We start from the raw sequence: 144,179 nt of genomic DNA on the forward strand, positions 1-144,179 counted from the left end.
AGTTTACTAACATAAGAAGTGATCATCCCTAAAGCCCCACCCTATTTTCTCTTTGAAATAATGACAATGAGTTTTATCCTAGGAAATATATTTTAGAAAAGCCATGCGAACCACCGTCCTCAAGAAGAACTGATAGTTGCATAGAAAATGTGTGTATTTCTTTAGCAAGTTTGTATTTGACATTTGTGTACTTTGTGGTTGACATTTAATCTTTAAGTTAAAAAATGATGAGGCCACACAGCTGTTCTCTTTATTAGTGAGCTTAAAGTTTAAAGGACAAAGCAGACAGGTCAACAGACACTGTAAACAACATAGACCCTAATGCTAGAGACGACAACTCAATATAGCTTAGGGAAATATCCTGGTAGATTTCCTGGGAAATGACCTCTTTGTTAAGACATAAAGTACATGAAGAAATTAGTCAGAAGAAAGAAGGGGACATTGTGTTTGTGCTTGTGTCCAGGCCCAGTATTGTATATAAGCAATGTGTTCCCATGGATGCTCACAGAAGTTTTAGACATATAACCCACTGACCGGATTCCCTTCCTTACAGATGTAAAAGTAACAAGATAGCAAGAATTTGAGCAGCCATCAACCACAATGATGGAGCTTTGTGTTAAAGACAACAATGATACAGAAAATACTTGGGGACCTAAGAGTTTGGAATTGTCAAATAATCCAAACTTGTCGTTTAATTCAGCACTTGGGTCATTTAATTCAAAGTGATGAAAAAAAATAAGTTCTCACAATAACATTTCGCCCTTACAAGAGCTGGAACTTGAACTTCAATTAATATGTGTGGTAAAGTTCCAGAAAAGCTGTCAATGAGGTGTTTTCTTCTCTGGCTTTAATTAGTTAATTAATTAATTAATGGGGTTCATCCCATTATGGATGGTACCACCCCGGGGCTGGTGGTCTTGAGTCCTACAAGAAAACAGACTGAGCAAGCCATGGGGAGCAAGCCAATGAGCAGCTCCTCTCCATGGCCTCTGCATCAGCCCCTGCCTCCAGATTTCTGCCATTTGTATTCATTCCCAGACTTCCTTCAATGGTGGACTTTATTATAGAACCCTAAGTCTAATAAACCCTTCCCTCCCCAAGTTGCTTTTGGTTTTGGTGTTTCATCATAGCAATAGTAACCCTAACTAGGACGGAAGTTGGTACCAGGACCATGGGGGTATTGCTGTGACAGACCTTACCATGCTTTGGGGAAGATTGGGGAAGAGCCTCGGAACTTTAGGCTAGTTCGCTGAGTGCTAAGAGCTCAGTGGGCTGTTTTTTGGGAACTTGAACAATAAGAACGCTGAGAGCAGTGTTGATAATGGAGGCCTGGCTTGTGAAGTTTCCGAGGGAAGCAAAGACTCTACCAGAACTTTTTATGTGAAGAATTTGTCTTGTCTGGTCAGCTGGGGCTAAGTAAGCAGCTGAGATCAAGAAGAGGCCAAAATCACTGGAGGAAAATCTTTATTTTGCTGGGATAATGAATGTTGGTCAGCTGGGACTGAAGAATCAGTTGTGATTAAGAGAGGGCCAGCACTGTTGAGGTGGAATCTTCTGGAAATCTCGAGTTAGCACACAGAAGCTATATTCTAGAGATGGCGATGGTTGTACCTTGTGCTGGCAGCCCAGCTTGGTAGTGTAAGTCACCCAGGTGGTACCAGTTTTGAAGGCATGACAGGGTCATGGGGAAGATGAAGCTTGGTACTATGAGGCAGGGCTGGAGTCTCTGAGGAGAGCCCAGTAGAGGTGATGGGTGACAGTGCAGCTCAGTTGCAGCAAGAGACCCCGTATTTTGGAGATGTCATGTGGCACTACTGCCAAGGACAGCAGCAGCAATGGAGTGGAACTGGCCTGAATTTAGGAAGCGATTTGTGTGGGCTGCAGCATGTGGAGCCAGGAAAAAGGACCCAGGGCCTTTGGAGGAGACTAGGAGATTATGAGTATATTCAAGATGTTGGACATTAAGTTATTTATGCACTTGGAGCTCTGTTCTGCTTTGAATTGATTGTGACCATTCCCTGCTTCTTCCTTCTTGAAATAAGAAGTATTTTCCTTATTTTTTATTTTCTAGGTGCCTACAGTTGATAGACTTTGGATTTTTTTTTTTTTTACAAAAGAGACTGAACCTTTAAAGTGTTTGAATTTGTACAACTGTGAAACTAAGTTAGCCAAACGTTTTATATTGTGATGTCGATATTAACATGTGATCTTGGGAATGAAGAAGAAAAGAAAGGTTGTGACTTAATAGTCTCGTGTTTGTGTGTCAAGACGACAAGTGACCAGTTGTGGCTGGCTAGTTTTCTGTCATATTCACACAAGCTGGAGTCATTAGAAAGGAGGGAGCCTCAAATGAGAAAATGTGTCTGTAGAATCAGGCTGTAGGCAAGCCTGTAGGGCATTGTCGTAATTAGCGATTGTTGTGTGAGAGCCCAGTCCATTGTGGTGATACTGCCCCTGGGCTGGTGGTTCTGGGTTCTGTTAGAAAGCAGGCTGAGAAAGTCATGAAGAGCAAGTCAGTATGCAGTACCTCTCTGCTCTCCAGGGCCTCTGCATCAGCTCTTGCCTTCAGATGCCTGCCCTGTGTGAGCTCCTTTTCTGCCTTCCCAATTGTATTGGGCTACAATATGGAAGTGTAAGCTGGAAAAACTCCTCCCTCCTCAACTTGCTTTTGGCCATCACAGCACTAGGAACCCTATCTAGGGCAGATATGGTAAGTTTGTTTGTTTATTTGTTTGACTCTGTTATGTATGAGCTGAATTGTGTTTCTCCCAAAGAGGTAAGTAAAGTCCTTCCCCTGACTGCCTGTCTTGAATGTAGCTTGATTCAGAAACAAAGTCATTCCAGGTGTAATTTGTTTAAAAGCTGTTATACTAGAGAAGGGTGAGTACCTAATCCAGTAATATTTATAAAATAATCCCTTTCAAAGAAATGTATGTGAGGAGAAAGAAGTATGACCATGACGGCAGTGGTCACAAGGCTGTCTTGACAGGTGAAGGATGCCCAAGATGCCAGCAAACCAGAATAGGCCAGGAGAGAAGCTTAGAGGAGGCTCTCTCTCAGTTTCTCAAGTGAAACCTTTCCTACTGACACTGATCTTAAACTTTCAAACATGATTGTAGGTGAACTTTTCTTTCACACCCACCAGTTCCCAAATAATTAACATGGAGACTCAATATTAATTATGAATGCTCAGCCAACAACTCAGGCTTATCACTAACTAACTCTTACAATGTAAATGAACCCGTTTCTATTATCCGCGTGCTGCTCTAAGGCTCATTTACATCATCTATGAACTTCATGTGGCTTCTTCTGCATCTGACTCATCACTCTTTTGACTCTGCCCTTCTTCTTCCCAGCATTCTGTCTGTCCCGAAAATCCTGCCTAGCTATCTGCCAATCAGCTTTTTCTTAATAAGGAGAGCAGCACATTTTCCCAGTGTACAGAGGGATTATTCCACAGCAACGGGAGCGGTGGAGCAGTATGTTTCTATCCTCCAAGCCACTCACTCCACTGTGCTTGGGTAGGACAGCTACAGCAGACGATAACATGGGCCAGTGGATGGATCGCCTCCTCTTTGGGTATCAGTCAAAAGAGATTCTTGGATACCTTCCTATTTAGAGGGTTTAGTAATTTATTCTGCTCTTTACTCTGCCCCCACAAGATGGTCATTTTATAGCAACTGATGTCATATAATATTGGTTAGCTATGAGGGTTGCCTATCACTGTCCAGAACTTTAGTAAAATCTGAGGCTAATTTACTTTCCATGAAAAGTCAAATGAGAAGCCTGCCCTGCTGTCTGCTAGGACCTGTGCTCAAGAACAGTTTTAAGCTCCTACACTAAGGCTCCCCACCCAGAGCGGTGAGTGCCTGCCTATAGGGCAGGCCTCAGGGTCCCCCGCAAGGGAGCCCGGGCACCTTCAGCTTGTGCTCCAGGGTCTCCTGTGCTCTACTGGACCCCGCCCTGCCTGCCATGTTCTTCCTTTTGTCCCTGGCTCATTGGGCTACCAGGCATCCCTGTTTAGGTGCTGAGGAGTTCCATCTGGACGGAACCTTCATCTGGCGATGGATGGAGATAGAGACAGAGACCCACACTGGAGCACTGGACTGAGCTCCCAAGGTCCAAATGAGGAGCAGAAGGAGGGAGAACATGAGCAAGGAAGTCAGGACCACGAGGGGTGCACCCACCCACGGAGACAGTGGGGCTGATCTATAGGGAGCTCACCAAGGCCAGCTGGACTGGGACTGAAAAAGCATGGGATAAAACCGGACTCTCTGAACATGGTGGACAATGTGGACTGATGAGAAGCCAAGGACAATGGCACTGGGTTTTGATCCTACTGGATTTGCCATCTGGAAATGAACATCTGGATCGCACATCTGGAAATGATCATCCGGATCGCACATCTGGAAATGAACATCTGGATCGCACATCTGGAAATGAACATCTGGGTCACACATCTGGAAATGAACATCTGGATCGCACATCTGGAAATGAACATCTGGATCGCACATCTGGAAATGAACATCTGGATCACACATCTGGAAATGAACATCTGGATTGCACATCTGGAAATGAACATCTGGGTCGCACAACCGGAAATGAACATCTGGGTCGCACATCTGGAAATGAACATCTGGATCGCACATCTGGAAATGAACATCTGGGTCGCACAACCGGAAATGAACATCTGGGTTGCACAACTGGAAATGAAACAGCTGGAATGAACATCTGGATCGCACATCTGGAGATAAACATCTGGATTGTGATCTGGAAATGAACATCTGGATTGCACATCTGGATCACACATCTGAAAATTAAAGATCATCATACTGCTTTCTCATACTCAAATTTCTGACTCTTAACGATGATCTTTAAGAGTCAGAAATTTGACTGTCTCTTCCTAAGTAGACAGAGAACTACTTCACCATGCCAAGGCAATCCCAGGGACCAGTCATGTCCATTGTGACTAGAGTTACTGATACATGAGGAGAAGGCAATAATGACTCTGTCTCACAAACCTAAATCTTTAGAACAGGTGTGGATTGAAGGCTGGAGGCTCCCTGAAAGATTATTTGTATGATTCTTGCATGGTCAGTCAGAGTTTGTGAAAAGTCTGTTGGTTTTAGATTATTCCCCCACAATATGAAAACCAGGTAACCCAAGAGTCTAATAAAATATAGTTCATATTAATTCTCTCATGAATAATAAAAAATAAAAAAATTCAAATGAATCAGTTGGAGTGTAGCACTAACTAAACTTTTATAGAAAGAAAGTTTGAAATTTTTGGAATTGATCTTTAACGATAATGGATAAGACTATGAATATCTATTATATATATAAGTAAGATGGCAGAGTCAAGGGTAAATATATTTAGTTGAGATTGATCCAGTTGGGTCTTCTTCTTTCTTGTGTAATCCCCTCTAAAGCAATTAGGAAAATGTCAGTATATCACTCCATTTACCTGGAGGCAAGCCAGAAACAAATCATAATGAACTTAACGAGGTTTGAATGACCCAATTTTAAATGAAGGCAGAAGATGGTTTTACCCATATTTAGAAGATACTACAGATAGCCATGGTAGTAAACTTTTCCCCCTTTAGTAACTCAGGACATGTTTAGGGTATTTTCAGTTTCAAGAAAAGTTTTTATGAATGGAGAAGGCTTTAGAGACCCCATCACAAAAATCGTGTTCTAATCTTCAAGAGCATTTTAGTTTTTATATTAACTAAATAACATCTCAGCCATTACATTTGGACGTAGAAGGGAGTCCTGTGAGAAATAACGTATTCCTCCATGGTTGGGAGATATGACACTTCTAGAGGAATCTAGGGTCCCCCTCATTTTTCCTGTGGTTCACCATACTACAAGAAGAGCGCCATGACAGCCCTGTCTGGAAACCAGTTTTAGATGACTACCACCAAGTGTGTTTTCGGGATTATCTTCTTGTGGAAAATTTGAAACATATACACTCCTATAAAAAACGATGTGATGGTACTCTGCCTACCTCACCATGCAGCTTTGGAAATTTTATACTTTCCCCTGATCTACTGCAGAGCTGATGGCCAAATTGCCCCTGTTGTCTAAAGGATGTCTTTTGGCACTGGTTCCATTTAATCAGTCCATTCTAGCTCCGTGCTTAACATTTTTACTTGCATCTGACGTTGAATTTATAATAGAACAGTTCTCAATTTTTTTCTCTCCTTTTTTTTGTCTTGAAAACCATGTTGACTACTAGATTCCCCCCCCCATGTTATGACAATCTTCTTCCTTGTGGTTTACTTTTTCTTCTTGTCTTTACTGTTTGTAGGAAACACATCTTTCTTTCTTTCTTTCTTTCCTTCCTTCCTTCCTTCCTTTCTTTTTTCCTCTCTCTTTCTTCTTTGTGTATATATGTGTGTGATTGAACTTACTATATAGCCAAGGATGACCTTGAATCCATGAGCCTCCTATAACTACCATCCATGGGACTGTGGATGGGCGCCGTGACAGCACACCTGGCTTAAATTTTAATTACATTAAGTTTATTTCTTTCCTTTTTTATCAAGAAGGCTTTGTTAGTAAATGCTGTTTATTTTCTATTTCACAAAGCCAGAGACACTTGGTACCTGATTTCTCACTTCAGCTGTGATTGACACCCTATTCAGGAGCTGTCAGTCTCATCCATTCTTTTAAAAATCCATGTGAACCGTGGAGTCAGGCACTTGTCCAAAAATGGTTTGATTCTGTTTCCTGGAAAAAGCAACTTAGAAACCACTGTTTGGAGAGAGGAAATGCCTAATGCTCCTGGGTTTATTTCTCCCCAACTCAGTACTTATGGGGTTTCATTGCTTGCTTTCAGAAATACACTGATAGGCAGTAGCCCGGAACTGCCAGCTAACATAGACTCTCCTGTAAGTTGTTTCTCGTCAGGGTATTTGTTTTTTTATCACAGTAACAGAAATGAACCTAGAACAAAGGCATCATTCTGTTTTGTAATGTGTGTGTGTGTGTGTGTGTGTGTGTGTGTATGTATGTATGTTTTCAGTGTTTGCTAGGCATTGGTAGCAATATTATATTCACTTTAAAGGAAGTATTAAATTTCAAGCTCTGCTTCTTTTTCCACACTGTCTTAGATCTAAGGTGTGAGCAGGACTGGTTGACGGTTCTTATCTCATGAAGTTCTGTTCCAAAACCATCTGGGTGTGGTGACTTTCACTGGGTTTATTATTTTATTTTATTTTAAATTCTAGCATAACTCTTTAGTGATTTCCTCTATTTCCCTATAGATATTGGTTTATTTAGCCTTGCTGTCTCTTCTAATTTGTGAAGAAATTATTTTTCTAGGCCATCTTATTCAGATTGCCATTTTTAAATGGTGGGCTGTATATAGAATAGTATATTCTATATTTTAGGTATTTTCCAGTTTCCGTAATTTGTCAATGATTTACATTTGCCATCTCCTCTACGTGGCCCGCCCCTGCCCACACTGATGCTGCTGTTGGCTCACTGATTGACTGAGTGTCCCCTGCTCCGAGGGTTCCTGCTTAACCACTAAAGTAGCTCCCTTCCCTTTTGTCTCCCACCTGCATTTCCTTGCTAGAATGCTCCCTCATGACGCTGACCTAACCATGACCTGAAGGGTAGCTATTTCTGTCCAGTAGTTATTAAAATGAATAAAAACTTGTCTTTTTATGTGCTGAGACCCAGGTAGCAAGTTTCAGGAAAGGGGAATCCTGCTGCAATTTCTGTTTTATCTTTGGCACTTTCCTCCCGGAAGCCTGGAAGTAGCCATTATGTGGCTTCTTCATAGTTCACCAAAGTAAAGGCTGGTGAACCTTATGCCTAAGCCTTGGTTTGTCTTTGAAGTTGAATTCCGTTCTCTAAATACAAGGTTGTTCATTCAATGTGTTGCCTGTCACAGTGCGCTAGATTTATGAGCAGGTGAGGTGGCATCTCTAGAGGTGCAAAATGTGTCCTAGAAACCATGGATGCTCAGCCAACTTTCTGCCATGTGTGGTAAATCTCGACAGAGGGCTCAGGGCAGCTCCCGTGAAGACTGGGTCTTTGGGCCCTGAACTCCAGTGTTTGCTCAGGCTTGCTCTGAGTCAACTGCAGGGCCTCAGTATAGCTCTGAGCCCAGGTTAGCCTGGTGTTTCTTAACCTGGAGTGATGACTGGGATGGGAATTAAATGGAAGAAAGAAACAGTCTTCATGAGTGCCATATTTCCCGATACATTCTCCCTATTAAATATTGTTAAGTATATGAAAAGAAATTAGGCAAAAATCCATTTGATTTAATAATCTTCTGTAAGTATAAATCAATTTAAAAATATGAATACACCAAAAACCATAAGCTAGAAAGAATAAACTAATGATTATTTAAAGGGATACACAAGTCTGTATTGCTAAAATTAAATTGGCATCCCTAATTTGGCATTAAATTGGCATTCCTAATTTGGTTCTGGTTCTGGTAGCTCGCATGCATTTCAAGTCGGCTTCGCTGTGCTCTAGTGGGTTGCGATAACTCACTTCGAGTGATCACTTTTCCATTTGTATCATTGCTCAACTCACAGTGAGCAGACATGGCGGCATTAATTGCTCTTTACCTGACACGGAATATCAAGCATTAAAGCCTGCCTTGCTTCCTTTGATGATAGACTGTAATACAGAAGAATAGGATCAAATACACTCTTTCCTCCCCCAATTTGCGTTTGGTTGTGGTTTTTATCACAGTGAAAGAAGCCCTAACTGAGACCCAAACCACTTGTTAAACTTTGGATTGTTCTTAACAGCCCTGAGTCTTGTCTAGGATTTGCAAGCCTGTGAACTGTAGTTGGTATAAATAGATTTCACCCTTGGTTGTTTTGTTGACTGGCATATAGTAGTTGCTTGAAGAAGGGTTTGAGAGATGGTATTTGGGTCTGTGGGAAGATGGCTGTGATCGGAGCATGTTGATTCACAAGGGCAAGGTCCGAGTTAGTGGCCAACCATGGAAAGACTACGTTTGTCCTTCTCCATCCATGGCATTGTGGAAATAACCTCCTTTGATACAATTTCAATGAAGCATGTATAAGATACACTTTTCTAATATTGGAAACATTTTATACATACATTTTGGTTAAATTTTAATTTTTGATTTTATCATTGTACAGTTGAAATAAGACATATAAATATGAAAGCCATTTTTCTGGTTTTCTGATGGGACAGATATATAAATAGAATTTCAGAAGGGTCAGAAAACTATACCTTGTACTGCTTGACCCAATACCCTACTCCAGCACAACTGACAGCTTCCATCTCGGAGACGGACATCTCTGTTCTGGAGCAAGGGCAGAGAAAAGAGAAGCCCTCACCCTATGGTTCCTGCCTTCGCTCACTGTCAGGCTCTGTGTTGGACCTGCAGCGCCATCTGCTGGGCCTGAAGGGAAGTGTACAGAGGCTTTGACATGGACATGGGAAAATTATAGGAAATCTTTGCTTTTTATTTAAAAACACGTATTCCCATCCCATAATTTAGTTTACTTGCAAGGCAATGTCTTGTTTTAACCCATCTGAGAAGGTCTCTCAGCTATTTTTAATTCAGTATGAAGTATAATTATATCTGCTGTCAATGTACGTTAAATCATTTGTTTCTTTCCTTAGAATTAGTGTTTTAAATGAAAGGTATGAAGGTTAAAAACTCAAAGCCCCACTTCTGATGTCTTTCAAATTACAAAACTAAAATGCATCATTTGAATGCCATTTAAGAGGTGATGAAGTCTGTGTGGGAGAAGGGAGGTAAGCAGTACTTGATAGATTTTATTCCAAATGGACATTGCCTGCGTTGTTGATACTGACGTCATGAAACACACACACACACACACACACACAACACACAGAGAGATGTACACACACACACATGAAAACAAACAAACAAACAAAAACCTAAATCCAAGCCAAACCAAAACACCTCTATGATCCAAGAATTCTAGGAATTTACAAACTGTTCAGTCCCTTTCTCACAGATCATTCTGGCTTTGAGGCACAGAAAACAAAACATCTCAGTTACCTTTTCTAACTCAGTGTCTCTCAAATGTAGTGGGATTCAGGCTTTTTTAAAAAAGCATTTCCAATCCTGGTCTCTCCTATGCCAGACAGGAGGTTATATACGTTTTGTGTATGTACCCTGGTCTTCACTTCATGGCAGCCTCACAATTTTGCCTCTGCTTCACAGAAGAGGGAGCTGGAGTTGAAAGAAGGTCCCTGTACACAAGGCACAGCCCAGAACTGTAGACTGGAACGAAAGGCAGGCCTGTCTGATTCGTAAGACCACGCCGCTCCCATAAGGTCACACAGCTACTCCGCAGGTCATTTCATTCATGCAGCCGAAGACAAGATCTGTCTGACCAGAAGAGTCATATAAGACCCATGTTCTGCTCATGTTCGCTGGAGGGACAACTCCAGCTGTGTTTTGGATGTTGGCAGTTGAGTGTCCTTCCTGTGATGAATGACTAAGGTGGCTTATGTCTCATTCCTCAACAGCCCATCTGCCTACTTCAAAAGCCAGGGCATTCTCTTAAAAATTCACTTCCCCTCCTTTCACTCTCTCATTCTTTCTTTCCTTATTTTGTTTCTTAGAAAAAAAATCCTGCAGTACTCCCAGGACCTTGTGCATGCTGGGTAATCATCCTATGCTTGGTCTGCCTCCCTAAGCTTCCTGGGAGATTCGGAATAATGCGTAAGATGTATTTCCTCTGATCCCTTCCCAGGTCTACATAAGACTTTGGGTTTCTTAGCCATGAAAGAAAGATTTAATTTATTCTAATTCTCCGAGATTCTGTTTTCAAACTTATCCTCCTGAAGAGACCACAGATTATGTGCTTTGTCAGTAAGAAACAGGCACAAAGAATAGGCAGTCCCAGAAGGAATGGCTGGATGCCTGGCCCGTGATGTAGAATATATTTTCAGCCATGTCTCAGCTGTGTCTGCTTCCCCACGGCCATAGCTAAGCTATCTATTCCAGAGGTGCGCTGGTTTTTCTCACTTATCGCGTAGTTCTTTATCAACCACCTTTACTTCACAGTATTCCTCTTTGGAGATTAATAAACTACTGCCTACTCTGACATTCTTATAGGAAGTGTTCCCCCAAAGTCTTCAAATACCTAAGGCACCGAATTGTCGTGAATATTGCCTCCTTCAGGCCATCGACTCTTCTGTCGCTGGGTTGCCTCTTGTGCCAGGGATGAATTGTGTTCCTCATTTTTTGTGTGGAATGGGGTCCTCCTTGTGAGTGGGTTGGGCGGGAGCCACCCACGTCTTACTGTTGTGCATTTTCTCCAATCATTCTGGATTCTCTTGTGTTTTTCAAGAGTTAATTGCCAAGAGAAAAGATTCTGGGCACAAAACCCAGAAATAGATTGCAAAGCTTTAAGATTTCAGCAGAGATGTGATAAGGCAGTTGTGAAAACCGAGACGAGGGAGGCTCAGTTGAACAGAAACGTCCCTAGACCACATGGTCTTGAGACAGTTGGGTGAAGGAGTCTGTGTTCGTCAAGGATGAGCTGGTGCTGATGCTTCTGCTCTGTTTACTCCTTGTCTGGGCATCCTAGGGGGAAGGGAAGCACGAACTTCTCCTGAAACATAGGTTAGAGCTACTGGTGCTCTTGGGAGCAGTTCTTCTTAAAGGGGCTATGAGGGGCTCCCCTCTGTGGACACTCCAGTAGTTGATAACCTCAGCTCTGGGGTCTGCATTGCTGGGATCAAAACGTGGGTGTGTCACTTAGCATCCATGGAAGCCTTGGTAAGGCATTTTCTCCACCTGAAGTTATTTCCTCTCCTCTCTCCAATTAATCCCCTCCCTTCCCTGTCCCTCTATCTTACCCCGTCTCTCCCCCTCCCCCACTCCTTCCCCTTCCCTTGTTTTTTCTCTTTCCAGGGTTTCACTATGCAGCTCCCTTTGGCTTTAATTCTTGGCTGTGTAGCTGAGGCTGACCTCACACTGATTATCTTCCTGCCTGAGCCTCCTAAATACTCCTGAGCATTCAGGTTGGATTACATGTGTTTACCAGCATGTGATAGAATATTTTTATCTTTGAATTTTCTTGTTTGTTTGAGGGGACATAAGTGAAGAACTAATTTCTTTATAAGTCACGTCTTGAATGTGACTCTGCGCTGATATTGAACTTAAAGGGACTCCGTGTTTTTGCAGAGAAAATCAGGCAGTGTGCACTGAAGACAGTTTTCTGGGTCCAGAATTGTGTCTAAACCCCATGAATAATGGTCGAGTTGGCCAGACAGGAGATGGCTTTTTGACCAGTCTATTGATTATGCTCAAAGATTTAGATGTGGCAAACCCAAGCCAGGCTTCAAGACAAGCTATTTAATTATATTGAGATATTCTCCCTCATTATCTTCCATTTTAAGCCATCCTAAATTACATTAAGTTTTTCTTTATCCAATTAAACATAGAACTTAAGAATAATGTAATCTTCCTTAATGACCACAGGACTATCACTGTGACCATTAATTATTTCTCCAGGATATATAGGGCAAAACCTTTGGAATTTAAAAGCTTTCAGATGTTTTTGTCTTCTAGTTAATTGGTACTACCTACCCATTCAAGATTGTACATATGTGTGTGTGTGTGTGCGTGTACATATGTGGTATGTATGTGTGTACATATACACACATATATTATATATTAGAATTTTTTCTTCTTTCCGTTACCAGTTCTTAAAGCAATGTGCTCATTTCTACTCTCCCAGTTCCAAGAACGGAGGATTAATGGTAATTTGTGCTTTGTAAGTAAGGCAAAGGGTGTTTGTGACTACAGTTGAAGACTGAGAGGCCTTGCCTGGACTTGAAGAGTTTTCTAGGACAGCAGTTCTCAACCTGAGGGTTGCAACCTCTATGAGGATCAAACCACCCTTTTCCAGGGGTCACATATCCATATCTTGATATATCTAATATTTACATTACAACTCATAACCGTAGCAAAATTGTAGTTTTGAAGCAGCGATGAAAATAATTTTATGGTTGGGGGGGGTCACCTCAGCATAGGGAACTGTATTAAAGGGTCACCCTTTTAGGGAGTTTGAGAACCACTGCTCTAGAGTGAGCTTCTGGTCACGAGTTCCAGCCTTCAAGAATTCTTTACTCTGTTGATGGAGTGGTATTATTTATCCTTCCTAAGACTTATCTCTATATGGATAAAACAGAAACTTGGGAACAGTGGTGCTGAAATTCCCCAGTGGGGCACATTGCATGGTGTCAGCAGTCAGATTGTGTTGAAAAAAAAAAAACTGCTTAGTAAAGTAAATGAGCAAGCTAGTTAGCTTGGACACCACTTCCTGTTTCTTTGTATTAGCGGGTGATACTATTGCTTTGCAGTGCTGTGAGGAAATTAATAAGGACACTTCCTCTTCCAGTGGAAAGATCCTTGTGTTGGCTGATTTTCTCCAATTGACTAAAACCCTATCAGCAAGACTGAATGACAGAAGACCTCAGAATTCCTCAGGCTACTTAAACACATCTAAGTGTCATTAGCTAACTAGGCCACTGGATGTCATTCTTGATCTAAGTGATTATAAATCAACTCTCCTATACACAGGGCTTTGACAGTTACAGGCCTTTAGGACTAGAAGAACCATTAGCGATCTCTGAGGCCCAAGTTTGAGAAGTAGCAAGCCATTGAAAAATTTTATTTTGCACCTGTTGCCTTTGTTTTAATTAAACTTAAACATGTTTAGACAAACGACGTATTCCTCAGTCTGATCAGAGTTGACCCAGTTGGGTCCTACACTTTAGATTCCTGTTGGGATGCCCACTCATTTGGTGTGGCCTACCTTAAAGCTGGAGTGTGGGAACCGTTGATCTCATCTTTCAGAGAAAGAGACTACCTGGCCCTTTTCACACTTTAACGAGGAAACAAGTGAGGCTGAGATTAGAACTCGTGGTACTTGATGTATCAGTCAGTCCATGGCGTGGAGGGAAGCATTGCAGAGAGGCATTGAGATGATGCACTATTAAGAACTTTCTAGCAGGAGCTATAAAAATGGCTCAGTGTTTAAGAACACTTGCTGCTCTCTCAGAGGGACCTGAGAGACCACATCTGGCAGTTCACAACCTCCTAGAATTACAGATGCAGGAACATCCAGCACCTCTGGCCTCTGTGGATACCAGCAGTCATGTGCACATAGCTCCTCCCACATAATTTAAAAGAATCTATTAAATAAATCTTTAAAAATAAATTTCTAAGACTTAAAAGTATAATAAAGAACACCAAGCTCCCTGTGTGTACTTTGGTGAGGAGGAAGTATCTAGATAAGGAAACGCAGATGCTATTATAGAGAAAGAGAAGAGGGATGGGTTGGTGAAAGCGGTGAAAGCAGACGGGCAAATGGTGCAGAGAAGAACGGTGAGGCATGCACAGTGCAAACCATAGGACTCCTTGGTCAGGGTGGGTTGGGGACCTCATTCAAAACTAATATTTTGACATTATCATATTGATTTCTTGTATGCCTTTATTATTTCATTTAATTCTTCTTATATTTATCTAATTTTGGCTATGAGTTTTACTATTATTGGGAAATCTTTTTTTCATTTTTTCCTTTTATTTCTTGCTCTGTACTCTGCCATTTTCTGTATTTTTGCATTCTTCTTTGCTCTGTCTTTTGTTTAACTGTTCTCCTCCAGTTTTCACCTTTCCTCCATCTCATTTTTAAAGTTATTTCTATACTTACTCTAAATAATAAGCTTCCTAGTGTACACTATTTTACCATTTTCTGTTTATATTCATTGGTGGCTTATTTGTAGTTCTAAATCCATTTCAAGACCATTTCTATATCTTGTATGGTTTAGTTTCACTGTTTTGAGTGACATTAAGGATTGATCCTTGAGTCACTATCAAGATACTCTAGAAACATGAATGAGACACCCACAGACCAATTAGCAACATGGAAACCCAAGAAACATGAAAGACAAAGCCACAAGGAATAGAAAAGGAAGCCGTGGAGACATTCTAGTATCTCATGAAGTAGACTTCAAACCAAATTTAGAAGAGGCAAAGAAAGACACAATACACTAATAAAAAGAACGATTCATTGAGATAGAACAATTATAAAAACATGTGTGCCAAACATTGGGGTTCTCAATTTTACAACATATAGTAGTGGGTATAAACAGTCATATGAGTCCTGATACAATAAACGTGGGTGATTTCAACACCTGACACTTATTTTCAGATACTCAGAGCAGCTAAAAAAAAAAATCAGCGAACAAGTTTCAGAGGTAAAGTATGCCATCAATTAAATGGAGTCAACACGTATTTACAGAATATTCTACCTAATAGATACAGAAAATAACATTCTTTTTAGTAGTCCATGCACCTTCTCAAAATTTGCATTTTTGGCCACAAAGCAAGCATGACCACATACAAAACAATTAAAATAGCTTCTTGTATCATATTTTATCCAAGAATAAAACTCAAATGGAAAGACAAACCAGAGAAACTTTGACCACGTTGGTTTCATTTCAGGAATGCAAGAATGGCTCACTATACCCCAACAAATGTTTGTGTAAAACACAATAAAGTTAAAGGCAGAAGTAAAGGTCATTTAAACAAAGCACAAAATGGCTTTGAAAAAGTTCAGTCTCCCTTCAGAATGAAAGTCCTGAAGGAAATAGGAATAGAAAGAATATAATCTCAATATAAAACATGATATATATGACAAATCTTTAGCCAATATTAAACTAGACAGGGAGAATTGAATGCAGTTCTTCAGAGGCGACAAGAATACATACTCCTTCTGCTTCTATTTGATGTGGGATTTCAAGAATTATCTGGAAGAAGGACAAAAGGAATAGGTGAAAGAAATACAAATAGGAAAGGAAGGAATGCAATGATCTGTTTGCAAAGAATATGACCCTATACTACAAACCCAGAGACCATCTGTTAACGATAAACATTTGCAACAAAGTAGGAGGATATAAAAACAACACAGAGAAAACAGAACCTTTTCTATATGCCAATAACAAATTGGTCAAGAAAGAAAGCAGAGAAGCCATCAAATTCTCAACAGCCTAAAAAACCAAAAGCATCTAGAAATAAACCTTACCAAAGGAGTAAAAGATGTCTACAAACACTTAAAATTACTGAAGACACTAGATGATAGGCCTGCTGTGCTCACGGATCCATAGAAATAATACTACAGATTCAACACCAACGCATCAAAATTCCAATGGTATTTCTTGCAGAACTAGAAAAAAAAATCTCAAAGTTCACATGGAAGCACCAAAGACCCCAAGTAACTATGGCAATCCTAAACAGAGAGAGTGAGTATGAAGGGAATGAGAAGATCTTATTATTCAAACTCTCTTAAAGATTCACAGTATTAAGACCAGCATGACATGGGCATAAAAACAGAAATTCAGGCCAATGTAATAAAATAGAGGACCTACACAGATATTATACACATGAGAAAAAAGACATCTCCTTTAAAAACTGGTTCTGGGGGCTGGAGAAATGACTCAGAGGTTAAGAGCACTGGCTGCCCTTCCAGAGATCCTGACTTCAAGATCCAGCAACCACATGGTGGCTCATAACGGTCTATAATGACATCTGGTGCCCTCTTCTGGCCTGCAGGCATACATGCAGACAGAACACTGTATACATAATAAATAAATCTTAAAAAAAAACAAAAAGATTTAAGTTTAAATAAACCTGGTTCTGGATAAAGTGGATTTTCACATATAAAAGAATAAAATGAATACATGTCTCTCATCCTGCATAGAGATTAATTCTGAGCTAATCAAAGATCTGAAAAAATGCGGAATGCTTGGAGACCCAGGTGTAAGCATAGACTTTCTGCAACAGTCTCTAGTAGCACAGGAAATAATCCCCAGGATTAACAAATAGGAGCACGTAAAATAAAAAGGTTTCTGCTCAGCAAAGCAAAGCCCAGGCAGAACAGAGAGAAACTGTACAGAATGGAGGAAATCTTTGCCAAGAATCGCTCTGGTGGGGGATTAATCTGATTTTAAATATCACCCTCATGTTGAATCCTCCAATTAATATATAAGCTGATGCAAAGAACAGACAGTTCTCAACGGAGAAATACAAATGTTGAATGATATTTGGAAAAAGTGTTCCAAATTCTCAAGCATCAGGGAAATACAGATCAGAACTGTCTTGAGAGTCCGTCTTCTCCACCCCCCCCCCCGCCAAGTTAGAATGTCTACCACCAAGAAAGCCACATAAATAAATGCCACTGAACATATAGTGAAAGAAGCACTCTTACTCTCTGCTTGTGGCAATGTGAACTGATCCATCCACTGTGTGAATCAGGGTGGAGGTTCCTAAAAAAACACCAACCTACAATTCTCATAGATCCAACTTTACCCCTCAGAAGATGTATTCCTGCAGATTATACCATCAGTGGACTGCAGAGCTCCTTGCATGCTCATGGGGATCGCTGCACTGTTTACCATAGGCAAGGTCTGGAGCCTGTCTTGATGCCCATCAAGAAACAGCTTAACAGATAAAGAATAGGCGGTACTGTGCAACTGTAAAGAAGACTCTAATTATGACATTTGGAGAAGGATGGATGGATATGGAGGTCATTATGCTAAGTAAAATCATAGAATGACAACTATTACATGCTCTCTCTCATATGACAACTCTAGATTTAAATGTATAGTTGAGCGTGTGCATGAGCGCATTTGTGTGTGCACCGTGTTCTGATTATATAAATGGGAAGGCTACTATGAAAAGGGAAAAAGAAATCTAGAGGGGGAATAAAGTTGAGAGGGTAGTGGAATATGTGTGTTATTAAAGTAGACTATTTGGGCAGAAGAGGATCGAAAATAGGGAGAAGGGAGGGCTGCGGGAAATGATTAGAAACAGAATTGATCTATGTATAAAAATGTCACAATGAGACACAATGAAGCGGATGAGAAGAAGTATTACATTGCTCGGCCTTTGTCTAAACTCCATCTAATCACAGCAACAGAAGCTCCCTTCTTCACTCCAACCCCGGCTTGGGTGTTCCATCGCATGAATATTTTGCTGAATCAACTTGATTGAGATTGAGACTGTGGTTGGACATTGGAAGATGATTCCCAAGGCACTTAGCAAAGACACATTAGCCTAACGAGGAAGTCTGCAAGCTCTGACAGGAAATCAGGAAGACAAGCCAAGGGTCATGATTTATCCCAGCTCTTATCAGAAAAAGCAAGCCAAGAGCTCCCTCTGAGAACCAGCAAGTTCCAAGTTCTAATAAGAGTACATTTATGTGTGTGCATGCTCCCTCTCACAGATAATTTAAATCATTGTAGCTGCTGAATGGAGGGCATAGTAACGTATTACCCATACCCCGCTGCTCTGTGGGAAAGATTGGGCCAGAGACCATAATTACCTCTCCAATTTGGTTTCCCTTTGTAGTGCTGTCATTAGAAAAGAAGAAAGGATGCAGCTACCAAAACAAGAATAATCCAGGTGGGTTTTTTTTTTGTTTGCTTATTTGCTATTTAAACACTTTGCCAACTGGGACACATGTTCTGAGAGCCACACAACCTATACAGGAACGAGTACCTTCTCTGGGGACCAGGAAGTGCTTCAGGTATGCGATATTGGCCTTTTAGTCAATAGAAATTTTGAAACTTCCTCAGGAGTTCACTGGCAGTCTCCTTAATGTCTACTTTGGAAAAAAGTTGATATTCAATACAGTGGCATAACTTACTTGAAGCTATACAGTATTAGACCACATCACATTACAATACCAGAAAATTGATTCAAGCTTGGAAGAAGACTGGAGGATGACTATAGAGTCAATTCTGTACTCAGAGTACTGAACTCATTCTTTCTTCTCTTTCTTGTTTTTTTTTTCCTGATTGCTCTGCTACTGTTTCTATTTTATTCCTAGTTTTTATTTAGGGGAATAATTGATACATAATAAGGTGCATGTAATCTATGCCCTGATAAGCTTTGAGATAAGTTAATTGTCACAAAATCATCCTCAGAGTAAGATCATGTACTGATCTCGCCACAATGAAAAGTTTCTTAGTGCAGCTGGGTGTGGAGGTGCATGCTTGTAATCCCAATACTTGAAAGACTGAGGCAGTAGGGTTTCTTTTTGGAAGTTTGAGGTTTGATTGGCTCTAGACCACCCAGCCCCCCTCATTGCTTCTCTATGATGCTTTGTTTCCATGATGAATTACTTTCCCCCTCTCTTTTACTCCCCCTATCAGTCTTGCTCAGACTAGGAAATTGTGGACACGCCATTGTTATCTACAACTTCCTGCTGTAGAATCACACAATGAGACACATCCCCTCCCCTCAACCACACACATGGGGGGAGGGGAGGGGATGGGAGAACGACAGCTGTAGTGCTGTAAGTTAGTTTATGTTTTGTCTTGGGCTTCATTCCTAGTCGTTTTGTATGAAGCCTGTGGGTCTCAGGTAGGACATACCTGCCAGGACACTGTAAATTATACTAACCACTAAAACTTTTGATAAAACATAGCCAGAAAGTTTCGTGTTTGGCAGACATGCATACATACAGAGGCAAAGAGAGACAAATGAACTTGCTGCGGAAATGGGAAAATACAACGAGAAGAGAAACAAGTTATTACCTAAAGTGTTTGGCCGGTCACATGAGCAAAGACATCTGTATTCAGTTAAAGAGACTGACACTTTGATTATTGGGTGCAGAAAGGTTTTATTTTTAAAAATTAAGCTGTAAGTAGTTTTGCTAATAATAACAAGTTTTTTTTTTGTGGGGGGAATACAGTAAAGACAAAAGCAGGGTGTATATGTGTGTGTCTGAAAGATTCAACTGTGTGTTATCTGATATTGTGTAAACGACAAAGGCATGTTGCAATGTCAAGGCTTGGACAGGAATGGAAGGCAGAAATAAAAGAAAGAGTAATTCATAGTGAAGGCAAAGCATTGTGGGAAAGCATGGAGGGAAATATGCTTGTCCCAGAGGACAAGTTTTGGGTGTCATTCTTTTAACAGTATCCGTCTTCTTCAATTAAAAAAAGTTGATTTGATTGTATTTTATTTGTTTATGGAGAGACGGGCTCTCTCACTGGCCTGGAACTTGCTAAGTCAGCTAGGCTAACTGAGCAGCAATCCCCGGGGTTCCATCGACTTCTGCCTCTTCAGTGTCAGGATCACAAACGCAAATCCCATCTGGTATGTTTTGTGGGTTCAGGGCATCAAAGTCAGGCCCTCCTTATACAATAAACACTTTTCTGACTGTTGTCTCCCAAACCTAGAAAGTAAAAACTTATTGTATCATTTTTAGGCAGTGTGCGGATCAGTTCCTAGCGACTGTGCGAAGGAAGACCTGAGATATGAAGGATTTCGAGGTTATTGCGAAGATCAGCAGGGATCAACTGAGGTCAGTTTCAGCGTCTGCCAAAGGGTTGGGAAGGGGACTGTCTGGCTGCCAGCAGGTTCCCCATGGCTATGCCTGCTGTATTCCATCATTGTGTTTCTTGTTAGGGAATACAAGGGAGATGGAAATTGAGAAGATCAAGGAAGTAGGCATTGTGAAGATAATATGTTGACTTTAGGGGGCTAAAACAGTATTGATGATTGTCATCCATGTTTGGGTAGTTATTTCCTGTCATGGTTTCTCAAAGTCCCAGGCAGGTGTTAAGGACAGCCAGTCAATGACACATCTGAGCAAGAAATCCTGGACTCTTGGCTCTGCAGCCCCACTTTTCACTGAGTCTTGTATATCCTTATACATCTTCTTTTGGAAGAGTTTATTCTCCTTTGGCAAAACTTTTCCTGGACCTAGAATGGTTCCTTCTGTGAAGTGCTCAGAGCTCTTGATTGTTTTCACTGGTCCCCTGTCTTCTCTCTGTTTTTGTCAGTTCTTCCTTCTCTTTCTTTCCTCTCTTTCTACAGCCCTGCCCTTCCTTCAATCCTCTTGGTCTCTCTTTCCCCAACTCCCCTTCTCTCTCCCTTCGTCGGCACCCCTTTTCTCTTTTCTTCATGCATCCCTTTTATCTGAGCGCCCACTTCATCAGCTGTAACTATTCCCTTGGTTTTCATCTTCCTGGAGGCAGGCGGTGTCCTCCCACGAACATCTGCAGCAGCTCTTTATGCATTGGAAAACTGAGTTGGTTTCTCAGAGGTTTGGAAGCGGCTTGCAGGATGCTCAGATGAATGGTACATTTGAGTCGGCGGCAAGTTTCCCCTGCTGTATTACTTACCTGTTGCTGTGACTCTCAGGTGACAAACCCATCTGAATTCATTGTCAATTTAGAAATGTGTGTTGGTTGTACCAGTGTAATGGCTCATAGCAAAAATTCCAGAAAATGCAACTTTTTTTTTTTGAGACAGGGTTTCTCTGTGGCTTTGGAGCCTGTCCTGGAACTAGCTCTTGTAGACCAGGCTGGCCTCGAACTCACAGAGATCCACCTGTCTCTGCCTCCCGAGTGCTGGGATTAAAGGCATGCACCACCACCGCCCGGCAAAAATGCAACTTCTAATGACATTTGTAATTTCATTTTCTATGAGGCAAGAGCCAGGCACAGCTTGCTCCAACCTCTGCTTCAGGGACTCAGGGGCTGCACTTGGCGCTTTAACCAGGCCTACAGTGCTTTCAGGGCTCAGCGAAGCACGCTGTGCCCAACCTCTCTTATGTGGTTGCTGGAGGGACTCAGCTTTCCGGGTTCTTGGCTTCAGACTTCTATTAGCTCCCTGCCATGTGATACCTTCCTCTGTATAACTATAACATGCGGCTTTCTTTCCTACAGGGAGCAAGCAAGAAGTGCTAGCAAAGATGGACATTATGACCCTCTATAAGCCAAGCTTGGAAGTGACACATGGTTACTTTCGCCACATTTTACCATTGAAGTTAAGCTGCCGGGTCCAGGCTATTCTCAATAGGAGCTTTTGTGCTCTTACGAGTGCCAGTGGGGCAGGGCTCACTGCCGTCCTCCCTGCTGCGGTCACTTGTTCAGTAAGTGACAATACTTTAAGAATCTCCCAGAGTAGCAGTTTCCTCTACACTGATGAAAGCAGGATCGGGAGCCACAAGTTTCTGTCCACCTGTCCAGTCCCCTGCCTGACGTTATCACGGGTACCACTTGCTTTGATTTTCAAGAACTTCTTGTGGTGTCTTTGTGGCAGAAGGCAGTTTCCCCTCAGTATTCGTCTTCTAGTCTTAGTAACGTGATTATTACTGCCACCTGAAGATTGCATTTCCAATTCGCTCTTGTGGCAGGGAGTGACCACATGCTAAAGTTCTGACCAATTCAGCCCAGACCTCAGCTCCACATAGCAGCTTCCAATAACTCTCCCTACCAGGATGCTGGGAGCTGGCTTTCCCTCCTCTTTGTACCTCTTTCATTCTCCTATTTGGAATATAAATCCTAGACCATGGTCTTGAAACCACGAAGTTAAGTAACAAGAAGGAACCATGTTTACATGCTATGTGAGCCCAGCATCATTTGCCTCCTGTCTTTCTGGGGCTTAGTGAGCGCTGTTAGGTATCCAGAGGGCTGGGAGGTCTCTGAGGATGGGTCTCTTCATAGTCAGCAGCTCACAAAAGTAAGAATGAAACAGTAGGACTGTGATTACTGTCAATGATGGGGCTAGAGAGGTGCCTGGCTCAGCCACTAGGAGCTGTGGAGTTCTTGGGGTCACTTAGTTCCTAGTGTCCGCATGGGGCAGCTTTCACAACCACTAGTTTCCGGGGATCTGACATTGTTTTTTTTTTGTGTCCAAGGTCACTCAGGTGCATGCGCCCCCCATCCCCTTATACACATAATTAAAAATAAGCATTTTTTTTAAAAAAATGGAATATGAGTGCTTTTCTCTGTCCTTGGATAAAGACATGTCATTCTGAATTCTCCTGAGGGTCACTGATAGATAAACACCTAAAGCTCTGTTTTATTACGGCTTAGCAGAAGGCTTTGGTACAGAACAATTCACACCACTCTTCCTGTCCTTGAGAATTAATCCGAATAAACTTGTTGATCACTTGGAAAGCCAGTCTGCTTCAGAGACTTCTGAAATTATATTAAAACCCACTCAAAATATGAACTGGGACAAAGGTCTCTCTGGCTGTTGCTCACTCCCATCCCTATGAGTAGTTCACTTTATTCTGTAATAAATTATCCCTATATTTACTTATGCTTTGGGTATCTCACTGAATTGTATTAATGGTGACCATGGAAGGGGCTGGATCATTAATGAGAGTCCCGAGCAAGCTCCCCATGCCATTGCTAGTTGAACTTCCTTTCACGGCCAGCCATGCCTAGTCCTAACTAGTCCAGAATTTAGTGCCTATAAGTGGGATGCTATACGTAAAAGAAACCAAAATACATGTTCTTATCTTAACACAGGGTTGGCAGACTTGTAGGCCAGATAGTGTAGAGAACAGGAAATAGAAACTGGTCAAGCAGTTTAGAGCAGGACCCCCAAGAGACATGGTTCCATTCTTGTCCTTGGCTAGAAGCTGAAAATATCCTTGGTTCGACCCTGAAAGAAGAGGAGGAAAGAAACATTCCTCACTAAGTCTTTTATAAATTGGAACCATTTTTAACTCGGGGATCAACAAACAGGATTTGTTCTCAGGGGACAGTTTACTGATGAAATTTTCCTTTCACTTAGGATTAGCAGATACCCCCAGGCTAATGTTGACTTCAGTACACACTAACCTGTCTGAAGGCTCTTTCTCTCTCTTTTTAGTTTCTGGGTATTTCTTTCACTTTCTTGGTTGACTGGAAAATGGCATACACTCCTGGAGGATGCACTCTGAAGAACTGACATAAACATGGAGGCTGAGAACTAAGCAAGTGTACATGTGATTCTGTACCAATTGCATGCTTACTGAGAAAAAAAAAAACCTTTCGTTTTCAGGGAAGAAAAACGTTAGCAACCCAGGTTGATAATTATTAAAACTTTATTATGTTACTGAAAAATTCAATTAAAGCCATATCACCATTCTGAAATTCCATGAAATTGCATCATTTCTCATTTTCATTGATTTATGATTCTAAGGTGACCAGTATATTTGTATTTTCCAAAGCAATGATCATTTTCCAAATAGGAGAATGATATAATTTTACCATACTAGTTATATCATTTAGCTCTATAAAACATTGTACTCAAAGTACAAAAATAAGTGCTTTATGCATACTCTTTAATACTGTTTTTTAAAATTTATCTTTCTTTTGGTACTCTAGATAAATCCATATAAATAACAATAAAATGAAAAGAAGCAGGGGATTGTTAACACCTGAAAAATGGAGGTACAGTTTGCTCTTAGCTTCCTTTTCACTAAAAGATAAGAGAAGATAATATCTGACTATATTGCAGCCATGAAACTCCATTTAAAAAAGAGATTTCTACAAGGGAATGCACTAAAATTACCAGTGATTAAATATTTAAACCAAGATAATGATGATTGATTTAAATAGACATATTTGCAGTTTGAGCTCCCAAATATCTCCTAGGAATTAAAATAACAAGTTTCAAAATAAAATTGTGTATTTGCGAAAGGTACAAAGACTGTGTTGCAAATCATTTAATGCAAAACATGAAGATGTGGCTTGTTAAATAGATATTTGAATTTTAGAACACTAATAACTTAGAAAATAAAAATACTTAATGTCCAAAATGCTTTCAAGTAATGAAGCCTGGTGCCAATTGATGGGCACTGTCGATCACTTTGTACATCCCTCACAGCCATACTTAAAAGTTTTCCAGGAGCTAAACCTTTGTTGTCTACTTTTGTATAGTTTTTGATACTTTTCTGGGGAGAAATACTTGAAAACTCATTTGACTTAAAAAAAAAAGCAATCAATTGCTCAGATTGGGTGGGACTGCTGGAAGCGTAAGGGTTCAGGGTAGAACTGGCTTATTTTGGGGATTCTGATCAAGTGGCAGAAACTACTAACTTATCCAGTCATGTTCAATTTTGAAAACTGCACAATGGGCCCCCAATTGTTTGCCCACTGCAGAGAGGAGCAGAAACTTGCGTGTTTGCATTCATTGTTTCTGGAGGAGGGGTGGGTGCATAGCAAACAAAGAGCACAGCAAATAGAGATCACATCTGTCATGAATGAACAGGTGAGTCAGCCAGCACAGCTCGTAAAATTCTCAGCATTGGTAAAGGCAATAGACAGAGGACAAGAGTTTCACGAACATAACCAGTTGATGCTATTTTCCATTACAAAGTCATGAAGCCTTGTATAGGAAAAGGGGAAGAGTTTGGAGAGGAAGCTGAAAAGCAACAGGATGAGTTGAAGTTGGATGCAAAGCAAATTGTGTTCGGGAACATTCCTGAAGCAGAGGGGAAAAGGAAGATGAAAACATTTACACAGGAAACTCTCTAGTTTGAGGTATAATTAGCTTAATTGAGGGAAAGAAGGAATCAACAAAAGCTCTGAGACTCTTCTGGCACCCTGTGAATCTTGGCAGGGTAAGAAAACATTCCCAAGAGCCATCTTTTATCTTGTCCCCATGTCCAGCCTGGCCTAGGTGTGCCGGTTCTGCCATTTGAAGGTGGGACTCAGGTCCACAGTCCGGGGAGAGGGAGAGGAAAATGGGGCTCAGAAACAAGCGGGTGAGAGGGATCCATAGAGGGAGGGTGGCTCTCAGACAACTGGCCAGAGAGGTGATGCATTCATTCCTTTAGATCACTGTGGTCCTGCACCAGTTAGCCACTGAGCTGGTTAATCCAAGCTGTGCCTGCCCTCTGAACAGCAGGATGTCTTGAAAATTAATACAAACGGAAAACTATAGATAAAGCATTTTGCTGTTCTATGTGACTGAAAAAAAAATAAAAACCTTTATATTATGTAGCAACTTATGACCCTCCTTTTTGGATATTTTTCGATGTTACTGTTTTCTTAGATGAGGTAGTTTGCCAGCCACATTTTGAGAAGTCTGTTTGGCAGTATCTTGTGTAGACTTCAGGACACACCTTAAGTCCTCTAGGACAGTTTCTGTTTACTGCAGTAGCTGTTGCTCCTCTTGATTTACTGAGGGTGTGGGATGGAAAAACAGAATGGAGAGCAGTTGACAGGGGGCAAAGAGAGGCTCCGTTTCACCTGGTTCCATTTACTCTATTCCAAGTAACATCCAGCAGATTTTATCAACACCCTATTACTTGCCAGACTTTTAAAAACCAAACGCTAATTTGTTAGATTTTTTCAAAATGATTTAGTTCAGGGTCTTTTGCCTGTTTTATTTGGTTGCCCTGCTGATTTGAAGGTTTTTTTCTACGAAGAACTAAGAAGTATACAGGGATGAACCAGGAAAATGGATTAGAAGTCAGAAAGGCAGGCAGTGTTATTGCTTATTTACTAACCTAAAGTATAAATGATATGCAAAACTAGCCTTTGGTTTGATACTTGATCTTTTCCAAGCTTATCTTTGAGACAGGTGTGGTAGTGCAAGCCTGTGGTGCCAGCCAAAGCCAGGAGACTGAAGTGTTTGAGGTTAGCCTGAGCTGCATGAATAGAGTCTGTCCTAAAACTGTTTAAAAAAAAAGAAAGAAAAGGAAAACAACAACAACAACAATAACATAAAACAACTAAAGTCCAATAACAACACCTCCACCCAAAACGACAATCCATTTTCTCTCTTGATCCAAGCTCATTACACCCAAACTTGGCCTATCAGGGTAGCAATACATGGACGCTTTCTATAAATATATCCTAATGGAATTTAAAATATTCTCTATATGTTGCTATAACAAAGTAATAGCCACCCACCCCAAAAGTCATTCCATCTGTCTGCTCCATAGTACACAGATGAGCCCCAGGGAGGCAGAGGTCAGGCCTGAACCCATGACACTCTCACCTAATTGACATGTGACCCTTCAGGTATTTTGGATGTGCCACCAAATTCAGGTGTCCCTATGCTCAGTGACACAATGATCCGAGGAAGAAAGTATAAACCAGAAAATCCAGAGCCTTCCAGAGTTTCAGCGGGCGGGTCTTGGCTTTAGATGCCCTGCTGGAATTCCTAGAACCTGAAGGTTCTGAGACATTCAACCATGATTGACATTGCCTTGGCTCTGAATGGAATCTGTCTTGATTTTAGATTCCAGAATTCCATTAAGGAGTTGACAATATTTTCTGCACCTTTGTGTTGGCTTACCCTTGAGTTCCACAGACTTTCATGTGAGCCATTTTTTTTAAAATGGAAATTCTAGTGCTATGTCCCCTAAATCGCTAATGAAATGGGAGTAGTGTTTGGATTCAGTACTGGATTTTGACTTTCTGTTTTGAACATATATATTCTGTACCAACGCCTCACATCCTTTTACTCTCCATCTCTGACTCTATCACCCCCATCACATCACTGTCAGATGTTCTGAATATTCAGGAACATTTTGGCAAATAGCACTTTTACTAAACTCTGAAAGGATGGTCTCTTAGCAACCATTGTAAGTATCCTGGTGCTCTTTGGGAACCTGGCACAATCACCCCTCAGCATATGGCAACCAGTTCCCTGACTATATGCAGGTGCAAAGGTCCCTTTAAGAGACAAGCTCCGCCCACTCCCAAGCTTAAGCACTTGCATGCTCTCTCTCCTTTCTTCCCCAGCTGTTCTGCACATATTGAAAGAAGATCAAAAGAATGGAAGGACACTGTTGCTTGGTGGATTTAATATGAACTAGGTAGAGAATTCAACGTTAACCTCAAGTTAACATAACTGTCTGGAGCTGGGTGTGGTGTTGTGCATCAACTCTCTCAGCACAGGGATGGGAGAGAAAGGAGGCTCACAAATTTGAGGTCAGCCTGGGCTACAGAGTGAGGAAAGCAAACCAAGTTCCCTTTTGTCTTTGAAAGGACTTTTTGGCCAGTTTCTGATTATGAAAATATCATAGTGTATTACGTAGATCTGATTTACTTTACCAGTGTTTGAGTTTAGCAAAATGAGTCTGGGATCACAGAAAACAGTATGGACATGTAAGGATTTCCAGATGAGAAAAAGTCGTTTTTCACTATAGTTCTTGGTGTTGGCATAGCTTCTATGGTTCGAGCAGCCTTGGGCAGGACAGGGATTTTGAAGCAAAAGAGTGGTTTATGGTGTTGAATAAATACAGGGCTTAGATTGTCTCAAGCATATCTGAAACACACCATATTGATTTCTAGGAAGTCCTGGAGGCTGCAGGTATAGGAAGATGCTGATCTTTGACATATTGAAGGGAGAGAATTTCTAGACCAAAAGTGATAATGAAATCTATACCATTTCAGTTTTCATGAGCTTAGGACTGGGCTTACCCCGTAGGCGATGGTGAATACCTCTTACAAAGCCTCCTGCTTTCCTATGGTCTCTTGATTTCGTGAGTGCGGCTTCAGCTCTGAGCCAGTGACTGAGACACGAGTTTTCCTGTCTGCGCCTTGCTGCTGACTGCCTAGCTCATCCTGGGCCCCAGTTCCTGGTACTAAGAGAGCTTACACTAATTTGTTAGGGTTTTTATCACCTTCCTGAGACACTCAGGATCTTTGGAAGAATAACTTTTGCTGGTAGTGGCTCTTCATATTTCTTTTAAGCAAAAGGCTCCTTAGATTTGATTTTGTTGAGGAATAAGATTCACATTTCATGAGTAATACAGTAAGTCATGTCGTCTCAGGAAAGGCATTGCTTTGGGGAAGTTATGACTTATGACCACAAGGGGATCTGGTTCGAGGTTCGTATCATCTACCGAACATTCTGGGAGTCTTATTCTTAGAGGAAAGAAATCTTCAGAAGGCTCCATACGCGTCTCCTCGGGTAGTCACTGCAAAAGTAGGGTAGACCTCATAGGCTGTATATGCCGCTAAGTCTTGTCCAAGTGTTACTGCTTGCTTGAGTTGAGCTGCAGACACAGGGGCAGTGGCACCGGGGACAGCATAGCCTGGAGGAGGAGGCAGAGAGAATTTATGAGAGGAATTCAGATTTTCCTCCTTTTCTGGAACGTTGTGTCTTTCAGCAATATGGAAAATTGGCATTTGCTTAAAACAAAAGATATGTATGATGAAAATGTACTCTGAGAGGGTGCAGTTGTGAAGAATAGCAATGGTGGGGTTGTTTGGTTTGTTTGGTTTGGTTTTGCTTTTATAGGTTTTTTTGACACAGGGTCTTTTTTATAGCCCTTGCTAGCTATCCTGGAACTCACACTTGGACCAGGCTGGTCTGAAACTCATAGAGATCCACCTGCCTCTGCCTCTTGAGTGCTGGGATTAAAGACAAACACCACCTAGCTGGAATACAATCTGAAGATTGAAGATGGCGTTCTCCAGGGAGAATCAACTTCCCTGTGTCAGGCTTACTTCACCTCAGCAAATAGAGACCTCAGAGAGATGGTCCAGTGAACAGAAAGGTACCCTATGTTGCTGACTAGCAATACAGAACTTTCCCAGGGAAGTGTCTACAGAAATGCATATGTGACGCAGGCTGTTGAGGAGCTGGCAGGGCATATTAATGGTAGATTCCTTGGGTCTGGTTCTGTTGAAACCTCTCTTGGCCTAAAAACTCACACGTAAAATATTAAAAATATCAGGGCATGGTGGTTCATGCCTTTAATCCCAACATGCCCAGAACAATTGCAGGAGGATCTCTGTGAGTTTGAGGCAGTCTGGTCTACATAGAGAGTTCCTGGACAACCAGGGCTAGAGAGAGAGACCCTGTTTCAAAATAAATTAATAAATAAATAAAATAAATAAATAACAAAAACTTCCTTCACACAATATGAATAACTAGAGACCGGGTATTCCAGTAGAGGAGATACTACATTACTTTTACAGTGGCTTAATTATCACCACAACACAAGTAATTTTTTAAAAAGATTTTTTTTTGTTAAACACTGTGAACTGGCTTATTTTTATCTATTACAAATGCTTAAAAGACCCCTCATCACAAGAACCCTGAGAATTACACTTTTGGTTTGCTTTAGAAAAGTAACATGAACCACACTATAAAAAGTCTTTGAAATTGGCACAAACCATTGTTGTAATGTTGCAAGAACAGTTTGAAAAGTTCAGTAACTAATGGGGTTAGCCTTGGACTCGTGGAGAACTGGAAAAGCTATCTCACTTTACCAACAGAAAGACACCTTTTCTTCCTGTTTTTGGATGAAAAGCTAAGCCTGCTTTCCCTGGCACTCTGGACTTTTCCCCCATTTCCTTTCTGGAAGCTGCCGAGATTTATAGCCAGCTTGCCTGTTATCTGTCTATCTGTCTGTCTGTCTATCTACCTATCTGTATATCTATCATCTGTCTGTCTGTCTACCTGTCTATTTGTCTATCTATCTATCTATCTATCTATCTATCTATCTATCTGATCTTAACCTCTAATGTACCTGTCCTCAAGCTTTCATTTCTAAATTCTTACATTAAACAGACTAAGAACCCTTAATGGGAACCTCAACTTATCTGGTAACACTGTCTCAAGAGATGAAGAGATGAGGTAGTGGGGCTGGAGAGAAGGCTCTGTGACTGACCACATATTGTTCACACAGTGGTTGGACTTTGATTTGCAGCACTCATGCTGGGTGCCCAACCACTTGCAACTCCAGCTTCAGTGGATCTAACACTTTTGGCCTCTTCAGGAACCTGCATGCACACACACACACACACACACACACACACACACACACACGTATGTACACACACACACAAACACACACATGTGTACACACACATACACATAAATCTTAAAAGAACAAAAGAGGTGAAATTTAATAGAGGAAAGCAGCTGACCCTGACCTCTGGCCTCCACATACGCACTTGCAAACAAACATATATTTATATTACACGTATATGCACAAATTGGCATGGACACACAGTCATACAGACACAAATAAAACATAAAAAGTAGGAGCCAACCAAAGGTTAACCAATAGTGGCCAAGTTGTTTAACCTCCCCAGTTTTAGGCTTCTATATCTGTAATATGAGGGGATTACATTCTCATAAGGCTGCAAAGTACCGTAGGGGTCCCTGGGGAAATATCAAGCTTGCTGAGTGCTTCGATGAGTACCCAGCTCTTAGCAAGCGCTCAGTTAAATATCTGCTAATAATAATACCAAAATCTCTTACTAGGAGAAAAAAAACCCAACAAACAATCTGCACCACACTTGGGTGTTGACTCATTCAAGGTCACACAGCCACTTAACACAGAGGCAGATGGGAGCCGGCTTAGGCTAATCTGATTCAGTTCCCGGTAGCTTTCCCGTCGGCACAAGGTGCAAGTCAGAACTATTGAAGTTGAGGCTCCTACAAAGAAGGGATCCAGACACTCTGCAGCCTGTAATGTCTGGCACAAATGATCCGGGCCCCCAGTACCTGGGAACACAGTGGCGGATGCGGCTGTGGCTGCTGTAGTCGCGGCGTCCCCTCCTTCTGTGGGGATGCCTAAGGTCTGTAGCGTGTGCTCTGCGGCATACGTCTTTGCTTCATCCACGTAGGCACTTAGCTTCGGAGGTGTGAACGGGTGGCTGGAAAACACAGCCGGTCACGTGAATTATTCAGAAACTTAGGCACCCAGTCAGATGAAAAACCAAAGGCAGTTTTAGCTTTTAAAGAGGATTCATGGTGGGATTCTATAGGGTTTCTCCATTCTGTTTGCTGCAAAAATAAAAATTCTACATATACACATGCATGGGACTATTTGTGAATTGATCTAGCAATTTGGTATGGCATTTCTGGGGAACATGCGTAAGTTTTACTATATGACACTTCTTAGGTATGCGTCATTCCTAAAATATATACATGTAGTCTGGAGGTAAAATCCAGAAGGTGATATCTACTAACAGATCATATCTTTGATATAAAATTAAAAGGTAGGTCAGAAGGTTATGCAGTAAGTGGCAACGTCTTGAGGGTCACTTGTGTCGACCTGAACGCTGCAGAAGGAACCTGTTATATATAGTCCTTTATTCCCCTCTGACCTCTAACCAGCCCCGGTTCCCTTAGTCAGTTATCCTAGAGTCCTTGTGCTATATGAAACTTTGGGGTTTTTAGAAGCCATCTAACAGCTAGGGCATACATCCCTGCTGGGCATCTCTCTGCCTTATTTAATTACGAAGGAGTAGGTAGCAGACTTGAGACTGCCACTGGAGCGATGATCAAATACACAGAACACACAGGCTAATCTCATTCTAGAATCTCTATTGCTAGGAGCTGGGGGAGAGTACGCACATTGCAGGATTCTGGCTGGCCAGTGCTGGGATAGTTACTTTGTATAGGAATAATTGTCTTTGGTCTTGTCCAATGGCAGAATGCAGTTGGTACACTGGCTGTCCCCAGTTATTTTTCTGACAGATGTCTTCTAGTATCTACAAGAGTAGAAAAAGAAATGATTTCTCTCCCAAATGTCGCATTTGCATTGCTTCTCTGGCATTTAGGTTCCAAGTTCTGACCTTCAGTTTTTACTAATAGAAAAGAGAAAATGCCATGTAGCTTAACAACTCATAAAATTTAAGTGGAACTCGATCCGAACTCCATTTAAGCTGTAAATGTCTATTATAGTTCATAAAATCATTTTCACACCATTCACTCCCATCACACACATCACACATGCACTCACGCACTATGAACTTAATAATTCTTCATATTTTTTGTTCTATTTTTATTTATTTTGTTTATTCCGGGTTTAGGAAATTGGTGCAATACACTGTGAGGGCAGATCTGCATATTCCTGCCCCCCACAGCCCTTGTTCAGAGTGGCTGAGGGAAATTAGCCAGAGAAGGTTTCTTGGCCATGTGTCATTTGTCGTAGGCTTTTTAACTTCACATTTTTGAAAAAAATCATTTTGATTTTGAAAAGTTTCAAAAATGTCATTTTCTTGCCTTGTTTCATATATTTGGACTTTGTGTATGTGAGTGTTTTGACTGTGTATATGTGCAGCATCTGCGTGGTGCCTACAGGGGTCAGCATATCTGGAACTGGAGCTACAGATAGTGAGCCACTATGTGGGTGTCAGGAAACCCGACCTGTGTCTTCTGTAAGAGCAGCAAGTGTTCTTAACCACTGAACCATCTTTCCAGCCCTTGGCTCAGGATTTAGGATTTATTAATAAACCCTACTAGGTATTTATGTGTGGTGATTTTTAAAAACTTACTTGGCAATGTGCCGCTTTTAGCTGTTTATGACATGCGTTGGTGTTTTGTCTACATGTATGTCTGTGTGAGGATGTTAGACCTTGGAGTTACAGACAGTTGTGAGCTTCCACGTGGGTGCTGGGAATTGAACCTGGTTCCTCTGGAAGAGCAGCCAGTGCTCTTAAACGCTGAGCCATCTCTCCAGCCCCGGACAATCTGGTTTTGCTATCTATCTGCATGTTTATTTTTTACCATTTTAAGCACCCCAAACAGAATCTTTTCTCAAAACATTCATGGTTTTTTTACTCTAACGCCGGTTTTGGTGCTGCTGAGGTCCTGACCCGCCCTTCACACACAGATTCAGTATGTGTGTGGAACAGGCTCGAAGCGGAGACAAGAGCAGTGCAACTCAACAATGCCTCCCGGCTCTCCGGACAGAGCTTCTTAGCTCAGGGTTCTCACGTTTAACCCAGCTGCTGTCTCTCACGACGTTTTCCAGTTTATTAATTTAAAGATTACGCTTATTTTTCTTTATTAAAAAGCCCTTGGTGTCACCTTCTGTTGTTTATAGAGCATGCTCTGAGGTTCCCGAGCAATTGTCAGCTTTTACTAATAGATCAGCTGTCTGCCCATTTATGCCAGTTGAGCAAACACGCTGAGGGGTGTGGCCTCTGCAGCTGCTGGCTGGGCAGGGCAGTTTGGAACCCTGTCTACTGGTTGGAGATTCCTACCTCTGCCATGGGGGTTGGTCTCTAGCCAAGGTGACTGGGGTGGCATGGTTTCGATTTTTCCACTATGGTCGTAAAAATTCAGAGACAGATTAGGTAGATACCTTTCACTATGGCTGACTTCTTCCCGCATTTAATGGAAAAGCAGAGTTTTGCTCAGAATGACTTTTTCACCACAGTACCTGGTTTCTCTGTAATTATATCTTGATGGGTCAGTATTTTCTCACTGGGTTGCCATATGATTTATGATTGCAAGGATTTTGTTAGATTCATTTTTGCATCTCTAGTGTCTCGCACACATGGCACCTTAGAGAAGCCCAATAAATGTTATTTTTTTTAAACAAATGGTTCTTGTTTACCACTGCAATAGACATTTTTCTTCTTCTTCTTCTTCTTTTTTTAATGCTTGCTTAGAGTTTGAAGAAGCATTACTTAAAGGTATAAGAAAGAAAAACAAAGCTATATTTCTGCCTTCCTCCTGAGGGCAAGGAAGCTTCCCCCAAAGTCCACAGCCAAGTGGCTTCAGAGGGAGCAACACGGGGTACCCACGCATGGGATAACCTGGGCTTACCAGGGACTGAGTCTGTTTGGTTCTCATTTTCAAAATGGTCTTTAGTTTTCCTATTGGAATGACCTTATAACTTTCAGTGCCCACTAGTAACAAAAACTCACAGCTACACAGAAACATGGACAGGCAGAGTATTAAATGAAAGCAAACAACACTTACCATCATGACATTGCCCAATAAAAAGCATTCTAGAAGACTTTACATGACGGATGGCATTTTTATAGTTAATCTTTTACCTAGATTCCATGCTGGAATGCTCTCTCTCTCTCTCTCTCTCTCTCTCTCTCTCTCTCTGTGTCCCTTTAATTTTTTGAGATTATAATATAATGACATTTCTCCCTTCCTTTTCCTCCCTCCAAAGCCTTCTGCATGCCCTTCCCTACTCTTCTTGAAATTCATGGCCTCCTTTATTAATTATTATTGTGTATGTATATGTAGTATGTGTATGTATACATATATATTCTGAAATAACCTCTTCTGTCTGTATGATGTTACTTGTATGGATGTTTTTAGTGCTGACTCCTTGACACCACACAACCAATTGGCATTTTCCTCCCTGGGAAAGGTTGCCTTTCCTGCTTCCAGCTTTACTCAGTTGCCTATAGTTCTTTGTGGGGGTTGAAGTCCAGGAGGCTTTCTCCATCCATGTTGTCATGTCTATTGTTGTTGTTCTTTTAATACCATACATACATGTCCTAAACAGTCAACAAAATGCTCCTAGCTATGACTCCACTTCTCTTCTGTTCTTGACCAACCTGCTTCATAAGCATTTATTCTGAGCAAAGGTCTTATTCCATGTTATTTTCACTTAAGATTATGGTTGACTTTCTTTTTCCATTTTTTTTGTTTGTTTTATATTTTTGCTGGATTGTGATTAAGTGCAATGAAGGGCCTTTTAGTGCCAGAATGGCAGCCAGCCTCAGCCGCTCTCCTGAATCTGTTAAGCTGATGGTCACAGAACAGTAGCCCAATTAAGCATCAATGCCAACCATTCAAACAATGGGTCCGGGGCCAACTTAACCACCTCTGCAGTAATATTACCTACCTGAGGAGCAAGTTTAATCCCTTGTGGTTTTAGAGAGACAGGATTCATCGGGGTGAGTTCCATCCCAGGCAGAAGGTCATAGAGTTTGGCTTCTCGCTTGTCTGCTTTGACCTGGTATCCGCGGCCCAGGCCTGTGTATGCCAAATACCCACGGCCGCCCAGTCCTCTCACTCCCGCGGCCCCTACAGGGACATTCATGTAAATTTCTAGGAATGTAAGAAGGCATTAAACCGAATCAAACCACCAGAAAATCACCCTGAATCTTACTGTAATGGAAAAGTTAGCCCAAGTCACATTGATTACTGCCCTGAGGATGGACAGATAACCGCAGACTCTGGTGAAATGAAACTCAACTTCAGGTAAGGGCCAACATCAGGGAAGGAGAAAGCTCCTTAGGAAGACATCAGTTCATTCCAGGGGATCGATAAGAACACAAGTCATTTCAAATTTTGCCAGAGAGAACGGCACTTTAATTACCTTTTTGCTAATATTTTTTTGATCACTAAGGTTTAGTATAAAGTTATTAAAATGTCCCAATATAATATGACCACTTGAATTACAGTTAGACTGGCGTAGGGACTATCACAGTGACTGCCACACTGCCAGGAAGCCAGAATGAATTTCATTGGCACATCCCCAATGAGTCATCAGAAAAACATTTAGAAAGCATTTATTTTTCTTTTTTAAGTTTACCACTCTCTATTATGCGTTGTCAATGTGGGGCTTAGATTTCCGTTGAGTTTCATACACAGATTCCTTTTGATTTTTGTTTTGCCACATTGCTACATTGATTTCCTATTGGTGACACAAAGGAATATGAACCATTAGGTTGATTACTCTTCACCCATAAATATTATTCATTGATTACATATTTGTAAATGCTATGTATTATTTTTCCCTTGGAATGAAGTTTGCTTTCTTCTACATCACAACTGGTTGATAACATGGAAGATATATGGATTAATTAGTGATATATTATTTATATGCATAAGGTTTCGATGATATAATTTGTTATAATATGTAGAAAGTATTTTGGATAAGACGTTGGTTATTACTTTTACATTGCAATTTTGGTAGGGGTGATTGTATTGTGAGCGTAGAACTTTTAAGTCCATTGAAGAGGTCTTAAAATGCTCAATTCATTTCTCCCTGAAAAAGAATGCAATATAGCCATGTAATAGTATCCACAGAAATCTGGACGGGGCTCTTCCAAGAGTGGATTTAAATGCATCATTTGTTCCTATTTTCCAGATTGCTATCATATAGGGAAAACAGGATTGGGATCCAGATAATGTTAGCCATACCCAAGAAAACTTCAGTGACATATAGTACAAAGCAGAGAAAAGTAACTTCATATAAATATTGAATTTCCTGAGCTCAGAAACCTGCTCAAACAGAGAGTCTGTGTAAGATTCAAACATGAAATATTTCTAGTCTGGCAGTGGGATTGAATTTGTTTTCTATTTTGAAATTATTTGGCTTCCTATATACTAAAGAAACACTAATTTCCTTAAGAGTTTGACTTCTTCAACATTACCACACACAGCCGGAGTGGTGTACATCTGCCATTACAATTCTCAGGAGGCCGAGGCAGACGTTGTGAGTTCAAGGCCAGCCTGGAATAGATAATAAGCCCTTGTCACCAACACATAGACAAACATAACACATGGATCTGGGAGAGTGTTCAGATGAGAATCCTTCATATAAATGAACCGTATGGATGATAATTTGTGATTGGCCTGCAAAGTGTGTCCATCAAGTACATATGGGCCTTCAAGTGATTTCGCTGTCTGAGCTGATTTCCGTCGGGCCATGCTTCTTTCCCTTAGAAGTTCTGCACTCAGTCTAATTACATGTTAGTGCCACATAGTAGTCTAAAACAGAGAGCAGGGAACGATGGGTATGGCGCTAGGCTGTATTCTGTATGTATTTTATGGGTCCATGCAAGGATCTAATTGTATACCAGACTTATTAGTACCAACTTCTGACAAGTAGTTTTCAATAGCCAGTTGTGATGTGAAAAAAAAATAGATTCCTATAAAATAAGAGACACTGAAATATTTGATTTTTAACAAATAATTTTCTAGTCTTTTTCTCCCAGTGAATCCATCCAATCTGTCTAAGGCTACAGAACTGTAATTTATAGTCCATTAGAACTATAGTTTATCAGTCATTTGAACTGTAAGAGTTACAGTAAACCCAGCACTAAATTGTGTTACCTCTGACAGAAGGGGCCCGGATGAGGGCCCTGTTGCTGAGATGTCCTTTGGTTGCTGGGAAATGAAGACTTGGAATGGCCGCATAGGCTTGGGGGGTATAGAAGACAGGAGCTCCAAGGTAGGCTGTGGTGGGGTCGTAAACATGGCCCAGAGGGTAGGTGTATTCACCTTGCAGCATGGTGTTCCTGCCACCTGTGCCCCGGGTGTACCTAACATAACTGTCCTTGTCCACTGGCTTGGCCAAGGTCACCTCAATCGGGGAACCATCCAGCACCTGTGTGGAGAGCAAGGAAAAGGCAAACTGACAACTCAGTACCATACAGAGGGTCTACCATTTGCTGCATTCTTACTGACTTGCCTTTCTTCATTTCTGTCTCTTAATTAGGTTCACGCTTCTGCATCAGTTGACTATTCTCTGGGTGGTTTTGTTGGTCAAACTGCACAAGTGTCGACAGGTTTAACAATGCTATGTTGACTACTGAGTTTATAATACAGAGATAATCAATGAGACATACAATTACTCAGTATTTTCTATTATGTGTGATTTAGGTGTTTAAAATTACATAGTTATGTGAGTATAAAAAGCTGGAGATCTTTATGGGTGCAAAACAAATTAAGCAGCATAATAAATGAAGGTGATGGAAATCATTAAAGATATCTTATCATTTATCAATAGCATGGTGATGAAGTCCTATCAGGCCTATCCAAATGGCTCACTAAAGCAGCTACATAATAGGTGAGCGTTTCCTGGGGAGGGAGAGGAGTCTAGGTAGAGGCTTAAGGAAGAGGAACCTGCTAAACTCTTGCATTGTCCTTGTAAGGCAAATGTTTGAGAAGCGGGGAGCAGATGAATAGGGGTGGCAGGGGTTGGGATATAGCTGAGAGGGAGGCTGAGAGCTCTCCAGTCAGGTACAACTTAAGGTACAACGCCCGTAGGAATGATTGCAGCAGCCAAGTGGTGACGTCCACCTTTAATTCCAGCACTCAGGAGGCACACAGGATGGTCTCTGTGAGTTTGAGGCCAGTCTGATGTAAAGAGTGAGTTCTTTGACAGCCAGGACTACATAGAGATACCCTCCCTGTCTCAAAAAACCAAAATAAATAAACAAGCAAATAATTTAGAAAAGAAAGAAATAAAAAGGAAAGAACTTTTATAATACCTAGAAACAAAAAGGTGGATATGAAGGTCAGAAAACTATTCTCTGTGTCCACTGTGTGAGTCTTGAGGAGTGAAATCAGAATCACCAGGCTTGATATGAACACTTTTACCCTCTGAGTCATCTTATTAGACACCCTGTGCCATTTCACTGGTGTCCTTGAATTGTAAATATGATCATTACTTTACAGTAGACAGTCAAACTCTCACTTTGTCTAATAAATATAAATATCCATAGGTGTACTAAGAAGCCTAGGAAAAAAATTTTATATTACGATTAAACAGCAGTTGTTAGTATTTACTAGAAATAACTTACTAGTAATAATAATGCATAATTAGCTACGTATTTGTAAACATTGTTATAGAAATGTTTAGGTACAAGTAATAACTGAGTTTCCATCTCGACATAATGTAACCAGCTACTCCAAGCTCCTGTTATTGGCTTGAGATACTTTGGAAGAAAGCAGGACTGATAAGTCTACAAACAATTTAAAATTTTGTTACGGGGAAAGCATTTTTAATTACCTATTTGTTAATATTTTTCTGTAGATTCACTAAGGTTCAGTATGTGCTTGCTAAAACAGCAAAACATAGTATGATCACGTGACTTACAGTTAGTCTTGGCATAGGGACTGTTACAGTGAAAGCCACTCTTCCGTCAGTGTAGGCAGAAGAGAATTGGACCATCCCATCCCCACCACAATGGACTGTCTCTTAAATGTTGAGCCAAAATAAAGGCTCCTTTCCTTAAACAAACAAACAAACAAGCCAACAAACAAAACGACAATAGCTTGAACAGTTTCCCATTGGAATTTTTCTGGCATATTATTTATCATTGAGTTTATAATTGCTGGGTCTTCTCAGTACATTTAGGCAAGTTTGCTAAGAGAAAGTTAGCTTACAAATTGTTTTTGAAGTAGTAACAGTTTTATGATACTAGTATGATAATCAATGAAAAATAATGTTTTGGTCATAGGTACATTTAAATATAAATTGATTTTACTTTATAGTGTTTTTAGTCCTCTTCTTTTAAAAAAAAATACTTCAGAGTTGCCACTTCCTTCCTTAGGGTTTTTTTTTTAAAGATTTATTTATTTACTTATTTATTATGTATATAGTATTCTGTCTGTCTATATGCTTGCACACCAGAAGAGGGCACTAGTTCTCATTACAGATGGCTATGACCCACCATGTGGTTACTGGGAATTGAACTCAGGACCTCTGGAAGAGCAGTCAGTGTTCTTAACCACTGAGCCATTTCTCCAGCCCCTCCTTAGGGGATTTAAGATATTGCTGGGTCCCTGAGGCTGCACATGCCCCAGGCTTCCTTGTGTTTGAAGGAATCTGTGCTAAGAAGCCTCGCCCTTGTCCTCCAGATCCAATCACCACCAATATCCAGCCCGCACTCTGCTCCACATAAGGTTCTCTTCAGGGCTCCTGGGCCACTGCATTGTCATGGGATTTGGCCAACAAGAAACTCTGGGTATGAACAGTGAATTTAGGTTGTGTTTTCCTGGTGCCCTCCATCAGAGGTCATCTTGGGCCCACTGTATTCTTGACCAAAGACATTTCAGATAAAGCCTCAGAGTGGCATGATTCTAGATCAATGCCCCTCTCAAAGGGCCCTGCTCTCCACAGTTCTTCTCAATTCAGTATTCTACTAACTCTCCCGCTCCCTCTCTTGTGCCTTTATTGCCAGAATCCTGCCAGCTCTAGCATCTGACCTTGTGTTTTTGAATCCCCTTTTCTCACATTTCTGGAGTGAGTTCCTAGCCGAACATCATCTACCAGAACCTTGTCTGAGAGAAGCCTCAAGGGGCATAATAGTCTCTTAGGCATTTTGCTCTCACCAAATTTTCTCTTCTCAGATTTTCTCTGGATCTACCCAAGTTCTGCTGTGAGGACAGATTTGTCTAGCTATAATTTGCCTATTCAAAGTATATCCAAGTTTCATAGGTTCTTTTGCACAGCATCTCCTCATCTATGTGGTTTTCTGAATGTCTAACGACCCATTTCTTTATTTGAATTTTCTACTTTTAAATGTTTTCTAATAACATTGAACTGACTGCTTTGCAGAGGTGTCTGTGGCCCTGTTTTCTAGACTCTCAGCTCTTTGACAAACAGTTTTTCTTTGATTAGTTTGTGTCCTGGACACAACTAGCAGATCAATGGCCCCTAGACAGGTTTCAGTGCTTATTGGACTGTTGTAAATACTACATAGGTTTCTATAAATAAATGAACACTAGGAATACAGAAGGTGATTTTCTCCCAGACCCCACTCTTTGCAAGGAGACGCATACTAAGCCTCCAGTATTCGGAAGATCAAATATTGAGGAAAGAATGACAGCTATCTTGACATTTTCTTTTTCACCAACCATCATCAGTTACTGGTAATAAAGTGTAATAATTAGAGATAATTGGAACGTTGTTTGAACGAGAATGCCCCCCAAAAGCTTCCAGGCTTTCATGTTTAGTCTCAGTTGATAACTATTTAGAAGGATTGGAAGGTGTGGCTTTGGTGGAGGAGGTGTGTCACTGGGAGTGGCTTTGAGGTTTTTAAAGTCCACATCAGGCCCTCTCTCTCTCTCTCAGATCAAGATGCAAAACTCTCAGCTGCTTTACCAAGACCATGCTTGCCTGCCCCCTGCTTGTTCCTTGCCATGATGATAATGGACTCCCCTCTGAAACTATAAACAAGATTCCAATTAAATGCTTTCTTTGTGAAGAGTTGCCTTGGTCATGATGCTTCCTCACAGCAATAGAATACTAACAAGGACAGGGGAAGCAAACTTTAATTCCTTCTTCTAAGAAAGCTGAGGACTAATGACTTGTCCAAGTCAGAAAAAAATTGAATTAGGATTTGCCACTTAGTCACCTCTTTTTCCTTTGTATCTTTAGCTGTTATTTCTCTTCTGCACATCCCCAAGACCACTGTCAGCAATGGACAAAGCTGGGGTATGATGGACTCCTTAAATTACTCTTTGGTATAGCATGTCCATACCAAGCTGGGCTGGAATCGGTAAGCATTTTATTTTCTCCTGCATTACCTTGCCATTTAAAGCTTTCATAGCTTCAACTGCATCTTCTCGGGTACTGAAATGCACGAAAGCGTAGTCCCGGATCTTCTTCACCCGCTCCACAGCTCCTGCAGATAAAATGCCGGCAGCACCGTTAGCAAACTTGAGACAGTTATGTGATTAGCTTCCAAGTGTGTGAGCACCCTGTGAGACCCCTTTGTATGTCAAGGTTTAAAATTCTGTATAGTCAACATTAACTTTTGCTTCTCATTAAAATACTTAAAATCTGATTCATTAGAAATAATTATAAATTATATACTCTAATTCCTATATTATACAGCATTGAAGGGCAAGAATGGCATCTTTTGCATATTATGAAATATAAAAGGTAATAAATAATGCTCGATAAAGGTAAAGTGTTATTAAATTGACATGAACTCAGTTATTGGTCATCTTGTACACATATATTCAACTTATTTACTTCAAAATACTGCTTTATCTGGTGTTGGAGGCTGCGGAAGTATACAGCATAGGGCAACTGATAATTCAGGCATCAACACATATCTCTGATGCAGATAACTGTGTTTAGCAAGGCTTACAGGACCACTGACTCTGAGAACTGGTTGCCTGTATCTGTAATTTCTCTCATGTGCCACTTCACTTTTCCCCATGAACAGCTTTGGGTGTTTCCCCAGTGCTTATGTGGTTATCTCATGAAAATATTCCATCTCCTGGGCATATATATCTGTGGGTGGTCAGAAGAATGACTTTTCATTTAGCTGTATAGTTTTGATACATAGAATATATACTGAGACATGCTTTATACCTGGATCTATTTGTCCTACAAGAATTGCGGACACTTAACAACCTGCCTTGTTCTTTTGCTCAGGCTAACTGCACCCATTTGGCTCAGTTCAAATTAGCAAATTCAAACCAGACTAAAGACTTGTTTAAATGGATCATAAGTTTGAAACCTTACAGCTACTTACAAGGTCAGAGTCACAAATGTCCAACCAAGGTTACTAAGAAAAGCATGCCAATTCTTCATTTGCCAATCTACTAACAATGGATCTGGGTCTCAAAGTTGTCATTGGGCACTGTGCCCCAATCTGGTATGGTCTTGCTTCTATGGTGTTGGATCCTTGTGTTGCCATGGTAAACAGCTCAGCTCCTTATGTCTTGCTGTGACAATGTATATCTTACCAATGAGAGTAATTTCTTTATTGCTTCAATACTCCTGAAGAAGAAGAGTTTTTTAGAATAAAGGAAGAAGCTAGAAGAAGCTAGGAGGAATTAGAAGTAGGACGGGAAAATTAGAATAGAAACAGAACAATAACAAAACTGATGTGGAAAAACACATAGTGGAGAAATCATTTCACCTTCAGATCTTGCTAAGCCCCTTGCTTGCCATAGTATTCTCTCTGAACCCTGAGAGGTCTAAGAGGCTGGTACCCCAAACACTTTGTTAATCTGGGAGGTTCAAAACAAGGTATAGGTGTAAGAAAATGTAAGTGGACCTAGAGCAAGGTGATGCGTTTCTGAACAGGAACTACTGCATGCAGATGTTACTGCATGTTCGGAGAGGAGAGGCAGGTGTATCCACTGGCTGCTGATGTCTTCCCCAGACTCTGTTGTGGAAGAAACATTGCTGTGCAATAATTCATGGAAATGAGAGAAAGAATGATTCCCCAGCCTATCCCTATTGGTCAGTTTCACCCCAGGAGTGTAAACTTTGCCTCCTTGTCTGGGTTAGTGTGGTTGTATGAAATGCCTGATCCCAAATCCTGTGCTAGAGCATCCATCCACATCTGCTAGGAAGAGAGAGAAGCTCTGGGCATGCGGATGGGCAATGTCATAGCGACCTGATGTAGTATCTATCTGTGATGTATCCTGTATAATTTAGTTAGTACTATTTTCTTTATTTCCACAATGACATAAAGAACAGTGTTCGATGGCTTTTCTCAGGTTCTTTTGCTGGTAAGTGATCATGATTTCGATGGAGTCTAATTCTAGACCCTGTGGAAAACTGAGGTGAAGACTAACTTACTACTATTTGAAATCTTATATTCATGTTGCCCCCGAAAATACCCTATTTTATTTTCTATAAAAGAACTTTAGAATTGGGGGAGACTTTATCAATATGGTATGTTTAATTAATTTTACTTTATTTTTATGTAAATATTAGTTAGCTATGATTTTGACAAAAAAGGATTTATAATTAATTCACAGAACACACAGCTAAGGTCTAGAATTAATGTCCTATACCCTTAATTAATACCTTTATTTAAAAAAAAAGCACATACAGCTGGGCGGTGGTGGTGCATGCCTTTAATCCCAGCACTCGGGAGGCAGAGGCAGGCAGATCTCTGTGAGTTCGAGGCCAGCCTGGTCTACAAGAGCTAGTTCCAGGACAAGAACCAAAAAGCTATGGAGAAACCCTGTCTCGAAAATTTAAAAAAAAAATCCTCAAGAAAGGCACATACATAAGGATTTACTATAAAGATGCCAGTAATACCACTGGAGAAACAGCAAAATAAAACAAGGTCCATTTTCTCAGAAAGGATTAAATATGATACATTTATACAATCTCCACTTAGTTTTGAAAGAGACCAGAGTCGACATCCATGTACTCACTTGGAAGGATCCAAACCCTATTGTCTGTTTCTAAAATTTATAACAGGATAAAATATGAGAATCTGTTCCAAGTATTTCAGCCCACATAGAAATAAACACAAATTCAAGTATACCTACATCCAGAGATACCTGGAAGGGTGGAGCTCAGACTGCTAAGAATGGTTATTACAGGGATGGAGAGGTGTTGGGAAGGATGTAAATATTTCAAATATTTATTCTATTTTCATTGTATGCATATGTGTGTATGTGTTTATGTAGTTGTGTTCACATGAGTACAGGTGCCTGTGGAGGTCAGAAGAGGGTGGTAGATCCCAGGGAGCTCAGGCCAGAGGCAGTTGTAAGCCAGCTGGCAAGGATGCTGGGGACTGAATTGGGCTCCTCTGCAGGAGCAGTGCAAGCTTTTACCCCCGAACCATCTCTCCAGTCCCAAAAATGAAAACATTTTAATTGGCACAGTTTTATAAACATTAGCCATTTCAATTTAGGTCATTGTATAAAGGCATCAAGACAGCAACATACCCTGTTTTTATGTGCATGTTGACTGTAACGTGTGGAAAAACGGGAGCTATACCAGGATGGTTGACACTATATTTTAATGGTAGTTGATAACTAGGTTTTCGAAGCAAGCTTTTTTCTTTAGTTTTTGGGTAAGTGGAAACTTGTTTCACTACCGCTTTAGCATGCTGGTTATCCTTCAATTTACATTAGCATGGGTTTTAAGTCTTTTAAGCCTTTAGATTTTCTTCATTACCCATAGTTCACAGAGTCAATGTGATGTCATCCTATTCCCAGGATGAAGAGGAAGAGGAGAAAATCCTCTCCCTATCCAAGTTTAGTTCTCTCAGATTCAACGCTGCTAAAGCATTTAGAGTCTTCACTCTGCCACACGGTTCAATGACTGTGAATTACCTTCCTTTGGAACAATGGGTGGCAGTAATCTAAGTTTTCAAACATGGCAGTGCTTAGCTTCTCTCTTCCCTTAGTAGTCAGTCCTTGGCTTCTTATGATAATCATTATACAGAGCAAAATTATCTGGCTAGACAGAGAAAATTAAATAAAGCCACGTGAGCCCATGAAGCACAGGGTATATGATTAAACTGAACTTTCGAGTCAGTCTCTTTATTCCTTTTGTGTTAGATGGAGCGATGACAACGGTCCTTTCCATGACTCGTCTTGGTAAATGAGAAGTAAGGAGTTAACCAGGATGGCCTCTGTCCCTTCACTCCACTCTGCTCCCTGCTCTATAGTTTCCCAAGGGGCGGGGGAAGGCAGCTTTAGCTGCAAAAAATATCACCTTCACTTACCTCTTGCCTAGTGCCAAGGATACTAGAGCTAGTCTCTCAGTAAACACACACTGTGCCAAAGTATTTTGAGTCCATTTCCATATGCTCCCAGCACTCATGTTAGTCCAGTAGTATTTACATTGATAACGAATTTGGGTGCTCTGAAATTCTTGCTAATATTCTAATAATTATGCCTGTTTGGGAGTGGTAATATTCAGACACCTCTCTTTATGGAAAGCTTCATTTGTGAACATCTGGACACAGTAAATTAGAAGGCAGGGGTTCAAATAACGCAATGTGGATTCCTCTCATCTAAGAACTAACCAGGCCTAGCCATACTTAGAGACCAAAGAAGAACCAGCACATTGAGGGTTGCACGGTCATAGACAAGCATCTGTGTAATAGCATTGGCCGCACACCTCACTTTAACACACTCCTCCTTAGTGCTTGTGATCCTTTCTCATGGTGGTCTATCAGCAAAGACCTAGATCTGGGATCTGAACACAGAAATTAGAAAAACAGACTCAAGGCGTGGTCCCCAACCCAGTAGCATTAGCTTCACCTGGGAACTTAAGAAAGACAGACATGTGGACTTAGCCAGATGGGGTAAGCAGGCTGTGTTTTTAGCAGCCCTCCAGGTGAGTCTGTTACTGCTGAACAGTTGAAGGAATCAGATTTCATAGAATGACTATATTCAGAACCACAGCAGACACCCCAGGCTACACGGGGACAAAATATTGATGGCCCAGGGTTTTTGTGGCAATTTTCATTTGTTTTCCAGAGTATGGATGTAGCATTTTCCCCAGGGCAGTCAGGGTTCGAAAAATATATATACAGAGTCAGATTTCCAGGGGATATTCACATTCTTCCAAAAGACCTAAACTTTAAAAATAAAAATTTAATATTACTTTTCTCTTTCTGCAAATTTTCTAATATAGCCTCAATATACTAGATCCTTGCACTGGAGAAGAAATTCGTGACTTTATTTTTCTTTTCGTCATAGGACAGATATCAGCTAACTGTTCCTGTTGGTGAAGCAGGATAATATTAACATCATACACATTGTTCTAGAACCCTGAGGGTTGTGCCGCTGACCCAAGAAGTGCCTTGGAATCGAGGGAATTCTTTAGGCTGACGATAAAAAAGGCTAATACATTTATGCTGGAAGGGGTAGTGGTTAGGGACTTGGGAGGAGATGGAGGAGGAGAGAGGAAGAGGGAGACAAGGAAGAAGTTGGCGTTCATCATTTTCTTACAGCTTCTAGGGCACCAGTGTCTAGGCATAGCTGTCATAAGTGTGCAGACTGGACCAATAACTGCTCACTATAAAAAGAATCAGTTTTTTGGTAGTACCTCATTTTTCCTCCTTTCAAAACAAAAGCAATATTTTAATTAGATGGGAAAATATTATTCACTCTGAAAAAACAAAACATAACCTAGGATGGGTGAAACACACACACACACACACACACACACACACACACACCCGTTCCTAGGCCTACACAACTCCATTGGCTTTCAGCACTCATCTAGATGGGACTTCTCTTAAACACGACTTTTCCCTGCATTCCGAGAGCAGGATGACTTAGCTATCACTTTCTCTAAATTCCTTCCCCACACAGCTCATGTCTGCTATGTCCTCCGCAGCGCACGGCATGTTGGAGCTACCGAAGCAGCAGCAGCTGCAGGAATGAGTGCATGGAATGTGGCTCATAAAGCTGTTAAATCTGGAGCCTGCCAGCTGCTAGCCGTGTGACTATTTAACTACTCTGGGCTCTGATTTTTGTGTGTAGAAAATAATCGATGCTGTGAAGGAACCTCCGCGACAGGGTCATTAAGAGTTTGAATAAACGGCATATGATGTGAACATGCCCACTCTAATTCTAGTGGATTTTTTTTTTTTGCAGTTTCTGTATTAGGTATGGATTCACAGCTGTTGGTATATAGCCACACCATGATACTAAATGTCAGGGAAGGCAGAGTTCTTGAGGCTGAAGGAAGATAAATGTTTGAGAAACCATTAAAAGGGGAAAAAAATTGGTATTCCTGCCAATTATCTGCAGAGCAAATCATAAGCTTATCATCCTTTTATACATGTAACATCATGTCCACTTACAGTTAGAAACAGACACCCTGAGAATGCAAAGACTGTCAGAGACTTAACATAACAGCACCACAGCCCACGCTTGTCAGCACCCTATAGAACTTGCCAGAAGCCCAAGACATTCTCAGTTGTGGGAAGATGTTTCTATAATAAACACAGGCTGAGGTGGCTGAGAATGTTCCTGGACATACTGCTGGAAATGGCTAGAGATGCATTGGGTTGTTATCTGGGGTAGGTTGCTAATGCTGGTATGTGATCGGAATGGACCTTGAAATCTACCAGACTGATTCTTATCACCAAGGAGGATTTGTTCCAAAATGTCAGTCACAAAGAGGTTGGGAAACCTTGTGTTGGTGAGACCTCCAGTTAGAGGCAGGCATCACTAATGTAGTAAATATTTACTTAGTTCTTAGTCTGAGGGTCTGGGGACAGAGGAGCTAATCAGAGGAAGAAGAACTCACAGAATGTAGGTTAGCAGAGGTTATGTGTATTCATTAAATAACACACAGGTAAACATAAATCATAATATTCCTAAATGCTGTAGGACTATATGTCTCTTTCTGATCCCAAACTGGAGAAATAATTGGGCAATATGCAACCACTTAGGAGAAGGGGCTAAATACAAGCTGTTCTCTTTAACATCTTGGCTAATGACCTCTGGCCCAAGTGCTTTAAAAGTACATTTTGAAGACATAGTTGTACATGGGTCCTACCTGGCTTAATACTGTTGAATTCTTTCTCAATCATCTCTTCCGAGGTAGACAGCATAAGGTTCCTTACGTACAGGATTTTCACTGAAGACATCGTGTCTTCATCAACTTCGACTTCTGGCTCTGCCCAGTCTACTGCAATAGGATGTCCCCACAGCTGAATTCTTCCTGTTGACAATGATCAGAAGAACGATTAATTATTTAGAAATCACGACATCATCTCAGCTCACACTGATGGCCTTTTAAATTGAACTGACCGTCAAGGTCTTAAATGGCTAGGACCACTAAAAAAGATTATTATTGATTTTAAGACATTCAAATAATGCAAGAGCTGGACAGAAGAGACTTGTGCGTGATGAGTGGCTTACCATAATGACTGGATGTAAGGAGAAGTAGGATGTGGTTTGAAATGGAGAAGAAGTGAGGAAGCGGTGGGCACGTTGGACTCTCAGGACAGCTTTTATAAGGTGGGGGTAGTTTTTAAGGGGAGATAATAAAAGGGGAGAAGAGCTAAGAGTGGATTCAGGGCTCAGACAGTGTCTGACCCTGAGGAGCATTAAGAGGTCGCTTGTCAGAGACTTAGAGACATCTGGGAAGAGGGTATCTCAATTATGAAACTGTCTCTATCACGTTAGCCTAGCCCCCTGTGGGTGGGGGTGTTACCCCTCGGCATGTGGTCCTAGGTTATATAAAAAGGATATATAACTGGACATGAGTTAGCAAGCAGGCTAGTAAACAAAGTTCCCCCTGAGATCCCCATTTCCATTTCCACCTCCAGGGTCCTGCCTTTGATGGACTGTGTGCAACCTCTGGGCCAAATGAACCCGTTCCTCCCCAGTTGGTTTTGAACACGATTTTATCACAGCAACAGAGATACAATCTGGAAAACAATCTATTAAACAGGGGGAATCCAACTCAGAAAGAAACAAACTGTGTTTTCTCTCTCGTACATATCCTAGTTCGGAATGTGTATGCATGTGTCTGTAAATGTGTATAAATGTGCATAAAGTTTGAAAACCTAAAAAAGAGAACAATTTCTTTTTTATTAAGAGTTCTGAGGAGGCTGGGGAGGGCAGAAGACACACGTGGCATGAGAGAGGGCAAAAGTCTAGGGGAAGCTTATGTCGGGGACCAGAGGATGTAAAGGAAAAGAAGGGGAATTTAATAAGACACTCTGAAAATGTCACGATATCTGATGCCTCGTTTGCTAATTTACAAAGCACATAAGCAGGGCTAGGACATAACCGAGTGGTAGAACGTTGGCCTAGAAAGCTCACTCTGTTCAATCAACAGCACTTAAAAAAAAGCACAATCAAGAAAAACTGTACAAGGACAAAGTAAATCCAGAGTTTCGTTGTCCCCAAATCTGGTGGCTCTTGTAGTTTTCATAAGAGTGGACTATAATGCCACTCTAGATCAGTGGTTCTAACCTGGGGTCATGACCAGGTTGTTTGTAAGGTATCTACATTACAATTCAGGTAAGCTGGAAGGACGCTTACCTGGCAGCAGCCTCCTCCTTGCCATGGCGGCTGCGCGGTGACTCTCATATTCCACAAAGGCAAATCCCCGGTTTTTGGTTTTATCTGCGGCGCTGGGGTAGACGATGACATCAACAACTCCTTCTGTGACCTTTTTCATCTCTGATAAGATTTCTTCCCTCTTTTTGGTTTTGGGGATTCCTCCCACAAACAGTCGGCAATTGTCCACGCTAGCACAGACTCCCAGGAGACGCCCTTTCCTAAAGGGGGGGGGCGGGGGAGGAAACAGTTTTTGTAGTTGGCAATCCACGTGTAACAGAGGATGTTTCAGTACAGACGGACAGACCTGTTCCCTTTCCTCTGGTTTGAAACCAGGGCCTGGCAGTGCATCGTAGATTTGACCACTGACCTCCAAACATTTTAGGGAAGAAAAAGAGAGAAAAGTTTCACCACGTGCAGACCATTCTCATCACTTCCCAGTATCCCAGGACCAAGGCTGCTACACTGGGCTCCATTCCTCAGGTCACCTACGTACACTGTGTCACTGGGTTTTGCCACACCTCCTGATTCATGTATATTGTCCTCAGGCAGAGAAACTGTTCTTATAAGCTGTCATTTGACCTCCACACTCAGAGTACACATGCACACACACAAAGTAAATAAAAATAAACTAGAAATAGTCTCTTGTCTATAATAGATGGTTTTCTTATGTTCGTTTTCCCCCACAAAAGAGCTTGCAAGATGAGCAAAATGTGTGTGATTTCTGTTTTACAAAAAATGAACTTGAGATTCCCAGAAATGAAACGATAAGGTCTTATTAATTCTGAGAGGTGAAACTGGCCCTGCGGCCTCTCTTTATTCTCCTTTACGGCGTCGTCTGTTGGTAAGATGAAAGGTGTCTTCTCCGGCATGGGTAGCTGGCAAGTTTTAAGCATATGTAACTGTTGCTTAAACAGACCTTCACTGGAATAGACACTACCAAACTAAGGTGAGGCCCAAGTCATAGGTATGAATATGGCTGCCATCAATTAAGAAATCCAAACTGTAAGTGAGCAGTGTCTCCCAGCACAGGCCTGTTCTAAGGCAATTTTGTTGAGATGATATTTTCTGGTACCTAGACAACGTCTCATTGCGTACCTTGGTATATTGTCCCTGGCTCTTTTAAAATACTTTCCTAGTTTTATGTGTGGGAGTACTTTGCCCACACATATGTGTGTGTATCACATGCATGTGCACAGAAGAGGGATTTGTCTCCTGGGACTGGCATTTCAGACAGTTGTCAACCGCCATGTGGGTGCTGGGAACCAAATCATACTGTCAGCAAGAACAGCAAGTGCTCCTAACTGCGGTACCACCTCTCCAAGCCAGTGAACAATTGTCAAATCATCCATAAATGTCTTCTTCCTTTCTAAATGTATTTTTAAGGGTGAACATTGTGGCCTCTGGTTGAGAAACTCTAGTAAAAGTGTCCTTTCACAATGAAGGACATTCTGCAGTCACTAACAATAGTAATATGGAAGCATGTTTGGCAATTAAAAGGTATCCAACATCACACTACTCAGGTTTTTTTAAATAAAGAATATAAAAATAATTACATGGTGCCATTCTGTTTATGAAAGATTATAGAAAGTCTGGGAAGACAGTCAAATATGAACATAGTATCTTAGGCACCAGGGTTGTGGACTAATAGTTTTAATTTTTATACTGTTTGCTTTCTGATGTTTTCTATGTGTTAAATATTAGACTGTGGGCTTTATCAATAACTTGAATTACTGAAGACAGTAATGTATCCTTAACAAAAACTCCTTGTTCATCATGAGGAAAAGGTCATCTTTAAGCAAGTGGAAGAAGATCAGTCTGCTTTTCTTGGAACTACTTGGCTCTTGATTGCCAGGGGTCACTGTCTGGTTATTGCTTCCCCTTTTCTGAAGAGCCAAGGACAGGAGTCAGAATCGATAGACCCATCTCACTTTGGTGACATTTACCAGAGAATGCAGTTTCTTGGGTAAGAGGTTCATAAAGTGATCTTCCTAAATTTTTTTGATCTTTTCATCCTATTTTATTTAGACAGGAGCTCGGGCTACTAGCCCCAAACTCACTATATAACCAACAATGACCATGAACTCCCAATTCTGCCTCCCTTTTGGGATTACAATTGTATACCACCATACTGGTTGATGTGGTTCCTGGATTAAAATTCAGGCTTTGTGCATGCTAGGCTCCAAAAAGTAGAGTTACATCCCTAGCCGTAGTCATGTGTATTTTAAATTTTACTTAATAAAGCATAAATACCTCTCTCATTTATTTAGAGATCATATTTTTGATGGTTAGTAGGCTGTTCTGGTATCAGCAGGAAGAGTCTAGAATTTCTAAAGTGTGTGACTCGCCAACATCCTTTCCCAGAATTGCCTGGAGACAAAATACAATTTCTCACAACTTAAGGACGTGACTTTAATGTCTCCAGAAGCCAGGCATTCAGAGGATGCTCAGTGAATATTTGATGGGGAGGAAGATGATATGATAACCGTAGGTCTTTTCTGGGTAATAGCCTCATTCATCCCCTGAGAAATAATGGCTGACAGCAAAGCACAGTCTCTTGTTCCTTTCTGGAAGAAAGGCTCTCTATCTGGCAGACTGACCAAGGCAAAGTGGAATTGTCAAGAAAACTCTGGGTCTCTTCTTGAGTAGTTCATGTTGAATTCATCTCACCTGCTAATTTGTAAACGTTCTCTGTTCTTTTACCTTGCTTCTGACTTCCAATTGCCCGTGATCTTGGCCACTTTCTCTTTCCAAGTTCTTTATCATATTTTTTTTACCCTTTCTTTTTTCCCTACTTACCACTACCACAATTGACAGTTAGCTTACAGAGCACCTGGTCCTCTGAGGTGCAGAAAGTACGTGATCTTAGTTTATTTTTATGACATCTGTAAGTTTTATAGAAAGGAGGGTGAGATTAAAGAGGAGATTGTTAATGAACTATCTTCCTGGTAGCATGATGGTTTTTATTTTTCATACATTTTCTATTTTCAATAGTTTTGGCAGACCCCATGGGTAACCAGCAAGCTATCAGTCAATTCCATAGATATTTCAACTCAAAAGGCACTCTGGGACAGCCTTTACTGATAACGTGTTCATGTCACAGAAGACAAAGGGATGGGAATCTTCCCATCACCAAGACCATATAACTAGAATATGAGTTCATTTGAGGGACCACCTCAATCTAGCTGGACTGTTTTTTTAAATGGCATAGTTTTAAATTTGTTTTTATTTTTTATTTAATTTTATGTGTATGTATGAATACCTGCATGTATGTGTGTGTACCATGTTTGTACCTGGTGCCTATGAAGCCATAAGATAAGGTCAGATTCCCTGGTATTGAAGTCACAGACAGTTGTTATTCTGCATGTGAGTGCTAGGAATCGAACCCAGGTCTGCTGCAGGAACATCAGGTGCTCTTTAACCACTGAGCTATCTCTCCAGACCCCTGTATGTTCTTATTTGTGATTTCATTTAACAACATGAATTCTTATAACTCATATTAAAAAGCCAGGCTAAAGTATAGTTTTGCATAGCCTTTTCCACATTTGCCAGTGTATTTTATTTTTGTATAATATTTAGAACATTTCTATGTGATGTGGCCAAGTGTAAGGATAAAAGTGATGTTCTGAGAAGTCAAAGGAAAAAATGCCCATATATTTTCTTATTGTGGACACAGTCTTTTACACATCACACAGATTTCTTTTGGGTTCATAGGGGTATGTGTGGGAGGAAAGGCCTATTTGCACTTCCTCTCAGATTGTTCTAGAACTCAACCTTAGGACTGACTAGCTAAGCAGTAAAGGTTGCCTCACCCAGTTGTTTTCACATAGCTGAAGTTGGAAGGTGGTGGCTCACACCTTTAATCCCAGCACTTGGGAGGCGGAGGCAAACAGATCCCTATAAATTTGTTGCCAGTCTGGGCTACAGAATGAGTTCCAGGACAGCCAAGGCTAGTTGTTAATTGTTTCACAGGATTATGAGGATGTTTGTAGCCTCATGTTCTTCCATATAAGTAGGAAAACATTAGAGAGAAAGCCACTCTGTCAGCATTTATCAGATTTAAGTTTCCATCAATTTTAAGACTCACCTGCACCAAAGAAGAGGGGTAAATGTGGAAAACTGAATCTTGGGCTCGAGCTGTGATAACTTTTATTATCTATAGGTTATGATGTTCTAAAGTTTTCAAAACTCTTTGAATTATTTCTACAATTAAACCCAGAAAATGGATATAATCTCCACATTTTAGGTGAAAGTTGGGGCTGGAGAGATGGGTCAATGGTTGGAGTATGTACTCTCGCAAAGGACCCAATTTCATTTCCAGTGCCCATGTAGGAGAGCTCTCAACCACTTGTAAGTTCAGCTATAGTAGATCAGATGCCATATTTAGGGACCCCTCCCCCAACTCTCTTGGCTTTTCTAGCCAAACAGCAGGAGACCTTCCTGCAGGTAGGCTCCCCCCAAACTCAACCCCATTGACCAGATGCTCCAAGCTATGGGTTCCACCCCACCCCCAAACTCACCTATCCTCCTGCAACCTTGGTGGAACTCTGAAATACAGCTTGCTCCAATAATGAGGGAACTTAAGAGCCTGCTATAGTACTGAGGGGACTAAGAGCTTGCTACAATACTGAGGTGATCAAGAGCTTGCTAAAACACTGAGGGGACCAAGAGAGAGGACCAAGGGAGCGAACTAGGAGAGAAGACCAAGAAAGCAGGCTTAGAGAGATCTCAGAGGCTTCCTGAGACATTGACAGTATAAAGCAGACCAAGATAAATTTCCAAACGTTCAGACAGCCATTGTAAGAATTGTAACAAGGTTCAAAGATACTGCCAGCCTCATTTGAAGGAAGAGATGGGTAGGCACTAATGCAAGAATTAATTTTACAATCTAAAAAGCAGCATGGCAACACCAGAACTCAGTGGTCACACAACAGGAAGACTTGATCATCCTAACCCAGAATAAGCAGAAGAAAACAACTTTAAACATTGTGAAAATGATGGAGACCTTTAAAAAGAAAACGAAAAACTTCCTTAAAGAAATGGAGGAAAAGACAAACAAAAAAATGGAAGAAATTAGTAAATTTTTCAAAGAAACCCAAGAATACCAAGAAAAAAACAATCAAACAGGTGAAACAAGCAGTTCAAGACTTGAAGACTGAAATAGAGGCAATAAAGATAACACAAACCAAGGGAATTCTGGATATGGAAAATCTGGGTAAATGAACAGGAACTACAGAGACAAGTATAACCAACAGAATTCAAGATATAGAAAAAGGAATCTCAGGCACTGAGGATACAATAGAGGAAATAGACTCATTGATCAAAGAAAACAGCAAATCCAACGAATTCTTAACACAAAATGTCCAGGAAATCTGGTATACCATGAAAAGACCAAATCTAAGAATAATAGGGGTAGAAGAATGAGAAAGACTTCCAGCTCAAAGGCCCAGAAAATATATTCAACAAAATTATAGAAAAAAACTTTCCCAACCTAAAGAAGGATATTCCTATGAAGGTACAAGAAGCTTACAGAACACCAGATAGACTGGATAAAAAAAAATCCCCTTGCCATATAATAATCAAAACACAAAATATACAAAATAAAGAAAAAATATTGAGTTCTGCAAAGGAAAAAGGTCAAGTAACATATAAAGGTAAACCTATCAGAATTACACATGATTTATCAATGGAAACCATGAAAGCCAGAAGGTCTTAGACACTAAGTGACACTCCAGACTTGCATCCATGCAATACCCAGTAAAGCTCTCTTTCACCATTGATGGAGAAAACAAGATATTCCATGACAAAAACAGATTTAAACAATATGTATCCACAAACCCAGCCTTACAGAACATACTAGAAGGAAAACCTCAACCTAAGGAAGCCAATAACACCCACAATAGCACAGACATCTGACAACCCTCCACCAAGACAACTCAAAGAAGGGAAACACACAAACACTACCACCAAAAAAAAAATAACTGGAGTTAACAACCACTGGTCATTAATATCACTTAATATCAATGGATTCAATTAACCTATAAAAAGACACAGGCTAAGAGAATGGATACATAAACAAGATCCAACATTCTGTTATATACAAGAAACACACCTCAACCTCAAAGACAAACACTACCTCAGAGTAAAGAGTTGGGAAAAGATTTTCCAATCAAATGGACCTAAGAAACAAGCAGGTGTAGCTATCCTAATATCTAACATATAAATTTCAAACTGAAATCAATCAGAAGAGAAGGAGAAGGACACCTTACACCCATAACAGGAACAATCCATCAAGATGTAGTCTCAATTCTGAATATCTATGCCCCTAATACAAGATCACCCACAAATGTAAAAGAAACATTACTAAAACTTAAATCTCACATCAAACCCCACACACTAAGAGTGGGAGACTTCAACACTCCACTCTCACCAAGGGACAGGTCAACCAGACAGAAACTTAACAGAGAAATAAGAGAACTAACAGATTTCATGAATCAAATGGACTTAACAGACATCTATAGAACATTCCACCAAAACACAAAAGAATATACCTTCTGCTCAGCACTTCATGGAACCTTCTCTAAATTTGGTCACATACTCGGTAAAAAAGCAAACCTTCACAGATACAAAAAATTGGAGTAACCCACTTGTCTCATCAGATTACCATGGATTAATGTTAGAATTTAACAATAATACTACTCTTAGAAGGCCTATAAACTCATGGAAATTGAACAGTGAATTACTGAACCACCCCTGGGTCGAGGAAGAAATAAAGAAATTAAAGACTTCCTAGAATTCAATGAAAATGAAGGCACAACATAACCAAACCTATGAGACACTATTAAAGCAGTTGCTAAGAGGAAAGTTCATAGGACTAAGTGCCCACATAAAGAAAATGGAGAAAGCTCACATTAGTGACTTAACAGCACACCTGAAAGCTCTAGAAGCAGACATACCCAGGAGGAGTAGAAGAAAAGAAATAATCAAATTAAGGGTTGAAATCAACAAAATAGAAACAAAGAAAACAATAAAACAATACAAAGAATCAATGAAACAAAGAGCTGATTCTTTGAGAAAATCAACAAGATAGACAAATCCTTGTCCAAACTAATCAAAAGGCAGAGAGAAAACATCTGAATTAACAAGATCTGAAATGAAAAGGGGGATATAACAACAGACACTGAGGAAATTCAGAGAATCATTAGGTCATACTACAAAACCTGTACTATATAAAATTAGAAAATGTGAAGGAAATGGACAATTTTCTAGATAGATACCATATACCAAAATTAAATTAAGACCAGGTGAGCAATTTAAACAAACCTATAAACTCCAAGGAAATAGAAGCTGTCATCAGAAACTCCCAGACAAAACAAAACAAAACAAAACAAAAAAGCCCAGGTCCAGATGGTTTTAGTGTAGAATTCAACCAGAACTTCCAGAAAGAGCTAATACCCATGCTCCTCAAAGTGTTCCACATAATAGAAGCAGTAGGAACATTGCCAAAATCTTTCTATGAGGCTACAGTTACTATTATACCAAACCACACAAATACCCAACCAAGAAAGAGAATTACAGACCAATCTCACTCATAAACATGGATGTGAAAAATACTCAAGAAAATACTGGCAAACTGAATCCAAGAACACACCAAAAAATCATCCAACATAATAAAGTCAGCTTCATTCCAAAGATGCAGGGCTGGTTCAACATATGAAAATCTATCAATGTAATCCTTCATATAAATAAACTGAAAGGGAAAAAAACCGTTATGATCATTTCATTAGATGATGAAAAATCATTGGATAAAATCCAAACCCCTTTATGAAAAAGGTCTTGGAGAGGTCAGGGATCCAAGGAACATACCTAAGTATAATAAAAGCACTATACAGCAAGTCGACAGCCAACATCAAATTAATGGAGAGAAACTCAAAGTGATTCCACTAAAATCAGGAACAAGACAAGGCTGTTCACTCTCTCCATGTCTCTTCAACATAGTTTTTTGAAGTTCTGGCTATAGCAATAAGACAACAAAAAGAGAACAAGGGGATTCGAATCGGAAAGGAAGAACTCAAAGTTTCATTATTTGTAGATGATATGATAGTGTGTATAAGTGATCCTAAAAACTCTACCAGAAAACTTATACAGCTGATAAACACCTTCAGTGATTTGGCAGGATATAAGTTCAACTAAAAAAAAATCAGTAGCCTTCCTATATACAAATTATAAAGAAGCTGAGAGGGAAATCCGAGAAAGATCACCTTTCACAATAGCTACAAATAACATAAAAGAACGTAAAATCTTGGGGTAACACTAACCAAAGAAGTGAGAGACCTATTCGACAAAAACTTTATGTCATTAAAGAAAGAAATTGAAGACGATCTCAGAAAATGGAAAGATCTCCCACGCTCTTGAATGGGTAGAATCAACATAGTAAAAATGGCAATCCTACCAAAAGCAGTCTATACATTCAGTGCAATCCCCATCAAAATTCCAACACAAATCTTCACAGACCTTGAAAGAACAACAATCAACTTCATATGGCAAAATAAACAATCCAGGATAGCCCAAACAATCCTGTACAATAAAGGAACTTCCAGAGGCTTCACCAAACTATTGCAGAGCTACAGAAATGAAAACAGTTTGGTACTGGCATAAAAACAAAGAGGTTGATCAATGAAATTGAACTGAAGACCCAGATTATTAATCCATACACCTATAAACACCTGATTTTTGATAAAGAAGCTAAAATAATACAATGGAAAAAAGAAAGTATCCTCAACAAATGTTGTGGGCATTACTGGATGTTAACATGTAGAAGAATGAAAATAGATCCCTATCTCTCTGTATGCACAAAACTCAAGTCCAATTGGATTAAAGACCTCAATATAAATCCAACCATACTGAACTTAATAGAAGAGAAAGTGGGAAGTGGTCTTTAATGCATGGGCACAGGAGACCACTTCCTAAATATAACCCAGTGGCACAAACACTGAGAGCAACAACAAAGAAATGAGAACTTCTGAAATTGAGGAGCTTCTGTAAAGCAAAAGACACCATCAATAAGACAAAAAGGCAGCCTACTGAAAGGGAAAAGCTCTTCTCCAGGCCCACATCATACCGAGGAATTATCTCCAATATATATATAAAGAACTCAAGAAATTAGACATCAAATTTTTAAATAACCCAGTTGAAAAATGGGGTACAAAACTAAACAGAGAATTCTCAACAAAAAACCCTCAAATGCCCAAAAGATACTTAAGGAAATATTCAATCCTTAGCCATCAGGAAAATGCAAATTAAAACAACTCTAAGATACCATCTTATACCTGTCAGAATGGCTAAGATAAAAAACACCAATGTAGCTTATGCTGGAGAGGATGTGGAGTAAGGGGAACACTCATCCATTGCTGGTAGGAGTTCAAACTTGTACAACCACTTTGGAAATCACTATCGCAGTTTCTCAGAAAATTGGCAATCAACCTACATCAGGATCAAACAATACCACTCTTGGGCATATACTCAAGAGATGCTTAATCATACTACAAACTATGTTTATAGCAGCATTATTTGTAATAGCCAGAAACTGGAAACAACCTAGATACTTCTCAACTGAAGAATGGATAAAGAAAATGTGGCACATTTACACATTAGAGTACTATTTAGCAGTAAAAAAAACCCAACGACATCTTGAATTTTGCAAGTAAATGGATGGAATTAGAAAAACACTATCCTGAGTAAGGTAACCCAGACCCGAAAAGATGAATATGGTATGTACTCACTCATAAGTGGGTACTTGCTATAAACAAAGGATATTGAGCCTATAGTTTATGATCCTAGATAAGCTAAATAATGAGGTGAACCCTAAGAAAAACATATATAAATCCACCTGGAAAGTGGAAACAGGCAAGGTCGCCTGAGAAAATTGGGAGTATGGCGGTGGGGGAAGAAAGGAGGATAGAGAGGAAGAGGAGGGGACAAGGGGAGAGGTGAGGAGAACTTGAGGGAATGGAATAGTTGAGAAAGAGAAGGGACAGAGATGAGAACAAGGAAAGAGATATCATGATTGAGGGAGCCATTATAGGGTTAGCAAGAAACCTGGCTAACCTGGCTCTAGAGAAATTCCCAGGAATCCACAAGGATAAACCCAGCTAAGAGCCTAAGCAATAGAGGAGAGAGGGCCTTATCTTGACTTGTCCTGTAGTCAGACTGATGAATATCTTAAATATCACCATAGAACCTTCATCTAGTAACTGATGGAAACAGAGGTAGAGACCTGCATCGGAGCACTGAACTGAGCTCCTAAAGTCCAGTTGAAGAGTGGGAGGAATGAGAATATGAGCAGAGAGGTCAAGATCATGATGGGGACACTCACTGAAACAGTCTACTTGAGCTAATGGGAATCCACCAACTCCAGCCAGACTGAGAAGGAACAAGCATAGGATCAAACTAGTCCTTGTGAATGTGGTTGACAGTTTCACGGCTGGGCACCAGGATTTATCCCTACTGCATGTACTGGCTTTTTGGGAACCTATTCTCTTTGGATGACACCTTGCTCAGTCTAGATATAGTAGAGAGGGCCTTGGACCTTTTCCAAAGCAATGTGCCTTACCGTCTCTGAGGATTGGATGGGTTGGGGTAGGAAGATGTGTGCAGGGAGTGGGAGGAGAGGAGGGAGTAGGAACTTAGATTGTACAATGAAAAAAGATAGTTTTCTTTTTTAAAAAAATTTTTAAAAAACTGAAAAAACAAGAAAACCAAAAAAAAAAAAACCAACTAAAAACCAAAAAGCCATATATAGTCCTCACTTTCCCCTCTTACAGCTTCCCCAGTAGTCCAGTTCTTAACCCTTTCGGTTACTTTCACTTGTGATTTCCTCATCTAGTCTCCATCATTGCTTGTCTAGGTCTGGAATGTGCCTCAACTTTCTACACGGTTTCCCTCTTTCAGTTCGCTGTCTACCCTATGCTCATGACAATGCTTTAAAACACATAAAGCTAATTCAGATTCTTTCCCAAATCCAGATCTTTATATCAATAAATTCAGATTCTTCAGTAGGGATGATGTTCTCCAACTGTACTGCTTTTAACTATCTTCTCTCTTTTCCCCTTCTGGATTTTCTGTCTTTCAAACATGTCAAACATCAAATTTGTTTTAATTTGAGGAATTTTGTACTTGCAATTTGTTGCCTTTCCCTTTAATAACCTTATTTGGGGTCTGACTGTCTTGACTGAATTTTTCATTCAAATATCAGACCATATTTTACTTTTTCAGGCAGCATGTTCTTAAAACAACCAAATTCAAGTAACATTCTCTTCACACAATCTATTCCTCCTTGCTTTCTGTTATCAAGTTTTTTAATTCATCTTTTGTATTTGTGTCCTATGGGAACAGAGAATACCTTGATGTGTTTCTATTCTCTTAAGCAGTATTCTGTACATATTAATGAAATTAGTTAATTAATAAATTTTATCTCTGTGAACTTTAGCACCCCATACAATAATAAGATTAAAATAAATGTTTAGCCAGATCATTTTCCTCAAAGAATGATCTAGCATTTTATTTCAGCTTTGCTGGCTTGTGCACACTCTATTATGTAAACTCAACACAGGTGAATTTCTGGATCCAGTTTGAGTTTAGAAGATGAGGAACTTACCTAATTTCATAATTATTAAGTTGCTTGATTGCGTTCTTGGCTTCCTGCTTATTTGAGAATGTTACAAATGCATAGCCTCTATTGTTGCCATTAAAATCCATCATCATTCTCATTTCATAAATTTTACCAATCTGTAATGAAGAGAAACAGAACATTTCTATTTACATATTTATACTCCCAAGTGTACGTGCATGTGTGTGTGTGTGTGTGTGCGCGCGCGCACACACACACACATGCACACAGGCACACACAGGCACACACAAGATGCTTGCTGAACTGCCTCCTGCCGTGTTTGGCATTTGTAATCATGGGAATGGTTTGCATACTTTTATAGTGGATTCAGATTAATGATCTAACTCATGGGAAAAGCCAAGTTAAATAATGAAAATAAGGACAAATGGCATTTCAGCCTCCGCTAACGAAATGTGCTTTTGCCTGAGCAAATGACCTTTTGTCATACAACTATCTGGAGATTTATGTAGCGTCTTGAGGAGCCAAAAGTGCATTTGTCATTAGAAGTACAGCTTCTTCTTAGATCTACCCAAGCCTTCTGGGTTGTCTTGTAATGTCTCTGTGGATTGACCTTTACTTGGCTATAGTCTGTACTGACATATAAAACAGGAAACAAGGGTACTCATTTGGGGCCTTGCTAAACTAACTTCCCGGCTGTCTTTTCCCACTGCCATGATGTCAGAATAAATATAGTGTATCTCTTAGGGACGTTTCTTATTTTAGCAGTTTCTAGGTTGCAAATGAATGCAATCCTCAATACAACTGACAGAGGATCAGAACCTCTTAGCAAAGTAGTCCTTGTTTTCCATCTACCTGTCTATCACTCTTCTGCTTGTCCTTATTGTCCTTCTCCTGTACTCCAACTATCTTGAACTAATCCAGACTAAGCAGTTTATTATCCCTAGCTTTGATAAGCAGGGTGATCCAAATACATACACTGGCTACGTGGGGAGAGATGCCAGTAAGCCTGCACGTACTTCAGCTCTTGATGGCCCTCTGCTTCGCCTCACTCTACTCCACTCCAAAGAACTCACTGAGGGGCATCTATTTCTTCTTGGTGGAAGAGTGAACATTTTTCCTGTTTCATATGTCATCCATTCTCATTTTCATGTTAAGAAATAAGAGAATGTTCAGGATTTTTCTTATGCTATCTGAGATTCACTGTATAAAATCAGTGGCTCCGAACCAGAGGCTGCACATGGTGGCAATTAATTTTTGCCATTTAGGGGATGAGCCAAATTCTCATGTGCAATGTGATTTCTGGAAAGAATACACCTGGCAACATATTTAAATTAACTTTAAGATTGTATTTTTCTATAATTTTGAGTTTAGTATTAAAATGCCATATGGAACTAGGGAAATATTTTCTTTAGTAATCACATAGGGACATTGAGTAACCATGTTTTTAATCTGTTCAGTATATTAAGATAATCAATTCTACTTGCGGAAGAAAATTTTACTTGAATCAATATGTATAATACACAAACTTAAGCCAGGCAAGCACACATAATTTCCTACATGAAATGCTGCACTTTATAAGTAATATTAAGATGTCAAGTTGCAGCAGTATCTTATGTTTGATGGAATGCTCCACTGTTCTGTAATCTTAGATACTTGGGATTTGCAGTAATTCAGCTGCTAGGAGAGAAACGGGGGAAGAGATATGAATTTGAGAACTGTCAGCAATAGTCATTCAAGTTATCCGTGCAACAAGACAAAGATCTGGACAAAGGCAGTAGCAATAAGGAGACAGCCATTAGATGATGGGAAGGTTTTCTTTCTTTCTTTTTTTAATTGATTTTATTGAGCTGTATGATTTTCTCTGCTCCCCTTCCTTCCTCTACCCTCCCCTTCAATCCTCTCCCATGGTCTCCATGCTCACAGTTTACGCAGGAGATCTTGTCATTTTAATGCTGTCTATTGCTGATGTGAAGGATGTGGGGGAGAATCATCAAACTGGGCACTGGAGAGATGGCACAATGGGTGATGTGCTTGCTCTGTAAGTACGAGGACCTAGGCAAATCCAGATGCAACAGTACACATCTGTAATCCCAGAACGTCTACACTGAGCTGGAAAGTCGAGACAGGAGAATCTGGAAGCTCGTGAGCTAGGTAGACTTGTATATGCAGTAGTGAACAATTAAAGACCCCGACTCAAACAAAATATAAGGTGAAGACAGACACTAATGCTGTCTTCTGACCACCACACATGTGTTTTGTTGCTTTCTTCCACACTTACACACAAAAACATATGCACACACACATTATATACTTACATTTCACAGAGAGATTTTTTTAAAAAGTTGAAAAATAGTTAAAGCTAACTAAAGAAAATAGTATTTCTTACCTGAAAGAAGAAATTAAATTTGGACTTACTTTTTCACACAATGGAATGAGTTCATCCTCAAAAAGGTCCCGGGGAAGTTTTCCAATAAAAATCTCACAGCCCCTTTCTGGGGGTGCAGCATCCCAGCCTGGTGGAGGACCACCATATTTTCTTTGTCCATTTTCCTGTGTGTCCAGGAAAGACGGTATATGAGAGAAGAAGACATCAAAATCTTTAACTTGTTTTCCTCATTTTTTTTGAAAAAAAACCATTTTGGTTAAGGAATAATTTAGGAAATATTTGTCATTGTTGAGTAATTGTAGTTGACAAAGAAGATAAAAGTTAAAGACTTGTCTGTGTCTACGCGAATCTTAACACTTCTCTGCCTCAAAGACTTGCTCAAGATAAACATGACTGACACCTGTGAAGTGCTTAGCAGCACACGAAGGTATTCACAGATGTCTTTACAGAATTTCTCATCAGTGACAACGTTATAGAGTGAGAGGCTGTGCCCTAATACAGCGGAGTGGTTCAGAACCCACTACAGGTCTGGGCAAAGAGACAAAGTCTGTGACTTTGTATTGTTTTCAAAAATTATTTTTGTTATTTCATTTTACTGTAGTAAAATAGCTCAGTCCAAGTTTCTTAACAATTGAGAAGACAGGTCGTCCTGCTGTTGTATGAATGTCTGAGAGGCAGATCATCAAGGATTCTGACTGTCACTGTGGTCTGGGCTCTGATTTAGCCTCATGGTTGTGTGCAGCGTCGGCACGCTTAGAACTGGAGCTTTTCGATTCCATTAGTCACTCTCTAGCTGCAGAGCTTTAGGCAAATATCCCCTCAGCCCTCAGTTTTCTCATGTGCAAAGTGGGGGTGACAGTAGCTTTTCCCAGAGGGTAACCTGCCCTTGGCCCTTAGCCTGTAATCAATACTCAGCTATTATTAATTCCTTTCTTCTCTCTCCTAATCCAAACAAGAGAAAGACCATCTAAACAGTAAAAGGTGGTTAATTTGGGGGCTAACTGCTGCTGAAAGATTTCAGCCTCTTTCCAAAGATGACAGTATTTATAAGATGTTTCCTAATGCTGCCTCTTTACGTGGGGAGCAATGATGTTCTCAGTCCAAAGAGCACTGGCTTTTATACTTCTCTCAGACCTAATAGATTTTTTTAGAGGAATGACACTGGCATTTTCCTCCAGTGTCAACTATCCAAAGTATGGGCACAGTCGGGCACTGCAGATCTGCTGAAGCTCATTCGTTGGAGTACAATGAAGAAGCTACAATGCCCTTCAGCATGGTTGGTACTCCAGACCATTGCGTTTTCTTAAAGGACTCAGATGTTGGCGTTCTTTGCAAAAGTCACTGTTAATAGATTAGATAGTTTTGTGCCAGGATGTATAGTGTTGTGTAACAAACGTAATCTATGGAGTGGAAAGAAAAATGCCCCAATAGATCACTCCCCTCATCCTCAAAAATAATTACTGGCAGAAGCTTTGATCTTCCTTTCCAATTATTTTCTGTGTATACTTTTGAAAGATGTGTTTCAGTTTAAAGACTTTGTTTGGTGAGGTGCCTGCTCATTGTTTACAATGAAAATAAAGCAGCTTGTGATATCACTTCTAGGCTCTGTCTATACCAACTTCAGTTTCCAATATTTATTTATTTATTATTTATTCTTTAAAATGATTTATTTATTTTTATTTCATGAGCAATAGTGTTTTGCCGGCATGAATACATGTATAAAAGTGTGGGTACCTCGGAACTGAAGTTACATATAGTTATGAGCTGCCATGTTGGTGCTGGGAATTGGGTCCTCTGGAAGAGCAGTCCATGGTCTTAACCACTAAACCATCTGCCCAGCCAGCTTTCAATTATTTTGTTAGTATTTGATCTAACACTCTTTGCTTCACAGTCTTTAAATGATGTCCACAGTCAGAGTCACCTTTTTATTTCGGAGTTAATTTATATGATGTTGCTTTAAATAATAAGATGAAAGGATGTATTGTCTTGGTTACTTTTTGCTTCAAGCCACTGGGCATGTTTCATCTTACTAAATCTTTCTAGTTTTGCTTACAGAGTGCTTGTAATTTTACCTTATATTCTTAAAGGATTATCTAGCAACAAAACTTTAATATTACTAACAAACCCGAGAAATGACATACTTCATCTTAAACAACAACAAAAACTATCCCCCTCTCACAAGAATGTGGTATCTGTTTCTCCACTGAGAGTTTTCTAAACATGTCTATTTAATATTTGTGACGATGGCCAAAGCTTAATTTTCTGGTGTTCTAACTAATACATGGATATCAGCTCCTGCATGCACGTAATGTCCTACACACAGAGCAGGGTCATGGCGCAGGAGCTATTGCTGTCTTAGAAGACACGAGGTCTGGAAGCAGTTTCTAGAGGTCACAAAGTTGTTAAATAGAGAAGCTAGGGTTTGAACACAGGAAATCAGCCGGGGTTCATCACCTTAATCCCTATATATTATGGCCTTAATGTTGGAAAGCCTAGGGCTCATGATCAATACAGATGTTACACTCAACAAATAAAAATGTTTTTCCTGCCATTAATCAGAAAGTGCCCTGCCTCACTTAAAACTCTTTCCAATATCCTGTCATTCAATTACACAAAATTTTGGGAAGAACATATCTCACACTGGTTTATACAGAGGGGTGTATTTTTAGTTCTGGTCACCATTCCCTCCCTAGGCCAAATCTTTCCATTTGGGTGATGACTATCCTTCCTACATTCTTTCCTGTATGTCTCAGATATTTATAATACCTAACTGATTGTTAAAATACACAGTATAAATTTGGCCAATATTTTCACCCCTCAGACTGAGGGGATCAAACTCATATTCTATAATGGCAAAGTGGCTCTTCTGGAATCATTGATTACATGAGTTTCCTTTGAATTGAAAAGAAATAAGCAATGAGCAGAATGACCTTTCTAAGTCTCACTTCTATTGTCTTGATCACTGTAGTTGCTAAAAATAATAATGTGTATGTTATGGGTATGAGCACTCCATTGCTTACATGCTTTAGAAGCTTGTTAATTGTGTTTTTGTGGTTTCTATAAACACATGAAGAATACCCAATAATAGCCTTGGGGTTTGATGATTCCAACCAGTTTAGAGATGGCCTGAAGTTCACGCAGTGGGGAACATTTGCCCTGGGAACCACCCAATACGCCTGGAATGCAGCAGCAGGAGAAGCCCAGAGCAATTTGAGGCAGGCACTAGGCATTAGTCACAGGGTCAGAATAGCTGTCCATTGCTCTGAAAGGACAGTGGACTGATATTTCAGGCCCTGTTTTTATAGCTGAGGAGTTTATAATAAGTAAAGCCAGACTAAAACTGTGCCTTTCTCTTCTGGCTGGTATCCTCAGGCCTCATTCTCCTCAGCAACCCAAACGTATTAATAGTTTAGGAAACAGATTCGAAATACTTTAGAGGATTTTTTTTTAAATGTGAGAGGATGTTTATCAAACTCTGGGAACTTTTACCTTTCTTTACAATTAGGTTTTCTCAACGTTTTCTGTTTCCGCACCCACACAAATAGGTAGAAAACTTTGAACTGTCTAATTAAAATTTGAGAACTCAATTCTAGTTATGAATACTGTTTCTTTTTTAAGGATTGCATGCTGAGGCTGCCTAGAAACTTAGCTTATGTCAAGAGTGTTCAGAATTTCCTCCTCCACAGATAGTTCAAGTTCTTCATGATGAAATTATGGCTAGCATCTTCTTGTCCTCGGCTAAAACTAGGTATCTTTGTTTAATAGGTCATCCTGCACAATAAATCTTAGAATTAATGCTGAAAGTAAGCTGTTATTTTGTCCACTGTGCATCAGAGACTATTGTACTGGGAAAGTCTACCTTCTGGAGGATTTGAAAATGTCAGCTCTTTGCTTTTCTAGCTTTCCTTGCAGCTTGGATGGCTGTAATTTTTAGTAGTAATAAATTTGAGTTCTGGCACAAAATTTGTAACAGTTCAAACTTGAATGTTGAACACTCAATGATTGTGGGTATATTTCCTTGTCATTATAAATCTGTGAGGTGCTTTTGGATTTCATTCATATAAGTTTTCCTTTAACCTGGATCCCAAACCCAAACTTTAATCAGCATCTAGGTATGGAATCTTGTGAAATTTGAATACATGTACATATGAGCATAGCATGTTATATATGTAATATATGCATATATAATGTACATATAATATGATATATATAATATTGAGTTCATTTAGCAGTGCTCATATATATGTATGTAACAGTAATGAAGAAGAGATCATAAATTTGGGAGAGAGCTGGTCTTTGAGACATGGAAGAATTTGTGAGGGGAGAGAGAAGGGTAGAAATGATGTCAATACAGTACTCGTTTATGAAATTCTCAAAAAAATTTAAATTAAAAAAACACAAACTTTTAAAGACATAGACTTTTTTAACATAAGGTTTTCTGTTTGATTAGCCAGAATTGTCTCCTGTTTTTTTACACATAAAAGTAATGGCAACAAAACAATTCACTATCATAGAGTCACGTATTACATAAATCTTCGAATACGATAACCCATACAGTCTTCCTTGTGTGTGAATGAGGAACCACGGACACAGAATGCTCCTAAATTCATGCACATAGAATTAATGGCAGAGACACAAGTGAGTCCTAAGCCATGCTTTTAGTTACAACATTGTTTCTAATGGTTCATACATTTTTAGCCCATATTCCTCATTTTATGGGGAAAAAAAGGGTTCATAGACATTACATAAATTGTCTAAAATTCCAGCACTTTAGATAAATGCAGGAAACACTATGCTGAAGGTGCCATGTTGCTCAGCTGAGTGAGATTTATGGCATATTTGTTATTGAAAGCTTTCTTCCCATGTTCTTTTCAGGTTAATCAACCTTTTGCTCTCTATGCTGCTGGGCCTACTTTCCTTCACAACTTCAGCAAATAGGTAGACCAGATGGTTTCTCCCTGGGTGTGAGCCCATTCATAAATAAAGAGATCATTTATGAATGACCCTTCACCCAGTCACTATTAATTTCAATTCTTTTAATGACTCTGGAGATTTTTATGCTGTCTGCAATATTTTTTTTTCTGGTTCTCTTTGGTTCTTTGTACCTTTTATCTTCACTCTAAGAGAAAAGAAATTACACATCTTTTTAAACCAAACTGCTTTAAGATCTTATATTTTTTCCACCTGACCATTTGTATTTATCTTCACACCTGTTATTGCAGATGTTATCCAATTGATCTATTCATGGTGGTATTTCTAGCTCCCAGCACCTCTGCATGGTTCCCAGCATTGGCACCAATGCATTGAGAATATCTGTCTACATTGTGCTTGCTAAGGTTCATGAGTCTACACTATATGTTCCCAGATATAAATTTGTAACATCCATTAAACGATTTTGTTATACAGTTTTTTAAAATATTCTGCCTGTGTTACAGGTCTCTCATTATAAGCTGGGCAAGGCTTATAGGTCTTAATTAAAATATACTAAAATGTAAATTTGTTGCCTTGGATCAACAAACAGTGTTATAGTGGATATTTGTCTTGTGATTCTATATAAAAATAATTCAATATAAAGTTAATTCTCTATAAGAATCATTTGTTTGCTATAGTTTATTTTTTCTCTTGTGAGACAGTGTCTCACATACTACTAGGTATTCCAGGCTGGCCTGTAACTTTTTATCTTCCTGCCTCAGGCTCCTCAATACTGTGATTAGATGTATAAACCACCATCTATGGTTAGACTGGGAGGTTTTATGTGTGTGTGTGTGTGTGTGTGTGTGTGTGTGCAAGTGTGTGCGTATGTGTGTGTATGATTAACCTATATACTATAAATTTTGGTGTTGTTATCCTTATTAGTCGTTTTTATAATCCATACAAGGTATATGCAAGATAATATGAAATATTATTTGCCTGAAGGCTGCTGAAGGTCCATCGCCTTGGTAAAAAGTCCCATCTTCATTTTAAGTTTTATCATAATATTTCAGTAATATCATAAGGAAGAAGAAAACTCTAAAAAATCGAATTGGCTCTATTAATGCAATCTCTTGATACTTCTTTACTTTTGTGGAGCATGTGTTGCAAAATATTTGAAGCATTCAAAGTCAAATTTTCTATAAAAAATAACTTGTACCTTACAAAGTTTTTGCCCACCTACAGGGATATTAATTCGAGAACAGACAAAATCAGAAACCAGAAAGCGTATTCTGATCACAAGTTTTTGTTCCTATATAAGAGAACATGCAAAGTGCCAACTGGCTTCAGAGACCAGCTAACATCCCATAGAGAAGTTTGTGTAATGATGGGCTTCAAACCACGTGTTTTCTTTTTGAGGTTTGAGATTGCTTCCTGTGCTCTGTTCACCTGTCGTTCTGGGCACATGTCTTGATGTATTTCTCCAATATCTAGATACCTATCATATTTTAGATACAAATCAGTGAAGGTCATGCAGACACTGTCATGTGCTTTGGGCTTTTACAATCTGTAATTTAGCCAGTAGCCTCAGCTTGTTAAACTACAGATAGCGACCTACATGTGGGGTTTTATCAATGAACATGGAGTACAGAAAAATTTGGCATAAAAATGTTTCTCAACATTCAACAACTATAAACAAACTCAAAATCAAATGAGTGATGAATCCTAGGTGTTTCTTGGAGGGCTCACCTGCATTGCATCCTGAAAACTTGCTGCAGCCTTGGTTGCTAACACATAGCATATGCACTGCCCATTGTGTGTGCCACCATGCCTCTCAATGCCACTGAGTGATCAGAACACATTTTCTGATTTCTGATTTTGTCTATTATTGAATTTAATATCCCTGTGGATGGCCAAAAAATTTTATAAGGTACAAGTTATTTTTTACAAAAAGTTTGAGTTTAAATGCTTCAAATATTTTTCACTACCTGATACATCTGGGCTCAGATTCAAAACTATTATATGTTACAAATTATAGTGTTTTTTACTTATGTACAAAATTTTCTCATCTGACAAAACATAATGGTTTAATTGTGGGAAATGACAACATTTGCTTACCATCATCTCTCAGCATGTGAGCATTAAATCAGCATATCTTTGGACTTTATTATGTCAGAATGCTTGACTTTTAAAATTTCTGTTTGAGTTACTGACTCAAGTTTCATAAAATAATCATTAGATGAATTTTGGCTTGCTTTTGGGACACAATTTCCAACCATTTCGGAAATGGCCTGATCTCTGCTATTTTGTACTATGCGTGTTTATGATGAGGCATTCTCAGCACTGGTAATTACAAAATCAAAATATCAATCAATTCTGAAAACCATTAATAATGCTCTGTGCCTTTCAGTTCCAAATTTTCAGCCAAGATTTAATTCTTTATGCAAAGCAAGCACATCAGCTCAGAGATCAAGTTTGCTTTCATTTTTGATCAATGATAAAGTTATGTGTATATCAAAGCATACTTTATAAAAATAAATAGCACTTAGTTAAAAACCCTGTGTGTGTGTGTCTCAGCATTTGGGTCATGAAGTGCACACTAATTTTGAAACTGATGAAATAGAGCAGTTTTTTGCCTCTAGTCTGAGGGACAGCACCACAATGCCTAGCTTGTGATGATGTTGATTCTTCTGTAGAAGATCTCTTGTGCTAGGTTTCTATTATGGTATTTAAGGAGCTATTCATGGCTATTTGAAAACAGTGGCAGGAACACATGTATTTCCTGGGATGATAGAGTTCCCACAGATGTTGGACCCACTCACAAAGGGCCTTACAGAACTGTTCCCTCATTTGGAAGCTTCCACACGACACCATCATCTCTATCTAGAAGAAGCAAGGCTCCTCTGAGCTTTAAATTAAAATTGGCCTGTGAGTGCCTGGAGACACCAGCATGCAGAAGCTCTTGTCTCCAAGAATTTGACTCATCCCGTATATGTGGTCTAAGTCTAAGTCCAGGAAGGAGGAGGTAGTGAGAACAGACAACAGAAGGGGAAGGACCAACAAACTATGTTTTACCATGAGGTCCAGTTTATATCTCTGTCTTCATGGTTGATGTCCAGCGATGGAAAAAACAAAGTCAACGTTACTCTGATTTTTCTACTTGCCTCTTTCTGAGCCAGTGCAGGTAAAGGCAACTAGTCACCTCTGTGGTCCCCACGCTGACCACTTCTTTTATTGTACTCTTTGCAGCCTTTTGTTGAATTGAACTCTTTATCATTATTTGATGACCTTTGTCTTCTTTTACAGTTTCTGATTTCACGTGTGCGTTATCAGGTGTCTGTGCGACTTCTTACATCTTCTCCCTGCTCTACGTGCATGGACATATTGTTTTTCTTTCTGCTCGTATACACCCTTCAGGTGACATGAATATCTACCATCAATATAGTGTTGAGTCTTGTGTTTTTTCATCTAGACTGCCTTTTAGCTGAAAGCCCAGTCCATTTGTACCCAAGTTAATTACTGACTGTTAAAAACTTGTCAGCCCCATTTAGTTGTTTTGTAAATCACTTATTCACTCCCTCTTTGACTCTCTCCCACTTGGTTGAGTGATTTTTCTCTGGTATTTTCATTTTTTTGTTTTTAAATGTATCTATAATTTTTTTTCTTATTTGTTTTTGGTTTCTGAGACAGGGTTTCTCTGAGTAGCCCTAGGTGTCCTGGAACTCACCCTGTAGACCAGGTTGGCCTCAAACTCAGAGATCAGCCTGTCTCTGCCTCCTGAGTTCTTTGTAATGAGGGTTTTTTAAAGATTAATTTTAATTTTATATGCACTTCTCTAATACCCTATGCATATGGGTCTTTTAAGGCATGAATGTCTGTGTAACACATGCGTGCCTGGAACCCAAAGAGGCCAGAAATGGGCATTGGATACTCTGGAACTGAAGTAACAGATGTTCGTTTACCACTATTTGGGTGTTGGGAATCAAACCTTAGTGCTCTTAACCACTGAGCCATCATCTACCTCTCCAGCTTCCTGTAATGAGTTTTACTTTGTGATTAGCAAGAGGCTCATAAAAACAATTCTATAGACTTAACATATCATTTTTAGTCAATAACTATGGTCATATTTTAAAAGGTAAATGTTGATGTTAAAATTTATACCTGTGTGTTACATATTTCTCATTGCGAATATCACTGTTATTATTACTATCAATAGAACTATTACTATTTTGTAGAACTGGAGGTAGATCAATCTTCTAGAGTATTCTAACTGTCCTAGATGTTTACCAGTGAGTTTTTATACCATTAGCAGTTTTCATGTCTCTCTTCACTGTCTTTTTCTTCTAAGAGTAGCCTGGTAGTGACGACTTCCATCTGCTTCTGTTTGGGGCACTCTTGAGGCCCCTGTCTGAAGGCTGCTTTCACTGCACATGGTATTCTTGGCTGGCAGTTTATTCCTTCAGAACTTTGGCTATATACTTCTACTCTCTCCTGGCTTGTAAGGTTTCTGCTATTAAGTACAGCCGATGCTCTTGTATCTCAAGTACTATTCTTCTGTTGGTGCTTTTTCAGGATCCCATTTGGCCTGTCCAATGACAGTTTGATACATCTAACTAAAAGGAGGGTAGTTAATTTAGTCTGGGTTGCCTTTCTAAGGACCTTGGTACCGAAATCAGATTTGTGTTGACATATGCCATTTTTAATTTTATGGAGTTTATGTATACATATATAACATTTCTGTATCTGCTTAATATTATTTGCAAATTAGAATAAAAGCATATAATTCCATTGAAATCTTCTTAATCAGAGAGCCTACATGTAAAGTTTAAGGGTAAGAATTAAAGGTGGGAGATTGTTACAGTAGTGGGTTACTAGTTAAAAGGAAGTGAGAGCCTACTTCGATCATTTTAAATGTGGCAGTCTTTGGAACGAGTGTCTTCACTTCCCATTATGCATTTGACAAATATTTTGGTTTGATGTGGTTCCCTCTGCTGGGGATGTTGGTGTCTTTGTGGCTCTTTGAGAGGTTTGCTTGTTCCCATCTCCTAACAGTGACATTTTGTCTGAAGAAGATCACCTGCATCTGTCATGCAACCTGGTTTATGATTCAGATCTAAGGCACTGACAATCTTTGATTATCGCTGCTTTTCTTCCTTGTTTTCTGTTTTCCAATGAGAATAATCTTCACAAAGGTAGAAAGTACATTTCTCTTTGTGTAGTCAATCAGTATATCAATAGAGGGATAAAGGCTAGGTGTTTGAGTTAGCATGAGTAGGGGACATAAGGTTGCATCTACTTCCCAGGACAAATGACTGGGGTGTCTATTTTTTTCCTTTTTTAAAGATTATTTTTAATTGATTTTTATTGAACTTTACATTTTTTTCTCCTCTGTGCTTCCCCCTTCAATCCCCTGCCTCTCCCTTCCTCCTTCCAACCCTCCCCAAGGTCCCCATGCTCCCAATTTACTCAGATCTTGTCTTTTTCTACTTACCATGTAGATTATATCTATGTAAGTCTCTCTTAGTGTCCTCATTGTTATCTAAATTCTCTGGGATTGTGATTTGTAGGCTGGTTTTCTTTGCTTTATGTTTAAAAACCACCTATGAGTGAGTACATGTGATAATTGTCTTTCTGTGTCTGGGTTACCTCACTCAAAATAATGTTTTCTAGCTCCACCCATTTTCCTGCAAAATTCAAGATGTTGGTTTTTTTTCTGCTGTGTAGTACTCCATTGTGTAAATGTACCACATTTTTTTTATATCCATTTTTTGGTGGAGGGGCATTTAGGTTGTTTCCATGTTCTGGCTATGACAAACAAAGCTGCTATGAACATAGTTGAGCACATGTCCTTGTGGCATGATTGAGCATCCTTTGGATATATACCCAAAAGTGGTATTACTGGGTCTTGAGGGAGGTTGTTTCCTAATTTTCTGAGATATTGTCACACTAACATCCAAAGGGGTTGTACCAGCTTGCATTCGCACTAGCAATGCAGAAGTGTTCCCTTTACCCTACAACCCCTCTAGCATAATTTGTCATCAGTGTTTTTTTATCTTGGCCATTCTTACAGGTGTAAGATGGAATCTCAGAGATGTTTTGATTTGCATTTCTCTAATGACTAAGAATGTTGAACATTTCCTTAAGTGTCTTTCAGCCATTTTAGATTTCTCTGTTGAGAGTTCTTTGCTTAGGTCTGTACTCCATTTTTTTTTTTATTGGATTATGTGTTCTTTTGGTGAACAAGATCTTGAGTTCTTTGTATATTTTGAAGATCAGACCTCTGATGTGGGGTTAGTGAAGATCTTTTCCCATTCTATAGGTTGTCATTTTGTCTTGTTGACCATGGTCCTTTGCTTTAAAGAAGCTTTTCAGTTTCAGGAGGTCCCATTTATTAATTGTTTCTCTCAGTGTTTGTGCTGCTGGGGTTGTATTTACCCTCTTGGTCTCTTGACTCAGGCAACCTCTCCTGGTTGGTCAATGATTTATCTCTTGCTTTCTTTTCCCTTCTCTCCTTTTATGGTCCAGTTTAGCAGTTTAGTCTGCTGACTGTGTTCCACCTGGACTCTTCCATCTGCCTGCTTTCCCCTTTATCTCTTCAATAAAAATCATCTCCTTACTTTAGGAGGAGTCATGTTAGTCTCCTTTTTATTTCTTCTTCTTCTTCTTCTTCTTCTTCTTCTTCTTCTTCTTCTTCTTCTTCTTCTTCTTCTTCTCCTCCTCCTCCTCCCCTTCCCCCTCCTCCTCCTCCTCCTTTTCCTCTTCCTCTTTCTCCTCTTCCTCCTCCTCCTTCATCTCCATCTCCATGTTCTTTTCCTCCTCCTTCTCCTCCTCGTTCTCCTCTTTATTCTTCATCTTTTTATTCACTACTATCTTTGAAAACATTTTTTTTATGTTGGAAACTTTTCTTAAGAGTTGTGAGTTAACTTCTAGAATAGGGTTCACGATTAAGGTTGCTATTTAAGATCAGCAAGCATGTTTCTGCTAAAGGCCAGATAGTTGAAAGTTTAGGCTTTTAAACAAAATATTAACTGTTTGAAATGTAAAACCCATTTATATCCAATATTGAGTTTAGGTACAGGCTACAGCCATACTTGACTGATGAATCATTGTTTGCCAGTCTAAGGTGTGTAATTCTAGGGCAGTCTAACTATGAAGAAAGGGTTTCAATATGAAACAAATATTAAAACAAAGATTTTCCCAGTGACTCCAGATACCCACCATCCAGATGAGATAGTGAGATTCTCTCTATGAAAACTGTCCAGTTTTCCTAATTGAATAATTATTGTAGTTTTTTTTCTACTTTAGGATTTTTTTCCTCTCAAAAAATTCACAGTCACTGTCGAAAGACTGGAAAATAAAGAAAATATCAGACATAAAAAAGTGTGCTTTATCAGAGAGACTATTTGATTTTCCAGTTTTAAATTTATGTATTTATAATTTCTTAACATGTTATTTGAAACATTCATATTTTAAAACTAAATGTTGAGGGGTAGACACTTTTACATATCATATCATTTTTTTCCTTTGACTCTCAAAGCGATATTTGCCGACTTTAGAATTCTAGGAAATATAATTAGGGGTGGAAAAATAGAAGGAAAAAAGCACCCTCAAAAACCTCAGCACCCAGAGGCATAAGTTTACAGTGTAATACTGGAGCAGAGTTTCCAAGTATTTCTACGTCATGTCATGCTGCTACGGAGCTTAAAGTTTAACTTGTTAGCTTTCTATAATTTTTAGAGGGAGCAATTATTTAAAAATTTCTTGCTACACAGAGAAACTCTGTCTCAAACAACCAAGAAGAAAAAAAAATCTGTTTTAAGAATGAGGTATTGAATTTCTTCGTCCCCAAAGAACTTTGATAAAATGTTCAGGCACAAATATCCAAGGATATTCAGTTATATAAAAAGAGATGTTATGTCTTATGCTTTTAATCCTCTTAAGTTGCGTCAGTTGCCACATTAAGTGCTAGCTTATGTCCTTAAGTAACTTGTAAACTTCTATTTTTGATAACTGTGTTTGTCCTGCTGGTGATAAGAGAACACAGACCCGTCACCTCTGTATTTTGAATTTCATACCACACTGGAAAGACACAGAAAGGCAAGGCCTTTAAGTCAGACGTTAACTAACATCTTGATTTGTGCAGAGATTGAAAACCAACAAACAAATAAGCAAACAACAACAGCAAAAATGGATGCTGTCTTCTGTCTTTTATGGTATCAGCCATTGCTTTATTCCAGCATGGGAATGCTGATGAATTAGGAAGACAAAAGGAGATTTTCCTGAGTCATAGAGCCTTAGGTTTGTCACGATACACAGGCCTACTCTTTCACCTAAATAGCCCAGTTAGCCAGCCATGAGTACACTGAGCTGATACCGATTACAAAATCAAGGCTAACAGTGTAGGGTTGGACCTTACTGACCTGAGAGGAAATTAAGGTCTCCAGCAATTAGGAAACTTGTTTATGATCATGCACTTAACATGTGATAAGGAGAAGCTACAAGTGTAGGCCTTCTGATTGTGTCATTTTTTCACATTTTGCAGCCCAAATCAAAAGAGATTTCCAATTAAAACTATTTATTACGTCACACACACATATTTTTATTACTTTGATTGGAAGACTTAGGTCTAGGCAACTAGTTTTTGGAAATGCTAGTTTTCCAAGTTATTGGAGAACTTCAGACCCAAAAATCATTCTGCTAACAAATATTACGCAAGTAGAGCTGTGAAGTTCAACTTCCAACAAGGTCGTTTTTTTGAACGCCTAGATGTATTTATCTCTACAATGACTATCATGACTTATCTTTTGTCTTCTCAAGAGGTGGCTACTGCATAGATGAGCTCAATGGAAGGAAGCGTGGGTCGAGAACAGTGTGGTCAGGAGATGGTCCCTGGGCAGGGAGACTGGGCTGTGCCTGTGATCCTACAGAGGCTCCTGCAGCTTCAGTTCCTACACCTACAATTGTTCCCTATTTTGATTCAGTGTTTAATATGGATTCCCTCCTACTTTAACGCCCAACCTAGGAGTCAATATTTTGATTCATTTCTTGGATATTTTGAGTGTACTTTTAAGAAACTTTGCTAAGAAAGAGCCCTGAGCCAGAATTGGTCAAACATACCCTCTTTTGCTTCATGCATCTGGCTGCTTCAAGACCAAGTGAGAAATTGCAGTTGACAGAGCAAAGAATAAACCAGAAAATAGGAAAGAAATTCCTTTCCATTCTGATGTTTAAAGAAGGGGCCAGAATGTTGATTCTACATAATTACACTTGACTGAAATCTCAACATTTTCACGAGGAACCTTTTATTACCTGAATATTACTAAAATAGCACAAGCCTTAACCTAGCCTATAGTCTATCTTGGTATGTGTGTGTGCGCGTGGGGGTGTGCGCACGCATGCCTTCAAAGAGAATAAAGCTACATGGGCAGTTATGCTGTAGCCATAGGAGATTCCCCTTGAATTTTGCTTGTTGAAGAAAGTGGTTGTGCAGTAATAGTTTATTTAATCATTTCCTCACTTTCATCTGCTTAGGTGTGTGGTGGAAAGGTAATCTATGGTGTTTTAGATAGGTCTTTACATACTTCTCTCATGTTATATACCACAGAGCGGTGGATAACCCTCCTGTGCATGAAGATTGACTAATAGGCTTTAAAAGGGTTGAAATGCTTCTCCACTGCTGCATCCCCTAAGTAAAAGTTTCAGGCCCGAGAAGAGCTAAAAATAATAACAATAATGAAGCTAATATAAAAATGATTTTTTATTTTATAATTTTAAGGAAGAATTTACTGATAAAAAGAAAGAAGAAAAAACACCTTTTTAAATAAATAAAGACCATCTTTACAGCTAATTGTGCCCAAAGACATGTTAAAAATAAATTACATTAAATTCTTTTGTTTTATAGACTAAATTATTTAGAATTATCTGTGATTGTTTTAAGTATAATGGAAAGGCACATATATTTAAATTATCCATTGATTTTAGAGATAAAAACGTTGACAGTTCATTGATTCTAAAATAGCTCAGCTTTTAGAAAGTAAGGTAGCAAATATCTCAGTGTCTCCCTTGACTTAATGAAGCTTTAAAAAGTCAACTATGGAATAATAAAAACTTATGAAATATTTAAAAAGCCTGGCTAGCAGTCTTTATTGGGATGAAAAATATGGATACTTGAGGCATTGTATCATGCATAACGATGCATTTGTGATTTATGATTTATAGAATTAGTGCGAGTAAACCTAGGACATGTCCAATAATCTAACAATTGAACAGCTATTAAAAGCAGGATGTGGCATATTTTGTCACTACTCACATGCTTTTCCATTGAACTCAAATCTACGTACCGTTATGTGATACATGTAGGTGATAAACCAATAGTTGGTGGATCCAAATACGTTGTTTACTACAAAGTGGGCATTGTGCAGTCTAGTGGGATAATTTTTATGTATCTAACACTAACTTGCTCCTTAATATATGAAGCATATATTCCCTAAGAGAAATTGTCACAATTACAATAATCATATGCAAATAATTCATAACAATTAGGTCTCTTATGTGGTCCCTATTTTGACCTGTTTTTTTTTTCAAAAGGGCCAACATGAACAGAAGTTATTGTAATGTACCTTAGACTGAACAAGCTGGAATAGCTAAGCTGACAAAATGTTGCCTTCTTGGAAGCTACATCTTGAAGTGCAAAGACCTTGGTTCTCCACCAATTCCTATAACGCCAACTAAGTTCATCTTCACTAAGAACTGGGGATTCTCACTGCCTTTTTATGGTATAAAAGGTTCTCTCAAAACTGTAATAGTCTCTATGACTGTGGGTGATGGTTCTATCTTCAAGCAACAAATTAATGTTGGGTGGATAATCCAGGGGAGAAAGAACTTCATTTACAAGATCACCTTCTCTCTGTGACTGTTATACAAGGGCTGCCAGCATTCTGCATCAAGAGGCGCTCATGTTTCCAGGCCCCTGAATTCAGTGTTGAGTCTCAGCAGACATCATAAGAAGTTCCTACCTGGACCAAGCTATATCCTGTGCGCTGGACCAGTGCGCGGAGGGCTGCTTCCTTCTGGGTGCCGCTCAATCCATCCCCGGATTTGTGATTTGATTCCATTGAGAGTGATTATCACCAAAAAATCAGGTTAATTAGGGTTGCTCACTGAAACCAAATTTAAGATAAATTAAGTAAATTGCTATAACCAAGTCCATATTTGAGTTCATGAGAAGGGCATCTTAGGATAGACCTATAAATGAATCATTAAGGTTATAGCTGCTAGCAACTGCATTCAAATAAGACTTGCCAAATGTTAAATCTTGCATTTATAATTATATATAAATTTAAAATGATCGACCTTTAAAGACGAAAACTGAAGAGTACCTGTTTTCTAATAAGAACACTGTCCATTAATTCTGAGTTCAGTTACCTTAAGATGTTGCTAAATATGCAAAGAAATTAGTTCCCATCAATTAAAGGACATGAAAGGAGATGGCTTAGCAGGTAAGAGTGCTTGGTGCTCAAGCATAAAAACTTGAGGTCAAGTTCCCTGAATCATGTACACAGCTGGCAACCCTGCATCACTGGAACTTGCTTGCCACCAACCTAACTCTAGGTTCAGCAAAAGACCCTGCTTCAAGAAAATGAGGTGGAGAGTGATGGAGCGGTGTGCCTGATGTCTTCCTCTGACCTTGGGTGTGCACTTGTTTATCATATATCCGTGTACATAAGTCTCTCTCTGTCACACACACACACACACACACACACATTTTTATATATATAAAAATATATAAAACTCAAAGGTTTTAGTGTTTACAGTTTACAAAAATGGTGTTTTATTTTTTAAGTATTTTAATCAATTAATTAATTAATGTGTGTGTATACATACAGGCATGAAGCATACACAGAGGTCAGAGGATAACTTGTGGAAGCAGTTCTCTTTTTCCACCATGTGGGCCTTGGGGACTGAACTCAGGAAATTAGACTTGACAACAAGTTCCTTTACCTTCTGAAATAGCTCATCTATCCAAAGGTTCTGCCCTTGTTTTTAATCTTGCTTTTCTACCTTGGTTAGGAAATTGGAGTCTTTTACCCAATAATTATGATTTGAGATTCTGTGGCAACTCAGCTTAGGTCATACTGTTAGAGTACACTCTGTTTCTATGGATAGTAAAATATAGGTGGATCTGTTGGTGGTTTACAGTTGTGCAAATTGGTGTGAGGTAATCTTAAACATAAATAAAACTGTAAAAGCTATTTTTGAAGATATATAAACTATCGTAAGAATTACATTTTGTCTAATGCTAGTTTTTTTTTTGTAAATGTTACTAAATTTACTAAATAAGTTGCTGCTTAATCAGGAAGCTCTCAGATCCTTCTGTTGTGCCTTACATACCCTGGAGGACCAGGAAGGACATGGAGAATCTGATAAGGTTATTTCTTTGGGCCTTAATAGCTTTGAGAGCAAAGTCTATAGTCTGTTGGCCAAGTTGCAGGTTTTTCTTTTCTAAACTTCATCATTTCCATTAAAAAGGTAAGAGTTCATGGTGACATGATGAATTCGGTTTTGTTTTTCGCAAAACCTACGTTGAGTTTGAGTTAATAATTAAAGGTTATTAAAGGAATTTTGACATCACAAAAACCTCTCAGCTCCTTTGGAATTCACTATGAAGTTCTGAGAAGTCGTTTTCAATATTTAAGTCTCAAATCACTGGCAATTTGTACATCAGAATGAAAGTCACAATGTTCAACCAAAGGCACTTTACAGATTAGGTGTGTTTTCCAGTGTCATAGCACTCAATTAATATGTGTGAAGTCCTAGGCATAAACACCAGAACTCCTAACCCAACCCAAAACAAAACAAAACAAAACAAAACAGAACAGAAAAAAAAAACAAAGCAAAACTAAACAAAACAAAAAAGAAAGACAAAAGAAGAATAGAGTTAAGGAAGTTGTGGAAGAAGCAGAGGCCCTGTTATGGGGGCTGATTTTCTCGGTGCCTTTATCTATGCAGCTAGATTGAACAGCAGGTGGACAGATCTGAGTCTGAATTTCAAGGGTGAGTTCAACCTGGGAGACCCTGACCTGGAGCTGACGTCTGACAGACGTTTAGTCTGGAGACTGGATGAGCTCGTGTAAGGACTGGGTAGAGGGGTGAATTCTCTAAGGCAGATCTCTAGATAAATAACTTCTAGAAACCAAGAGATAAGGAAGATTCAGCAAAGAAGACCTAAATGGAATGGTATAAGGATAAGAGAAGCAGGGTTTGAGGTAGTTTAGAAGCAAAGAGATCTGAGAATGGGGGCGGTCAGCTGTCCAAGGCCTACTAAGCAGGCAGAGGCCTGAGGTGGAAGATAGACGGGGGGGAGGGGGGGTTCTCTTTCTGCTTTTCACTGTGATCTCCAACAAGTTCCTTAGCTATGTCTCAAGTATGGAAGTGATCTTCCACAATCACCCGGGCGTAATGAGATTCACATACTGATAAGGCTTTGGAAAACCTCCGGGTTTGGTGTACCGGTTAGAACATCAGTAGGCATCGGAGCGTAGCGTCCATCAGGGAGGAGGAAGGAAACGCGACGGAATTGCCAAGCAGCTCTAATTTCAACTCTCGGGTTCTGCTGTGAAAAGGGTGAGTTTGATGGACAGCCCTGTTCCTCAGTTTGGATAAAGAGAAGAGTGAGATAAAAATAGAGCGGAAGAGGGTCCCAGGCAGTGGCTGTGTGGGGAAGATTCATACACGTACACGCCCACTCTGAGCATCAGGCTTTTCGTTTGTGAATTGTGGTAGGAACAGCTAAGAGTGGTTGTAGCGAAGATGAATGAGAAGATACTTCCGATGTTCCCCAGCACATGTGATGTAATATTCCTGCTAATAACTCATAATGGAGGACAGCTGTGAGAGACAGGGGCGGGCAGCAGAGAGATTCCAGAAAGGCCTGGTCCTAGCTCATTTTCTGTTGCTGTGATAACCTCCCTGACCAAAGGTGATTTAGGAGAGAAAGGGAATTTATTTCAACTTACAGCCCATCATTTAGGGCGTGGGTTCTCAACCTTCCTAATACTACGACACTTTAATACCGTTCCTCATGTTGTGGTGACCCCAGCCATAAAATTATTTTGTGGCTACCTCATAGCAATTTTGCTACTGTTATGAATTGTAATGTAACTATCTGATATGTAGGATATCTAGTATGTGACTCCCAATGGGGTTGGAACCCATAAGTTGAGAACCGCTGATTTAGGGAGTTCAGGCAGGAAATTAAGCCGAAACCATGGAAGAGTGCTGTGTCTTGGCTTGCTCACTGACTCCTGCTTAGCTAGCTTTTCTATACAGTGCAGGCCCACCTGATTAGGGATGATGCTTCTCGTAGTGGACTTACCCCCTTTTATATCAATTAGCAATCAAGAAAGTGCCGTGTTGACAGGGCAGTCTGATGGAGGACACTCTGACAGATTGTCCTTCACAGGATAATCTGATGGAGGCAACTTTTCAAATAAGGTTCCCTTTTCCCAGGTATCTAGGCTGTGTCCAATTACAGAAAGAAGAAAAAAAACTAACCAGGACAGACTTCCTGGATCATCTTCATCTGGAAACTATGGTGAAGGGATAACATGATATAAAATGTCAGGGGTCTTCACGAGCACTGCCCAGCTACCATTTAACAGTCTTGGGTCAATATCTCCACATTCTCTAGGATGTGTATTGCCTACTGAGCTTAAATATATAAAAATGGTCTCCTTGATCAAAGTGTGGTGGTCATATCTGCAATCCATGCCTATTTAGAGGGCTGCAGCAATAAGAATCATGAGTTCAAGGCTAGCTTGGGCCATAAGGAGACCCCATATTAAAAGAAAAAGGATGCATCCCCTTTTATTCTTTTGCTTTCACGCCAGGAGTAGATCTTTGAACCTCAATATCTTTATGTGTAAAATTAGGATGATAGTATTCATTATGTCATAGTTCTTCTGAGGATTAAACAATAAAATAGATGTCAAATGCTCAAAATGGCCTCTGGCAGTTAATACCTGCACAGTGTTGGCTATTATATCTCTAAATATCTCCATGTGGTAGATGAAGTCCACTCTTATCAGCATTACATCCCAGGTCTCCTTTCCTATCCTTCATGTGTCCTTCCACTTAGCACCAGCACACATCCTTAGATGGCCAGATTCACCGCTTACAACTTTCCTTTCCTATCTCTTCCAGCGTCACTGGCCTTATTGATTCCATCTAGATTAGACTGAAAGCTGTTTGCTTTGTGATGTCTTCTTTGCTGACTCCCTGGGTAATGCTAGGTGCCCTCTTTTCCGTGCTCTCAGGAATGCTTGTACAGCCCTACATTGCCACATACAGTGCAGAAAGGTGCCCTTGACTGGCATTCTCACCGAACTGTGAGCTTGCTAAATGAAAGGGCTATCTTGGACTTGTAGCTTGCCCCCAAAGACTTGATGCTATGCCAAGTGTTCAATAAACATATAAGGAATAAACAGAAGACTTGGGGTCAACAACTGACTTGATCTCAGTTAGAACTAAAATGGGCATGTACCAGTACTCATTATTTCTCATTAGTTCAAGTAACATTCTGTAGTTCTACCCTAGAATACACCTGCTTATATGAGAAATTGATTTTTGATAGTTTCTATACATGTTGTATTTATGACAGAGATGAGAGTAAATACTTCTCAAGGTCAAAGTAACTAAAACTAGACATATTTTTTCTCCTCTATGAACTTAAGCCTTTTCATCTGCCATATCCATTTTCAATGGATCCAACAAGACCTAGAAATTGTAGGTCAAGATTTCTTCTTTCTTCAAAGTTAAGGGAGGTTTGGAATAGGTCCCCTATCACCTAGCTGGACTGTTAATACAGTTCAGCCAGAGGGTCAGGGCAACGTGCTCCCTCAAGGTCTCTGGTGTGCATGGGACTTGGGTCAGGGAAGGTGGAAGGAGGGAGGAGGAAGAGAAGGAAGGGTATAGTGGAGGAAATAATGGCTTTTCTAAATCCATATCTCGCAGATAGAGATACATGCTGTTATGCAGTTATAACTGTGGCCCATGACAGAAAGTGAAAATCTATTTGATAACAAAATTTGGTGCCACACAGAATTGCAAGTTACACAGGAAAATCAGGACAGGATTCAAAGTGGGAATTGTTCCTTGGATTTTATTGTCCTGGTGGAACCTACAATGGAGACCAAGGAGACAGGAGGACTAGGGGAGCAAACTTTACTTTTGTTTCTAAAACAGAAATCAGTCAAGACACAAGACAAGTGCTGGAAACGTACATGAGGAAGAAGCAGTTTAAGAGCAAAGAAGCAAGAGCTTGGAAAGTAAAAGCAGAATTTATGGCAGAGAACAAATGGGGGTACTGACAGTGGATGTCAGCGGGCATCTTTATTAAAAGTTAATTGTAACAGTTGTCCTCAACTTTTATGAGCAGGTCAACAAGTATGGACTTCCACTATACATGCTTGTCTTTGGCAATTTAGAACTTGGAAAGAGCAATTCTGGTGCTATAGGTACTGTGTCGTTCACTTATTTGATGCTTTGGAAGAGGTTGGATGAGGAAACTGAATGGGGAGAAAGACCGTTTGTGACTGCTCAGTAGTGGAGAGGAGTCCTTCTCGCAGAGTAGGAACCTCATGGCTGTGGTGAGACCAGATCCATGTGCATTTGTCGCCAGGGAAGGTTTCACCTGCTGTTTGGATATCTCTAAGCTATATCCGTCTTTCTCGAATGTTCTGTTGTGGCCCAGTGTTGAATGATTTAACTAAGCAATACATAATTGCCCTTTTGAAACATGTATAAGTAATTTTAGCAGGAAATTCAGACTTTTAAAGTACCCGCTGGGAATTTTACAGAGTTCCAGATTGTGCAGAAATGAAGGGTTTGTGATACAAGTCCAGGCACTCTCTAGTTGATGCAAGGTAAATATTACCTTGCATTGCTCAATAAAATAAGTATAAATTAGTTCCAGAACTCAACTTAGAAAAATATTTGCAAATGAAAGCAATAGTTCATTTGAGTATACATTATGGACCATAGAAAAAATAATAGAGAAAATGTATATATACATACATATATGCATTCACATATGATTACAAAAGATTGCTGTAGTGATTCTGTGGATTAAAGAAATAGAGGCCATGAATTTGGAGAGAGAGTAAATGGGGGTACTGGGAAGGCTTGGGGGGAGGGAAGGGAAAGGGAAAATGATGTTACATTTTAACTTAAAAAACTCAAAAGCACTTTTTAAAGTCATTATGTGTCACCTTATTATTTAAAAAAAATTATCAATGAATTAATCAGAACCATCTCTCTATTATTAAGCCATCAGTTAATGTACAATGCATTAGTTGGTGCCTAGATAATCTTAAAGAAACTGAAGTTGTTTTAGGAATCATGTTAATTGTACTAGAACAATCTTTTTTTCAGTCATGGATTCCATATTGTCTGAGAAGAACACAATGACATTTTAATTTCTGTTCTTCTACCATGATTTTAACTTTCTGGATCCCAGAGTTCGTGATCCTAGAGAAGTGAAATAAGAAGGTGAACCCAAAGAAAAACATATATTTATCCTCCTGGATATTGGAAGTTGACAAGATCATCGGGCAAAAGTTTAAAAAATATAGTATAAGATCATTGATACCTAACTGGGAGGCTTAAAAGATAAAATAACAGCAAAATGGTTGAATAGATAGGGTAATGGTGATGAGAGCCTGTCATACGGTTGGCATCTGAGAGACTCTCATCTAGTATTCCCTTTCTGTTCCGCAAATAGGGCTTTGGTTGAATCAACCACCTTTTGAGAATTCCCCATTTGTTAGTGTCCTTGCCAGCCATTGTCCAATGTGGAAGAGATGTAGTTCTGTGTGTGTCTTGCCAAATTTCTCAAATTGCTTCAACAATTAGTACATTGTGTTTTTCTTTGTTCCAGGAAAGTCTGTAAATCCATATTAATATGTTTCCCATCTCTCACAGAGCATGTTAGTGTTGTATGGAAGCTCAGACATTGCCTGAATAGCCAGTGAGGTAGAGATGCTTGAATGAACAGTGGTTCAGTGCAGGTTAACAGTCTAGAAAAAAAGAGTCATAACGGAGGTAGATTTTTTTTTTAAGTTATAATTGAAAGCTAGGTTGTAAAAACAGTGTCTGATTAATTTCATTTATGTTAAGATTACATTCATAAGATCTTTGATTATAAAAGGCTTACTGGTATTCCTCATTGTCCGCTATGTTCAGCTAGTCCGGATTTATCCCATGCTTTTTCAGACCTAGGCCAGTTGGCCTTGGTGAGTTCCCGATAGAACATCCCCATTGTCTCAGTGTGTGGGAGCACCCCTCGTGGTCCTGAGTTCCTTTCAAGAACACTCGCAGTGGGTTTTTGATCCTACTGCACATACTGGCTTTGGGGGAGCCTAGGCAGTTTGGATGCTCACCTTAGGAGACCTGGATAGAGGTGGGTGGTCCTTGGGCTTCCCACAGGTCAGGGAACCCTGATTGCTCTTCGAGCAGATGAGGGAGGGGGACTTGATCGAGGGAGGGGGAGGGAAATGGGAAGCTGTTGCGGGGAGGAGGCAGAAATCCTAAATAAATAAATAAATAAATAAATAAATAAATATAAAAAAAAATAAAAGGCTTACTGGTTAAATTGGGTGGTAGAGAAATGATTACTTTATGTTTTATTTATTCCTGTTTATTTGGCTGTTATTACTTTTCTATGATGTGTGGCTTCTAAAATTTAAAAGATTAAAAAAAAATTCAAAGTTTTTACTATATGAACACTTGGGGAAATGGAATTTTCATTGTAAAACTGATTCAAAATTTTAATCTGAAAACATTTTGCTAAAAACAGAAATCACTGCAAATGTGCACTCAAGGAAAGAAGCTAGGAAAATTAATTATGGCCTAATAGCTAAAAGTAGAATTAACAAAGAAAAATTCTACAGACTTGACACTAGGATAGAGGATTATGGGAAAGATGAGTCCACAGAAATGCTGCTGGTTATCCTGATCAGGAAAAGTAAATTCTTCAAATGAGAGGAACTTTTTAATCACAAGCTAGATAATTCTCAAAAATGAGAATATATCTTCTAGTAATTTGAAAATTATGGATGCAATGGTATTTACTTAGAAAAGTATGGTTTTCCTTACAAAATTGTTCCAAGGATAAATTAAAGTTTTAGATAAATTAATAACAATTAACTTACATTGAAAAATCATTTAAGCTTTTTTTTTTCAAATAACACCAGAACCAGATAGTTTTATTAGACATACTTCATGTATTCATGAATTAGTAGTGAAATTGGGCCTGGAGCGGTGGCTCAGTGTTGAAGGGCATTTACTGCTCTCACAGAGAGATGTTCTCAGTTCAGTTCCAAACACCCATGCCAGGATGCACACAACTCCAGAGGGATCTGATACCCTCTCCTGGGTCTGGGTGTTCACTCACACATCTCACAACACACACACACACACACACACACACACACACACACACACACACCCCAAACAAATAAATAAGCAAATGTAGAAAAAGAGAAAGAAATAATTCTTTTATGATAGGAAACCCTTTGAAGAATAGAAATTTATGATATTATCATCTGTGGACATACCACATCTCTAATATAAACCATACAAATGTACAAGAAAACCGAAATCTAATAGAGAAACGATTGCATATGAGTTTAAATATGAGCTGACGGCCCAGCACGGAGATTAGAACGACACAGCATCATTATAAAAACATAAGGAGTTTTGAACATTAGGGATTTTGTGAACTTGATTCCCTTCACTATTGAAAACACCCATGATTTTCATAGTAAATGAACAAGTGATAGTGAGGCAAATGTATCTACGTCAGTTTAAAGATAATGTAACTTTTCATGGGTTAGGAGTAGAGTCCAATATCCTTGCCTTGGTACAGACACTGCGTGTGTGTCACATTAGAGTGGTGCAGGTCCCCTTCCACAGTTCTATAAAACTATATCACAGCTAATTAAAACACACTGCAGAGGTAAGTGTGCTTGTTTTCCAAGAGTGCAAACAAGATGCAAGGAGAAAAACTGACAATAAAGGAAAATAAAAATAAGCATATGGAGAAATGCCTGAAACCGTATGAAAAAGATGCCAAAATCCAGCAGAAAGCCCTAAAGACTTGTTTAGCTAAAAAGTTTATTATGCAATGAAATCTGTTCACCCCCATTTTAAATGTTCTGTCATTCCAATTTTGATCCCACTATTTTAAATTTTGAGAAACAAATTCCATAATTCTTCTGACAGTAAGAAACATGCAATGAATGCCACAAGATTTATTGAATATGTGGAATGATCTGGAACCAGCCTAACTAGCAGAGAGAAATCAAACAATCCTAAGGACAGGAAATCAGTGGCATAGAATCAAGAGCCTTGACCCATAGTTTTGTTTAGATTGGTATTTGCCAATAGGTGTTATTTTAGATCATTGGGAGGTCGTGGACAATTTGAATAAGAGATAAAGTTGGACCATCACCTCATAACCTATGTCCAAGTTCTAAGAGGACTAAGAAAATAAACTTTAAAGACATTACATAACTACCAGAACATGAGAGAACATTCCACTATTGGGGCACAGAAGTTCTTTCAAAGTAAGTATAAAAATTCACAACAAAAAGGCTGGCAGATTTAACTACCTGAAAATCACAAGTATATGTAATTGCAATGTAACCTTAGCAGAGATGAAAATAAAAATGATTAACATATTAATAATAGACACAAATTATATCTGTAAAATGCAAAGAATACTTTTAAATCATGAACAGAGAGACTCACACATCAGTGGACATTTGAGCAAAGAACACAATAGGTCAGAGGAAATAGAGATAACTTAAAAGCTAGTAGTTTACACATGATAATCATTTTTTGATTGTTTGTTTTTCAAGACAAGCTTTCACTGGGTAGCCCTGCCTGTCCTGGAACTCATAGATATCCACCTGCCTCTGCCTTCTGAGTGCTGAGATTAAAGGTGTGTGCCACCACCTGCAGGCTTACATGTAAAAATCTTTAAGGAGCAGGTTAAAACTTTTTTTGGCTGTTATGTGACAAAATTTTAAATGATAAGTAAGAATAATCAACAAGACCAACATATACTAAGCATATATTGTCTGCCATGTTTCACATTAAGACATGATTTACTTGATCCCTGTAAGAACCCTATAAAGCACGTGATAACATTTCTATGGTTAGGGTAGAAAGGAGTAAGCCCAGTAAAAGAGAAGTTAGTTGATATGCCAGGATGCTCTTGGTGACAAGGAACAGACAAACAACCTAAGTCTGAATGTCCAGAGACTCAGAGTCTGTGTCTTTAATTACTTAAGCTTTTCCCTATTGTCTTTTTGTTTTTCTATATGAAAGAAGTGGGTAAGGGTTGAAGAAAGCATATGGTCTCCCTTGGTTCCTTCAGAGTATCACTATGAAGAACATGGGATATGAAGGAATTCAGAAGGGTAATACTGTGAGTCTACTCTCTCCTCCACAGGGACACATTACCCTCTTCAGCTGGAGCATCTTGTGATTTGACTGAGCTGAAAATATGCTATTGTATTAATTCCTTTGACTAGGCCAGACTAGATTGTGTGATGGTGCACATGGACCAGGACCTTAGTTCCTTTGCGTATGTTCCAATGTGAACATATGGTCATTACCAGCCCTCTGTTATACACTGACTATTATTGTGTAGTAATTTTAAGGTTTATCCTGGGATATATCATTTGGCAGAATGTAATATGGCTTTGTAGTTATTTTTATTCTTCAATTTGAATTAAAGTATTAGTTTCCTTCCATATCTCCTGAGCTCTTCTAGACTATAGAAGTCTAATGTGGGATTCCCCTCTGTATGCTATGAATATATCTTATTACCATTGGTTAATAAAAAAAGCTACTTTGGGCCTATTGCAGTGCAGAACAGAGCAATTCCAAGCGGAGATAAAGAAGAAAAGAAGGTGGAGTCAGGGAAACGCCATGTAGGCATAGGAGGAAACAGATGCACCTGTAAACCACAAGCCTCATGGTAAAATACAAAATAACAGAAATGGGTTAATTTAAGATGTGAGAACTATCTAGAAGTATGCTTAAACTATTGGCCAAACAGTATTTCCATTAATATAGTTTCTGTGTGATTATTTTGGGTCTGGGCGGCCAGGAACAAACAAGCAGTCTCCGTCTACAGAAATCAGATAGAAGGAAGTCAGCCATGGACCAAATCCCTGATGTAGTAGTGTGCCGTTGGGTTACTCCAACCGTAGGAGTCATGACAGCAGACATGACTGTTTTGAGAGTGGGTTTTTCTCTCTATTGTCAGTTACACTTGTGTATCTTCTTTCTTACCCCACCTCTGCTCTTATTCCTGCTCCAGCTCCTTTGCTGATTCTCATGGCTAAGAAGTTGCTGACTGCACCTAATTATTTTATATTTTATTTTATTGTTTATTTAGGAACAACACTGATAGACACAAGTTTCTAAGGAAACTTATTTTTTTGCAGAGATGTTTTGGGCCATTAATACTCTGATTATTGCTTGCTGATGAATGCTTGAGAGTCACACACCATCTGATTTGGAATCATTCGGAGTCTTACTGGGAGTACCTTGAGTTAATGAAACCAACATACTGAGGAATTATCAGAGTAATAAAATATCTACAGAGAAAGATAACTGTATAGGGTGACCACTGGAGTTATTGATTTAGAGTTTATTGAGGAAGATAATGAGTAGATATTCACTGACATGATATTTTGTGTATATTTTATATATATATACAAATGTGTTAATAAATATATGAATACACATTTGTTCTAAATCAAGACTCTAAAGCATGCATAGTAAAGAGAGAATATGTTTTCTAATTTTTATTTAAATTTTTTGCTGCATCAAAATAGGGAATAAGAAGCAACTTAATTCCAAAAAAGTTACCAGAACTCGTGAGAAAAATTAAACATAATCAGTTGGCCAATTCATCATCATTTTTGCAAATCAATCCCAATACATAGATTTTTTTTGGCTTTGAGGATGCATAAGCCCTAGGTAATAAGATTTCTTATTTAAATATCTGTTTAAAATTGTATCATCTGAGGTCCAGTAGAAATACTGCTTCTTAAATCATAGTCTCATTAAGCAGGTATTTGGAGACAGGCTTTATCTGCTTCAAAGACATCTCACCGCCAAGAAGAGGAAGCCTTAACTTCTGTAATCTGAAAGCAGGATTTGGAGAGTTAACTGGCTTAAAGGTTAGCAAGTGCCATTCACAGTGTTGAGCCTCAGCCTCCTCTACTTTTAGTCTCCTCTCAGAAGCCATATCTCTGTAATCTTCTGCTCAAACAAAGACTGTCTCTAGCCTGAGCGAATTCCTTAACTGTGACTTCCAATACTTGCTTTAAGACCTTATCCTCATACTATTAATACACATTACTTAAACTGGTCCATCCGAGCCACTGGAGTGGATCCACAACAGAGCCAGCTGGGAACACTTATGAGATTGTGGCAATCTTTGAAGAAAGAACAGACTCTTGCTTGTAGTTAGCTACTCTCAGGTGGTGTGTGTGTGTGTGTGTGTGTGTGTGTGTGTGCGCACATGCACCTAACAGTGTACTAGGGTGTCAGAACTTAAAAAGAATCGAATCATTTTTTTGCCTTTAGGAAGTCACTACTTTACCATAGTTAATAGCTTTACAGCTTTTAAAAAAATGAGGCTTCGGAAAAAAGGTGATTATTTAATCTCAGTCAGTCTGCAAACTCTGGAAACAGTTCCATATTGTTGTTGATTTATAAAGATAAAATAATTTCTGCATACAACACTCTACTTAGAAAAAGATGAACTTAAATGGCGTGAGAGCACGTGTCATTAAACTGATTCTCAGTGTGTGAGTTGTTATAGTTACCCCAACTTCTTCAAGGGTGGGCCCAGCATTCAGATCTAACAGAGAAGTTGGCACCCACATATCACTTATAACAGGGGGATCAGCCTTCTGTACTTCTTTTCAAGAATGTTCTGCTGCTAATTAATGTGGATCTGGGAATGGAACGGGGATTGCACAAGATGGTCTTTAGGACTATTGGAGCAAGACAAACTGCAGGAATTCTTGAGGCCAGAGTGGCACCGCTTTGTCCCACACAGAAGGACACATTTTCTTGCTGTCCCTTAGTGGATCCTGTTCCGTAATTCTTTCTGTGCCATCCTGATGCTCCACTTAGCCCCACTTTCAATCCTCCATCCACACTTAGTTTTTCTCTTCTGGGGTATGTACTTCATGAAGTTTCTATGCTTGTGCTGGGGACTGATTTGGGGGGCAGGATGATGTATTTAATGCCATTGTTTTGTCAGACTTGTGACTAACAGCCGTCTGCTTCAACAATCGCCTGAAGTTTTATAAGTGGCTTTGGTGGCTGAGTGTGCTGATTTTTCTGGTTATAACTATGTAGATAACAAAACCTGCAAGATTTGTACTCTGGTGTAAACATTCATCTTTCCACTTTGCTTATTACCGAAGATCCTTTAAGTCATTCTGTGCCCCCAAATCAAGAGGTCCTGTCAGTAGTAGAGAGCATTTATCCCTTGGAAAAAGTACCACAGAACTAGGGGGAGGTGGCTACAAGCTCACATTTGCAGAGTGGGCATGAGGATTCTCTAAGTTTCTCAGCCTCCTTATTTCATCTTGAAAAAATATTCTCAGTGTGTCATCTCATGACCTGTCTCTCTCCTAACCATTTTCTTTCACTAAAACATTGTGTTCTTGGCATAAAATATTATGCAAATTATGACTTTAATATCTAAGGTTGGCTCACACTTGCTTGGTAGTATCTTACACAGTTCATATATAATTTTTTTCTCGTTTGCAAAACAATCTTGGTTTTAGTAGAAGTTAAGTAATTGGACCAAAGTCAGATGATTGGGCTAGGATATGAGTCTGGGCATTCTCAGTCTAGAACTTTCTGCTTTAACATAATATTTTCTTCCAAATTGTCAACACTATGTATTATTGGACTTTAACTAATCATTTGAAATTCTGAGATAATGAATTATGATTATTGAACATATTTGATTTTATGTATTATTTCAGAAAGGCAAACAATAATGAGTTTACAGACATTATTGGATTTTTAAGACTTAATATCTGTGAGTATTTTGCCTGCATGTATAATTTGCACAGGTCAGAAAAGTGTTTTGGATTACCTAGAACCAATGTTATAGATGATTGTGAGTCACTAGGAATTGAACCTGGGTCCTTGGGAAGAACAATCAGTGCTCTTAACTGTGCCACTTTTAGTCCTATTATAGGTTTTTGAATTTTAATTAATTAATTAATTTGTGTGTGTATGCGCGCGTGTGTACAAGGAATACATTTGTTGTGGCATGTTTGTGGAACCAGAGGATGTTTATCAGGAGTGGGCTATGTCCTGCCACCTTCTAGGAAACAGACATCAAATTCAGGAGATCAGTCCAGCCCTCAAGTACTCTTCCCAGCCCCATGGTAAGCTTTTTTTTCTACTAGAGTTTCTTAAAGAACTATATAATAGCATTCTCAAGGTGACTGCAGTTCAGGTCACTGCAAATGCAACGTGTGTTTGTGACAGCAAGAGAATAGGGGATGTGCTGGGCTCAGTGTCTACTATATGTAATGAACATACCCTTGATATACCCTGACACCTTTGATGAATAAGAACTATTTATTAAGTTAACTCTTCACACAGACACCTTCTTCAAGTCCCTCATTCCACTCTCCCCTCCATGTCTTCTCTCTTCCACTCTCCAGCTTCCCTTTTCCTCATAGCTTTGTCAGGCTCTTTTTTGTTTAGGTTTTGTGTGCTAGAACCCTCACTCTGCTTCCGAACTAATTTGTTTCCCCAGAAAACATCTGGCAGAAAATTCACTCCCTTGTGAAATTATTCAGGTCAATAGAGCTCATACTTGGGAGCATTTGAGACTATGTAGAGTCCCCAATGAATGTGGTTCAGGACTCCCTGTGCAGACCGTTATTCATCCTACTGGGAAAAGGGTATGTGTTCCCGAGGAGATGCTATGTCATCTTCCAGACACAACCAGAATTTGGATGTAAGGCAGTCAAGCCCTTTATGACAACTGCTTCATGTTCTCAGTGATAGCTTTGTGGCTGGTCTTGCCACTGTGTTGATGGTACCTCTGTGTGTGTGTGTGTGTGTGTGTGTGTGTGTGTGTGTCACCCCCCCCCCACACACACACACATTTCTTCTGTGAGTGGAACCTCTTGGTTCCTAAGTTACAATTGGTTCTCCTTTAACTGAGTCTCTGTTTGTCTATGAATCTGATCATAGAGGGGAAGGTGGGACTTAACAAAGAGTTGAGAACTAGAGGTCTATTAGCTTGTCTCCTAAAGTTTGTAGAGAATCAGGTGGAACTGGAAATGTATAGTGGATAGTACACAAAGCAATGGCTCATTTGAAGGCTGGAATTTTATACTTTGATTCTTACTAATTTTAAATAGACATTTTTTATTCTTAAGGTATTCTCTTAGTTTTTTCTCTGTTAAAAGGTCTCAATTTTGTTCCAATTCCAAGCTTCAATACTTTCCAGAATCACCCAGCTACCCTTGGTTTGCAAGCTGATGCATGTGGCGTGCCTTCTTCATATTTCTCCATGTTCCTTAGGTTTCTTTTTTACTAGAAAAATGATATGGTAATAATATCTATTTTGCAGAAGGTTTAAACAGATTCACCAAAATGTTTAGCATGCGGGAAGAGCCATAGGAGAATGTTAAAGTTAAGATATTGTTAATGCCACTAGTCTCATAATTACAGCTTGCCAGTTCTAATTGGTTAGGAGTAAAGCTCTGCATCCTACTGGGAGTGTGCGTGTGTGGGTGCGGCAGCTTCAGAAAAAAGGATTAGGAGATTCTTCTGCCAACACAGTTCATTCCCCACGGTATTGGATTTAGATTTCTGACTTCCAGAACAAATAATCAGAAGCAATAGGGTTTGAGTACATCTAATAAGCCTGTTTGCTTCGTGCTAACGGCCCCAGCTGAGTAGATAAGTGCTATGCAGAAGCCCAATAAAACAGCTAACGGGATGATTACTAACACTGCTAGAAACAGAAAACAATTACATCTGTCTGCAATGCTCTGCAGTCTCCCAACTGTCTGCTAGGCGACTTTACGATTGTCTGCTCCTGCTGCTGCCTTATTCCCCAGTATCATAACGGTCTGCTTGTTTTAGGGCTGCTTTCTTCTGGGACCTCCTTGGAACTGCCTTTCCATCCACACTGATGTGTTCTGACTTTACTGTGTCATTCAGCCTTTTAGCTGGTTGATACGTCAGTTAATGTCTACTAGAGCAGCGGAACACCTAGGGATCGGTTCTATTCTGTACAAACAGGTGAAATTTTCTTTAACTGTCTTGAACCCATGGAATGATAAATCATGACTCAGTTACCTGAAACCAGCACATAATAAAGTGAGCATGAAGAAATTTGACATCAACCTTCTTTAAATTCTTAGGTGGCAAATATATTCAAAATATTTCTTTGTTACTGCTGCTTGCAGAAGGAGTAAGAGGCTAAACAACAGTGCTGCCCTCTGTCTGATACTTTTGTTGATGTTGTTTTTGAGATAGGGTTTCTCTGTAGCTTTGGCGTCTGTCCTGGAACTAGCTCTTGTAGACCAGACTGGTCTTGAACTCACAGAGATCCGCCTGCCTCAGCCTCACAAGTGCTGGAATTAAAGGCATGTGCCACCACCACCAGGCATGTAATACTTTTTAAGAAAGTGTTGTTTAGGGAGCCCCCAGAAGTCTGCACAAATAGCACAGGTTCCTTTCTTTCAACTTGGTTGCCCAGCAGAGCTAAATGATAAGACTCTATGCTGATGACACCATACACTTTGGTTGGAAGATACAGAAAAAAATCAAGCTTGAACTGAACCAGATGCTTTCACTCTGTTAGATAGCTTGAAGGTCCCAGGAACTGCTACTTAGATTACTAGAGGAGAAAATGCATCAAAGGTCTTACTCTACTGTCTAGTTAGATACTACCCTATCAAGAAAGTGTGCTTACATATGCAGTAGTAACATGACTTTTCTGGGGGTAACCAAGCACTCCCAGGTTGTAATTTGTGGCCTGTTCCACAATTCTTGGTACTGTGTAAACTTGGTTAAAATAAAAACAAAAATTAAACAAGCGAAAAACCACTACCATGTCTTGAGAGGTCATAGACCCTAGGGGTCAACACACTAGTGATCTTTAGCTAAACAGACACAGCGTCAAACTGCCTTCTACATGTGTGTTTGTTTATATACATAGATAAATGCTATACTTGGTTCTAATGCAGTGGCTCTTAAACTGTGGGTTGCGACTCTTTTGGGGTTAAATGACCTTTTCCCAGGGGTTGCATATTAGAAAGCCTGATATGATATAATGTAAATATTAGATGTTTGCATTACAATTTAAATCAGGAGCAGAATTACAGTTAGGAAGTAATCACAAAAATGGTTTGACGATCGCAGCATTAGGAAGTTTGAGAGCTACTGTCCTAATGAGAGAAGCCTGTCTTTTCCATCAATAACAGTGAATGAAGAGATTCAGGACTGCCCAAGATTGTGAGACTCAGGGATGGTTGAAGGCAATTCATCCCTAAGCAATACATTTATCTTACTCCTGCTATGGCTCTGGGATCATTGGAGAAGAGGGTATCAGCAGAATGTAGGAGCCACAAGATAGGGAGAAAAAATGGCAAAATACCATTCTCTAGAAATGACTTGGCAATTTTAATCAGGAACTCACAGAAGCTACAGCTACTTGCCCTTGGCCTTCATAAGACAAGCCCTGTCCATAACCAGTAATAGACAGGGAAGATGCTCATAGGGCCTGAACTGATAGAATGAACTGATAGATTCTGGGAGTGTGGGAGCCACTGTTTTCAGTTGTGTGCCAATTGCTGAGCCCACTAGGCTCCAATGGTTACTTCCAAGCTCCCTGTCATAAAAACAGCCCAGGTGAAACTCAAGGGCTCACAAACAATATGAAATGACTTGAATGTGACAAAAAGAGTGGGAAGGGACAAGGAGGCATTTGGAGGGAGGATAGCTAACACTCGAGAGGTTTGAAAAGCCACATAGGAACTTATTTTATAAGCCTCACATATACAAATATATACATACATATATATATATATATGTATGTATATATATAATCTCACAAGATCCCATCCCTAGATGAAGAGGCACAGCTAATTAATGGCTAATAATTTTCCAAGGATAAATGCCCTGATACATCATCCAACTCAAAATGGTCAACCCTAACACATATACACATGAGTAACACTAAAGGGGCTCAGCAGGTTCTAGTTACAAATTTGTGTGTGTGTGTGTGTGTGTGTGTAATTAATTAATGATTAAAGAATAGGGCGTCATGACTTTGAGATGAAGTTGGAGTAAATGGGGAAGAGTTGAAGAGAGGGTGAGGAGGGAAATGATGTAAATATAGCACTCATGAAACTCTCAAAAATATCTGAATAAATACATAAGTAAAATTGTAAAAAGGAGTGCGGCTTCTGATAGGTCAGCTATGCTCCCATGGATAGCCTCGTACCCAGAAGTGTATGAATGAATGGATTTGATGGGTTCTAAGTTACTAAACTAAAGAAAAGAACATGAAGGTGGGATCATAGGAAAGTGGGAGTGGGTCTTGGAGAAGTTGGGGGTGAATATGATCAAAATACAGTGCATAAAAATTTCAAAGAATTAACAAATTTTTTAAGTGGTAGGATAAAAGCAACCATATTATAATTATGTGTGCATACATGTGTGCGGTGTATGGATGAGTATGGATGTGTATATGACAGAGGAGAAATTTTGAAACTTAGTTCTTGCTTTCTATTATGGGTTCTGGGAATTGAACTTGGGGTTCAGGCTTTTATAGTGAGTGCTTTTACCTGCTGAGCCATCTTACTGGCCCTTAAATACATTTATAAACTAGAATATATTGTGGTAATAAGGTACTAGAGTATGTAACTCCCATACTCAGACCTAGTATTCTTTAAATGAGTTGAGCGGCCTAACCAATAATTAGTTCCTAATTGTTGGAGTAAGCAAAGTCATTACTACCTAGTTGGAAGTGGGATTTAATAGAATTATAATCAATTTTTTTATTTAGACATTTAATCTGGTTAAATTGTCATGTGCTAATTCTCTATAGACAATATTATTTACTGGTGCAGAACACTCTGCAAACACAGGGAGTTTTCATATCTTTTATGACTCTTTCCTCTCAATATCGCTAGAAAATAATCCCCACAGGAAAAAGCAAGCCTGGAACATGCTCACATTGTTAATATTGATACACATAAAGTTTCCTCTATAAATCCACAGAGAAGAAGCTTAGTTTATATGTCTTTCAAAATGTTGAATTAGAGAGAGGAGGATGTCAGCATAGTTCAGTGAAGACAATCGTTTTTACTAAAGGAAACATACCTGGACCTCTGAATTTGTGGGTTCCTTATTTATAGATTCAGTTAACTACAGATTAAAAACATTTACAAGAAATGCATGTGAATTGAACACAAACAGACATTTATCTCTAATAGTATATGAACATGCAGTATGGAACTCTATAATAGTGTTTACAGTGCGCAAGGGACAGGAAGTCACCCAGAGACAGCTTGGAGTATGTGAAAGGATGTGCATGAGTTATAAGCAAACATATACTACTCGAGCTTACGTAGGGAACTAGAATACATGAGGATTCGGGTATCACAGAGATCCTGAGTCCATCCCCTGGAACCGATTACCAAGGTATGACTATAGCTCAGCCTTTTATTGGAATCTACCAAAAATATTCAACACCAAACGTTGGTGTATTAGCTTAAAATGGTCATTCCTGAATTTATATAAGTAACATTATATGATCTGTCTGAGTACATTGTATTTATATATTTAGGAATATCTGTCCGTCTGTCTGTCTATCTATCTGTCTGTCTATCATCTATCTCCTTTCTCTGTTTATACATATATATATAAGCATATATGCATACATATATATTAACAATGAAATAATTATAGGCCATGAATTTGAGAGAGAGCCATGAGAGGTATTTTGGAAGAATTGGAAGGAGTAAATGAAAGGGGGGGGGGGATGATGTAATTTTAAAAATTCTAAATAATGTTAAAATCTTATAGCCTAGTTGGAATAGGATTGGCAGCTTAAAATGATAAATCGTGTATCCTGATCCATTTGGCGGTAAATATTTGTTAATGACTAGGTTTGCCGTTTTCAGCTAAAGAGCAGATGGGATTTAGGGGTGTGTGGACGGTCACTGCAGGGGTGAGGCGTCTTGCCCAAGGGCCTTTCCTGGGGGAGTTTGGATTGTTAGACCTGCACTTGAGAGAAGCCTGGTTACTGTGTCTAGGAACAAGATAAAATGAAGCTTATCTTCTGTCGATCAATACAGTCTTGTTTGAGCTCACTGAGTCATGGAGTAATGTGGTAATGAAAGCCATTGGGCAATAGTACCCAAAGTATTACCCAGCGTCCTAAGGGATGCCGGTGTTTTCAGAGAGTTACTGGAACAGGTTTTAGATCTGCTGTCAAGTTAACATACACAGCGTCACAACCTGAAACCATAAAAACAAGTTGAGTTTTTCTTAGTAGTTCTAAAAAATAGTTTCTAAACTAAAAGTTATCCTGCTTGTAGTGTGTGTGTGCCTGCGTGTGTGTGTGTGTGTGTGTGTGTGTGTGTGTGAGTGTGTGTGTGTGTGTGTTTGTAGGTTCTGAAGAAGTGCAGTGGCTTCGGTAATTAATGGGTTTCTTTATCTGATTTTCTACTTGAATGGGATTGTTTGGAGAAAGCTGGTGGGTGGTATGTTTGGACAGTTTAAGTTCTTCTGGGGAAAAAAAACATGGGAAAATAGGAGATGGGGATCAACTTGTTCTTAAACACCAGCTCTCTGCTTATCAATCTTCGCAAAGTTCTATGGGTAGATCACATACCCGCTTCACATCTAAAGAATCTGAGCTTTTGGGAAGCCAAATACCGTCTACAGCTTCATAAGCCAGGGAGGTTTGGAGTGAGGATTGTAGCCTGGTCGTGTCTGTAAGAGAGCCTGGCAATCTTGCTGTGATTAGTTTTAAAGACTCTAGCACGGGCATGGCTTTGCTTGGTGGAGAATGAGGAAAGCATATGAGTTATTGGAAGTTCTGACTTAGATCGGTCAAAACTCAGTGATTATACTTGATACTGGTCATCTCAAACACTAGACATGGGTTATAAGAGTGATCTCTCCTCAGCCTGTAGCCTAAGGGGTATAATTTTGGAGCAATGTTGGTAGACACATGTCTTGGAAGAAGTTCTCTTATAAAGTGAGGTTAGGAAACTGTATGACCTGTTCCTTTGGCTAATTGCAACGCTAAGCACCCATGTGCGTGTAGTAAATCCTGATGACAGAGTACAGTGTGCATGTGTGCTCTGGAATTAGACTACCTGACTGGGTCACCAGGCTGTGCCGCTTGCTTTTAACATTGAGCCTGTTAAGTAATTTGTCTGCATCTCAATCTAACAGCAATATGATATAATGATACATGGTAATCATATATTCATAGTAGTGGGGTGTTCTAAGAATAACAGGAGATTAAATTTAAAGACGGTGCTTACGAATACACTTGATAATCTAATACTTAGCAAATATTGTTATGTTGAAGAGCATCCAAATGGTAAGAAGAGCTGCTTTCAATGATCTAACATGACTTATTATACGACATATTTGATTGACTATGGAGACACATGTTCTTGGCCCCTTCTGTTCCTTAAGTGCAGTGCAGGTAATGTCGATACTTAAAACATCACAGATTAGCTGGGTGGTGGTGGCACACACGTTTCATCCCAGCACTCGGGAGGCAGAGGCAGGTGGATCTCTGTGTGTTCGAGGCCAGCCTGGTCAACAAGAGCTAGGTCCAGGACAGTCTTGATAACTACAGTGAAACCCTGTTTTGAAAAACCAAACCAAACAAAAAAAAAAATCACAAATTAACTTGTCATTAGCCTAGTTTAAAATGGCTACTCATGATTTTGTATCTACTATGTCAATCTATGAATGTCATTTAAAACAACTTATTTCTTGTCAATGGTATATTCTTTTACCCCTATACTTAACACAGTACATTGGACAGCAAAATGTATACATTTTTTTTAAATTGAGAAGTACCAATATTATTCTAGAAATGGCCTGAAAAGTAAACAAGAATTATCTACTTCTCTATATTGGCAGGGGGATCGCTAACTTCTTGAACAAGTAAACGATTTCCCTTTTATTCCAGATTCACTCTCTTACTGTATGCTGCTCAACATGTTAGAGTTTCAGGCTAGACTGGCTCATTTGGTGCTCCTTATATTGAAAGTTTACCGACATTTGGTTTATAAAACATTAATCTCTTGGGATGCACAAATGATTTTTCATTATCTTCTAGGAGAGTCACATGTGAAACTGTCACCAGGACAGACACGTATTTCCTGGGGCCTCTCTGTGGCACCTACTCTGATCACGGGGAAGTGACAGAGCTTCAGTCAGTCAGAGAGTTGAGATTTCTGTTAGAACAGACAATGCCCTGATCTACTTCCCTCCTTAAAACCATCCTGTTTGGGTGTTTAGCTATCGTTCATGGGTGAGAGAAATAGGAATAAAAAATATGTACGCTGTTCTATGTTTGCTCAGTCTGTGAAAGCGATCTAATAGTCACCTTGAGGTTGAGCTCTAACACAGTCAGAAGCAGTCAGTTTTCCATAGTGGCCTTTGCTTTCTTTTCTTGCTAGAATTAAAAGCAAATGACTTAGAATATTATTTTGCTTAGCAGGTTAATGGCAGAAGAAATAGCAAGATTTCACCCCAATTCTCTCCTTAGGGTGGTAGCATGCAGAAGTTAGTTGAATTAGGTACAGTCTGAAGTACGATAGGAATGAGAACTGACACACAGAGCTAAAAAATCTCGCTGTGTTTGACTATGTCTTTTGTTAATTGCATGTCTGCCCTGAGGTCCTCGGTACAAGGACGGACGGTGAAGCACAGCTCTCCCTGATACTTGGCTGGAAGTAGGGGTTATAGCACATGAGCTCCACTTGTGAACACACGATGATCACCCCACTTTCCACAAGCTTGGGGAATGTACTAAATCAAGGAGTAAATCATGACATTCGTCTCGTCTTGAGACTGTATGATCATTTCCAATACTTTGTTTTGTTTTTTAGTTGGTTTCATTAGTATAAAAGCAAACGGCAATTCTCTGTCTAAGACTCAGGAGTAGGAAAGAGCACAAGCTGTTTTCATGCATTCTCATAGATACCACAACACAGAATTGAAACAGAAAATATGAAAAGCGTGGGCCATACCTGAGTAATTCCTGAAGTTCCCCACCCGGAAAGAGGTTCCTTGATTATGGCGAATTCAGCATGCCACTTTGGTTATATTCTAATCACCGTATCAAACTCCAAAGGTTCAGTGGCTTTAGGTTTGGTTTACAATTCCTGGAAGTTAAACTTTAACTCGCCCTGTCTCTTGCATCCACGCAGCCCTTTGACCAGGTAATTGGGTCACTATGGCCTAAACAGAAGCTACTAAACTCTTCCCCTCTTGTTTACAAAATGAAAATGTGTTTGGCATTTACAGTCATTGGGGTCAATTCTTTTTTGAACGTAGCTTTTAGAAATAAATTTAAATGTGGCATTCGTTCCATTTTAGGAAATTAAGAATTTCTTGATGTGGTCAGCTTATTTATTTGCTGTGTCAAAGTGATCTAGCAGGCAAGGTAATTTAGGAGACTGTTCTGTCGTGCCGCACTTTTCCTAGTACGGTTTTTACATGGAATAAAGTGTAGAGTTTTAGGTCAAGTATGCAGATAAATGCTGGCTTACAAACACAAAATACACAAAGCGTTTATATAAACAAGTAGCTGAATTTAGGCCAAATCAGGTTTGGAAAAACATTTAGCATTTCAGAAGCTGCTCGTTCAGATTTGAAGAGGGAGCCAGCTCTCAAGGAAGAGCCAGGGCTGCAGTTCACAGCTGGAAATGTCAGCAAACCATTTTTCTTAAAGGACAGATAATTGGTATTTTTTTTTAAATGTAAGCTCTATAGTTAATTTATCCAGCATGAGCACCAGTCCATATAAGAAATCTCAAGGGATTTTTTAATCAATCTATTTATAAGATAAAAACAACCAAACCTCCCTACTTTTGAGTGAATTTTATCTTAAGACTTGTAAAATTAAATTAAAGGATACTTTCCCTTGGCTCTGGGTCAAGTAAGAAAGGTCCAGTTTCCCGGGAACCAGCTTAGGACATTTTTTACCTATAGGAAACCGCAGAACAAGCAAGGGATGACAGCCTATGAAGTTTGCCTATGCTCAGAGAGGATAGGGACCTGAAGATCTGCAGCAGTGTTCATTCTGCCTACAGCATTACGTGTCCTACCACGAAGCCTTGATTGCCTTGCGTGTCTTTCAGTAAGTACATACCTGCCCTAGCTAAAGCGCCTCTGAGACTATTGGTTTGTCCTGGAACGGCAGCACGCACTGCTTCTCACATATAGACAGTCACCACTAGACGTCTCTGCTCATTTCTTCTGCTCGCTCAGATCCTTCTTGATTGCCCAGGGGAAGCTCCACCTGCACTAGGTTGGCTCCCCAGTGAGGGAGGAATTCTCACTTTGTGTCTGATCCCACAAGCAAGTGTTGATATCATCTTGAGACTGAAGGTCCTGGCAGCAGGGGGTTCCTGATTGTGTGGTAGCTGCCTGGGCAGTGCTAAGTGAGGATTCAAAACTTTGACAAAGGAAAGCAAGGTCCCCTTAGATAGTTGGAGGAGACAGCAAAAACATAAGAAGAAACTGGAGAGAGGAAGAAATAGAGACAGATAGAGAGAGACCAACAGACCTGGGATTATTTCTTAACAACCCCTTTCTTAGTTGAAAGTATCCTGAGTTAAAAATGCACTTCCTGTTATGGCTAACCCATGGGACGTGCAGAGAGTTGGTTTCCCGCCTGACTGTCCACTGACTGAAAGGAAACTGTGACCGGCTACCACTGCCCAGCGTCTCTGGAGAATAAGTACCCTACAACCCAGAACTAGGAAAAGATCCAAATTTGAAATTCAAAGTATGATTTCTCCTGGAATGCATGTCACTTTTACAGGAGCAAGTGTTAGATGTATCCAAGTGGAGCCAATGAGAGCAAAGGAGAACTGGTTTAACTAACATCCCAGTCCAGGTTACTATAAGGGAATACAACACAGTGGGTGGCTTCGACAATTCTCGCTTTCTCGGGGTCTAGAGGCTGGAATTCCAAAATTGGGTGCTAGCAGGGTCTTGCATGACTTGGTATGTGACCATGGGAAAAAAATTTTGTTTGTTTGGTTTAGTTTTTCAAGACAGGCTTTCTGGAAATTGCTTTGTAGACTAGGCTGGCCTCAAAGTCACAGAGATCCACCTGCCTCTTCCTCTTCAGTACTGGAATTAAAGGTGCATGCCACCATGCCTGGTTGATAAAGAGATTTTTTTAAAGTATTTACGTGTTTTTGTCCATTTATACATATGGGGAACCATGTGGGTGGCATGCAACAGTGTGAGTGTGGAGTTCAGAAGACAACGGAAAAGCTCATCTTCACTTACCACGTGAGTCATCGTGATCGACCATGAGTAATTGGGTACATGGGCAGGGGCCTTTGCCAACTGACTGTTTTGTTGACTGGAGATATTTTCTAATAAAGGCATTTATACTATCCAAGGCCCTGTGCCCATGACCCATTCTAGTCTAGTTATTTTCAAAAGAATTTCAGATGTCATCATGGTTAAGGTTTTAGCATGAATTTTAAGGAAAAAGCAAACATTCAGTTTATAAAAGTTTCACATCAAAAAATTTCAGCGTCTTCTTTGGTAGGTCCTGACATTTCACAAAGCAGGATATGCTCCTGCCCAACTATAATTCATGTGCTACTCATGTGGGGCAATAATAAATTTGACAGCATCATTAGGCTATGATTTTTCTTTTCCAGGCCATTGTGTTAGAACAGTTGGGATTTATTGACCAGAAGTAGAGTGATAAACATCTAAGCAGACTTTTGCGAGGGCTCCTTGCCAGTGATGCATCAGTAGTTAAGGGACAAAGAGTCCACCAGATCAGAATGGAATCAACTCAAGACCTTGATTCTGTCAGTCTAACCATGGAAATCCACTATTCAAACAATGGCAACACTTGCCTTTATTTCACAAAACAGCCCCAATTTAAATAGTGCCTGGAAAAAATATCAATTTTCCACTAGTTTATCCTACAAACTATGGGAGACCTGTTTTTCCTTAGGAACCTTCATGATACGGTAACTGTTTTATGTCAGAGATGGCGGTCTGAGGAGATGGTTCAAACAGTGAGGTACGTGTTGTGCAATCATGATGACCTTGACCTGAGTTTGGATCCCCAGGACCTTTGTAGAAACAGGGCACATGTCTCTAATTCTAGTACTTGGGAAGAGGAGATAGGTCGAGTCCCCCAGTTCACAGGCCAGCTACTCTAGTCAATCACAGATAGAGACACAGAGTCAGAGATGTAGAGAGAGCGGAGTCTATTAGTAGATTATGGAACTAATATTGCACCAAACATTGTAACAAATAGGGAGGGTAGGAAGTGCCTATGAGAACTCTCTTTTTCATCGTAAGTGGGTGATAGTTATTTAAAATGGGAAGTGATGGGCTAGGGAGATTGTTCAGACAGGAATGTGCCTGCCCTGTAAGGATATGTGTGTGGATTATAATTTAATATTTTCATTAATCATAAGGTTTTTTTTTAAAATTTACAAGCTATTGTGCTGAATTTTAGGGGTTTCATGGTTATCAGACCAGATCGAGGTTGCATACATAAAGAAGTACCTCAAGAGTAAACTCATTACATCTATAACTAATGTTCTGAAGGAGAAACACAGTATGCTAAACAGAACATAAAAGGTAAGAAATAAATGCAAGGTAGGAAAATATCCTCCTGTACACTGTGAATATATATTATTCTCTTCGGGTAATAAAGAGGTGAGTGTCCAGAAGCCAGGCAGGAAGTCTAAGCAGGACAACCAAGCTAAGTAGACTAGGAGGAAGAAGGGCAGAGCCAGAGGGGAGAGGCCAGCCAGTCACCACACAGGCAGAAGGTGGAGAAAATGAGAAGCAAGATGTGAGCCATGTGGCAAAGCGTAAATAGAAATGTAAGAGTCAGCTAGTAAGAAGCCCGAGTTATTTATTGGTCGAGCGTATATAAGTAATATGCCTCTGAGTGGTTATTTGGGCACTGGTGGGTGGGAGAGAAACACCCGACTATGTAAGATAGCTCAGGAAAACTCCAGCATCCAAGTGTGAGGGAACTTTCTAGTTGGCAGAAACAGCATAGATGAAGTCTGAGCTGGAGTTAGTTGAGCGCCTTCAAGTGACAAGTGGAGCCAATTGTGAGTAGCAAAGGGAAATGGGTCAGAGAAAGAAAGGAGTTGGTGCCAGAGCCAAAGCCAACTCATTAGAGGGGACCTGTGAGAGTGTTAACAATTTTCCATGTTACTCTGTGACAACGGACGTTCCCGAAGGATTGAAAGGAGGCTAGCCATCTATATGGTTCATACTGTGAGTACAAAATAAAGAAAAAAAATTATGGTAGAATTTAATATGTGGAACATTGCCACCCCTACTCCTCCCCATTGTTTAAATTGTCAGCTTGGCACAACCTAGAGTCTGAGGGATTGTCTAGATCAGGCTGGCCCATGGTCATGCCTCTGTGTTATTGTTTTTACCGTTTTAATTGATGTGTAAGACCCACCCTGATAGCAGGTGGCAACATTCCCTGGCCTGAAGCTGTGGACTGTGTAAGAGTAGAGAAAGTTATCATGAGTATGCATGCATTCATTTCTCTCTGCTCTTGGTAGTGTGTGTGAGACACCCGACTGTCTAATCTACCTGTTGTCTTGACTTCCCTGCTGTGATCAACAGTTCCCTGGATTTGTGAGCTAAAGAAACCCCTTCTCCCCTCTCCTGAGCTGCTTCTTGCCAGGTGGATTATTACAGCAACAGGAATCAAACTTGGATAACTCCCTTTCAGCTGTATTAGAATTGTCTTATACTCTTATTTATCTGAATATTTCACGTTGTGGATTTCAGAGACAAAAGTGGCAAAGACCATTCAGAGACGGGGTGAGAGGTGATAAGAGCTGAGGGGAGAGTGTTGGCATTGGAAATGAGATTCACAAGGTTCGGCCAAATGCGGAGGTGTTAAGACATAGGAAGGGGATGGGCACCCAGGGAGGGATCCTTGGAACCCTTAAGAACTCCCAAATTGCTGGGTGGTGATGCTGTGTGCTGAGCTGGTATTTGCAGAGGGAAGGTCTCGCAGAGGTGGACTAAATCAGACAACTTCCTTATGCAGAGGCTGTTCCCAGTCACTCATGCGACAATTATTTGGCTCATGGTTTTCTGCTTATTTTTTTTTTTTAAATTCTGCCCTCACTATCTCATTACAGTTAGACTTCAAATTATTGTTGTTTCTTCTTACTGGCAAAAAATAAAGCATAAAGCTTTGGAAAATCTAAACTATAATCTAAAACTCAAATATGAACAACTATTAATATAAGAAGTTTCCTTCCCCTCCAATATCCTGTTTCTCCCTCTCCCATCTAAAAAAAAAAGAACAAATCTTCCTTTATTGATTTCAGGTTTCTAGGAGTTTTTGATTGTTTGTGTGGTGGGTGCAGGTATATAATTAACTGGAAGTGAGCCTGCTAAATGGTAGTGCTGTGTCAGATAACATCATGTGGGGAAAGAGCTTACTTCATGTCCCTGCTCATGACATAGAAAGGATGCAGATGGCAGAGTGAGGCCTTGGGATTCCAGTCCAGGCCGTGTCACTTAAGGTTGTACAATGTTTCTGCCCCTTCTTGAAGTCTCAGTGCCTTGGTTTTAATGAGAAAAAATCCATCTTCCTCACAGATTATTGACAAACAATTTATCAAATGAATTGGGATGTGTGCCAGGAGCGCGAAAAGAGCACAATACTGTGGAAGGAGAAAGTAGAATAATGCCAAAGCAGGTTATGTGCGATCCCTGCCAGGATTTATCCAAGTAACATCTATGACTTTGAAGATTTACGCTTGCTCATTGGAAACATAGCATTTCAGATGAAAAGTCTCCATGTTTTTCTTAATGTCTGCAAGGCTTTGGGAGATTACAGTTTGGTTGAGTGGGTTAGAATCCTTCTGTTTTTCGGAGCGGTTTGGAGCAGGAGTTTAGAATCTTGAGGAAGAATTGGTTTTGTAGCTGCAGCCATCTAGTGTTCAGTTGACTGAAAGCACACTTCCTCCTCTCTCACACACACCTCCAGTTGCGCTGGCTTTGCCCAGAACATTGGAATAACATGTTCTTGTCACACAACTGAGAAGTAAATGAGAATTTATATGAAGTCTACACTACCTGTTGAGACCATGGCGACAAATGGGAACTCTGAGGACCCTTTCTTTCAAACCCGAGCTGAACATCTTATTCCTGTCAATCATTGTTTCTCCTGATAGTCATGAACACCTCGGGCTAATGACTGCTCTCAAATTGAGAGTTTTTAATGTCACTCATGTTAAGGAATATTTGTTGCCTTTAGGCAATCTTTGGAGTTAAAAAGATTATTTTTTATTATTTACTCTGTTGTGTGTGTGTACAATAGCATGTACGTGGAGGTCCGTGAACAGGTTTTGGGAGTGGCTTCTCTCCATCCATGTGGGATCCAGGGACTGGGCTCTAGCACTCTGGTTCACCGAGCAAACACTTTTACCTGCTGAGCTACTTTTTTTTTTTTTTAAATTGTGGCACTTTAAGAACTCAATAAACTTAAAAATAGATACGGATTTTTGTAATGTGAACAATTTTAGAAAAAAAATCTTGTTAACAAATCTGTTCTCTTCTTCTAGTACTGTTTGAAAATATAGATCCCTGGGCCTTTAATGTATGCTTTACTCTCCGGGATTCCCTTCCCCCGCCTCTCACTGAGATGTTGGCATCTGATATTTTTAGTATTCCAAACACTGGGTTGCGTTATGATGTTTTCATACATATGAATCATTGCCTATTACTGTAAATGAAATAAGTCCATAGGGAAGCCTTCTGGGATTTCAGGGACCTTTTCAAGAAGTTTTAACATAGTGTTCCTCTGACCCACGCTGTTATCTCTTCCTTTGAATAATTTTTAGTGAATTTTGGCAAAAAGAGACGCACTGTTTCGAAATGGTAGAGAACAGTGGGGAAAAACCACGTCAAAGCACAGTCGTATGACATTGGGTCAGCAGCACGCTAAATGTGCAATCGTGGGCCTGGAAGATTAAAAGAAAGCTATCAAAATTCCCATTGGCAAATGACTTCTTAGCTATTGTGATATCGTGTTTGGTATTGATGCTTTGTGAACTTGAAGAGCTACTGGTAAAAATGAGCTGGACACAGCGGTCTTTCAAGTAGAGCACCATGATTCCATACCACACATAACACTTGGTTATAACAACAGCAGGATGATTTCCTAGATGGCTCTTTGTCATTGTTTTAGTGACTGTTATCTTCTACTTGTTAAACAGAAGTTACTTGGATGACAGCCTCCGGCAGGCCCTCATAGAGGTTTTCTGGAGGAGATGACAGCTCCAACCATAGTAGTCAGCCTTCTGTCTCTGTGACCAGATACCCCCACGTCATCAACTTTGTCAAGAAAAGGGCTTATTTTGGCTCATAGTTTTAGGAGATTTAGTTCACAGCCATGTGTCCTTGTCACTTTGGTCTCATGATAGTCCAATATATCCCATTGGCAGTGCATGGCAGAGGGCACAAATGAAGCCAAGAGAGAGGAAGAAACTAAGACCCCGCATCTCCTCTGAGGGTACACCCAAGCGATGTAACTTCCTCTTGAGGAGTTTCACTTGATAAAATCCGCATTATCTCTTCTCCTCTTTCACATAATATACCAATACTCCCATAGGCTGGGGACCAGGCTCTCAACATCATAGGCCTTTAGATATTTTCAGATATAAACTACAGCACCCCTGACAGACTTCTCATGGGACAAGATATGAAGGTAGGAGAGATGGAAGTGATGGTCCTGGCACTATGGAGGCCTGTGTGTGTACATGTATGTGTGTCTGTGTGTATATAAAAACAAACATATATCTAATTATGTATATAAAACAATTTTTATATATTGTTTTTATTTTGTTTATGTTGTTTTATATACTGTTTTAACAAATAGTTTAAAGATAATAGTTTTTCAATAGAAGAATATAGAGCTAAGTGCTGTCTGGCTTCAGGAGAAAATGGCATCAGGAAGAGTTGGTCTCTGTTTTCCCATTGTCTGTTGTCACCTGGACCAAAACATCCATCAATCATTAACTTCCCTCCCAGCAGTGAAAGCCTGTGGCTCTTTCTTTCTAAGACCTGAGATTCTGCCAGTTCTTTGTAGTACAAGCATCTAGGAGGCTCGCACACTGGATAGAGTTAAATGAAGTTCTGGGCAAGTAGGAAGCTCAAAGGGTGCTTTTGTGTAGATCATCAAAACAGGAGCTCCAGTCCACAGGAAGAGACAAGAAGTTTGGAAACATCATCAGTTTGAGAAAATTGGGTCAGAGAAAGAAGCTAAATAATCAGGTTCAGTTTGGTGAAGGGCACGAAAAATACGAATCAGCAACCTTAAAACTTGGCTTGGGATCTTAGATCTTGTACTCACTTTGCGATCACAGTAGGATGCTGTGGGCAGTAGCAGTGATAAGATCCTGAGGAGGAGGGTGGGGTGCAGTGGCTGAGCATTTGGCCTCTTAGGCTTCATTTCTTGATTATTTAAATTCTACCTCTTTTACTTCCTGGTGAAATCTTAATGAAAGTATTCAAATTTTACACACACACAGACACACACACACACACACACACGTTTTGTTTTGTTTTTCCTTTTGCAGTGCCAAGGGATAAACCCAGGCCTGGTACATGCCTGGTAAGTTCCCTACCACTGAGCTATACACCATTCAAATTTTCAAAGTTTTAATGTATAATGTCTATTGTTCTAAAATAGAGTATGTCAGGATTAATTAATAGAATCATAAAAAGCAAATAACCTCTTGTCTGGCATATAAGTGTACTGTGGATGTTAGCTAAAATATTGAAAAAAATCATGACTAACAATAATATTGTTTTATTTTCCAGGAAAAAAAAACAGTAAGGAGGTGTTCTGTATAGCTTTATGTCAACTTGACACAAGCTGAGGTCACTGAAGGGAACCCCAATTAAAAATGCCTCCATAAGACTCATTTAAGATATTTTCTTAATTAGCAATAGATGCATGAGGGCCCAGGCCACTGTGGGTGGTGCTATCCCTGGCTTGGTGGTTCTGAGTTCTATAAGAAAGCAGACCAAGCATGTCACGGGGAGTAAGACAGTGAGCACACTCCTCTGTGGCCTCTGCATCGGCTCCGGTATTCAGGATGCTGCCTTGTTTGAGTTCCTATCCTGGATTCCTTTAATGATGAACAGTGATATGGAAGGGTAAGAAGCCAAATAAACCCTTTCCTCCTCAGCTTGCTTTGCAGTCATGGTGTTTGATTGCAACAATAGAAACCCTAACTAAAACAGGAGGGAAGGGAAAAATCACTTTATCCTGTTATTTAACAGAGGATATCAGAGACACGAGGACTCACATGTTGCATGTAGGTTGCAGCTAACCACACAAGTAAAAATGTTCTTAGCACGTAAGGTAATTAATGCCTAATCCTGAGGTGAGACAGTTGGAGAGGAAGGCAGCTTAAGGTTGGAAATATTTCCCAGATTGTGTTGGACTTGGCCAGCTACTACACTTTTGGCTTTTTGCAACTGAAAATCTTATGGCCTGACTGCATAGATTACTCCTGATCCATTAACTCCACATGGTAGAGCAACATGGGCAGCTGGAGCCAGCTGACTTCATAGCCTAGCCCAGTGGTGCTCACCAGCTTGGAAAATTAGCTCTGCCTTAATGGCAGTTACTATGGATTGGTTCGCTGCAAGGGGACAGTCCAGCAGCCCAGTAGAGCATGGATTAAAGACACACATGCATGGGGACCTTGGGAAAGGTTTGAAGAGGAGGGGAGAGGCAGGGAGAGGAACAGCGAAAAATGTAGAGCTCAATTAAAAAAAAAAGACACACTGTTCAACAAGACCTACTTTGTGCAGTCCTCTGAGTTCAAACATATGACTAAGGATGTTATAGCACAGGGTTGTTTTTTTTTTCCTTTTAAGAAAAAAAAGTTTAATAAGGAATTAGATTGCAATTTCCCCCATTCTTTGAACCTGAAACATTCTTATGCATCTGTGGCTAGGGATGGACTTCTGAATTATTTTTATCTCACTTAAAACCATGCTCAATATCAGACAAAATGAGAAATAATTCTAGGTAATGCAAAGAAAGCAGAAAAATTGGAAAGATTTTAGCCTATGTCTAAGTTCTGGCAAGATAGGTCTTATAATTTCTGAGACTTCACTCTCTCGTTTGTTGAATTGGGGGGTTTCTTATCTATATTCAAAGTGCTGTGAGGATAACTTGGGGGACACACTCTGCAGTGGCTCGCTGCTGTGCTGAGCACAGGTGAATGCCCTCCATGTTGTTTTCCTTCATGCCCTATGGTGGCATCTTGAAGGAAACTCAGCATTAGTGATCTCATCTCTCTTCCTAGCCAATGACCTTGTGGGGCCTACTTTGACGAATGATTGTTGTAGATGCATCTCCCTACCAGAAATGCTCACGAATAATAATAATCTAAATAGCACCCATCTCCTTACTCCTCTCTTTATTTCTTTAATAACGTACCTCAAAGTGTTAGTTACTTTTCAATTGCTGTGAAAAAAACACCATGACCAAGACAGCTTTATAAAAGTAAAGATCTTAATTTGGGGCATGTGGTTGAAAAGGGTTAGAGTCCATGCCTGTGAGAGTGAGCATGGCAGCAGGCAGGCCTGCCACTGGAGCAGTAGCCAAGGACTCGCTCCCATCTTGATCTACAAGGAGGATACAGAGGTAACTGAGGGGGAATGGCCTAAGCTTTCAAATCTCAAAGCCTGCACCAGTAACAGCACACCTCCTTCAACAAGGCCAGACCTTCTAATCCTTCCCAAACAGTTTCAACTGCGGGCCAAGTATTCAAACATAGGAGCCAATGGAGATTGTTTTCTTTCAAACCACCACCCCCAGTTGCTGTTTTTTTTTTTTATTGTTGTTGTCTGTTTTACAGACAGCGACATAAATTTGATAGTGATTGTTTTGTTTGACTCCTTCCTTCCACACATTTCAGGCAGGGTAAAGGAAGAGGAACAAAGGGAAGTCCCTGGGGGAGGTGGAGAGGGAGAGGCAGCACGGAGGAGTGGACGATGGTATACTTGAACAGAAGAATGGAGAGACTCAAGGAGATAGCACATGAGACAGAAAGAAGGGGGCGGGTCTCAGTGTGGCTCCAGCCTGAAAGTCATGTGAGTCCTCTGGGGAGGGTGCTGGATGTGCAGATTCGGTGGGGCCGGACTGAGTTTGCACTTTTCTAACAAGCTCCCAGGTGATGTCAAGGCTGTGTGAGAGAAAGTGCTGATCACCATGATAAGAATAAGACAAAAGGATCTGTTGGAGCGAGCTTCCTTGGTGACTAGGACACATATCAAAGTCAAAGAAGTGCTGAGAATACAATAGAGAAGTTAGAAGCCCAAAGGGACCGCCAGAACTGGAATCCAGTGACTACCAATGGAGAACCAAAGAGACCAAGATTAATGCAAAGCAATGCTGGCTTGCACAGCTGGGCTTCTCCAGGGAAAATGTTAGAAATTTATTTTTAGACCAAGAATAAAATGACACCTTCGGCATTGATTCCAAAGTCTAATAGACTTTGCGTTCAAATGAGAAATTATGTATGCCATTCAACTTCAAACCTAGATGCCCTGGCACTGTCTGAGGGTTTCAGGATTTTTTGGCAAGCAATACACACGGACAGAAGAGTTTTCTAGCATTAGGCGAGGCTTTTTGTAAAGAACCAATTATGCCTGTCAAGTGAAATATGCATCTGTGATAAAGTAACAGACCCTTCATTACAGGTACACACACACACACACACACACACACCACACACACACATACACACATACACCACATACACCGCACACATATGCATATAATGGTCTATTATTTGTGTTTTGATAAATAAAGCTTGCCTGAAGATCAGAGGGCAAAGCTAGCCACACTAGTCAGTCATACAGGCCAGGCAGTGGTGGTGCATGGCTTTAATTCCAGCACTAGAGAGGAATAAAAGGTGAGATGAGACAGGAACTTGCTCTCTTTTTAGTCTGAAGATTTTGTAGAGCTCTCTAGTAGTTAGATGCTTTGCTTTTCTCATCTTCAGCTTGAACCCCAATATCTGTCTCTGGGTTTTTATTGTTCATGCTACATACACACACACACACACACACACACACATATACCATGCCCCCCCCACAAACACATATACCACACACACAAATACACACATATACACACCACACATACACACACATACCACACATACATACACACACATCTCACACACAGACACACAACCATACACCATACACAAAAATACACACAAACACTCACAAACAAATACACATACAGTTAAAGAGACAGTAGAGTCAGCATGTGTTTAGGATTCAGTAAGAGTTTACATTTCATCTTTGTGGACTCCGTTTCTTTGCAAGGTGTGTTTGAACTGTAACATCAATGTCTTAATATTACCTGGTAAAGACAGGAAGAGAATAAATTAGGGTTTTAGCCGTAGGCCACGGCTATATACAATTTTTACTGATTTTAATGACAGAAGAATAGCCATTAAACTTGCAAAGCTGTCAGAAATTGTATCTCATGGACAGATTCCAAATTCAGGTCATACTTAAGAGGATGCTGAAGTGGCTGGTTTATTCACACAGGAAGTATTTTATTAGCTGATTATCCATCATATAAAAGCGAATCAAGCAGGTTCAATACTTACTTGGTGTCCATTATAGAAAAGGTTCCTTTTAAGGCACCAGATAGAACATGAAGATGGAACATCTGGGTGCCATCTTTAGGGTGCTTACAGTGCTGTGTAGATGTGGAAGAGAGGTACCCAAATAATTCATGCAAGCCACGCAATTATAAAACCTGCTTGAGAGTGAATTGGAGTCAGAGGCCAGGAAGTTCTCAGGAAATGGGCTTTTCATCAGTCTGGATTATGGATCTGATTTTGGACTCAGTAATTTTATCAAAATATAAAATACACACAACTTTGCTGCTGCTGCCACACAAAATTTATACTGCATCCAGATGGTGATCAAAGTTTTATGGATCTCGAAGCATCTACAATTTTACAGTACCTTTCCTATGGCAAAAGTGAACAATTAGCATCAATGTAAAACTCTTTTTTTTCCCTGAATGGTGCTAAAACAGAAACCATTTGGGAAGCAAAGACTGGACTAACTAAACTTTATTAATAAAATGCTGGTGGAGTTATTGTACAATGGAATATTATAAAGCTGCTAAGAATAACAAGGAGTATCTATTTATGTGTGCCTCTGGTATGTTAGCAGACAAAGGTTAAAGCACAGAAAGCTAAAATGTATGTCACTGTTTATTCTGAAAAGACACAATAAATCTCTCTGGAGCTGGTAGGACTTTTTTTTGGAGGGTGGCGGTACATTTTATACTGCTTAAATATTTACCGTGTGAATTCATAACATTAAATAAAACGTTAAAATGTAGCGACATCCGCCAAAACAAGGAAGATGGAGGTGTCTTTTGAAGAAGGCTGCGTGGACATCTGTTTGTCTGTTGCATAACACAGATGCAGGTCCAAACGCCAAGGAAACTTCTTCGTAGAGGCTCTGGGGCACGGTGGAGCGGAGGAGCCCTGACAGTGGCTGCGCTTCGCAAATGGTAACCAGAGAGTGAGGGAGAGGCTGCTTGTCACGGGAGATTGCGGCCTCTCAGGAGCTGCATCACCGCGGTGGCAATGTATGTGGTGCGAACCATTAGACCAGGCAGAGTGTTGAATGGGATTCGGTCCATTCAATATCTTCTGGTTGTTCTCAGCCTATTGTTTCCTGGCAAGAATCTGGCGTGGCATGCTTCTGAAGACATTCATAGTGGAGGATCTTGTTTTCTTTGCTCGACTCTCTCAGTCTTCCTTCATGTTCACTTTATAGGCCATTACCATCTCTGAAAGAAATCATAAGAGCAGGCCACCATTCATAAAGTTTGGAATTGGAAACAGAATAGGCTCAACCTGTTCCCCGCACACACGCCCCACGGAGCAGTAGATTTACAGTAGCTGACTGCATCGGGGATGGAAAAAGAGGTCAGTGGCAAATTTAGATCCTGATTAAATCAGGTAGCCTGGGAGGCAGCCAGCACATCAAGACAGCACAAGGAAGGGGAACAGAGGGCAGGGCGGGTGTGTTTCCTTCTCCTTCCCTCTCCGCAGAAAGTATCCAATCATCACCCCAGCGAAAGGATGAGGACTTGCGTAGCTTTCAGTACAAAGTGTTCTAAGCATGTAGAAATTGATTCTAGCTGTGCTGCAGGAAGTAACGCTGAACTATGTTACATAGGCCACGAATCATTTCTAGGGCTGATCTTCCTCATCTTAGTGCCTTCACAAAGCAACTGGGTTTTTCCACAGCTAGAACTGGGCCGAAAAACCAAAGATCTTGAGTAGGTTGTTGAAGGGTACATAGCATTTGGAGGTTCTTAGGAGGAAGTGGGCCACTATCAAATGCGAAGTCGTGGAGTTGTGGAGTCTAGAGATGAAGGGTTCCTAGCACTGTGGTTCTTGTGGCTGGAGCATGTCAGCCACCAAGTACTTTCGGCTCAGATTACGTGATTGTTCTCTTACCCTCTGAGATTTGGGTCCCATCTCCTCCCATATCTGCCTCGCTGTTCACTTAAAGCTCATTCAATCCCTGTGGAGAAGATGGAGGTTAGATGCAGTAAGCATCCTTACCATCTTGTGGGCAAAGAAAACTCTGACTATCCGTTACATTAGACTCTCACATCACATACCACATGGAATCAGTAGGTGCTTAGAGTATGTTTAGGGGCTCCCCTGATCACAAGTTCCTCAGCAAATGTGATGGTTTGAATGAGAAATGGCCGTCATCAGCTCAGGTGTCTGAACAGTTGGTCTCCACTTGGTGGCGCTGTTTAGGGAGGCCATGGACCTCTGAGGATGTGTGGCCGGCTCGGAGGAAGTAAGTCATTGGGGTGGGCTTTGAAGAGTTCATAGCCTCATACACTTCCAGTTTGGGTTCTCTGCTTATATATGTGTATGAATGATCCCTCAGCTTCCTGTTTCAGGTGTCTGCCACCATGTTTCCCCACTATTATGGACTCTCTGAAACTACAAGACAAAATGTTCCCCTTTCTTTCTAGGCCTTTCAAGTGTTTGGTCAGAAGAAGGAGTAGATAGTTGGTTTGCTGTAGGTTTAAGCTTTTCCTTTCAGTACCTATGTGGACCTGTCTACCAACTTGGTTATTCTTCCCTTCATGGAACAATCATATTTTCATGAGTCTCAATCTTTGGTAGTTATTTCACAGAAGCCCACATGCAGAGACAATAGTCTTACAGGTAGTGGGGCTTGTTCAATAAGGACAAACACTTTTTTCCTACAAATAATGCAATCCCACAATCAATACAGTTTAATAAAAGGACTTCTGGGATTGCAATGTGGTAGTCACAAATGTCAGGTCTCTGGGGTGGCTTAGTCAGTGAAGTATTTGCTCTGCCATCATGAGGACCTTGAGTTCAGATTCCTCACACTCAAACAAAAAGTCCTGGCACGTGCCTGTTCTCCTAGTGCTGTGTGGGTAGATACTGGAGGATCCTGAATGACTGCTAGCCAACCAGTCCAACCAAATTGGTGAGCTAGAGGGCGAAACTGTCTCAAAAGTAAGAAGAAGAATAAGATAGGAAGATACCCAAGGTCAACCTCTGGCCTCTATACATGCATACTTGAACATACACAAGCATTTGCATAACACACAGCACATACACACACATACACACACAACACAACGACACACATGCATTCACACAGCATATATACATATCAAGTGTGTGTGTGTGAGAGAGAGAGAGAGACAGAGAGAGAGACAGACAGACAGACAGACACAGAGGAAGAGTTTTAAAGAGACAATGAAAGCATAGAGAAAGAAATGATTGTGGCCCAATTTTGTCAGTTGAACAGGGGACAATCTAGAGCCCTTGGCTCCTCCCTGGATGCATTGTGAAGAGCAATTGTAGGTACTCATTTTCTCTGCCTACTTATCTCTATGATACTCAGTGTTCCAGCCACAAAGGACAAGACAGATGGGGTGCTCATGAGCACCTCTTATGATTGCTGTCTAAGTGGGCAGCTGTGGTTCGAGCAGATCCGTGTGGATTTCATTGTGTTTCAGTTCCGATAGCTGAAATGGAAGCTAAATGGAAGGTGAATAACAGACATATGGGAGGCAAGCGAGTGAGTGACAAAAATGGATTTGAATTGAGAAAACTTAATAATTGAAGGGGAAAGGAGAGGAAGAGCCTGTCATGCTTTATAACGATGTTTGGATATTTTATGGTATGGACACAGAGGCTGGGTTGTCTAAAATGTTTCATTCACACATGGAATTTAGAGAAGCTGGCCTCATAATTGTAGGAAGTAGATGAGTAGCTCCTAGGGTGGACTGGGGAGTGAGTGCCCAAAGAGGTTGGTTAAGGAGTACAAAGTACAGTTATCTTAGAGAATTCAATTTGGGGTAACTGTAGTTAATAATATTCAAAGTAGCTTAAGGCTTTCTTTATTAAGAAATGGTAAAATATAAAGTTATGGATGTCTTACACATTATGATATGATTTTTACCCACCACTGTCTCTATATATGTTTAACTACGTGATAAGAAAAGATATTTTATTTCCCATTCCTTATACACAAAAATTTGAAAGTTACTCTTCTTTTCAGAACCATGTAGATATCCCTGTACACTTGGGTGCCTTGGTGTTCTATGGGCTCTGATAATTGAACCAGGAAAAAGGCCTTGACTATGATACACCTGTGCACTAATCAGTTAGAAAAGTTATGGCTTATCTTAGCTAAGTCAACCAAGTTTTGATTTGTAACCCTCCCCATTTCCTTCCTCGTTCATAGTTGGACTGAGGAACCAAGTTGGCACCTGTTGGTGATAGGCTAGGGGTTAACATTTAATGATATAGAATGTAGATGATGGCTACAGTATGTGTAAGGTAAACTAGAAACTCCACTGGTGGAGAGAGGAAGATCAACTAAACTCAGAAGTAGACATTGGAAACCTGGGGAAAAAAATGGAAGAAATGAATAATTGCTTTTGGTTAACTTTGTTTCCAATAAAGATACCAGTGATATGGGCTGGGAACATGGTTTAATAGGTAAAATGCTTGCTTTGCAAACATGAATTTCCAGAGTCCACATAAAGCCTGGATGTGGAACATGTGCACCTATAATCCCAGGATTGGGGAGACAGACACAGGAGGATCCCTGGAACTTACTGGCCAGCCATGACAAACTGCTGAGCTCCATTGACATTGCCTTAAAAACAAAGATTAGAAAAAAATAGAGGAAATATCTGATGCTGGCCTCTGGCCTCCACATGCACACAAGCCTGTATAACACATCTGTAGCCACACAAGTACACACACCACACACATACACACCTGCCATTGGTGCTCATTTCTTCTTTTTCTGACATTGGCCCAGGAAATACCTATATTCCTGTCATTAATCCTAGTTTTTAGTCATGTTAATTTGTTTCTGTTCCTTGAAACCATAAGAGACACAGTTCACTAGGGGGCTAGATGCCTGATCATTTGAAGTTTAGTGTTGTAGACTGTCTGTCCTGTACTAAATTTTATCCTTTCCCAGGGTTCTCTGGAGAGTAAGGTTTATTGAAAAACTCCAGTCCTGACTTCTATGTATTCTGCAAGAGTAGATTCTCAGTCTATCGAGAAAGGTGAACTATAGGTGCAGGAAAATAGAGGGGATGGGGAAGTTAGCCCTGTCTTCATTCACATAGATGTTACTTCTTTTTTAAAAAGATGTATTTAGTTTTGTTTTATGTGAATGGGTGTTTTGCATGCATGTATGTCTTGTCTATCAACCATGTGTCAAAGGTTAGAAGAGGCACCAAATTCCTTGAAACTGAAGCTATAGATGTTTGTTAACTTCCACGTGGGTACTGAGAACAAAACTTAAGTCCTCTGCAAGAGAATTCAGTGCTCTTAATCACTGAGTCATCTCTCCATCCCTAGATGTTGCTATTTTTAAGCTACGTTACAGAACAAAAAAGACTGTGGGGGGATAAAGTACAGAAAGGGGAAATCAGGTTGATGATTCCAGAAGTCAATGATGATGATGTCATCATTCTGGGCAAAACAGAACTGAAACTATAAACAGATGTCTCGAAAGTAGGAGTAGAGTCAAAGAGCCTAACACAGTGATTTGCCTCCAGCAATCACTCAATAATTTTCAAATAATTACTTGAAAATGGAGAAAATAATGAATATTGCCTCCTGGCCATTGATCCATCACAGGAAGTCCTCAAAGGCCTTTAACTAAACAAAGACCCAGAAGCTGTCTCGTGCTTTCTGTCACTGTTCTACTGCAGTGAGGAAACTCCATGACTGAGGCCACTTTTGAAAGAAAGAATTTATTTGGGGGCTTGCTCACGGTTTCTGAAGGCGAGTCTCTGATCACCTTGGTGGGAAGAATGGCAGCTGTCAGACACGGCTTTGGGGGCAGTCGCTGAGAGTTTATATCCTGATGTACAGGCAGGAGGCCGAGAGTCAGCTCCGTTGGCCTGGCATGGGTTTTTGAAACCTGGAAGCCCACTCCTAGTGATATTTCCTCTCCAGCACAGCCACACCTTGTAATTCTGCCCAAACAGTTCCAATAACTGACCAAGCATTCAAATACATGAGTCTATGTGGTGCCTTTCTCACTCAATTCACCAAGCATGTCTGTTCCTCTTCCTCGTAAATGGGGCTTGAACAGCAAGGACAACCTTCATAATATGTAAACTCCAGGCCAAGGACTTTCCTCGTAAACAGACTTTTCCTAACCATTAAATAAGTAAAAAGGGCCTGAGTGTGATTTGCATTTCTGCTACCTTTACTGTGGAGAAAAGGCGAAGTGGTCCCCAAGAAAGGATTAATTCAAACTGTCCTGGGTGTGGCACAGTAATGGGGAATTTTTTAAAAAGCTGCTATGTTCTCTTCTTATAAAACCTTTAATCTAGGCTGAGAACAGATAGCAACAAGTTTTAGTAGTATTATTAGCTGCACAGTGCAATTACATGTTCTAAAATTATGATTCTAAAATTACTAGTACAGAATTTAGGACACTTTAGATTCCAGGTCAGTGCTCCCTCCTTCCCCGATTTAGAAAATTTTCTCCAAGAAATATCAGCAGCCCAGATCTTCTGTAAGAAGACAATTTTGAATGGAATTCAAGCATCAGTGTGTGAAAAATGAATTCTGTCTCTTAAAAAAGATACAGTTTAGCCTATCCAAAGGTGACTCTTACAGGTTTGCTGGGTGCCTGTCATTTCAGGAATTCAAGATGATATGATAAAACATCGAAAGGAAGAAACAGAAGCTGTAAGACATTAGCCAAACCAAGCTGAGAACTGACAACCTTCTGTGTGGCGGCACACACTGGATGTGATGTACTATTAAAATAGGCTTTGGCATCCGAAAAACAGTATGTCTTATAAAGTGATAGAGGTTAGTTTTTTTCCACAAGGACTTCCAACTTCAAAAGCCTCTCAAGGCTGCAGATGGTGGATGGAGGTGTGAAGGAAGGAAGCCTACCACCAAGGAAGATTAAATGTATAAAAAGATGATCTTTGGAAAGTCCCACTATTATAGAAGCACAAACTTTTAGGCTTCTGGGGCATTTCCCCTGATATTTTTTTTTCTCTCTCAATCATAGAACCCTGGCATTTTTTTAGGTTATAGACTCTGGTGACAGCAGGGACATAATTGGAAAGTTTTCATGGTGACAAAGAGATGTGAGAAGAAGGGTACCAGCATCAGTGTTGAGGAAAATTAACAATGTAAAGATGTGATTTATTTGTTTGTGTTGTGGAATATCACTTTAACTAGGAAAAGGTGTGTCACATTTATTTCTGCTGCTGCATTTGTTTAATGATGTAAATATGTGTTACATTTGTTTATGCTGTGTTTGTTTAACAATGTAAAGATGTGTTGCTTTGCTTACCTAAAATACCTGTTTGGTCTAATGAAAAGCTGAATGGCAACAAGGTAGACTGTGTGTGTGGCTGACTTGCAGAAAGAGAGAGAGAGAGAAAAGGCAGAGTCAGGGAGAAGCTATGTAGCCCAGCTGGAGACAGACACCAACACCGGACAGAACTTTACCCGGTAAGCCACAACCACATGGCGATACATAGATTAATAAAGATGGGTTAATTTAGGATATAAGACAGAAATATGCTTAAGCTATTGGCCAAAGAGTACTGCAAACAATATAGTTTCTGTGTGATTATTTTGGTTCTGGGCAGCCAGGAACAAACAAGCAGCCTCCCCCAACAGAGCAAAGATGTGGGAAAAAGAGAGGGAGAGGCCTGGGGTAGCCAGGCAGCTGCCAGCCAGCCAGATGCAGAGTAGGACATACAGAAAGAAAGGTAAGAAGCCCTGGGGCAAAATGTAGATGAAGAGAAACAGATATTTAAGTTATAAGAGCTAGTGGGACAAGCATAAGCTAAGACTAAGCATTCATAACTAATATTTATTCTCCGCGTCATGATTTGGGAGCTGGTTCGTGGCCAACGAGTCAGACTGCTACACATCAGAAGCTTGGGCTGCTTCATCTTAATATACTTATTCATGGATCTGATTAAATGATCCCCAGATTGTTTCTCGTTAAGTTTCCCTGCATGTGTATCCACTGATTAGGTGGCAACAAGGCTGTCCCGGAGGTATGCCAGTTTTTAGATGTATCTTACAAGTCAGGCCTTTCATCTCTGATGCCTGAGCCATGACTTTATTTTAAAGTACAGAAACTCTTTCTTCACTTACCTGTGACGCTGCTTGGTGGACACCTTGCTTCTGCTTCCTATCCCCTCTCCAGGCTCTCTCATGACAGAAAAACTATTTGAAATGCGAGTTTACTCAAATAAAGATGAATATCTTCTTCTTGGAATGTTTGTGTTTTAAAGACACACCCAGGGGTAGGAAACTTGTGAAAGGGGTGACGTCACGTGGAGGAATGTAAACACTCACGTTACAGCAGCTATCAGATGACTTCCGAGGCTCTAAGGCTACCTGGTTTTGGCTTTTCTGGGTGGACAAGAACTGACTGGGGAGGGGAATCAAAGCATGTTGAATACCCACTGTAGTGGTATTACATTTGTATTTTAATAAATAAAGCTTTCCTGAGGATCAGAGAGTAAATCAGCCACATGGGTCAGCCATACAGACCAGGCAATGGTGACACACACCTTTAATCCCAGTAGCCACACTAGTTCGCCATAGAAGTCAGGCAGTAGTGGTGCACACCTTTAATCCCAGCCCTAAAGAGGAATATAAGCTAGGATGAGACAGAAACTCATTCTCCTTCAGTCTGAGGAATTCGTAGAGGTAAGAACTCTCTAGTGGCTGGCTGCTTTGTTTTTCTGATCTTCAGGTTGAACCCCAATATCTGTCTCTGGGCTTTTATTAATCATGCTACAACCCACTGTGCAGGCAATTTTCTTAGAGGAATTTCACAAACCAATCTTACTATTTCTCAAGAGACTTTTGAAGGGAAGGAACAGTGATGGTTAGTTTAGAGATGAGGAGAGTTTGAGCCTCGGGGAATTAAATAACTCACTGAATATAATGTATCTTAGCAGTGGAAGAGCAGTCATTTGAACCCAGGTGTGCTTCGTGTCTTTCTTCCTTCACCCATTCGTTGATTCCCTTATTCCTCCTTAGACTTACCAGGTCATAGGAGCCAAGGATCTCAGCAATGTATAAGAAGACAAAATTTCAGACCCATGAACCGTTCATTAGCGAGGGAGACAGATAATGACAACAGTGATAACAAAATTACACAGGGTTTTATGGGATTCGCTAGAAGGAGTCAGGACTTTGTTTCCAGTATGATAGGAAATTGGTTTTTTAGACCAAGGATGACACAAACTCCTTTATAGTAGAAAATAAAATAGCACTGGCTGTTTGTATTGGTGATGGCATAGGGAAATATGAGAGAAAAAAATGGAGAATGGTTAAGAGGCAATTGCTCTAAACATGGGAAATAACTCTCATCGACTAGGCTTGGAACATGAAGGGTAGTGGTGAGATTCAAGATTGGTTGTTACCAAATGGCATTGCTTTCCTGACATTTTTAGGAAGGGAACAGTTCTCTTAACCGGGCTAGGTCTTCTTTGTCTTTATGACATAGGCTTGTCTATCTTCAAACCCAGTGAGGAAGATGAAGATGGATGACTAACATCCAGTTCCAGGCAGTAAGCTGGGGCAGAAAAACCTTGTTGTATGATATCATTCAAATTTCACATAGTCCCCGATGTTTTTCCTCACTGCCTTTCTTATTAACCTGCAGCAGCCTGCTAGTTGCCATACCTTTGACTTAGGCTTTGGGAATAACAATTTTTAAATTTGCCCTCTGAGTAATTTTAGTTTCCAAATTCGTTTTCGGGCCTGGAAATATAAGCCTTTATCTGTACTGTGACTTCAAAACAGACCAAGATAGCACTTAGATGAGAACTTTCCCAGGATCAGGGAATCTGAGCTAGTCATTGTTGGCCTGAGAATGAAGTGTGCTCATTAACCAAGAAAATTGGAAACGAGGCAGCACTTTCCATTAGTGTGCTGCTTTCTGAAGCATTAATAGACCTTGCCACTGCTCCAGAAACTATTAATAATTTGTCCCTTGGTGCCCAATACAATACTAGTGACCCACCATGAGTAGGGCATGTTATTCAATTTTTTAAAATTACTTCAGAATGTATATTGATATATAATGCTAATCATAGTTATTTTAATTTTGAATATTAGAAACAAGCAAGCAGAAACACATACCCAAGTTGTTACACAAGCAACGCTTGTGTTGTATTACTTACTCACTTATGTGGTCAAGTTTGACAGTGCTAGGGCTGGGACCCAGGCTCTCATGTATGCTGATCGTGTGATCTACTTCTGAGCTATACCAACAGCTCACCCAATACAGCGGTGTTTTATATAACTGACATGATAAAATTATGTGGTTCTTGGGGATCTCCAGACTCAGACAGCTCTCAGGAACCCAGGTACGCTTTTCCTCTTCCCTTCATTCAAGCTTTGCCCCTGTTCTCTGCTATGGAATCAAACTAAAGGATCAGGCTGTCAGGCAAACACAGGTTTTTGTGCTGCTATGCTACTGTTTTCTTTTCCCTCAGTGAGCAGTGAACAGTTAATGTGAGCAACTCTTCTAGATGTCTGGAATTGCCTGGGTTTGGGTGTTGCAAAGTCTGGTCACCCTAAATTCTGCACTATTGCATGCAATGTTAGTTTTTGATGTGTAGATTCAAGTTCAAAGGAACTAGAACCAAGAAGGATCCAAACGGAGTGTAAATAGGTACTTTATATTGGTTTTTGAAGTCTTGTCTAGTTTGATGTAGCTGTTTTTGTCAGGAATGTGCAGGCAATAAACTATATCTTCTAGAAGGTATTTCCCCATTATTATTATGACACCTCTATTGTAACAGATAAAGTGTCCACTAAACAGGACAATAGTCTCCCCTGTTTTCTTTAATCCTTGAGAATTGGTTTTACTGTGTAACCCAAGCTGGCATTAGACATGTATTTCTTCTGCCTTAGCCTCATTGGTGATGTGATTGTACTGGTGTCTGCCACAGTAATCAGATGCTTTCTGCCCTAGGAAAGAGATGGCAGATTTAAATCCGGGGCTACTTGGTTTTGCCTTTATTTCCCTCATACTTGGATGTCCTTGAAAGGAATGCTCTAAGTTGTGATCAGTAATTCCTAACTTCTCAAGTTCACTATCTCAAACCAACAAAGTTATTGTCAGTCTCGGGTGTTTCCTGGTTGTCACCTGACTCGTCATCATTGAACAGATTCATCTCTATTATTCTGAAGGTGAAAGAGGAGACTAATGGCCCTGTGTCTGTGATCTCCCCAGAATATATTACCCATTCTAAGATATTCAGGCCCTTTGTCCCTTTACTCTTAGCCTTTTAACTAGACCCAGAGATCACTAAATTAAAAACAAAAACATGTGTTTACTTATAGCCTGGATAATACATTTGTTTTCCCTTCTTTTTATAAGTATTATTGTTATATTTACATATGCACATATATGTGCATAAATACAACCTGCTGAGCCTATTACATGTTGCACATATGTGTATGTTTTCAGGCCTGACCAGTAGCTGATGGGTAACCCATTAGTGGATTCTCCTGGAGAAGATTGATCTCCCTCTCTCAGGGCTCCTTACTTGCCTGCAGGTCTTTCATCTCTTCACCCATATTGTGAGTTCACATGTTGACTAGTGTTGCCAAAGTTAACTTAATGTCTAGTTTAGGTTTCCATATTAGTTAGATTTCATGATGTAACTTTCTTGCCCTATATAAAAGAAACACAGCAGATATCTTGGATCTGTGGTTTCAGATCTTTCTGTCTCTTCATCCATGATGCTCTCTGAGCTTAGGGTGTAGGCTCTGTGTCATAGATGTATCAGTTGGAGGTGAGCATCTCAGAGTCAGTTACTCTCCACATTTTGGCCAGTTGTGGCTTTTTGTAATAGTATCCTTCTGCTGCAAACAAAGAAGCTTCTTTCATAATGAGACTTTAGGGGTAGGCTAAGTATTAACAATACATTTGAGAATTATACTGATGTAGGAAAGTGACATTAGTAAGTCACATGAATTTGTGTTAGATTCTCCTCTTCACAGGTGATGCAATGCCCAGCAGAATCTGGAAATCTAGTCCATCGTTTTTAGAGATCTATGTCTTGCCAGAAACAGTACTGGGGACTAACTTTCTTGAGTTTCTTCAGGCTAGAAGAGTAAAGTTGTAGATAGAAGTTTCTGTTTCTCCTGGTGCACCAGCCATTCAGTCCCAAATAAACACACAGAGGCTTATATTAATTATACACTGTTTGGCCTATTGTTCAGGTTTATTACTAATTAGCTCTTACCATATAAATTAACACATAATTCTTATCTATGCTTAACCACATGGCTTGGTACCTTTTCTCAATAAGGCATTCTCATCTTGCTTCCTCTGCATCTGGCTTGTGACTGCATCTCTGCCTTTCCTCTTCCCAGAATTCTCCTAGTCTTGTAGCCCCACCTATAATTCCTGCCAGCCTACTGGCCAATCCGTGATTTCCTAAACCAATATGAGTGACAAATCTTTACAGTGTAGAAGAGCATTATCCTACATCATAAAGTTCAAAGAGCCTGCTGAGTATTGATCCCAGGAAGTACAAACAAACAGTAATAGGAAGAAGGGTGCATTGACTATTGAATTCATGGGGCTGATTCCAGGGACTCAGACCAGCTGAGGAGTCTTTGGAAGCATGCTGGTCTCCACTGTCTTGGATATTTCCTGGTGGCTGACAAAACCCAGACATTTATTTATTTAAAGACATTGACTGATTGTTTCCCAGGAGTTTGGGATTATTTCCCTCTCTTATCAAAGTGCTTGCTCCTATCGTACCAGAGAAAAGCCTTTGCTATAGATATAGGCATTTGGGGTAGGAAACTCTAAGTCTGGGTGTGTTACCTGAGTTTGGGGAAGACTCAATAACAGCTATGCTTTTGTTCAATGGCACATTTGTAATAGTGAGTTTATAAATGGGAATATTCACAGGTCATTGTGGTTGTATTTATTATACATTTATTTGTTTTATGTGTGTGAATATTTTGCTTGAATGTAGTATATGTATGCTTGGTTCCTTCATAGGCTCTCAGATACCCTGGAACTAGTTATGAATGGTTGGGAAACCAACATGTGGATGCTAGGAATTAAACTCAAATACACACACACACACACACACACACACACACACACACACACTTGCCCACATACATGTATAAAAACTTAAAAGGATCATATTGTCATTTCCTAAATAAACTTAGGACTTAAAATTTAGAAATTATACCTATAAATAATACAAAATAGGTAAAATTTGTGCTTTAATCTCTCGGCTCCTTTTTCTTTGTTTAGGGGCAAGTACTACCAAAAAATTAGCAGCTACATATTCAGAAGAAAACATGTAAATAGTCTGTTTTTGCTATGTCCTTTCTATTCGACTAAAAGGGATCAAATTTTGCATGTCATACTCCCTGTGGTTTTTTTCCTTTCTGCCGGAATTGTGCAGTCCATACCTTCCTCACCTTCAGGTCTCTGCCTGTCACCTCCTCAAAGAGACCAATCCCACCTACTCTCTAGTCCTTCTCCCTACTCATTTTCCCAGCAACTTTCCAAGTTCTAAGTCTGTTTCAAAGTGCGTGTACACAGTTATGTATCTATTTATAGCTCCTGTTTGAATCCTAGCTCTAAGAGGGATGCAAATACATCTATTTTTATCTCCTATTAGAATCCTGGCTCTCAGATGCTTTGCTTGGCCAGGGCCCATGTTCCCAACATGTAGGATGGTGCTTGATACTTACTAGGCACTGGATCAACCTTTGCTCAGTAAAAGGCAGACATGATGAATAGTCACTCGTTTGTAGTAGCTTTTAAGTTAAAGGCTAATTCATTGCTTGCTACATTTCTTTTAAGTGAGTCTTGATAGAGCCTACAGAATGAAAGCCTTAATGTAGTTTCATTCATGGTTGCTTATCCCATTGGAAAGAAAAGCAGAGGATTTCCGAGTAGATGTAAAGACTTCTGGAGTGAATGTTGAAGAAGACTGAAGGATAGTACTTGTCCCAACAGGCTATATGTCTGTGTCCATTTCTCAACTGGTAGCAGGGGAGCAGACCACAATGTCAGTTTTTGCTACAGTGTTCTGACCTACAAACATTATCTGTCTACGAGATAGAGATAGAGATAGATAGAGAGAGAAAGAGAGAGAGAGAGAGAGAGAGAGAGAGAGAGAGAGAAACAGAGAGAGAGTGCCTGGAGCTCTTTCATAAAGACAGTGGTCAGAGGAGCCTTTTCTTCATCAGCCCAAAGTGCAGGTGCTAATCTTTCTAAGACCAACCATCAGAATTTGTCCAAAGTGTACAACTCTGTGAGAGAACACTTTCAACAACACATTTCAAGGGTATTTTAAATGACTGTATTACAACTGAATTTCAAATACATTTCCTTCACTGATTTAACTAATTATTGTGTTAACCTGTTGATTAAACTAGACAGCCTTAATATAAAGTAGATGTTTGCTCAAGGTAGCTTAAGTTCTACACAAGGACAATTTCCCCCCTCTGAATCCTCCACTATCAGATATACAGCAGTGCCCTGTATAGATAGACTTTAATTTCTAGAACAAGCTTTCACCTATCTATCTATCTATCTATCTATCTATCTATCTATCTTCCATCCACTTGTCCATCTCTGTTTGTCTACCTATTTTATTTGTGGCCTTAATATGTGCTCCAAGATAACCTAAAACTAAAGATAATTCTTCCATCTCAGCCTTCAGAATTACACACTTATGTGTAGGTAGAAGTTTCTGTCCCACCAGCAACTCCCAAATAAACACACTGAGACTTAGTACTACTATAAATGTTCAAGTTTGTTATTACCTAACTCTTATAGTTAAATTTACCCATATTTCTTATCTACAATTTGCCGCATGACTCATGACGTGTTCCCTCATTTTCTACATGTCCTGCTTCCTTGGAGACTGACTAACATCTCCTTTGACTCCACCATTCTTTCTCCCATCATTCTCCTAGTTTGGTTGTCCCATCCATGATCTTTGCCTCGTTACCAGCCAATCAACTTTTTATTAACAGTGAGAACAGCACATTTTCACAGTGTACAGGATTATTTCACAGCATTTCGCCCTTTCTGTCTAACTAAAAAGGAAGGTTTTAACTTTAACATAGTAATATCATATATGGCACAAAACAGCAACAGTTAGTCTGTTTGTATTTGGCAAAATTAGAAAAAATACTATATTATCTATCTTTTCTTGGTAAGTCTAAAGTTTTGTGCCTAATTTGCTTTCTATCATAGTTAAGGGAAACTATAAATTTAAGTATTTAGTCTTTAACTCCATCAAAGACTCCAGAAGAATGAAATTTCACCTAATGACAGGGACATCAGGCCAACTGGACAGTCACCCAAAGTTCTTCTGCAATGTTGGGACATCCAACTCTGGCCTATAGGCCTACCAAATTTGGCAGATTTTCCTGTGAAGCAGGGAATTTTGAATGACTTCCAACCTTGTCTTGGCAAAGTTTAGCAGTCATCTTTCTTACATCTTGTGAATCCAGTTTGAACAGTAACTGTCAGTAAGTGAGGCAAGGGAAGTTTCTTCGCCCACATGAGTAGCTTTTGCTTTAAGGAAAGCAAAATCTATATGGAGTTCCTTTGATGCCCATTTTCTTCTCTGAAGTAAATTAGTGCTGCTAGAAGCAGACATGACTCATTGTCATGAAAAGTCAGGTTATTAAACATTTTAAATGCCTTATTGTGTTGGTATCTGTAGTGATTGAAGACCATCCGTGTATCTAAATATAGCTGTGTATAACCTTGGAAACATAGCCAACATGACTATAAGTTTGGTTATTATAGAGTGACTAATAATCTGTATTTTTTAATTGTATATTACATTTTAAATGACCTGCATAAACACAATACCTTAAACAAAAGTACAAATATACATACAGTATAGCAAGATTAAGTTTAAATTTGTATCAATAAACCAAAATCTATACTAATGCAAAATATTTAAGATTAATAGTTGTCTTTTGGACTTAAGTATATTCAATAATCTATACTTTTATTGTATCGTTTCTATATCTGCACTTTCTTTGAGGAATGAGATCCCTGAATCTAATCTCCTTTTTCTTTTTTTCTGACCATTACCTATAAGAACCCATTTTGGGGGAATGTGGGCATTGTTCTCTAGACCGATTTCTGTTGTTTATGGGTTCTGTTATCTTTGGGGGACCCTAAGAAAATTTACAATTATTGCCAAGTCCTGACTGGAGTATTCTGTGAGGCAGTATCGTCTCAGGCAGCAGCCTTGATACTGTTCTGGATGCAGAATTCTGAGAAGGCTGTAACAGAGGCATTTTGAAATGCTGGATCACCGGGATCATCCTTTTTTCATTGGTATTTGGTCCCCTTGCTCTGAAAATACATAAATATTTAAGGGTGGCATAAATATATTAATATACAAGGATAGACGGTGCATTGTGCATAAGTCAGCCAAAGATCAAAGATGATTTTTTTTGTTTTATGTTTGAGCAGACACAATATGTATCATGTGTCTTGTAGCTCTTCTAGGTTTATTTCTTTATGCTTGTAGTCAGATTTTTCAGGGAGGGTCTTCCTCAATCAAACCTGATTTTCCTTAACCTGTAATGAATCCATAGTCTCTTATTTCTTGTGGAAATAAAAGCATAAACTCTCCCCCAAAGTAACATATCTTTTGGCTTAAATTTTGAAGTAATGATATTTTTAAAAAATATAGGTTGGTTGAATCTAGCAATTTTTATAATCCAGTGTCTCTTAGTAGCCAAACAATTCAAAGACAACACATAACATACAGGATCCAGACTCTCTGTTTATTTTCCATATTTATGTGGTTTATTACATGTTTTATTACTATATTACTTTGTAAAGAACTCTCTCAAGCTATGTATATTTTTAAACACACTGTGACTCTTTTAGATGTGTATTCTCTCTGAATCTGTCTTTACTGTGTGTCTGTAACCTTTTCTGTCTGTATGAGCAAGAGCTCCATACCCACCATGCAGTGTGCTGGCGGGGCTTGTGCTGGTAGATTAAGACAGTAGGCAGTGGCTGAGAGATGCCTTTCTGAAGGTCCACACATGTTAGAGACTGTGCAAACCTGCCATGTGACTTAGCTCATGGTGTACTGGCAGTTGCCAGGAGATGTGTCTTTGTACCACAGCAGGCATGAGAGACATGAGGCTAAGAAGCCAAGTGTGGCTCCATTTTTGTGTATTTAGAACCTATTATAAGCTTTTTTTTTAGGTCTTAATGTGGATCGACACTGGATATTGCATGCCATTTGTAGGCGGAAGTTTCTATCTCATCAGCAACTCCCAAATAAACACACTGAGACTTAATATTACTTATAAATGCTCAGTCGATAGCTCAGGCTTGTTACTAACTAGTTTTTACATATAAATTAACCCATATTTATTACCTATGTTTTGCCATGTGGCTCATGGCTTATTAGCTTTTTTTTTTACACATCCTGCTTGCTTGGAGGCTGGCTGGTGTCTCCCCTGACTCTGCCCTTCTTCCTCTCATCATTCTCCTAGTTTGGTTGTCCTGCCTATAACTCCTGCCAGGCTACTGGCCAATCAGCTTATTATTATCAATGAAAGCAGGGAATTTTCACAGTGTACAGGATTATTCCACAGCACTTATGCTACAATACCAACTCCTAGCTCTGCTAATCTGATGTGGGAGTGTCATCTATCTGTTGTTTTCATTGGTTAATTAATAAAGAAACTGCTTGGCCTTTGATAGGCTAGCCCTTAGGTGGGTGGAATAGACAGAACAGAATTCTGGGAGAGCCGGGTGGTGGTGGCGCACGCCTTTAATCCCAGCACTCGGGAGGCAGAGGCGGGTGGATCTCTGTGAGTTCGAGACCAGCCTGATCTACAAGAGCTAGTTCCAGGACAGGCTCCAAAACCACAGAGAAACCCTGTCTCAAAAAAACCAAAAAAAAAAAAAAAACAAAAAAAACAAACAAAAAAAAAAAAGCAGAATTCTGGGAGAAAGAAAGCCAAGTCAGGCAGTCGCCATAGCTCTCCTCTCCAAGATGGATGCAGGTTAAGATCTTCTGGTAAGCCGCCACCTCATGGTGCTACACATGTTATTAGAGATGGGTTAATCAAGATGTGAGAGTTGGCCAGTGAGAGGCTAGAGCTAATGGGCCAAGCAGTGTTTAAAAGAATACAATTTCCGTGTAATTATTTCGGGTGTAAAGGTAGCCATGTGGGAGTCAGGCAGCAGGAAGCGTCCCTGCCACTTCACACTACACTAATCAACTTTTGGGTTGGATCTAGAGTTTTACAGCATGCACAGAACTTCAGTGAATATTCTTTTCCCCTTTTGTTCATACATCTTTACTGGCAAGAGTTAATTGCAAAGAGTTATTGGTCTGTTTTGAAGCCTCTAGTTTTTGTTATATCATTGATAATGGGCCCTAACTAGGACTTGTCATGGTTATTCTGTTATTATCTTGTGTTGTGGGGATCTTGCAGCCTTGAATTCTGCAATACTGGCCTCTTCACATGCTCCAGCAGATCCTAGATGGGTTGCATATTGGGGTGAGCCAACTCATAACCCTGCTTCTGGGCCTGGGTAGTTACAGGACTGGTCAGTCCACCAGCTCTCCCCTGTCCTCACAACTATAGTGTGCAGGGCCATGATTCCTCCCTGGCACACAGGGTGAACTGCCTCAGGCAAGTGTACCGCTCTCCTTGTTCTCAGTCCTTAATGGCACTGTACAGGGTCTTGTTTCCTCCTCTGTGCCAGGGGCAGATTGTCCAGGCATGCATGTGTGTCTCCTTGTCCAGTTCAGTCCATAATCCAGTGAATATTGTTATATACACATATTTTAGGGTAATTCTGCAAGTATCTTCAAAAAGAAATCTCCAATAGTGGAATGACTAGATGGAAGATTTGCCCTACAAGAGTTTGTGCTTCACTGTCATTCCTGTGTTCTCACTACCAGTGCATAAATGTTCTCCATATCTAGGATGTTAGATGCTTATATATCCCATATGAATAATTATTTAGACCAGGCTGGCCTCGAACTCACAGAGATCCGCCTTCTTCTGCCTCCCAAGTGCTGGGATTAAACGTATGTGCTACCACCACCTGGTGTTATTTGTATATCTAATTATGATTGAGGCTAAAATTAATTCAGGTGTTGATTATATTATTTTTGTGTATGAATTTCCTGTGCAGTTTTGTATGTAAGGGCAACTTCTTAAAATGGTGTGTTGTGTTGTGTGTAAGGGCAGCCTCCTAACATGGTGTGTTGTGTTGTATGTAAGGGCAGCCTCCTAACATGGTGTGTTGTGTTGTATGTAAGGGCAGCCTCCTAACATGGTGTGCTGTGCTGTATGTAAGGACAGCCTCCTAACATGGCATGTTGTGTTCCTCCTAACATGGTATGTTGTGTTGCATGTAAGGACAGCCTCCTAACATGGTATGTTGTGTTCCTCCTAACATGGTATGTTGTGTTGCATGTAAGGGCAGCCTCCTAACATGGTATGTTGTGTTGTATAAGAGCAGCCTCCTAACATGGTGTGCTGTGTCGTGTGTAAGGGCAGCCTCCTAACATGGTGTGCTGTGTCATGTGTAAGGGCAGCCTCCTAACATGGTGTGCTGTGTCGTGTGTAAGGGCAGCCTCCTAACATGGTGTACTGTGTCATGTGTAAGGGCAGCCTCCTAACATGGTGTGCTGTGTCGTGTGTAAGAGCAGCCTCCTAACATGGTGTGCTGTGTCGTGTGTAAGGGCAGCCTCCTAACATGGTGTGCTGTGTCTTGTGTAAGGGCAGCTTCCTAACATGGTGTGTTGACAAAACTGCTATTTACTGTCAGATTTGTTCAGGAACACCTGTTCTTTCTCACGTGCCAAGTTGTGTTTCAAAGTATAAAAACATCTCCGTTGGCATTATGCTGAACAGTAGAGCCCTCTTCTGAGTTGAAAATTGTGTCTTCTTCAGAGAACCTTGGGAAACTGTCGTCAGTCATGGGGGTTCTTCTTCATGGATGCTTCAACTCTTTCACAAGTGATGTCAGTGTCTTGGGAAGTGCTTTAACTGAAACATGATTTATCATATCACTTTTAAATATTTTGGATCCCCCCCTCATTTTTACCTCTTCAGCTTTCACAATTTACCTCTGATAGAAATGACCAAGTATGACAAGCTCTGTGATTAACTCTCCAAAATGGGATTTGTTTCTTCTTGAAGAGATCATTATGCACTAGCTAGCAAGATACACTTTAGTTTGGTATGGTTTCACATGGAGATTTAAAATGCTTCTCTATTGCGCAGTTGAACAAGGATTAACATTTAAACCTTAATCCTAGATTGTTATGGTTATACAACTAATATTAGAAGGAATTTTAAAAGTTTTTATTATAAATTTTCAAAACTATGAAAACTTGCTTAACCCATAACCCACTTTTAAATAAAGCTTTTAAATAAAATAGCAATGATATCACATTCTTGCATCTTTTTACCTCATATTTTAATTGATATTCTCTTTTCACCTGGTGTTAAATGCTCAAGGAGCCCTCTTGGTCTTGAAGACCAATAACACGCCCCACCCCCTAACATGCTACTCTAGCAGACTTGAGTTGGATACTTATAGTTTCCAAAATCAGGTTATTTTCTTGTATATAGATGTACATGAGGTCATTATTATTAAATTATGTATTAAAGACGCTTCAGCGCCCATAAATTACTCACGTCTAAAATAAGAAATTTGTTTTTTTTTTCGGCATAGGTAAGAGACCATTATAAGTCTGATAACTTTTCTAATAAAAGAATGTTTATATTACTGAAATTTTATGTTTTAATGGTATAACAGAGAGAAGGCCAGCTGCATAGGCTGTGTCAAACTCAAATATATTTAAGGCTTGGAAGTAAAATAAACGTGTTTACAGATTTAATATCTCAGTAGGTTGTATGCTAATGTATAGAAGAACCATGCAATTTTGATGGTAGAGAAAATTTGCCTTGAAATATTGAATTTTTAATTGCATCATCACAATTATGTATCATCTTCCCAAAAGCACTGGATTTCAAGTGTTTAAAGAATGCTGTATTAAATTCTACATCCCATTTGGTATTACCCACTCCACTAAAGCTTATCATTTATGGTGGTAGGTATTGTCTTAGACATATATGACATGGCTACAAATATTAACTATATGCTCTGTGAATACTCATTTAGCAGTCTGCATGCATCTCCTTTTGTCCTTCACAACAATTCTGTAAGATAGGTCATCACTAGACATATTTCCCAGGTAGTCTGAAGCATAGAGACCTATCTAAGGGTATCATAGCCTAAGTAACTTACTCAGGAGGATGGTGGGGCTGGCTGGGCAACTTGAGAATGAATGCTGCTCACAACATCCATCTGGGCCCATCACAGGTAGCTGGTTTTCACCACCTTCAATGGCATTATCTGTTGCTATTCCTTCCATAAGAACCTACCTTTAAAATTACCACCCACACACTCTTGAGTGCACACACACACACACACACACACACACACACACACATACACACACACATGCACACACATACCCTAAGCAAGCAAACAAAGAAAATGTAAAAACCCAACCACCACATGGAAAGAATGATGAAGGTTTGGAGATCAGTAGCCAGCTTGCTCTGTCGAGCCCTCTTCATGTCTAAGTCCTTCACGCATTTTGAAATATCACCCATCTTCTAAAGAGAAGTGACATTTTCATTCCATGCAATATATTCCTCCATTTTTCATTACATCTGGAAAAGTCACTGCTTCCTGAACTTTAACTTTCAGATTCTTTAGTAGAGAGAAAAATCATCTTTCTCCCTTGCCAAGCAAAAGCAATAAGAAAGGAACCAACCACTAAGACAAAATTGAAAATTGAAGAAAATTGTTTTGCCTTCCTTTCAAGTCTCAAATCCAGAGTTCTTGTTTGAGATATATAATGAGCCCACTCTACAGGAAGAAATGAAATGTTATTTTACCAAACTCAATGTGTTGTCTGCATAGAATACACTTCATGTTCTGAAAGAATTCGATGGAGTCTGGTGGCAAGAACATCTTTAAAAATAGACAGGTGGTGATTATTTCTTTTAGGGCGTTTTCTGTAGCCAAGTTAATTATTTTCTTCTGAACTGAACACCTTTTGGCTATCTTACTTCTGACATTCCCAAGCAAAAGGAAACATTCGAAAATAAGGTAGAAATAAACAGAAGGAAAAGCACGAAGCTCTTTTTTAAAAAACATACAAAAAAGACTTAGTGGAGTTAAAATAAAAAGATTAATCACACAAGCTGCAAAGCACATTTTACTGAGTGACAGAAGATGCTAGAGATTTTGTTTTTTTTTTTTTTTTATCTATTTTGCTAAAAGAAAATGCTGTATCCAGAGAAAGGACCTGGGAATGCTTGACCGATGTCAGCAGCATGCCAAATCCGTCTTTGTGCATGAAGCATTAGGCTGTTGGTTTTATGGGTGGCCCTCCCCCTACATCTGACTACACAGCATTCTAAGCTGAGGAAACAGCCAGGAGCCTTCACAGTCATAAATCTAGCCTGTTGTTGACTGGCTCACGTTGTTGGGTTCTTACAAAGATGCACATCACTGTGCAGACTCAACCTTTTGTGAGGACGTGGCTTGTTGATCACATTAGATCCTTGACATTGTGCCTAACAATCTACTGACTAAAGCATAAGTAAACAGTGGACCATGTGTAATGTACAAGGTCATGGCTGGAGTAAACCTTGGTGTTCATTTAACTACATTTTAAAGACAACATAAAATGTAATGCTTTTTTTTTTTAAAAAAAAATGCTTCCAAAAATAAAAAATAAAAAAATGCTTTTTTTTCTTTAGCCTAAAAAAGTTCCACTCTTTGACAGTTTCATACATGTGCATAATGCGTTTTTCTCATGTTGACTTTCTACTACCCCCTTTTAGCCTTCTCCCACTGGAACATGTTTTCTTTCTAAGACGTCCTCCCCCTGATTCCATGTCTTTTTCTTGTGTGATCCCCTGAGTTTAATTTGGGTTGCTTGCATGAACATGGCTGGAAGGTTATTTGTATGGACATGGGCAACTTATCCGTGACTGTACCACTGAAGAAAGGAACACCCTCTACCCTAGCCTCTGTTAACTGTCAACAGGCCGACATAAGCCCTTTCCTCTCTCAGGACAAAATGCTGATAGCCCCAATCTCATCCAAGTGTGTGAATTTTCAGCTGCAATGAGTAATATGGCCGTGGCATGCCCAGAAGACAGTCTCGGCAACGGCCTTCCCTATCCTCTGGCTCTTCCATAAGGGAGGAAGATGATAGAGGCATAGATTTCACAGTGTGTAGTCCCGTTTCAAATGTGTTTTCATAAATAAAGACTGCCTGAAGATCTGAGAGTAAAACAGTCCCACTGGTCAGCCTTACAGACCAGATTATAGTAACACACACCTTTAATTCCAGTAGCCACACTAGTTGTCCTAGAAACTGGGCAGTGCATGCCTTTAATGACGGTGGTGCACACCTTTAATTCCAGTCCTAGGAAGGATTATAAAATGGGGAAAGACAGCTCTCACACGCTGTCTCCTTCTGAGATTCCTGGAGGCAGGATCGCCATTTCAGACTGAAGTCGAGGTCAGTGGGCTGGTTGTTTTACTTTTAGGATCTTCAGGATGATCCCCAATTTCTGACCCTGAGTTTTCATTAATTATGCTTCAGGAGTGAATCTTTGATTTTTGGACAAAGACTACTACCACAGTCTGGTCCCATGTGCCCAGCATCCCCACTCCCAGCCCTGAGTTCTCTGAGAAGAGGCCTCTTCTCGGTGTTCTTTCTGAGCTCTCCTAACTGGGATGCATTGTCTCTTTTCTGTCTAAAATCATACTGGCCGTTGGCTGCACAATTACCCCATCTTGTATATTTACTAATGAAGTAGCACTTCCCCCAGCAAGTCCTCTCATGCCCAGCTCTCATACCATTTACTCTTTTGATGCTGCTGTTTTGTTCGTCTATTAATATCTACCCCTTTCTCCTTAGTGTTGTGTCAGCCCACGAAGTGCTTCACCTCCAAGTACTATTTCTTCTCTGCTCCATTCTGCACAGCTCCTACACAGATCATATCCAGTCCGTCTGGGAAAATGAATGTGGTTACTGCAGATGGATATGCTATCTTCATTAAGCTAGGTCAGGTGAAGCTGTGGTTTATGGGTAAGGGGACTGTCAGAAGAGATCAAAAGATTTTCTGCTGGGAAGACAAACTTTAATGCTTTCCATTTAGTCCTGCTTCCTGGCTGACTGCCAGTTGGGGGTTTGGAGAGCCAGTTTCCACCACAAATGGGACCATTCCTTAGTTCTTTGGCAAGGACATGTATAACTCTAATCAATACAGGCAAAGAAGGGCCAATGCAAGAAGGTTAAGGACGAAAAGAGTCATTATAAGATTGGCAGACTGCTCCCCTTTAAGAAAGAGGAAACAAGACTTACTTGGTCAGTCAGTGCATTAAAATGCTTAAAAATTTGGAGCTGAGGGTTTGAGCAAGTCATACCACCTGGAGATTTAGGTAGATGACCGAAGGGCCATTGTCATATTCTGCAAACTTGCCTAGCTCTGCCTCATTCTGAGTAACACAGGTTTGATTTCATATAATTGTGCTCAGTGTCTACCAGTTTCAATTCTAGAGACTAGGAGAGAGCCGGGCTTTCTATGGGTGTGCAAGCATGTCAGGGACTTGCTTTCAGGAATTCTGTGAACCATGGTTAGCGCCCTTCTGACCCATTCCTGCTCTTCAGTAGTCCCGGAGAGGACAGGTTGAAAGCCTTGTGATTGCTTTAATTGTAGAAGAGTTTCTACATTTTCTTATGATCATAGACAGAAAAAAAACTAGTTCAATAATTTCTTATCCTTTTGAGATTGTGGCTATTTGCAAAAACCTATTAAAAAGACTCTGAAAAATCATATTTTAGAAGTACACAGTGTTCTATTGCATGGGCTTTTTTTTATTTTATAATCTACTTTGATGTTTGGTCATTTAGGTGGTTTCTGATTTGCCTGATACACACACACACACACACACACACACACACACACGTGTGTGTGTATGAGAATGTAATAATACTTAATATTTCTTCAGGATAAACTTCTAGAAAGCAAAAATTTAGTCACAGGGTAAAAAAATTTGAAAGTAATTGATCCATGGATTCAAACTGTAAAAATCTCTTAATCTTCTGCACAGCTGAGTTATCGTTAAAGACTGTTGTTTCTAACAGCTTGGATAGTCATTTTCAAGATACCTTTAAAAGTCAAGCATAGAGCTACTGGTCATAGAATATGTATATTTGCTTGGTTGATGTTTGGCTTTACTTTAGTTACCCTGGCTGAGTTCTTTCCAATTAATCATGGAGCTAAACTATAAACTGAGCATCAAGTTTTCATGAATAATATTTGTGTGGGTGATACAAAGATGAGGAAGTTTGCTTCTTACTGTTTTTGCCTTTTGAAGGCTTTGGGTGGACCTTCTGTTGTTTCTATAACACTTGGGAGAAATTTGTTGATTCTTGGCATGTGTAGATGATAGTGGCAAAGACAGTAGAGGTGTGCATGCATGCTATGTGGTAAAGATGTACCTAGAGAGTTACAGCCTTTCCTTACCTGTTTATATATTTAGCCACAAGGCTCTTTGATACATTTCTATGATCATTTCAACTTCCTATTACTGAACTGAAAGTAGGTTGAGCTGTAAGCTCTGTTAGCATTTGTAACTTGACCTTTGACCCAGATTTTCACTCCCAAGAATTCTTGGTCTCTTTTAAAAGAGTTATTTGTTATGTTCAAATTGCCTGTAGAATTGTAAATTGCAATACTTGAGAATCTTCTTAAAGACATCGCACATTCTTACCACTAGATGGCATGTCGGAGTCATCCTATTAACTGAAGAGCTTGAAGCAGAACAAGAATAACTCACGATTCTGATTCAAACACCACTACATTCATTTCATAACCATTGCCAATTCTATCATAAGGTAGTTTTGCTTGTAAAAAGATAGCGTAGGAAAGAGCAGAGGTGGAAATCATGTGATCTCATTGATCTGAAGTAACTGTTGCTGTTTGGGGTAGATTTTCTTGAGACCTGTTAGTGCACACTTGTCAACACTCACTGCTAGGTAGATATGGAGTCTTGAAAAATGCCAAATAAGTGCAAAATACATACTTTATCTAACAAATCATGCACACTTTTTATGTTAGTAAAGGTACAATTTTAGACAAAATAGATTTACCTAGTGAATTAGCTAGTTTATTATTGCAACTTCAGTTTGCTTTGAATTGTGATGTTCCAAATATTATTGAAATTATCATAATCAATATCAATACTCTTTGTGAATTTTTCAATTATTTATTTATTTTTAAAGAGTTCAAATGTACAAGTATTTGAAATGTGGACACTTTCACTTTTAGATTGGTTTGATAATTATTGAGCTACTTTTTCTGTGATTGCATAGATTGTGCAAGTGGCCAGTTTCCCTAACACTTAAACCGACATTAAATGTTCTCATTCATTTGAGTGTGTTTTAGTATGAGAAATGAAAAATTGATATTGCATTGTTTTATTTTGCAGTGCTTTTGTATTTATAATTATGAATGAGGTTACTCATTATTTTTCTTATTTTCTGTTTCTGAGTCATATGTTTGAGTGATCTGTTGTTATCAGAGGTCCTGTGGTGTTTAAGACTTTAATCCTTTGTTGTTTAATCCTTTTGTTGTTAACTGCTGATTACTTCTTACTATTTTGCTTGCATGTGCACTGTGTCTTATGCTGTCTCATCTCTAGAACCTGGAGAATTGGATGCTTAGGAACTACTTAATCTATAATCTGTTCTAATAGCCCAAATGGACCATGACATTCCTCAATGGGAAACTGTATCATTTCTGTAGTCCTATGTCTAAGTATGTGGCCAGTGGTGATTTCTTAAACATTTGATCATCCACCCATCCATCCTTTATCCATCCTTCCATCCAAAACATATTCTTCAATACTTTGCAGACTCCAGGCTTTGGAGATATAATAATAAATGGAGAGACATGATCTCAGCCAATATAAATAAATATTCAAGTCTGAGGAGGAAATATATGCAAACATAAGCACATAATAATTGTATATTTCATGTAGTCTTTCAAAAGACACTACTGTGAGCTTATGGAAATGTATAGCAAAGGATCCTGGTAGAGACAGAAATTAAGACAAGCTGAATCCTTCCCATTGGGTAGAGACTCTTGGGGAGCAGAAATGGTGGAGAGTTTTTCATGACAGGGAAGGGCTCGCTGAAAAGAATTGTAGCAAGAAGGATGTTGCATACTCAGGGCTTTGAAAGCAGGCCAATGTAGCTAAAACAAAGGAGCATTATGCAAAATGAGGTGGACAGTGCAGGGTGAAGTGCACGGGGCCACATGAAAGGTGCTTCCTGCATTCTAGGAGGATTAGAGAACCCGGATCATTTTTAAGGGAAAGGCATCGGAAGAGCAGGCTTTTGTAAACCTCACTCTTTCTGTAATGTTGGGAATGAATTGAAAAGAAGCCAAATTAGACAAGGGGTAGTGTGTGGACTGTAGTGTGAAGTAGGGTTGTAGCTGTAAGAGTAAAAGAAAAATTGGCTTTAAGATATGTTGAGAAAGCGAGATTGACACAGTAAGAAGGTAGTTTAAAACTGAGATGGGAATAGGAGGATATGTCAGTGATGGCTTTATAAGTTTACAACTTTTGCAACTGAATAGACATGAAATGTCATTCCCCAAGAAAGCGTGTTGTAGAAATCAGGTCTGTGTGTGGTAGAATGAAATGTTAACAGCCTAACGTTTGCATCTGAGATGCCTCTGAGACATGTGGACATGTCAAGTTGATAATGAGAATCTGACCCGGAATTCAAAGGGGACTTCTACTCAGATCAGTTATGCCTACAAAAACCACACCCAGGAACTGCGACAATGGACACAGTAGAGATTATAAGGAAGAAGAAAATCTGGTGAAAAGCACAAGGTTTGGCCCTCAGCCTCAAGAAAACTCCGGATTTAATGCCTGGTCCGAGGAGCATGAGCTTGGAAAAGAACCCAGTGAGAGTCACAGAGGCATTAGGATATAGGGAAGATGTAGTATCCCAGCTCCATGGATAGCCGCACCCTACTTGCTTTGACCCCATAACCCTGATCACAGCTACTGGTCAAGAACTGGCATCTGATCTAAGTACAGCTGTTACGCAGGCTAATGAGAAG

At 39.8% G+C, this 144,179-nt stretch overlaps 1 protein-coding gene across 2 annotated transcripts; it reads right to left on the bottom strand.

Annotated features, from left to right (window-relative positions):
- Positions 1-23,867: 23,867 nt before the first annotated feature.
- On the bottom strand, positions 23,868-103,386 carry A1cf (APOBEC1 complementation factor). 2 transcript variants are annotated; one of them, XM_041661150.1, is made up of 12 exons: positions 103,302-103,386; positions 79,944-80,087; positions 64,047-64,181; positions 61,659-61,789; positions 49,985-50,223; positions 48,489-48,653; positions 41,786-41,883; positions 37,583-37,856; positions 35,364-35,545; positions 32,120-32,256; positions 31,265-31,416; positions 23,868-28,838 (listed from the first exon to the last, which is right to left on the bottom strand). In XM_041661150.1, exons 2-12 carry the CDS (start codon positions 80,040-80,042, stop codon positions 28,687-28,689), a joined length of 1,764 nt encoding a protein of 587 aa, XP_041517084.1. In that variant the 5' UTR covers positions 80,043-80,087; positions 103,302-103,386; the 3' UTR covers positions 23,868-28,686. The 2 variants fall into 2 exon arrangements, with proteins under 2 accessions (XP_041517084.1, XP_041517083.1); XM_041661149.1 differs by having other exon boundaries at positions 35,364-35,569.
- Between the last annotated feature and the right edge of the window lie 40,793 nt (positions 103,387-144,179).

This window comes from Microtus oregoni, unplaced genomic scaffold, assembly GCF_018167655.1.
Source record: "Microtus oregoni isolate MIOR12 unplaced genomic scaffold, Mior012 000012F_ref0000307, whole genome shotgun sequence".
Lineage (NCBI taxonomy): Eukaryota > Metazoa > Chordata > Mammalia > Rodentia > Cricetidae > Microtus > Microtus oregoni.

Bases quoted from the DNA above. Each gene is read 5' to 3' on its own strand.
- A1cf (XM_041661149.1), bottom strand. From the start codon at position 80,042: ATGGAATCAAATCACAAATCCGGGGATGGATTGAGCGGCACCCAGAAG. The intron at 48,654-49,984 runs GTAAGCGTCCTT...CATTGTCAACAG, and splicing joins AAGGAGGAGGCTGCTGCCAG to GAAGAATTCAGCTGTGGGGA. The intron at 28,839-31,264 runs GTACTGGGGGCC...CTCCTCCTCCAG, and splicing joins ATCCGCCACTGTGTTCCCAG to GCTATGCTGTCCCCGGTGCC.